General features: G+C 39.8%; 1 protein-coding gene across 1 annotated transcript; it reads left to right on the top strand.

Moving 5' to 3' along the window:
- Positions 1 to 23453: 23453 nt before the first annotated feature.
- On the top strand, positions 23454 to 143648 carry rhpn1 (rhophilin, Rho GTPase binding protein 1). The gene is made up of 15 exons (XM_039753751.1): positions 23454 to 24001; positions 85006 to 85121; positions 105048 to 105176; positions 113774 to 113849; positions 116064 to 116141; positions 120950 to 121074; positions 121532 to 121698; positions 121803 to 121990; positions 123603 to 123759; positions 125909 to 126028; positions 128433 to 128627; positions 131659 to 131735; positions 134449 to 134595; positions 137912 to 138070; positions 142762 to 143648. Exons 1-15 carry the CDS (start codon positions 23921 to 23923, stop codon positions 142993 to 142995), a joined length of 2049 nt encoding a protein of 682 aa, XP_039609685.1. The 5' UTR covers positions 23454 to 23920; the 3' UTR covers positions 142996 to 143648.
- Positions 143649 to 144179: the final 531 nt, after the last annotated feature.

Genomic DNA, 144179 nt, shown 5'->3' with positions numbered 1-144179 from the left:
GCGGAGTTAAGGTTACGCCCTGAGGCAGACGCGTGAGTGAGGAAGGTCCCGCAGCCTGATGAGTCTCTTTCGGATTCACGCAAATAAATCGGTACCGCAAGCAAACTATGATACTTAGCGCAATGACAAAGTCACAAAATCAACGGAATGTTCGAGCAAATTATAGAAAAAAAACCCGATCTAAATCTGTTAAGTAGTTCTCTCGTGAAAAATGGACAGACATACAAACAGGTCTAAAAAACTACTAAGAAATTTTGTGCTTGGAACTCGAAATTTTTAAAACTGTTTCTTAGCGAGCACCTATGGGCCAAGGGTAACCTACACTCCAAATTTCAAGTCCCAAGTCTTCATGGTTCAGGAGATTTCGTGATGAGTGAGTCAGTAGTATTTCGCTTTTATATATATATATACTGTATATAAATTTATTAATTTCATTTTTAGTTAATACTAGCAAAATACCCATGCTTCACAGCGGTGAAGTCCTGCCTTAAAACTTTTATTAAGAAGAAAAGTAAACCTTTTTAAACTGAGGGAAAATATACCAATAATTATTTGTTAAGGATCTCTTTGTATACCACATTGTCAGTTTGGCCCTCTGGTTGTAACATGACCAAGCTGTGCGCTGAGCTTACTCTTGAGCATGCAACGTACAGTTGGCCATATGAACAGTAATCTTGCCTCAAATCTCACAGCTTGGATTGCTGCTGTCATAATCGGTTTGAGTTTCATGGTTTGTTTCAATTACGACAGTATTTGCAGGACTTGTGTTGAAGTGACATTCGGCATCTGTCAAGCGTTGTAAGTATACAATCAGTTTCATCGATAACTTCGCATCCAGCTTTTGAGAGTTTAAACATTCATAAACATCAAAGTGTCCACTACTCAAATCGCCACCTGTGAATCTAAGATGTTTAAGGGGCGTTGGCAGTGGTCGAAAGGTGTAAAATATTTGGCCATTTCGGTATACTTGAAAGCGACAACCGAACAATTCAGTGGCAGCCATCAACTCACATGCAGAACCATAGGTGAAGGGCTTAAGCATTTCACTCTTCTAGTGCTCCTGTGTAGTATAATTACCTCCTGTACCGTCATCAGTCCACACCTTGAACCTGTCCCAGTCATTCAATACATAAGACACAATGTTCCTCCGGATATCAAGAGTGAGCCTAATATGGCCGTGCAATATGTAACACAGAGAATGTAAAAGGCAGGCGGCCTCTCCAGGCATGGAAACCACTCGGTAAGTGACAGTTCTTTGATCGATGGTGATCACCTCGATAGACATGTTAATGAGGGTACGGTTGGAACAATAAAGGAAATGGGTACCTGAACAATGTAAAGTAAGTCTAAAATACCTACACAATAACTATAATCGTAATAAACGAACAATAAAACAGCGGAGAAGCCGTGGATTAAATAAAAAGGCTGTAGTTATCAGCAGGGAGACGTGAATCCCGTGGTGAAGCAAGGAAGGGAATGTAGAGACTGGAGCGACAGACAGCCTTATATAGGCAGGCAGCCAACAACGTGGGAGGTGTTGGGATAGAGGACCCAACGCCGCCTCACACGGCGACCGATCTACAGCCTATGGACGTATTTTTTTAATTATTAATTTTTTTTTGTTGTTTTTTTTTTGTTTTTTCTGTCCACCCTGGCCATCGGACCTTACTCTTATTCTATGTTAATTAATGTTGACTTATTTTCTTTTCTTACTGTGCCTTTTATTTTTCTATTCTTCATTATGTAAAGCACTTTGAGCTACTTTTTGTATGAAAATGTGCTATATAAATAAATGTTGTTGTTGTATATAGGTACATAAGTAGGATTCAGTTAGCGTTCGGAACCCGCATACCAAATTTCTTGAAGATCGGCCCATAGGTAACGAAGACCGTTGGAAAGTTCAATATGGAAGCCGATGGTGGTGTCATACCACCGAAATAAGTACGTACATCGGTTTTGGTTAGCACAGGGAAGCCGCCTACCAAATTTCGTGAAGATGGGGTCATAAATAAGAAAGTTTAAGATGGCGGACGTTGTCGACCGTTATGACCGTTACACGTAGAATTTCGAAATGAAACCCGCCTAACTTTTGTAAGTAAACTGTAAGGAATGAGCCTGCCAAAATTCAGCCTTCTACCTACACGGGAAGTTGCAGAATTAGTGATGAGTGAGTCAGTCAGTGAGTCAGTGAGGCCTTTGCCTTTTATTAGTATAGATTCACAGCTCAAAATGCCTGATATTGTGAGATTTATCCAGTAGCAGAATTACAGTATGTTTTAAAATATCTGTCACCATTTTTTCAATGTTTCTTTCTCTCTCAAAATAGATATTTAAAATATCATATTCGTTTTGCTAACATTAGCCATATCATACATATTGCATACCAGGGATTTTTCCTGCTTTGCATCCAAACCTGCTGGGTAGGCTCCAGGTTTCCTGTGATCCTGCTCTGGATAAACATGTTTAGATAATGTATATATTGTTCTTAATCTCAGATGCCGTCTCTTGTTTCGTGCCTGTCCTTACTCTTATTACCTACTCTTGCTCTGCTCATTAAGGGTTTACTGTTCTTATGGTGGGCTATTCAAGTCTCGTAGCCCCTAACCTTGACACTACATGCTTGTTTTTCTTTGCTTCCCTCAATTTAGCTAGGTGGGGGTCTGCACACTGATTCAAGCCTAAGAGCCCTGTTCTTCCTAAGCCCCCGTGATTTTCATGGTCCCACCAGTCAGAACTCAGTAGATTCTGTTTTTTGATTTTTGATATCTTTTCAGGCCTGCAGGTAGCCAAATTCTGTCTATAAATTGCTTGTGCCTGAGATGGAATCAGAGATCAATATGGCTGGTTGAAAATAACAAAGCCCAGTATTTAAGATTTTTGAATGCAGTATTGAAGGCAGTCATTATAGGCACATTGTCGTTGGAGCAGGATATACTGTGTTCTGTAGACATTTAGAGTAAAAAGCCTTCACACCTTAAAATTCACCTACATTTTAATACAAATTGGTCCATTCTAGGCAATAAGGAAACGAAAAAAAGTGCTAACAGCGCAGCTTTGTTCAGCACAATTGAAATAGAAAATATTTTAAAAATTATAAAATTGTGTAAAGTTGTTTATATTCAGTACCTGGTTTTGATTATGCTTGTTTTTTATCAGACAAAAACAAAACCAAATAGTAAACTGTGTTGTTTAGTGTAGTAAGCTTCCACTAACATTAAACTCATATTATATCCAAACCCGTTAAGTGTACAGTTCTGTCTCATTGTGACACAAAAACTAAACCCCATAGTAGCTCTTTAACCAGACCATAATTACTAAAATCAAAACTGAAACTAATATATATAAAAATAAAATAGAAATGTCTTTGTAAAATAAAAACTAAATTAAAACTAAAAATACACGATGAAGGAAAACTAAAACTAAACTGAATTTCCATGTAAGATCAAAAAAAATATAGAAATAAAAACATATAAAAAGGCAAAACTATAATAACCTTAGTCTTCTGCTCACAGAGTGACACCTCCTTCTGTCGACCTCATGATTTATAGGCGGGAGACCGGAGGGGCGGAGTCAGGTGGCCTCTCTTTGCGTCTTCTCAGTGCCTCGGGGGGAATAGAAGAGGACATGATTAGTGCCAGCGCTCGTTTTCATCCCGGGGTGGTGCCACATACCTTAGAGGAGCTCTGAGGGTGATCCACTGACACACATGCGTGATGAGGCACAATGGGGGAATAGGAAGAGAATGGAAGCAAAAAATCGATACCATCCTGTGCTTCTTGCTGTCTCGGCTCATTTGACATTCTAGCCCATCTTTCTTTTTTACATTCTGCCTTTTGGTTTTTATTTAATTTCTTTTTCATGTTCTAATCACTCCTCATTTGAATAATTCATTTAGGCTGTATTAATTCCCAAGGGGATTCATTCAAAGGTACTACTTTTTAAAAGATATTTTTGTGGAAGTCAGACGACTTGAGTTGTGACGTTGACAGGTAAACGCTGATATGTTACACCCGGGCATAGATGGCTGCCAGACATTTTCCTACTGCATGTTAGGCTGGTCACAGATGGTTACTGGATGTTTTGTTGTTTAATATGTAGTCAGCTTATTATTTTAATAATATATAATATTCTAAAACCTGCTTAGTCTAATTCAGCATCATGGGGGTCTGGAGCCTATCCCAACAGTATGGGGTACAAGGCAGTAAGCAATCTAGGAGAGACCACCAAGCCATTATATGTCCAGTTTGGAATTGACCAGCGTGTCTTTGGGGTGTAGGAGGAAAACCAGATATCTGAAATTAAAATGACATGGCAGACTCCAACCAGAGAATAATACCCAGGTTTATTATAACTATTACTACCATCAAAAATAGCAAATATTGTATTGTGGCAATGAGCAAGCATTATCACCACCATGGCTCCATTCCCAAGTGAGCCAGCCTGCTTTGAGTCTTCACTCCGTATTCAGTCACCTTTCCACCTGTGACTCCTGATTCCTCGCACAGGCCCAGAAGATGCTTTTCCACTGATAGGTGTGATGTAAGCTTGCCCGGTATTGGACCGGCACCCCCTGTGGGTTACTTACAGAACTGAAACCGGGTTCATAAAATGTAATAACGTATTCATGCCATTAAGAAGGTCTTAAATCTTTTGATTTATTTTTTCACCAGCATGTTTGTTTGGAGGATATTTGTATTTTATAACTTGGCAAAACAGACTGCAGCAGCACATTGCATATTGACCAATACCAGATAAAAAGTGAACTTTGTCACATAAGTGTTGACATTTAGCCTAGCTAGAACAGTTAATAATAAATGCCTGGAAGCCCACAGAGGAATATAAATGATTAGAGCTAAAGGTGCAATAACCTAGTCCACACATGCGTGTTACTTTAACATATACAGAAGTTTCAACATTGTTGAAACAAACCACAGCTTACAAAATTGAAAATCAACAGTAAAGTATTAACATTCTGTTTAATGACCTATCTATTACAAAAATGAATAATTTCAGAAATAATGTATTAAGATTATTCAAATTCAGAGATGTTGGGTCTTTACTGACAAGTAAGCATTCTTTTCAAAATGCAAAAAGTATTCTGTAAGAGTAAGAGAGCATTCACAGAAGACATGCTAAATGTTAAAAAACAGAGGTCATTTAACAACATCCTTCCATTCATTTTTCTGATCCTTGTTTTTCTTGGAGTCAATGGAGGCTCTGATCGGGGCTCTCAAGAGACTGAGTGAGGAGTCTGAGTGTCTGGGCTTGCGAGTGTCCTGGTAAAAACAAGAGCCAGGCCTTTAATGACCTCTTGGGCACGGCCATCAGTAGTGTGTCTGTCTGTGGAGAGAATGTCAACCACGTTAAGAGGTTTACTTACCTTGGCAGTGACATTCGTGTCTCTGGTGACTCTTCCTATGAAATCAATAGAAGGACTGGGAGAGCATGAGGTTGCTGGAAAGAGGTGTGTGGCGCTCTCAATATCTATGCAAAAGGACGAAGGCCCAAGTCTCTAGAGTCTTGGCGATTCCTGTCTTGCTATTTGGTTGCGAGACATGGATGCTATCCAGTGACCTGAGATGAAGACTGAACTCCTTTGGTTCTGTGTCTCATCGTAATATCTTTGGGTACCATTGGTTTGACTTTGTGTCGAATGAGCAGTTGCTCATGGAGTCCCGAATGAGGCACATTGCCTGCATTGTGAGGGAGCGTCAGTTACGGCATACGGCAATGTGGCGCATTTCCCATGTGGCGCGTTTCCCTAATGGTGATCCAGCTCATAAGATTCTCATTGTTGAGGAGCCACCCGAGTAGTTGGACCAGGCCAAGTGGTCGCCCACATAACACCTGGCTGCGGCAGATGGAGGGTCATTTCCGGAGGGTGGGACTGGACCACGTGCCTGCCTGGGGGGTTGCCAAATGAGCTGTTTCGTCATGTGGTGGGTGCGGCAACACATTGTACCAGTGCATGCTCCCCAACCTGACGTGACTTGTTTTTCCATTATATAGTAGTCTCTAGAAGATGTAGAGTAGATTAGATTAGATTGGATTTGATTAGATTAGTCAGTCAGCCAGTCATTGTCCAACCCGCTATATGCTAACACAAGGTCACAGGGGTCTGCTGGAGCCAATCCCAGCCAACACAGGGCACAAGGCAGGAACAAACCCTGGGCAGGGTGCCAGCCCACCGCAGGGCACACAAACACCCACACACCAAGCACACACTAGAGACAATTTTAGAATCGCCAATGCACCTAACCTGCATGTCTTTGGACTGTGGGAGGAAACCCACACAGACATGGCAAACCCAGGTCTCTTTACTGTAAGGCAACAGCGCTACCACTGTGCCATGTGCCACCCCTGGATTAGATTAGATAAACTTTATTAATCCCAAAGGGAAATTGAGTTGCAAACAGCAGCAGAAACATTAAAAACAAAGATACAAACTCACATGAAACATAATACAACCAATCAATCAATAAGTAAATAAAATGCATAAATAAATGTATATTGTGTAGATGCAGTATTTCAAAATAAACTTTCTGAGTACATCAGGAGGAAGCATTGAATTGCCTGATAGCAGTGGGCAGAAAAGACCCCCAGATATGCTTCTTAGCTCTTCCTGGTGGAATGAGCCTGTGGCTAAAAGTGATCCAAGACAGAGCGCCTCCTGGAGGGGATGCTTCATGATGCCATCCAATTTTGCCTCCATCCCCTTTCTCACAACACGTTCCAGCGTGTCCAGGGTCTGCCCAGTGACGGAGCGGGTTTTCCTAATCAGTTTGATCAGGCATCGTGCTTCTTTTGAACTTGGGGAACTCTTCTCCGGGTGACCACAGTGTAGAACACCACACCACTACTATGGACTAGTAGAACATTTCCAGCAGCTTGCTGCAAACATCAAAAGACCTGAGTCTTCTTAGCAAGTCCAGTCTTCTCTGGGCCTTCTTGTACAGAACCAATGTGTTGTCACACCAGGCCACTTTGTTGTTAATGTTGAACCCCCCAGTTACTTGTAGCTCTGCACCTCTTCTGTGTCCTCTCCACTGAATGGCGACTCCAGAGGCTCCTTGGCGTGTCAGAAGTCCACCACCAGCTCTTTTGATTTGCTGATATTGAGTTGCAAGCTGCTGTCCCTGCACCACAAGAAAAAGTCCTCCACAAACTTCCTGTACCCTGACTCGTCTCCATTATTAATGCAGCCTATGATGGAGAGTCATCTGGAAATTTCTGTAGATGGCAAGTGCTGGTATTGTGCTGGAAGTCCGTTGTGTAGAGGGATGAACAGGAAGGGACACAGGACATTTCAAGTGGTGCTCCAGTATTACACCCCACCATTTCTGACACACAATCTCTCAACCTCATAAACTTCTGTCTGTTGGTCAGGTAGTCCATGAGCCAGGACTTGTGCCGGCATTAAAAGCCTTAAGGTTTTGCCACAGTCAATGAGAAACAATAGTGTAAAAGCACTGGGAAAATCAAACAATCGGCAAAAGCCTGGGACCAAGTCTGCATGAGACAATATTAATACAACAACAGACTTGTCTTACTATCTTTAAGTATTGAAAGTCAATTGTACACACCCATCCATCCATTTCACCCCCCCCTGTAATCTGGTTTACATTCTCAGGGTTGGAAGCACACACTGGCAGTTTTCTGTTCAGGGCAGGAGATGGCGCCAGTTAGCTGCAGGGTGCGCTCATTCATTCTGAGCCGATTTACGGGGGTCAGTTAGCCTAACACACGAGTCCTCAGAGATACCAGTATACAACTCTCAGGCCCACTTAATAAAACTAAGTGTGATGTTTTAATGCTATATGAACATTTTATTTAAGATTTTATTTATATTTACTTTTTTTTTATGTTCTGCCAGAGTAAATTCCCACATTGTAAATACCTGACATAAATATTCAGGTATTTACAATTAGCAATTCCTAGCTCATATCCAATGCTTCTAATTATGAAATTCTAAAGCTTTTAAATTGTAACTTCCACCCTCAAACCCGCTCAATCCAGCGGGGTCAAAGATCACCCTGGCAGCTTTGGGTACAAGGCAGGAACCAACCTTGAACAAGGTGCCAGTGTGAGCCAACTCCCATTAGGTCACAGTACAAACCTTTTATTAAGGTATAAGGCAAATGTAAGGGATATTGTGAACAGTGATTTCAAGTAATAGGATACTTAGAGCCATCTAGACAGAAAGAGTTAGTGGCAAAACAGGACACATTATATTATGGCTTCTTGGGCCTAAATAATATAGAAAATAGCCGACCAAAGTAATAATTGGACACAACAGAGGTGGAGTGCCATGTGCATAAAGTGCACAGAGAGGTGAGTGCGCAGGTAGTGAATTGGAAAGCCAGGATAGAAACCAAGGATCCCACCTGTTGGCAGAAATACGCTGAAGCGGGAGAATCCATCACAGCAGTCTGGTCAGAATGATCAAAGGAACACAGACTAGAGGTTTAATAAAGACATTAGAACACTAGAACACTCTAGACGAGAACAGGCCATTCAGCCCAACAAAGCTTGCCAGTCCTATCCACTTGTTTCCTCCAAGAAAACATCAAGTCGAGTTTTGAAAGTCCCTAACGTCTTACTGTCTACCAAGTGTCCATCGTTCTTTGTGTAAAGAAAAACTTCCTAATGTTTGTGTGAAATTTACCCTTAACAAGTTTCCAACTGTGTCCCCGTGTTCTTGATGAACTCATTTTAAAATAACTGTCTCCATCCACTGGACTAATTCCCTTCATAATTTTAAACACTTCAATCATGTCACCTCTTAATCTTCTTTTTCTTAAACTGTAAAGGCTCAGCTCTTTTATTCTTCCCTCATAATTCAAACCCTGTAGCCCTGAAATCAGCCCAGTCGCTCTTCTCTGGACCTTTTCTAGTGCTTCTATGTCCTTTTTGTAGCCTGGAGAACAAAACTGCACACAGTACTCAAGATGAGGCCTCACCAGTGTATTATAAAGCTTGAGCAGAACCTCCTTAGAATTGTACTCCACACATCGTGCTACATATATAACCTAACATACTGTTTGCCTTCTTAATGGCAGGAAACACTGTCAGGAAGTCGATAGCTTAGAGTCCACTACGACTCCTAAATCCTTCTCATAAGGTGTACTCTCGATTTTTCGACCGCCCATTGTGTATTCAAACCTAATATTTTTACTTCCTATGTGTAATTCTTTACATTTACTGAAATTAAATTTCATCTGCCACAAATCTGCCCAAGCCTGTATGCTGTCCAAGTCCTTCTGTAATGATATAACAGATTCCAAATTATCAACTAATCCACCTATCTTGGTATCATCTGCAAACCTAACCAGCTTGTTACTTATATTCCTATCTAAATCACTTATATATATTTAAAAATAGGAGCGGCCCTAGCACTGACCCCTGCTGGTCACCACTCTTAACATCGGCCAGTTCTGATGAGGTTCCTCACACCATCACCCTCTGCTTCCTGTTTCTAGGCCAATTCTTCACCCATCTAAAAATATCACCCTGAACTCCCATTTCTTTTAATTTGATGACCAACCAATCATGTGGCACCTTATCAAATGCTTTCTGAAAGTCCAGATAAATAATATCATCTGCTCCACTTTGATCGTATCCTTTTGTTCCCTCCTCATAGAATTCCAGCATGTTAGTAAAACACGACCTCCCTCTTCTGAACCCATGCTGACTGTTCCTAATAACTACTGTCCTTGCCATGTGTTGCTCAATCTTATCCTTAATAATTCCTTCCATTAATTTTCCTGTGATCCTTGTTAAGCTTACTGGCCTATAGTCTCTTGGATCTGCCCTGTCACCCTTTTTATGTAATGGAAGATGTTTGCTATTTTCCAGTCCTTAGTAATCTCTCCAGTGCGCAGTGACTTCCTATTAATATGTGTCAATGTACTCACTAGCCTCCTTAAGAACATGAGGATAAATATTATCTGGGCCTGGTGATTTGTTTGATTTTAGCTTATTTAATCTGAGCAGCACTTCTCTCTCGTCAATTTCCAAATCCCTCAGGACCTCCTTAGTAGTCGCGTTTTACTTTAGGAGGTTATCCACTTGCTCACTTAAACTACTTAATTTTTATACAGTGCCAATCAATGTACAGTATACATTTACCCTGGTTGGTTTATTGGTTTGCACCTAAATGACTTCCATTAATTAAAGTCTGTTTTATTATATTCTTATTCTTCCTATATCTTTAGGTTTAGCTATTATCCTTGAACTTTCTGTGTATGTGACAAGTGTCCAATCTTGCTTACTGGGCCTCTGATGATCTCTTAGTCATCTTTTAGTACATTTTGCATATTACATCTTTGTCTCTGTTGTTCACTTGACCTTAATTTGGTTTCCTGATAGGCCTGAACAGGTTTCTGACATTTCTTAACCTTTATGCTATTTCTTTAAGATGAATATAGACAATGACCAGGCTAAGAATTGAACCCATGCTGTCCAATGTTTATGTGGAAAACTATACAAATACATAATGTTTAGTTACTCAAAGTTTGTCTCAATAAATACTTTATCCATATGCTGAGACAATTTAACATACTGCCCTGAAAAGGGAATTCACTTATGACATAATAATGCAGTATTTCAAATTCAACTCCAGATGGCAGAGAAGCACAGGAAGAGTAACACACAGTAAATGGGACAGTTGATCTTAGCTATATGTGAGTGTTGGCAGGACATCTAAAATAAAAAAGGAACTCCAGCATTTCAGGTAAAATCCAAACATTTTTCTTTAATCTCACTTATCCTTGAATATTATATTGGAAATAATGGGTAACAACAACAACAACATTTATTTCTATAGCACATTTTCATACAAACAGTAGCTCAAAGTGCTTTACATATTAAAGAATAGAAAAATGAAAGACACAATTATAAAACAAAATAAATCAACATTAACATCGAATAAGAGTAAGGTTCAATGGCCAGGGGGGACAGAAAAACAAAAAAACTCCAGACGGCTGGAGAAAAAATAAAATCTGTAGGGATTCCAGACCATGAGACCACCCAGTCCCCTCTGGGCATTCTACCTAACATAAATGAAACAGTCCTCTTTGGATTTAGGGTTCTCACGGAAGGGCTTGATGATGATGATGATGGTCACGTAGACTTCTGCCTTTTAATCCATCCATCATTGTTGGAGCATCATGAAGCTTTGAGTAGGTGGTGGTGGCGCAGGGTAAATAATTAGTGGAAAGGAAAATCTAAAAATAAAATAAAAAGAATTCCAGCTGACAGCTCTAGTCTACAGTAATACGTAAATATTTAAGGTGTCAGGACGTACTAAAGTTTATCTTTGCTTTTTAGTTTATAGGCTTGGCCAACAAAGTCTTACAATACAGCTTTTGCGAAGTGACTGAAAATCCAATATTTCAGAGACAGGTGAAGAAGAAGAAACAGTGTTCATGGTACATGACTCCATCCTCACTCATCTTGTCAAAATAAGATAAAGTAAAAGAAAATGAAGTGACCAGAATGTTAAGCAGCATTGATCAAACTACAGTCAAGTGTGAAAATGCACATCCATCCATTCATTATCCAACCTGTTATATCCTAACCACAGGGTCACGGGGGTCTGCTGGAGCCAATCCCAGCCAACACAGGGCGTAAGGCAGGAAACAAACCCCGGGCAGAGTGCCAGCCCACCGCAGGTGAAAATGCACACACACTCCCAACATGTAATCCGTACACTCGTTCATTCTGCGTTATACAGTATGAGCTGGAGATGGTGGCATTGACCAGAAAGCAGGAGACAGAGCTGGAGGTTAGCAAAGTTAAAGATGCTAAGATTTGCATTGGGCGTGATGAGGATGGATAGGATTACAAATGAGGACATTAGAGGGTCAGCTCAAGTTGGATGGTTGAGAGACAAAATCAGAGAGGTGAGATTGCGTTGGTTTGGACATGTGCAGAGGAGAGATGCTGGGTATATTGGGAGAAGGGTGCTAAGGAAAGAGCTGCCACGGAAGAGAAAAAGAGGAAGGCCTAAGAGGAGGTTTATGGATGTGGTGAGAGATGACAGGCAGGTGATGGGTGAGACAGAACAAGATACAGAGGACAGAAAGACGTGGAAGAAGATGATCTGCTGTGGCAACCCCTAACGGGGTTGAAGAAGTCAATCTTCATGTGGCACTATGCTAGTAACACCAGGCAAAAAGTTTTGAAATGTGATCAGAAAAAGAGGCGTAGTCAAGAAGCCAAAAAAGTGTATGGAAAGACAGCCACATAGTTACCAAAACCAAACCTCAAGACAAAAAAAAACAGAGAAACATTTGAAACCAGGTAAAAAATGATCATTAATAAGATTTCAATGCACAATAAAGAAGCACAAAGGCAAAGGCCTAAATCAATGAATACCATATGAAAACAACAAAAACATTAACTCTGTGGGAAATTTAACAACAGCAAATATGGTACACATATATAGGAATAAATACAATTAAAAAGCAAAGAGGTAATGGTAAATATTATCATTTTGAATTTTTTAATCCTTCTTTTTCTTTTGGCTGCTCCCGTTAGTGGTTGCCACAGCGGATCATCTTATTCCATAACTTTGAATTTTTTAATTAACCTTCCGTAAAAATTATGACAATTGATAGAGCCTAACAGGTTGGAGACATGCACTGATAGCGTGTTGTCGCACCCACCACACACTGAACCACCTGGATTGGGACCCGAGTGCAGCGGGTGATACCATAGCATCACACTGGAACAGTTTTTTACGGTGGCTTTCCCTAATAGGGACACACTGTTTAGAGCCAAGCGTCTACAACTGCAATGCAGTTTGAAGAAATAAGAGACCTCACGTCAGGTGAAATTACAGTAATCAGGGTGAGGTTCACATAAGGGTGTTGGGCAGATCTTCATGCTATCATCTCCGCTGTGCTGCAATGGGCCTTTTGCCATATGTGTCCTTCATATAACATATACAATATGTGTAACAGAAGTTGTTACACGACAAGCATTTTCAGTCAAAAGCCAGAAGGACCAAAAACAAATCTCTTCTCATTCATTTGCCTACAACTGCTGTTTTTTTTTTACTATCCACATGGAAGGCAGGACCCAAGTTCATATCTCGGTCAGGAATGTGAGCAGCTTGTGACAATGATGTGAAGAATCTATCCAAGCGTATGTGGAAAAAATGAATCACAATTATGGATTCTGAAAAGGACGCACATTTATTTATTAACTCAGCCCGGGAGAGATCACCATTTGGAGAGGTTGTGGGGGAGCTTCCCGCTTATATCTATAGTGGGTGTATGGCATCTCGCTGCTTATGGAGTGAGATCGTTCTTGGATACATTTGACATTTGAGGAGATGTAAATGAGGAAGAATTTTAGCTAAAGTAAGGTAAAATAATAAAAAGAAACAGATGAAGAGTTGGGTTACCACAGCAAACCCCGTTTAATATGATAAACAAGGGATGAAAAGAAACAACAAATGATGAAACATCATTGCTGGTGACGTGTTGGCTCTTCATGGCTGTTATAGATAGAAGTCTTTCCAGGAGGAGATCTTAACCAGATGAAGGTCTAGTCCAGAGGGATGTTAGGCCTCCTGTGGCAGTGATGCCAGGGGCAGATCTACTATGAAACTAATGAAGGTAAAGCTTCAGGACCCCAGAAGTGACATTAGGCTTAAAAATGTTGGGTGTCTACTACTGTATTTATGAGAAGGAGTTTTAGAAAAATAATAATATTAATAATATAGTGTAATTCAATACAAAATAATAGTTAATGTAACAATTTAAACAGTTATTAAAGTATTATGCAGACTAGCCATAAACAAAAAAATGTTTAAATAATGGGTGTTTCATTCTAAATATATCTTTCGCTATATATAATACACTACTGTGGCTGTCCGTTTGTCTGTCCAGGATTTTAAATCACCTGTAGCTTGCAAACCATTTGACCTATTGAGCTAAAATTTGGTACACATATACTACGTGACGTCTACTATCCACTTTAGGGGTGATGATTGACCTCCAAGGCTACTCGTCTTTTTATTTTTATTTTATTTTATTGTAGAATCAACTTTCAGCAGCGGCCAGCAGGGCTGCCGTGTGGCGCAGGTGTACGGGCGCCGTTCTCATTCCCTACCTCCTTTGCTGTCACTTCCCCTACCTCTTTATATCTTAAATCATTCTTGAGGCAGATTGAAGACTTAAGTGCCAGTTTAAGTGAAAAATTAAGGAAAATGTACTAAGTAATTGCAACACAGACACTGACTTAATCAGTTTTAACGCGAAAAGATGCAGACGAAACAAGAGAAGAAGCGGGCCGCTAGGGTGGAGAAAAGAAGAGCAGCTCAGGAAGCAGCAAGCACATCAACCTCTGAGCACACGAATGGTAAACGTACAGAGAAAGAAGATGAGAACTAGGAATGAAAACTCAAGTCAAGTGAATTCACTGCACGTTACTGGTTATATAATAAAACACTAAGGTCTGTGTGTTTCAGAGCAATCTGATTGGTCAGCTCGGATTTGGTGTAATTGGTCAGTTTGGCTCTGGTGTCATGAGTTGAAAGCGCACAAGGAGGATAAACACACACATTGAGAGAGTCGTCTTCAAAGACAGAAAGAATAAAACAGGACAGCAATTGAGAAAGTGCCACAAAAATGATGACAGAGACTGGGAAGCAGACTTTACGACAGGGATCTCAAACTCTAGTCCTGGAGGGCCCCACTGGCTCTAGGTTTTCATTCTAACCCTTTTCTTAGTGACCTTTTTTTGCTGCTAATTAACTTCTTTTGAATTTATTTTATCTGACTTGCTCTTGAAGACTCCTTAATTGTTTCTTTTTCCTTAATTAGCAGCCAAACGATAATGAGATACAAAATGAATCAAAACATGACCAGCAAACTGTGACCATCATATAATATCTGAAAATAAAAAGGGTGGAAGTCTCAGGAATGCTGATCTGCTCAGGTCCCCAAAACATTTGACCAATGCTTTTAGAAAAGAGAAAATCAACAATTTCAGAAATGTCTGCTATTGCACAACGAGAGCAGCAACATGGCATGGACTTAAAGAACAAGTTTAATTAACAACAAGACTCGGCTCCTGATCAAGCAACTGGTTGGAGTGAAATTGGTTGGAGTTTGAGGCCCTGACTTAGCTGGATTTCTATTGGCTCACTCACTTCACATTTCATTTCTGTTTAAAGAAAGAAATGAAGCAATTCAGAGGAACAATCTTAAAAAAAAAAAAACAAGTCAAGTAAAATGAATTCAAAAGAAGTTAATTAGCAGTAAAAACAGGTCAAAAATTAAGAAAAGGGTTAGAATGAAAACCTGCAGCCACTGCGGCCCTCCAGGACTGGAGTTTGAGATCCCTGCTTTACAGGAAGACGCTTGACAGAGGGAGCGCCGGTGAAGAGACGTTCAGTCACACATGAATACAAAACAAAGGTGCTGTAGGTACATGTAAGGCAAGAGAGAGCAAATATTTTTCAATAATTGTATTACCTGTCTTTGACAGGTACCAGGTCTAGGAAATAACTATAAATAATTTAAAATACTATTACCATTTATGACAGAAATGAACATTTCTATTAAACTTCTTTATGCCTATCATGAACTGTGAAGAAGAAAGTAATTTGTCAAAGCTGGCCTTTATAAACAGCAAATTACGGTCCACCGTGACTGAAAAGCTCTTCAATTCTTTATGCATGTTGTCCCTAGAAAATTATAGTACAAGGAAGCTCTGATATGACAAAACTGTACATGAATATGTTACTAGAAAAAAAGATTTTTTGTAAAATATTCTTTATGTATTATCATAGGTGTCTAAAATAAAAGATTATCTTGACTGTGGTCCTTTTTGCATGATTTATTTCATAATTCTATGATGCATCATATATCATGTATCTAACACTCCCTTAATGTTCATCCCTCCATAATTCAAAAACTATGTCATAGTTTTTACTCACACCAGCGATGTTGACATGTGAGATATAGCAATTTGAATCAAAATCTGAGGTGTACTGGTTACATTTTAAAGAAATGATCTGCCATGGAACAATCCCAATGAAGAAGATAACAGTGGTTACCAAGGTTATTATAGTTTTGCCTTTTTATATTAGTTTTTATTTCTATATTTTTTCTGACCTTACTTGGAAATTCAGTTTAGTTTTAGTTTTCCTTCATTGTGTATTTTAGTTTTAGTTTAGTTTTAATTTCACAAAGGTATTTCTATTTTATTTTTATATATATTAGTTTCAGTTTTAGTAATTATGGTATGGAGCGCCTACGGAGTTACTTTTGTGTCACAATCAGACAGAACTGCACACTTAACAGATTTGGATATGAGTTTAATGTTAGTGGAAGCTTACTACACTGCCTAGTTAATTATCTGGTTTTGTTTTTGTCTAATAAAAACAAACATAATCAAAATTAGACACTGAATATGAACAATTTTACACAATTTTATCATTTTTAAAATATTTTCTCATGAAAATCACAAGGGCTTAGGAAGAACAGGACTCTTATGCTTGAGTCAGTGTGCAGATCCCACCAGGCTGTATTGAGGGAAACAAAGAACAACAAGCATGTAGTGTCAAGGTTAGGGGTGGTGAGTCTTGAATAGCCCACCATAAGAACAGTAAACCCATAATGAGCAGAGCAGGAGCAGGTAATAAGAGTAGGGACAGGCACAAAACAACAAAGACAGCGTCTGAGATTAAGAAAACATATACATTATCTAAACCTGCTTATCTAGAGTAGGATTGCAAAACTTGCAAGGGTTAAAGACTAACGGCAAGAATATTCATTCAAAAACTAAAACTAAAAATATTTTAGTAAATTATTATTTTATTTCAGTTAGTCTTTCCAGCTACTTTAATAGTTTTGTTTAGTTTTAGTTTTTAATTTTGGTTTTGTTAATTATTTTATTTCAGTTTACGAAAATGTTTTTTTAATAATAGTTTCAGTTTTGATTTTAGTTTTTGTTAACTATAATAACCTTGGTGGTTACCCAGACCTCGTTGTTGGTTGTGAAGGGACCCCCATAACAGTTCAGGTTTCAGGGCTCCAAAAATGTAGGTCTGCCTCTGGATAGGACTCTAGTGGAGGATAGCGGAAGAGACAGTACTGACCAGTCAAGAGAGGAAGTGATGTCAGCTGTCCTCTGGAGAGTGCCCCCCCATTCTAGGGCAAATGGAAATTGTGTTAAAGGCTGTGTCACACCCAAATGCTTCCCTGTGAGCAGTTTAGTTGAACTGAGAACCATGCGCTTGACAGTAGTTATCTCTCTATTATATAAAAAAATCTTGGGACAAGACGAGACTTTTTCAGGAAAGATGAGACGAGACTTTTTCAGAGAGATAATTTCACATCCCACAAGACGAGACTTTGTGCCAAGAGATGAACTGAAAACCTAGCGGGGCCAAGAAGAAAAGACAAAGAGTAGAAGACAAAGTAGAACGTCGTAAAGAGCTTCAAAAACGTTGGCGCAATACACATGCAGAGCAGATTAAAGATTATGAAAGTACTAAAATTCGAAAGTCTCAAAAAACTAATAGTAAAGATCGCATTAGAGCAAACAAATGGAAATTATTACTCGGTGAAATAACGGAACAGCGAAAAGAGATCGAATATACAGTATGGACATAGGTGATATGAGAGAGCTACTACAAGTTTAATTTCAAAGAATACACGATTTATGATCACGGAGAAGTGATGCAACATAGAATCGAAAGAGTTAAAACAATCAGACGTATTAGAAATTCTACAGCCAATAATGGATACAAATCCATACGTCCAAAAGTATGGCACTTCACATGAAATGTATCTGAAAAACACAGACAAAGAAATTTTCTTGGTTTTCTATATGAATCTAAAAATCACCCTCACTTGTATAATAAGCCAACGTGTCACGAATTGTCAGGGATAATAGTTTCGAAAGACGGAGATATCAAAGACAGAGTTGATATTCGTGTTTATCCAAAAGCACAGCACGATTCATTGAGAGCGGCAGATCTGGGAAATGACGAGCGCGTAGGGCCTGCACGGAGGTTGGCAAGCGAAGCGAACGGGGGGCAGAGCCCCCTAGTACTCACTAATAATGGCACCTGGGAGTGGCGTGATGATTAGCACATGCAGGAAAGAATTTCGCTGTACTCTACTGATAATGTATATAATGTATAAAGATTTTAATTGGAAAACCTTTTTCTGATAAGAGTGAAGGTTTGTTTTGCACTTTAGTGGTTACATTTCTCTTAACAATACCTGTTTGATTTTGTATTTAGTATACTAAGATTTACTAGAAATGATCATAGTATTAAATAATGATAATAAACCAAGTAAATGTGGTATATTTTTGCTTGTGTTGCTTAACCTGTGGCTGCATGTAAATGTATGATAAAGTGCTATATAAAGTTATTATTATTATAATGAGCCTATAATTATACACTCTCTGAGCAAATCATTAGGAACACCTGCTAATCTAATGCAATTATCTGATCAGCCAATCATGTGGCAGCAGTGCAATGTATAAAATCATGCAGATAAAAGTTAGGAACTTCAGTTAATGTTCACACCAGAATGGGGGAAAAATGTGACCTCGGTAATTTTGACTGTGACATGATTGTTGGTGCCAGACAAGCTGCATTGCGTAGTTCTGTTACTGCTGATCTCCTGGGATTTTCACGACAGCAGTCTTTAGAGTTTACTCAGCATGGTGTGAAAAATTAGAAACTTCCAGTGAGCGGCAGATCTGTGGACCGAAACGCCTTAATGATGAGTGAAGTCTGAGGAGAATGGCCAGACTGGTATGAACTGACAGAAAGGCTACAGTAACTCACATAATCACTCTGTACAACTGTGGAGAGCAGAAAAGCATCACAGAATGCACACCATGTTGGACCTTGAGGCAGATGGACTATAACAGCATGTCAGGTTCCACTCCTGTCAGCCAAGTACTGAAAGCTGAGGCTTCAGTGGGCTAAAAAATCATTCTGGTCTGATGAATCTCAATTTCTGCTGAGGCACACAGATGGTAAGGTCAGAATTTGGTGCCAACAGTATGAATACATGCACCCAATCTCCCTTGACTCAACAGGCCAGGCTGGTGGGGGTGTGGGTGTAATGGTGTGGCATATGTTTTCTTGGCACACTTTAGGCCCACTGATACCAAACAATCATTGCTTGATGACCACGACCTATTTGAATATTGTTACTGATCAAGTGCATGGCCTTCATGGCCACAATTTATCCATCTATTTATCGGCTACTTCCAGCACCAATAATACACCATGTCACAAAGCAAGGGTGGTATAAAACTGGTTTCATGAACATTAAATTGAGTTTAGTGAAAATAGAGAATTGTGTTTCTGTTTTCACTAATTTTCTGTTTCTTCTTCTGTAGCCTTCACAGTCAGTTGAACTGAATTCAATGGAACACCTTTGGGATGTGGTAGGACAGGGAATTGTCAGTATGAAAAAAAAGAACATGCAGCTGATAAATCTGCAGGATTTGTGTGACACAATCAGGTCAACGTGATCCTGAATCTCAAGGGAATGTTTCCAACATCTGGTGGGCTCCAGTCTATGAAGAACTGAGGCTGTTTTAAGAGCCCTGCCCAGTATTAGTATATGTATTGTAATTGCTGCACTGGACCCTTGCCTGGCCAGAAAGCCATAATGGAAGGATAGTGTGGAAGGAGGCATACATCTTGTTAAATGGTGCGACTCAAACCCCTTACACCTGAACACCAGCAAAACCAAGGAGCTAGTGGTGGATTTTAGGAGGCCCAGACCCCTCCTGGAACCCGTGATCATCAGAGGTGACTGTGCAGAGGGTGCAGACCTATAAATACCTGGGAGTGCAGCTGGATGACAAATTGGACTGGACTGCCAATACTGATGCTCTGTGCAAGAGAGGACAGAGCCGACTATACTTCCTTAGAAGACTGGCATCCTTCAACATCTGCAATAAGATGCTGCAGATGTTCTATCAGACAGTTGTGGCGAGCGCCCTCTTCTACGCGGTGGTGTGCTGGGGAGGCAGCATAAAGAAGAAGGACACCTCCTGCCTTGACAAACTGGTGAGGAAGGCAGCCTCTATTGTAGGCACAGAGCTGTACAGTTTAACATCCGTGGCAGAGTGACAGGCGCTGAGCAGGCTCCTGGCAATCATGGAGAATCCAATGCATCCACTAATCAGGATCATCTCCAGACAGAGGAGCAGCTTCAGCGACAAACTGATGTTACTGTCCTGCTACACTGACAGACTGAGGAGATCCCACACTATGCGACTCTTCAATTCCAACCTGGGGGTAAACGTTAATATTTTACAAAGTTATTGTCTATCTATCTATCTATCTATCTATCTATCTATCTATCTATCTATCTATCTATCTATCTCCCCGGCTGGGATAGGGATGAATCAATATCACCTTCCAAGGGAAAAAATTGTGAACAGTAATGGGGGAGCTAGTGTATCAAGAGCAGTTCCTCCCCCAGTATGATAGATGGCAGCGTTCTGCTGTTGTGGACCCAGTATGGACACCTGCAAGGATTCACGGGAGTTGAAGTCGTAAGGGACATCCCTGTCAGGGTCCTTGGGTGCCACCAGAGGGTACTGCAAGGAGAAGGCCTCCTTATTTCAGGAAATTTCATCTGTGCTGGAAGTACTCCCTCCCAGTTGTGACATAAAAGCAAACCGTCCAGCCTCCTCCAGTGGAGTTAGAGTCGGGGAGCAGAAGGCAAAGCTCACCTGGAGAAGGAAAAGGAGGACTGGTGCTTGGTTATTGTGGAACGGACTGTAAAAAGGTATTGTTGTGAAAAAAAAAAAACATTTATTTAGCACCTGGAGCTGATTTGGTGTGGTGTGTTTGGGTTTTTGGGGTTCAGTGGTGCCCCCTGTCTTTTACTATATGCATATATAGAGATGGTCCACCCTCAGCTGCTTTCAGTCTCTCAGGGCCAGAATATCCGGAGGGAGGTGGCCGTGTTATGAATGCTGCCGGCTGGGCCATGTGTGGAAGAAATGTCCATGGAGAACCGGGGAGGATGTTAAACAGCAACATTGGTGCAGTATCTCCCCAAAGTTCTCTCGCTCTATTTTTGCAGGATGAAGGCAATGACCGGATGCTACAAACAGCCCATCTTGGAGAAGGACAACTCTCGCTGGGCACCTTACGGTGCTCAGCTGAGGGATGGGCAATGTAAGGGACAGACAGCCGGCAGTTTACCCCGGCCGGGACGCCCCAGTAATGGGAGAGATGGGGAAAAGCAGCTTATCAAGGACACTACCTCTCCTAGGACGATAGATGGCAGCTTCCCTGGACTGCAGCAGTGCCTCGGATGCCCACAGTGCACTATGGGACTTGGAGTTCGGCAACACGGCCCTGCCGGGTGCCAGGAGACACTGCAGGGAGACTGGGGATTCCCTACTGTTTGCATAGCCTGGAAGTACTCCAAAGTCATGGGGATGGAAGCACAAAAGTATTCCCGGGATAGAGAAGTTACAAGTTCTCCATCTGACCCGAAAGTGCTAATGAGTCACATGGATGGAAGAACAGAATCACTTCCAGGTCAAGGATTATAAAAAAAACTACGGAGACCCAGCAGGCGAGCCAGAGTTGGGAGGAAGCTCGAGGGTGGAGGAGTGAAGGCGGGCAGAAAGAGAAGAAGAGAGATAAAAAGGGACTGAGCTTGGCTGGCTTCAGCATTGTGTGGTGCTATATAATATTGAAGAATGTAATTAAACGTGTGTGTTTTAAACATTTGGTGTCTGTCTGTGTACAGAGGCTGAATTACCACTATATATATATATACAGTATATATATACAGTACATTATATTGAGATTAATATACTGTAGAATACAAGAAGGACAAAGACAGAGAAATGCATGTGACTGAAGGTCCATGTGTAACTACAAGGCTAGAATGTTGATCTTGCCCGAAAGCTTATGATCTGAGACATTCTGGTAACTTTGGCAAATTGAACTGTGCTCATTGATTCCTCATGACAAAGTAACCGGAAAGTGACATGCAGGAAGAAAAAAAACATCAGTGACATCTTCTGAGTGTCAAGCAAACCACAGAGATCCAAAATGTGATGAAGAACACTATAATAGGAAGCGCAAGAAGATGAAGTGCAGCTCCATTCGATGAGCATCAAGTGCAGGATACACTGTAGAATGCAAGAACAACAAGCCAGAGAAATGCATGTGACTGGAGGTCCGTGCATAATTATTGGAGCTAGAAAGTTTATGATCTAATATGTTCTAGAAATTAAAAAAAAATTCAGGTAGCAACCTCGGCAAACTTACCTGCACTATAAGTTTATTACAGCAAAGTGTTTGGCAAATGAAGTGGCATGGTGTAAAGATAAAGAATATCAGTGACATCTGATGAGGGTCAAGCAAACAGCAGAGGCTGATGATGTGACGAACAACACCATAATAGGAAGAAGAAAAAGGTGATGAAGAAGAAAAGGAGCAGGACCATCTGACAAGTGTCACGCACAAGATACAGAATGCAAGAACAACGAAGATGGAGAAATGCGTGCGACTGGACATCTGCATGTTTCACTAATAAACCTATAAACTGCTATGTATACCTTAGCACTCTCACCAGTAAATCCTTATTCCTGTTCCTGTCACAGTAATATAGTATAAATAAAATGACTTTTGTTATAGCCAGGGAATATTCAGATTGCCGATTCAAGTCGTGGAAGTTTTTTGCAGCGGGAACGGCAAAACAGTACTACAGACTTTTTAAACCCTAAGAAACAAGCGAGCGCAGTATTAGTGTCAGAATCAATGGGAATGACCTAAGCAATAAGGAGTCGTCTGGCTATTACTTTTGCTGTTGCCTGTTCATCCAAAGTACCCAATCTATCGCACCAATTACAGAAAGGATACAGATTTACTGAATAAGTCAACTAACGTGAATACAATAAAAAAGGTTAAGCAACATATTTTTGAAAAAAGTGTGTGTTAAATATGTATAATACACAAAGAAGTTATGTATAATAATTACATAAAATGAGGTTACTTTCTTTTATATTTTTAAATACTTTAAATAATGATCATTTGGCTACAGCTTTTCATGTTTCATGTCTATTGAAACGGTTTATTGAAACAATAATAACACCCTTCTTTCAAACTGATGTATTTTTACTGTATATATGTTTAAAGAATTTTCCTGCCATCGTTTTATGAAGCGTTTGATTCTGCGCGGTGGATTCAATTACATCACCCAGTCCAGGGACAGCCTCACACGTTCCCACCTCCCGGGTTCGATGCCTTTCTGTTGCTATAGGCAACATAAATTCCTGAGGCACTAATGATTTGTTCCCGCCCATTTTAGCCTTCGTGACCCCGTTTAGGGCGAGGACACGCCTTCAGAAGGAGGGTGCGCAGATAATTCGCACTCTAATTGGCCGGAAGATACGACGAGACCGTCCTACCTATTGTTTCTGCCCACCAAGCCGTCTGCCAGCCAGGTAGTAGTACCAGCGCTCGACTGTCAGCTTCGGGAGAGTGGCGAAGCACAGGAGACCTAGAGCCGCGTGAAATTAATAAATTACTGTAAAACCATATGAAAGCGGGGACACCAGGACAACTACGAGCTTATTCAATTGGCCCTCGACGACGGCATCGATACGCCGGATCGCTCCGTAGAATCGCTTACACGCAGGAGCTTTCTTGAGTTTGGAAAACTTGACCCTTCCAAGCATGCTTGTGATCTAATGTAAATTCAAACGAAGAAGGTGCTTTATTATTATCAGAGTATCGGAGTGTCCCTGTATTCATTGCTGGTAAATACAATTTAAGGACAAAGGCATCATAATTAGAAAACCTATTGAGCCGCTTCATTTCTTCAGTTTCACTTGTTGATTTCGAATGGAGGAAAGCTGAAATCGGGGCTAGTGCGTTACAGTCTTCGAGATGTCCGAGCCGGAGGAAGACGAAGCAGTGCTGAGGCCCCCGGGGGATCAGAACGGAAACCAAGGTGGCAGCTTCAGAAAGGTAAAAAAAAAATTAATAATAATAATACCGGGCGCGTTTTCGTGAGTGTGTAAAGATGTCATTGATGTTAAACATTAAAATTGGAGAGGGACGCGACGCGAAATCACGCTGGTGTGTGCTAAAGTGTTGGAATCGACACTATCTCATTGAATCAACATTTTAAAAGCAGTCGCACACATCACAGCAGATCTTCATGAATGGAACACACATTACTGAGCAGAATTTACTTATGTTTAATCGAGGCTTTCTTTCAGACTTAAAAATCTTAACATGAGAAATTTCAGTTGTGCAGTTTGAGCGCAGGTGGCCTACTCGGGGATGAACAATGTTACATTTGAACTGGAAACTTTGCGAGATGCAGACTTTAACCGCCAGGTCTTTAATCCATCCGTTCATTCTCCAAACCCTGGTGTGCACACCTTTGGGTAACATTACTGTAAACGATTTGCATAAATAAGCCCATCCCGTCTTTGTTGCTATATTCTGCGTAGGAAGGTGTAAACATAATATAATAATCTGAGTGTCACACCTAAGTATTTGAAGAGCAGCACATTCGGATTGCACCAAGTACATTCTTAAATAGCCCGTAATTCAAGGACACACTTTATATATTCCATTAACACCCATTCTTGTTAGGGTTCCTAAATGACAGTCTGTTTTAACATACATTCATATACGCTGCTAAACGCACTTTTATTGGTAGAAGTTAGAATCAAATTAAATTTTATTTGTGACATGAAATTATACACGCATTACAATATGCAGCGACATGCATTGAGAATATAAAAGGACAATAAACAGTGTCGCATGACTTTATAAATGTCACTAAAGCTCATTATTTTAACTGAATGCAATAGTATGAATTATATTAGTATTATAAAATAGACCTCATTTAAAATATGGATGGACAATAATTTAGTTTATGGTACAGATTAAACCCCAAACAAATGCCACACAGGGAATACCCCAGAATATAATGAATGATATGTAAAAGTGAACCGCGTTTATATTGTTTTAGTGCACACAGCATTTAGTATGGTTGGCTGATGCATTTGCTTCTCTTTCAGAAAGCAGAATTGCAAACAGCAATGATCTGCAATCACAATGGCAAAATCAACATCTTAACACACCTAACATATTCCTATATATATGTGTGTGTGTGTGCATATTTTTATACATATAGTATACATATAAAATGGAGTTATTAAATGATTATCTCAGCATACATCTCCAAAAGAAAAATACACACAACATTTTGGTGCTATAGCCTTATCATTAGGTGTGTGAAAACTATAATGCTGAAATGTCCTGTCGCTTAAATTCATTGCTAATTCACGATGGGAACACATTCACACCCTTTTCCCCAATACAGTGGATACAGATAGTATTTAGACCACTTCATTTTCTGCATACTTTATTGTGTTGTAGATTTAATTTTCAATGAATACTTTTGCTATTTTTGCCCACCAATCTACACTCAATAACCCATAATGATAAAGTGAAACTATGTTTTCAGAAACGTTTACAAATATCCACCCATTATCCAACCCGCTATATCCTAACTACAGGGTCACAAGGGTCTGCTGGAGCCAATCCCAGCCAACACAGGGCACAAGGCAGGAAACAAACCCCGGGCAGGGCACACACACCAAGCACACACTAGGGACAATGTAGAATCGCCAATGCACCTAACCTGTATGTCTTTGGACTGTGGGAGGAAACCCATGCAGACATGGAGAGAACATGCAAACTCCATGCAGGGAGGGCCCGGGAAGCGAACCCAGACCTCCTAACTGCGAGGCAGCAGTGCAACCCACTGCGCCACCGTGCCGCCCTGTTTACAAATATTGATCCAAATCAAAAACTGAACTCTTACACATACAAGTATCCAGAACCTATTTCAGTACTTTGTAGAAGCACCTTTGGCAGCAATTCGAGCTTTAAGTCTTCTTTGGTAATTCTCTGTAAGCTTTGCACCCCTGGATTTTGTCAGTTTAGCCCATTCTTCTTGGCAGATGCTCTCAAGTTCCATTAGATTGGATGGTGAGCATCCCTAAATGGCCATCTTCAGATCTGTCCAGACAGGTCTGCGCTTTGGCTGGGCCACACAAGGGCAGTCAGAGACTTATCTCGAAGCCACTCCACCTTTGCCTCACTGTATGCTTCAGGTCATTTTTTTGCTGAAAGGTAAAGTGTTATCCCAGTCTATGGCTTTTTGCAGTGTGGAGTAGGTTTTCTTTGAGAATCCTCTCTTCATTTGGCTGCATTCATTCTTCCCTCAATTCTGACCAGTCTCCTAGTCCCTGCTGCTGAGAAGCACTTCAGTACTATGATGCTGAGACCACCATGCTTCACCATAGGGATGGTATTTTGCAGGTGACTTCACCTGACATATTCCTTGGAATTTTGACCAAAGAGTTCAATTTTGTGCTGCATCAAACCAGAGAATTCTTTGTCTTCACGTTTTCACAGTCCTTTAAAGTTTCATATGCCTTTTACTCAAGAGTGACTTCTGTCTTGCCATTCAACCATAAATGCCTTGTTGATGGACTGTTGCTGAGATGGTTGTCCCTCTGACCGGTTCTCCCATTTCAGCAGAGGACTTCCATTGGTTTCTTGGCTTATCACCCTGACCAAAGTCTTATTTGCCTTGTTACTCAATTGAGCTAGACGGCAAACTCCAGGAATAGTCCAAGTGGTTCAGAACATCTTCCTTTTCACAATTTTTGAGGGCTTCTATGCTCTTAGAAGCACTCCAGGATTTAGAAATGGGTTAGTTCGTTGCCCAGATTTATGCTTCACCACAATTTGATTGCAGAGCTCTACAGAGTTCCTTGGACTGCATGGTTTGATTTTTGTCCTGAAATGCAGTGTGAATTGTGGGACCTTGTATACACAGGTGTGTGCCTTCCTAAATGATATCTAGTGTAACAAAGGTGCTATATAGGCGCCTGACCCGACAGAGATGGACAAGGAGGCACGTATAAAAAACACAAAGAATTTATTTTTCTTCGACTGTGGGACACGTCTTCCCCGTGCCACACAGCCCAAACACAGTCCCCAAAACACAAGCACAGAACAGTTCTCTTCCTTCCTTTACCACCACTCTTCCTCAAGCTTCGTCACCTTTCTCCCAACTCTGGCTCGTCGAGTGGTGGTGGCTGGGCCCTTTTATAGCCCACCCGGAAGAGTTCCAGGTGATTAACCACCTGGTCCTAATTGCACTTCCGGGTGGGGCTGAAGACTCGTCCAGCCGGGCTGTGGGAAGCAGACAGCCCCCCCTAGCGGCCACCCCGGGCCCCAACCAAGCTGTGGAGGACTCCATCTCCCATGGAGCCCTGCAGGTGGTTGAGGAATCACCGTCGGCCAGGGAGGCTGCCACCAAGCGTCCTGGGGAGGTATTGAACTGCCCATGGTGGCTCCCCCGGAACATAAGCAGCAGGGGCGTCCCTGCCGGGCATGGGACCCGGCTGTCCTTCACACCAGTCAATTCAATTTGGACTCCTTTCAAGTTCTAGACCAGGGGTGCCCAACTCCAGTCCTGGAGGGCCACAGTGGCTGCAGGTTTTCATTGTAACCCTTTTCTTAATTAGTGATCTGTTTTTGCTGCTAATTAACTTTCTTTGAATTCATTTTAATTGACTTGGTTTTTAAGAAATGTTTCCCTGAATTTCTTCCATCGTTCCTCTGAATTGCTTAATTTCTTTCATCAAATGGCACCCAAATAGAAGAGAAATGTGAAGTGAGTAAGCCAACAGAAGACCAACTAAGTCAGGGCCTCAAACTCCAACCAATTTCCCTCCAGTCAGCTCCTTAATGAGGTGCTGAGTCTCGTTGTTAATTAAACTCATTCTTTAATTCCATGGTTTGTCGCTGCTCTCATTGTGTAATTGCGCACATTTCTGAAATTGTGGATTTTCTCTTTTCTAAGAGCAGATCAGCATTCCTGAGACCTTCACCTTTCTTTATTTTCAGATATTGTATGATGGTCATTTTTGGCTCATTTTGTATCTCATTATTGTTTGGCAGCTAATTAAGGAAAAAAAAGTCAAATAAAATGAATTCAAAAGAAGTTAATTAGCAGCAAAAACAGGTCACTAATTAAGAAAGGGGTTTGAATGAAAACCTGCAGCCACTGCGGCCCTCCAGGACTGGAGTTGGGCACATCTGTTCTAGACACATCTTAAGGCTAATAGGATGCGCAGGCCCACAATTAGGAAAGCTGCAGCAAAGGGTCTGAATACTGGTATGAATGAGAGATTGCAGTTATTTGATGTTTAATAAATTTGAAAACTTTTCTGAAAACTTGTCTTCATGTTGTCATTATGGGTTATTGAGATTAGATAGATGCGTAAAAATGGCAAATTTATCAATGTAAAATTAAATGCACAACACAGTAAAATATGCTAGAATTGATGTGAATAGTTACTGAATCCACTGTGTGTGTGTGTGTGTGTGTGTGTGTGTGTATATATACAGGGTGACACAGAAAAACGGGAACTTTTGAAACGCGTAGTGGCAGCCATGTACAGTTGGCAGCACTGCGGGACAGGGACCTTGAGCTGTAAACAGTCTCGCCATTTAGTAATTTAGTAATCAATTGCAAGGCAAGCAATGGCAGCTGTGCGAGAATAGTTCAGTAACCGTGTCATCTCAAGATTCGGTGACATTGCCTGGCCCTCAAGATCACCGGATTTATCCGTTTGTGATTTTTTCTTGAGGGGCTACCTTAAGAGTCGGGTCTACACGACTTGGCCAAGGACACTGAATGAACTGAAACAAAGAATTCAAGATGAAATTCGTGGTATCGCAGCTGAGATGTTGCAGCGATCAATGGGGAACCTCAACAGCAGATTGGAAGAATGCATACGTACAGGAGGACGCCATCTACAGGACGTAATTTTCAGACATTGGTAATTTGGACTACTGTCTCTTAAAAGGCAAGTTGTAGTGGTTCAATTGCTGTCAATAAATTTTTTTGTTGGATTGCTTCTATTTTTATTGGGTTTTTCAAAAGTTCTTGTTTTTCTGTGTCACTATATACAGTGGTGTGAAAAACTATTTGCCCCCTTCCTGATTTCTTATTCTTTTGCATGTTTGTCACACAAAATGTTTCTGATCATCAAACACATTTAACCATTAGTCAAATATAACACAAGTAAACACAAAATGCAGTTTTTAAATGATGGCTTTTATTATTTAGGGAGAAAAAAAATCCAAACCTACATGGCCCTGTGTGAAAAAGTATGATGATCAGAAACATTTTGTGTGACAAACATGCAAAAGAATAAGAAATCAGGAAGGGGGCAAATAGTTTTTCACACCACTGTATATATATATATATATATATATATATATATATATATATATATATATATATATATATATATATATATATATATATATATATATATATATATATATATATATATATATATACATACACATACACACACTAAGGGGCTTTGCCCCCTGCTTGCTTCGCTTACGAACCCCCTTGCCTGCGCTGTGCACCAGCAGCTTCGCGTCTCTGCCGCTCGCATTACATTTAAAGTTTAAAGCCAAATATCTACATAATTCTGTTATATCACCTATGCCTATATGTTTGATCTCTTTTCACTTTTACCTTTTCGTCAATATCGCATTGAAATTTTGATTCCATGTTTGGAATTACATCGTAACAACCCAATGTTTAACTGCCCGTGAGTGAATATCGATTCTTTCTCTCTATCCGAACTGTGTCTGACAATAGCATTCACACAAATGGGAAATGATTGAACCGTGTGCATGGTTGCAAATGTTTTAGATGTGGGCAGGCCTTTTCCAAATCTCTTTGCATAAAGTCTTGTCTTGTGGGGATTGAAATTATCTCTCGCGGGATTTCACTTTCACCAAACAACAAATCTTTTAATTCTCGTGGACGCGCCTCTTCCTTAGGAAGAAACACTCCTTTTCCCTGATAGCAGCACGAACTAGACGATCTACAAGTTTTTGACTTAAAGTTAAAATCCAAACAATATATTCAATCTCTTTTTGCTATACCGTTTATTATCACCGAGTAATAATTTGCTTTTGTTTGTGCTAATGCGATCTTTACTATCATTTTTTTGGAGACCTTCGAATTTTCGTACTTCCATTATCTCTAACCTACTCTACATGTGTATCCCTCCAATGTTTTTGAATTCTTCACAACGTTCTACTTTGTCATCTACTCTTTGTCTTTTATTTCCGGCTCTGGGTGTGGTTCAATCTCATGCCATAAAGTTTCGTCTTGCGGGACGTGAAAGTATCTCTCTGAAAAAGTCACAACTCGTCTCTCTCCCCAAGATTTTTGTATTATAATAGAGAGATATTTGATGTGTGTATGTAAGCGTATTTAAAGAATGTGCTGTTTGAACCTGTCCTCTCTGCTGCTACAGTGTTTCAAGAGTGACATGTTTTCGGGTTTGAACAGTCTTCTTCTTTTTCTTTCTGCTGCTCCCGTTAGGGGTTGCCACAGCGGACCATCTTTTTGCATATCTTCCTGTCCTCTGCGTCTTGCTCTGTTACACCCATTACCTGCATGTCCTTTCTCACCACTGTTTTGGGCTTTAACCATGTTGATGTGTATTATCTGGTTATTTCTATTTGTACTTTGTTGAAAGAATGAAAAGCAAATACCTGCTGCAGTGTGTAGCTCTGTCATCCCTCGGTCCAGCGATGTCAAGCTTATGTGATCCCATTCAGAGTCATACACATGATTATACATATCTTCCTATATGTATAATTATGTATTTGTGTATCTTTGGACTAGAGTCCTCCAAGAAAATATATGTAATCCTGTGAAGATTGACACCCATTTTGTTGTGCTGCAGTTTTCAACTATGCAAACTGATACGTGGCCCATGAATCAAAATGAGCGGTAGAACCATTCTGTTGCATGCCAGTACCAGCTGCCACTGGCTTGTTTTCTTTCAATTGTATTTAATTACTTAATAGATATACAGTATATACCCAAAGGAGTTAACAAATAAGCACATTAAAGCTATAATAGAGGATATTGAATCATAGGCTAAGTAGGGTACCTTGTCAGTTCTACTTAGTTGCACATTATATAGGTTATCACACTCTTGAGTGAAGTAAAGTTGTAGAAGAAAATGAAGGATTTAAATTTACTGATCAATTGCAAAGAAGAAGAAAACAAAGATTTCTCCCTAGTACCATGTTGCTTAATGTTCAAAAATCGAAAATCATTCATTATTTTAGTTTATCAGCCTGCCCACCGTAATACAGGGGTGTAGTGGGACAGAATTGAACACAGCACTAGTAGGACCAAGGCGGACACATTTACTCCCACTGGGTCAGTTCACATTTGGCAATGAGCCTGGCTGCATGTGCTGGTGATGTGGTGCGAGTCACCAGAGAAAACTGGCCAAAATGGTGCATCCTACTGTGATAGGCTAAGGGAATGAATCCTGCTTAACCCTGAATAGAGCAGGCTACATGTGGTCCTAATTGAGATTATCAAAAATTCCAGACATCCTGCAGGATTCGTTAATTTAAACAGTGAATCATGTACAGCCGTGGCCAAACGTTTTGAGAATGACACAAATACTAATTTTCACAAAGTTTGCTGCCTCAGTTTTTAGGATGGCAATTTTCATATACTCCAGAATGTTATGAAGAGTGACCAGATTAATTATAATTAATTGCAAAGTCCCTCTTTTCCATGAAAATGAACTTAATCCCCAAAAACCCATTTCTAGTGCATTTCAGCTCTGCCACAAAAGGACCGGCTGACATCATTTCAGTGATCCTCTTGTTAACAGAGGTGAGAGTGTCGACGAGGACAAGGCTGGAGATCACTCTGTCATGCTGATTAAGTTAGAATAGAGAGGTTCAATTGTCGTGAAGAAGGCTTCAGGGTGCCCAAGAAAGTCCAGCAAGTGCCAGGACCATGTCCTAAAGTTGATTCAGCTGTGGGCACCACAGGAATGGTAGCAGGCAGGTGTGAGTGCATCTGCAAAAGAAGGGCCAGCACTGCAAATATTGACTCTTTGCATGAACTTAATGTCATTGTCAATAAAAACCTCGGAAACTTATGAAATGCTTGTAATTCTACTTCAGTATTCCATAGAAATGTCCGACAAAAAGATCTAAAAACACTGAAGCAGCAAACTTTGAGAAAACTAATACTTGTGTCATTCTCAAAACTTTTGGCCACGCCAGTGAAAATTAGCTGAAACACTTTTTACAGAAATGAAAAAATACAGAGTCATGTAGTTGAAAAAGAAACGTTGATAGCCTTTAAAAAGTATCAGGATGAGGTATTAGAACAAGTTTGCTAATTTAACATGCTTGATAAATGTAATCGTCTCCCCTTGTTTGTCAGACGTCTCCTGTTCTTTTGTTCTAAAAGCAATGCAGACTTTGACAGGACATACAGACTTCACGTAAAACAATGTTTGGGTTAATATTTGAACCCAGGACTCTGGAGCTCAGGAACACTAATCACTGTGCAACCAAAGATCAATATTTATATTGTACATTAAACAGATCACACCTTTTATAAATTGGTTTGCAAAGCACACAGTTCTAAGCAACAACATCGTAAAGTCCATTTTGATATATAGTAGCTCATATAAATTATTCTAATTATTGTGGATTTGTTAGACGCCTTTACCCAAGGTGATTTACAAAATCAAGATGTATCACCATTGTTTACACATAATACGTTTTTACATGACCGGTTATGTGTCTCGTGCTTTAAAGTGCTACGCCCTAGCCATTGCATTTACATAAAGCTCAGGAAAATCTACTCTTGTAGGAGTCTACACAAAGAAAAAAAAAGAACACATTGAATATACGTACGTACAATGGCACAGTGGAGTCCACATCAATATGATGAGTACGAGAGTATCAGTTTAATAATGAAAATAAAATGTACATAAAGTTGATCTGAAATAAAAATGAGAATTGGTTATTTTGTAGGCCCACTCTAGGAAAACACTCCTAGAGAACAGGAGCCACAAAGCTAACTGAGAATTGCAAAAGAAGTCTTTGGAATACTAGGGAAAAAAAAACATGCCGTTAAAATTTAGAAAGTGTAATAGTTAAGTTGCATAGTTTGTAGAAAACTAGATATTGGACCGGAAACCAGTCGATGGGTGATCTTTTAATCGTATCTTGTCAAATAATGACTCTAGTAGCAGCATACTGAACCACTTATTGTTAATCTCGTAATACTTTAAGCATATGGTCTGCATATTTTTTTAATTGGGAATGTAGGCAAGGCAGACAGTAGCGTGAGTGGTAAAGATGTAGAAACTACAACGGAGATGTGCCATTCAAAACTTAGAGTGCTGGTGACATAGGAGTGGTTTGTTTGAAGCCAAGGTCTTTCAAGGAGCTAATAAAACAATTCCGTTTTGCTAGCCTTCATCTGTAAGAAATCCAGCATTGTTTCAGGTAGTCAGGAGTCAATATATCCGTTTAGTCAGAGAAATATCATATAACAACTACTGATGCACTTTTTCTGATGTAAGTACTGGTGTAAGCTTTTACTCTCTCTTTCTCTTTCTAATCTTGTCTTGCTTAACTTCTCACCACATCCATAATGGCTAACACGGTACAACACCCTAGTACCCCTTATCAAAATGAACATTTTATTTTCACACTATAAATACTGTGGTCCCACTTCATCCTCCCTTTAAATATTGGGCGGGTTAAAGTCCATTTGCTGATTTCAACGTTCCTGTGGCATGGTAATGGATCTCCTCTTAAGCACTCGGCTCCAGTCCGAGACGGCCTCAGTCCTGGGGTGTCACTTCCTGACTTAGAATTCTCCCAGTGGGCTTTCACCCAGTCTGTTTAAGACCACTCAGATAGTCTTATCTCAGGAGTTTTAGCTTTTCCTGCAGTCCATTGTTTTCTCATAATTGAAGTCTTACATTCCTGTAGGAACAGCTAACTTTATATTGACATTTTTAGAGTTAGTGCGGCTGAATGCAGGGAAAATTCGGTTGTCATATTTGTATGCTTTGATGATAGTAACAGAGCTCATTTGCAATTGCTAAGACGTAGCATTGATCTTAGTTGTTTTCATCAACCATGTTAAGTTGTTTTTAAATGAGAAATATAAAATAGTCACAAATGCTAAAAACTTGTATTCTACATATTTTAGTGTATAGGCGCTGATCATTGGCCACATCTTTGGCTAATCTTTTTTCGCACAATAAAACGTTTTGTCATTTTATTCTTGCATCAAGAGGTGCAGTAATTAGCACTAATGCCACATAGAGTTATCAGACTGTGATACAAAACTAAGAAAAAACATTGAAATTCGATACCAAATATGGTAGATAGAAAATAGAAAATCTTAACAATGATTAAAACAAATAACAGACATTACTGTCATTAAATGCAAATGCTTCAAATAATGTAATAGTTTATATAAGGTAATAAAAAGTAAAATCTGGACAACATTTCTTTAAATTGATGAAAACAAATACTGTTCCTGAGGTGGTACAATGAAATGTTACATCCATCCATCCATTATCCAACCTGCTATATCCTAACTACAGGGTCACGGGGGTCTGCCAACACAGGGCGCGAGGCAGGAAACAAACCCCGGGCAGGGCGCCAGCCCAATTGTCATTAAATGTTAATTGAGTATGTATTGCAGTCCTTTGTTAAAAATATATATAAAATATTAAAACAAACATTAAATTAATGTTTGCCTCGCAGTAGGGAGCCCTGGGTTCACTTCCCAGATACTCCTTGCGTGGAGTTTGCATGTTGTCTGCGTGGGTTTCCTCCCACAGTCCAAAGACATGCAGGTTAGGTGCATTGGCCATCCTAAATTGTCCCTAGTGTGTGCTTGGTGTGTGGGTGTGTGTCCTGCGGTGGGCTGTGCGCCCTGTGTTGGCTCCAGCAGACCCCCGTGACCCTGTGTTAGGATATAGCGGGTCGGACGATGACTGACTGACTGACTGACTGACTAATCTACTCTACATCTTCTAGAGACTGCTATATAATTTTTGGACGATGACTGACTGACTGACTAAATTAAAAAGAACCATTGTTCAGAAAATGAACACATAAGCAGGCTACTAACACACTTAAAAGTTTTTGCATAAATGCAAACAGAGCACGTTGCATTTTTGTGTAAAAAAACTATAGTGTCTTTGTAACTTCTACATTTTTTGCAACAAAAACTAGCATGTCGATGTGGTCTCCTGGGAGGTGAGATTCTGTTGGGCTGCAAATGAGCCCTGATGTACTAAATACACACTCTGAAACACAGCGAGAAGCATACGAGGACACAGAGGAGTCGCGCCACCATCCACGCAATTGAGTACTGAAAAGTTAAAGCGCTTAACATTATATAGTAAATGTGATGAAATATAACTTTTAAGATCGCTCATAATGAAATCAAACAATGTAACACACTACAGCAGCACACTTTGTGGCGAGGGTTCAGAAATTGAGGGAACAACCGATCTCTTTCAGCAACCTTGTTAAGTTGGTTTTTAAACATGAAATATAAAACACTATCAACCCCAAATGCTAAAAACATGTATTGTACATATTTTAGTGTATAGGAGCTGATCGTTATGCTGAAGAGCGTTTCTCCGAATGAACAGCACAGAACAAAACTCCCTGGCAGATAAATTATTGCAGACCACTATCTTGATGCGTTAAACATTTAACTGGCAACAAAAAAAGTTTTAACCTGTAGGAAGAAATAACGTCACATCGCTACTTCAGACACGACAGTACTTATTATTAATGTTTCCATAATTTAGAACTTTTTGGTATAGAGCCTTGCTTACAGGCTTGCGTGTATCTTGTGGTTTTCCATCCCCATTTGCTATTTCCAGACACCACATCTGAGTAATCACAAACGGCCAAATATTATGGCGCCCTAAAATGGGGGGGGGCGATGTATAAAAAGTGTTGTCATTTCTACATGACTGCGGTGGGTTGGCACCCTGCCCAGGATTGGTTCCTGCCTTGTGCCCTGTGTTGGCTGGGATTGGCTCCAGCAGACCCCCGTGACCCTGTGTTCGGATTCAGCGGGTTGGAAAATGGATGGATGGATTTCTACATGATGTGACCGAAAATGTATGCTAATTGAAAGTATGCAATATGCACTTTAATCACGTCTGAAGTGTTTAGTTTGTAATTTTAAACTGTGGAGCTGAGGGGTAAATCAAGGATATTTTTTCCCAGATATTATGAGCAGCACTGTATGAATATACAGTTACCTTTTTAAAAAAGGGAGAGTAGAGATGGGGATATACATGTGACAGGGTTGACTGACCAAAATCTTATAAATGAGGGCAACAAAGCACATCCAGTTTTCCTAAGTCGTGTTGCGTTAAACCACTTTTGTTGAACACTTACCTTGCAAGACGTCTTAAGTGTGTAAAGCAGAAACACGCTCTCTTATTGCTATGATTATGGTATGAATTTACTGTAGCCCATCAAGCATCAGGGTGAAACATATCACCATAGTAGCAGTATTTCTGCTAATCTCCGGCTGGAGATCACCCAGTTTTAAATCTCTCTGCGAATAAGAGGGATTAACTGGTCGTGTGGTCAGCGAACAAATGAAGTCTGGCTAACAAAGAAGTGGCTCAGAACAGCACCCTGCTCTGTCAGCTGACTGTCCACTCAGTTGGGTTTTTTACATTTTTTTTTCAATATTCCCCCCTGTAGAGTACATAAATATGAAATTTACAGAGAGTATCTGAGAAGCCATTCCGCCGTCTTTCACTGGAGGACGTATCCCGGTTTCATGTGAAGCGCCCATCACACATGGCACACCCGTCGCCTTCAGATAGCTTCTCAGTTGCTATGGGAATACGGCCTGTTTGATGGAGGATGGGATCAGCGCTTGAGGAGATTTCTTTTTCAGGAGCCTCCTGGTCGGCTTTTCAGTATTTATTGGATTGACCAGACATTGCAGAACGTGGCAGCATTTAAGAATTTCATTTTAAAACAGAATAAAAATCTCGCATATAAAAGTGAAACATAAATGCTAGAGAAAAGCATCAGTCGCACAGTCAATACAAAAGTAAAGGTTTTCAGATTTCTGCAGTATTTTGGAGATGAATGGAAATGGAAAGTGAATTGACCTTCATAAGGCTGCCGTAGCCATGGCGTCATTAATGTTTAGCTAATACAGTGCATCTTTGTTGCTTTTACTTTCAATAGAAGCTAACTGTTGCCTTGTGTATTAACTACTATTCAAGGTTTCATGTTGCTGCAACATTACTGATTTGACTTTATGAAATATGTCTGCTTTTACTGCCAGAGGCACATAGGTCCTACACAGATTAAGGCAGAAGTTGTACACTTCAAAAGCTCCTGTGAAGTTGTGCATATTAATTTCTGACACTGTAAATAAATCATTTCTAATGTTTAGTTTTTTTTAGGGTGCATTTGGAATGTTTAATCATTACGTTGTGCTTGGGTTTATGTTCCTTAATTTAAAATGCAGTATTAATGTCAGTGTAACACTCAATAAAATCCACTGCATGGTTCATTGCAGACATGACCTTAAAAAAAAAAAAAAAAAAAGAAAGTGGCATATCATTCTGAAGCAGCCAGATCATCTTATTTATTTATTTTATACATTGTTAAACAGTGCTTTCATATGTACAGTGACAAACATGATTCGTGCACAGCACTTTTAAAGAAAAAGGTAAAGTTAAAATATATCTATCACTGTTAAGCATAATTTGGCATAGTTATGTATTTTTTCAGGGCGGCACGGTGGCGCAGTGGTAGTGCTGCTGCCTCGCAGTTAGGAGACCCGGGTTCGCTTCCCGGGTCCTCCCTGCGTGGAGTTTGCATGTTCTCCCGTGTCTGCGTGGGTTTCCTCCGGGCGCTCCGGTTTCCTCCCACAATCCAAAGACATGCAGGTTAGGTGGTTTGGCGATTCTAAATTGGCCCTAGTGTGTGCTTGGTGTGTGTTTGTGTGTGTCCTGCGGTGGGTTGGCACCCTGCCCAGGATTGGTTCCTGCCTTGTGCCCTGTGTTGGCTGGGATTGGCTCCAGCAGACCCCCGTGACCCTGTATTCGGATTCAGCGGGTTAGAAAATGGATGGATGGATGGATGTATTTTTTCAGTTTTAGTGCATTAAGAACTGTGAAAGGCATTAAAGATCAATTGACAAAGTTAACAAGTCAGATAATATAGGCATGGGGTAACATTCAGGTGCGTGCAGCGACTAAGTGTTTTTATCATTTTGAAAATGACACATTTTGGAAGAAACACAAGTCTCTGAAAGTTCAAGTGACAGAGGCAACAAGTTAGACGACGTATGCATGACATAACAGTCAAGTGTTCGGTGACCGTCCATCCATCCAGAATCCAACCCACTGTATCCTAACTACAGGGTCACGGGGTCTGCTGGAGCCAATCCCAGCCAACACAGGTCACAAGGCAGGAAACAAAACCCACCGCAGGTGTTCGGTGACTAATGTAACTGATATAAAAATTGGAGCAAATCACGTTTTTTATTTACTTTATCAAAGAGTCGGTTATTACATTTTTGTTTATTAAATAGTTTTGTAATTTTTGAGTCGCACTCAAACGCGATAGCAGTAACACAAAGCAGATCCCTGTGTTAGCAGACTCCGTGCTTCTTAACAGCACATCACGACGGAGTTAAAAACGCAGCACAAAGAGGCTTGTGGTGACTCAGTGGCTTTCATACACAGCAGACTGCAATTCAAGAGATGTGAAAGTGGCACCCGTTGATGTGTGTTAGTGCAGGAGGGTCTGTGACTAAGTGGTGTCCAGTTTTCCTCAACATAACATTTTTGAAAATAAACCCAGTAGAGTAGTATTCAATAACTGGGAATTGAAAACTACCTGTTAATATTAATTGACCGATTCTACCATAAAATCAGCATCAATGTTATGCTATGAAAGGAAAAAAGAAATTGAAATAAGTTCCCCATATAACTTAACATTGGTTAAAATACAGTAATCATCAAATTTATATAAATAAGTAAAAACTTGGAAAATAACTGATTTATTGTAAAGAGGACATACAAATAAAGGTGCGCGATGTGATTGTTCTTGTATATCTGGGCCTGAAAAATCAAGAGTTTAAAGTCACTGCAGCCTCCCACCTCTCGCCATCTCTGTCCATTTCTAAACCCGTCTGCTGTTCATATCAGTTTGGCCAGATGTACATTTGCAGTGTTATTAATTAGTTCAAACACCATTTAGTTAATGCTGATAATATCAGTTTTTTACAATAATTAATCTGCAGATAATATTAGTTCAGTCAGTTCAGTTTTACATATGCTAATCTTACTATATAAAAGTGGTCGGGATTGTCCTTCCGTCCCGTGAGTGGAAAGCGTAGCGGTATTCCGCTTATCACAGACTTACTACTTGCAGCTTGCGGTACGAAGCGACATGATGTGAGCTCTGGTGCTCCCATCGTTCCCTTACTTTTGTGCGCGATGCACTGGAAAAATAGACAAAATTATGTCTCTGGAAATAATTAATGTCGATGGAGTACAAATGCCTCACCGCGTAGTAAATATCAGGGGGGTTCAAACGGGCGACCTCAATATAGAAAAAAAGTTAAAATTTCATCACAAAAATAACAGAAACTACGAGGATTAAAGTAATACCGCTCAAATGCAATATAACCAAATTAATGAGTTTGTATAAAATATCAAATTGATCTACATATTGAATTGCCTTAAGAAGTGGTCAACTTAACGCTTTCAGGGCTGATGTCGACTTTTGTCAAAAGGAGGAGTTGACAAAGGTAATCAACTGTAAACGGTGACAAAACCAAGTGTAATGTATTAGTTGGACTCTCGTTGACTGAAGGAATGTTAGATTCATTGATCTGATCGAGATTTCCTGCACTGACATGAGTAGCAAGGCGCAAACAACAGCAAAAATGGGACTGAGGTCTGGCGAGAGATCAAAGCGAATGCGTAAAGCAAAATACTCCATGGACGACATTTTGCCTATTATCTCTGAACTGGACTATGACTTGTCGGACTTCGATCTTGATACAGATGATCGAAAAGCAATGTGAGGTTCCAGCTTCAGCTGATTGGTCCCCAGCTTATCGTTGTACTGACAATGTTCGCCAGGGAGGACTGCCACTTAACAATGATAAGAGGTAGAAATCAGATTGTAATGCACTGCGACCGTGAACGCTGCTGCTTTCCCAGCCACGTGAAGACAGCCTGGCAGCAAGCCTGCCGCACATTCTTGGCAAACTGGCAGCCACAGCATGCAGCAACAGACATTTTACGTAGATTTCTGTGTAAAACCATTGCTTTTCAGAAACAGTTTTTTGTAAAAAATATTCAGCTCTCAAAGAGTTAAAAGTCGGTCGCCTTAAAAGGTGGGTCAGCCTAGTATACAGTAATTGCTGTCCCCTTCCGTTTGCTTTGCATTAGCTGACTTACTTAAAGCAGCAGGAGAAGATGCTGCTGTGTGAGCTGTTTGCACGTGTGCTGGCGCTCTGTTCTATGCAGTGTTTGACTCGCTTACATTGGGCATCTGAGCGGCTGTCAGACAAGTAGAAGAAGAAAATATACAAAATATACAGGCGCAAGCAAGAGCTCTCAAGGTACAACTGAAACAGCTGGCTGATTCCTAGTTGACGTCAAGCTGACCGTTTCCCTGTTTTAAGATGGACGGGTTTGCAAATTGGCTAATGCTCTTCAATGGGTGATTCTGAAAATGTAAAACTTTGTACGGTGCGATCTGTTTGAGATATCTGGACGAAAACTGAATTGTCTTGACAAATTTCTTTGAAGAATAAGTGTGCCACACCTCAAAGTGGGGCTGAATTGTTCTATGCTGGATAGACAGACAGACAGACATGGGCTTTGGCAGTAGGTACTTCATGCATTATGTGCAAACACACCTGAAAATGACTGTTTCCAGAGCAGTGATGCTGTGTTTTGCTAACATGGATACGTTAGGGTCTAAGAGACAAGACTTGATTTTATTTTAGAAATTAATTAGTAAAATTTCTGAAGATGTGTTAACAAGGACAGATGGGGTTTGATACCGCAATACCAAGTTTGTAAAATGACATCAAGCCCTGGGATCTTCTACTATCAGTTTTTAAATTTAAGAAGTTGATAAAATCTGTGGTCTTTGTAGGGATTTGGTATGGTAGTTTAGAGTACCCATTTGTCAGATTAACAGCTATTCCTAAACCGCACATAAGGTTTATTTCTGTTTTCATGTGTTAATCCTGAATAGCATTCAGAGCTGACAAGGAAAAATAGCTTTTTTTAAAACCATTTAACACTGTTGGACTGTGTAGCTTCAAAGCCCCGTAACTTTGTCGCTCTCCATTAGCACTCTTGTTTTAACAGCGTTAAGGCTCTCATTAACTCAGGGTGACTTTCTTTGTGCTGTGAGCACTTCTGCTTTCCACTATGGAAGGCCCCTTTGAGAGACACATTATAATTATATGTCAGCCGATTTATCGCTCTCTGTAATTAAGTTTGAGTTTCTCACAATATCCACTAATTTTGATTTAAAGTTGCAATCTAGATGTCACTCTTCTTACTTTAATTTGTGATTATGTTGGTGAGAACAGGAACAAGTAAAACATAATTAAGTAGTGGTCAGACGCAATTTCATCTACCGGAATAGAATATAAAAAATTAGATCAATGTATGATTGTAATATTATAAATTAACAATTTGCCAAAACCTTACTGAATTTGGCAGGTGTGTAAAACATTTGATGAAATGTTCTGTTTCTATACCCCTGTTAACATTTAAATCATCCATTAATGCTGCATGATTGCACTTTTTCAGGAGATCAGATAACAAACTGCCAAAAAAATGAATATGACCCAGGTGGCTGTGCGTGAGCAATCTAGTTGTGCTAGATTCTGACGTCATATCTAATGTGATTCTCTCAAAGAAATTGAAATCACCTCCATTTTTAGGAGCAACTACCTGAAGTACCTAGCGCTGCTTGAGTATATTTGTAAAATGGATTAACTGTAAGAGAGCAAAACTGTTCGAGTTTCTGAAATGTTGATCCTTTTGTTATTGCCGACTGAAATGCAAGCGTCCTCTCCATCATCTGCACTGCCTCTCTATGAAATGGCCTTCTCTCTTGAGTTGAGAATTGATTCTTTTTCTTTATGTTTGGATTCCGTAATTGTGGTAACTCCTCACTGGGTCAGAACCATGAATGCTACTTCTTTGTATGTCCTACTTTACTTTGGTTTCATGTATAGATGTTTATCCATACATCCATCTGTTATCCAACACGCTATATCCTAACTACAGGGTCACGGGGGTCTGCTGGAGCCAATCCCAGCCAACACAGGGTGCAAGGCAGGAAACAAACCCCGGGCAGGGCGACAGCCCACCGCAGGTATAGATGTTTAATGCCACATTAATAAACTGGATGGCTTGTTGAATAATTGAATTACTGACACAGCACATAAGCCGAGCAAAACTACCGTTTTTTTGGGTTGTGATACCCTGCTGTAGTCTTATGCCATAGGAATTGAATAAAATGACTCGTACTGCACGGCAGCAGATTGATGAGCTCTAAGATTGGCTAGCTCTGCTAACACAAAGCACCCTCGCTCTACTCTGTAAATTGTTTGACCCCTGTTTGTGTGTGTAGAGCACATTCAATGTGTTAAAAAAAACCTAACTTGTTACAAAGAAAAAAATCTTTCTGAAAAACCAAATTATACTTTAGAATTCAAGTTAACCACTAGATTTGTAGGAAAAGTGAACAGTACATTGCCTCTGGCTATATGTGGTCACTATTGCTCAATTATGATGACACAGTTGGAGTCATTGTGAGGTGCAAGGAACTGGCAACTACATTCATGGGAAAAATGACTGGACAACCCCAAGGCCTCAAGCTCTCAAACACAATAGCACCAACACAAATCCTGGGTTGAATAAAAATGTTTCTTTTATCAAAATACCTCCACAGGTTATCCAGAAGCACAAGTCCCTCTTCTTCCACTGCCTCCCAACTCTGCCTCACCTCGTGACTCCGTTTACCTTGTGATGGACAACCGGGTCCCATGCCTGGCCGGGACGCCCCTACTGCATATGTTCCGTGGGAGCCACCATGGACAGCTCAATACCTCCCCCGGGACGCTTGGTGGCAGCTTCCCTGGCCGATGTTCATTTCCTAGTCTCCCACGTGGCTCCATGGGACATGGAGTCCTCCACAGCCTGGTTAGGAGATGAGATGGCTGCTAGGGGGTGCTGCCGAGTCTCAAGAACCCGGCTGGACGAGTCACCAGCCCCACCCGGAGGTGCAATTGGGACCAGGTGGTTAAGCACCTGGAACACTTCCGGGTGGGCTATAAAATGGGCCACCCTACACCACTCAAGTGCCAGAATGGGGAGGATGAGGACGAGGTTGCCTGAGAGGAGTGGTGGTGCAAGGTGGAGAGTTCTTGGTGTAGTTTAAAGTGCTTTTGGGACTGTGTTGGGCCTGTGGGACACGGGGAAGAGGTGCCCCACGGCCGAAGATAATATAAAAGCCTATGTGACTTTTACACGTGCCTCTGCGTAGGCTGTGCCGGGTCGGGCGCTATACAGCTCCTTTATCACAACCCAAGACCTGGGAGTACTTCATGTGCTAGGACATGGCACATTGGAAGTACTTCCTGGTCTTGCAGAAGTCCCTCAAATTAGGGGTGGCAAATCTCTGCAGCACCCAGAACCCAACAGGACTGTCTCATAGAACTACGAATCCCAGCATGCCCTGTGGGTGTTCAAATGGGTACTGAAGCCCATGGATGATGCCACCTGTCATGCTGGGGGAGCAGATAGTCCAGGCAAGTTGCCTCTCCATTTCTCTCCATTGTACTGGTAAGGTCCCTCCGGGGGTGCCAGTGTCTCCATCATAGTCTTGGCATCCTCTGCCACCCTCCTTATCATGGCAGGAAACATCCTACCTTCCTTTATATTCAGTGGCTCGGCCTCCCAGCCAGGTAAAACCATCCTGGCTAGAATGCCAATCCATGCTTGCTGTCCATCACACCTTTATTGTCGTAGTGTATATAGTGGCAGGACAGCACTCTGGTAAGCATCTGGAAACATTTTAAAGTAACTGGATACCTGTTTCCTAGTGGCATCTGAGCAATGTTGCTGATTAGATAGGAGCAGTGAGTATTATATGATTCTGAAGAACAATACCTGCAAGATTTATAGCTGGGTGGGAACAGGGAGTACAACAGCCCTGGCAACCGACCTGATCTTTGGTTTCTTGTTACAGTCTGCTTTACCAGTTTTCTTGTAACAACATGGCTTTTTTCTAGTATAACGCTAAATGTATTGCGATTGTGCTTTCCTCCTTCGGGTTATTTGGATCTCATTGCTCTTTTCACTGTTTCTGCCTACAATGGAGTGTGGGGTGGGTGTTGAGAGAGTGTTCTCACTTTATGATGTTTTCAGCAGTTCAGTGTTGATTTGATATAAAGTACTCTGTATTGGATCCAAAAAAAACCCACTAAAATATCTTATTCTATCTTGTTTGTATATTTGCACTACTACGTACTGATCTACACACTTAACTGTATTGTACATTTGATCTTAAATGGATACATTTGCCATTTTCAGTCAACACTCAATAACCCATGATGACAAACGTGAAAACATTTTCAGACAGGTTTCCAAATTTGTTCAAAATAAAAACTGACGTCTCTTATTTATATAATTATTCAGACCCTTTACAGTGGCTGTCCAAATTGTGCTCATCAGGTGCATCCCATTTGTTTTAATTCCCCTTGAGATGAGTCGCCTTTGATTGATTGGATTGATTGATTGATTGGAATCTACCTGTGGCAAACTGTTGATTGGGCATCTTTTAGAAAGAAGCACACTAGTGTATGGGAGGTCCAACAATTCACACTGCAAAAACCAAGTCATGAAGTCCAAGGAACTCTCTGGGGCGCAAAAGTGTTTTCAGGTTTTTCATTCTAACCCTTTTCTTAACTCTTTGAGGGCTGAATATTTTTTCCAAAGAAACTCAGTTTTCAGAAAAGCACACAAAGCAACAGTTTCACACATAAATCAACATAAAACATCTGTCACTACGTGCTGTGGCTGCTGTTGGCGCATGTTTGGCGTCTCTGGTGGCAGTTGCTGCGCAGGGGCACCTCAATGGTCAGCAGGAATGCACGGTGGGCTGGCTGCCTGGTTGTCTTCGCACAGCAGGTGGGTGGCGGTCACAGTGTGATGCAATATGGTTTGTACCACTTGTCATCAGAAGTGGTGGTTCTTTAAGGGGAACGCTGCTGTAGGTGCATCAGCTACACGAAAGTGTTCAGCACCACAGTCAGCTGGGGACCGATCAGACGATGCTGGCACTTCACTGTCGTTTTTGATATCCATCTCCAGGTTGGAGTCCGACAAGTCAGAATCCTATTCAACGAAATTACGTGAAACATCCATGGAGCATTTTGCTTTGCAACGATCGCTTTGGCCTCTCGCCAGATGTCGGTGCAATTTTAGAGGTTGTTTAGTCTTCGCTACTCTCACGCGTAGGTATTCGAGGTTAAATCAGCAAAGCTATGTAATTCTCCTTCTAGCAAAGAGAGTTGAACTAAAATGTAAGGACGAGTTTTGTTGCAGTTTACAGCTGATTACCGTCCTCTACCCCTGAATTTTGACAAAAGTCAACATCAGCCCTGAAAGAGTTAGTGACCTGTTTTTACTGCTAATTAACTTTTTTTGAATTCATTTTATTTGACTTGTTCTTGAAGACTCCGACCCCTTAATTGTTTCTTTTTCCTTAATTAGCAACCAAACAATAGTGAGATACAAAATGAACCAAAATATGACCAGTAAACTGTGTTGATCATACAATATCTGAAAATAAAGCAAGGTGAATGTCTGAAGAATGCTGATCTGCTCAGGTCCCCAAAACATTTGAACAACAACATTTATTTCTGTCGCACATTTTCATACAAATAGTGTAGCTCAAAGTGTTTTACATGATGAAGAAAGAGAAAAAAAGACAAAGTAAGAATTAAAATCAGAGAACACTAATTAACATAGAATAAGAGTAAGGCCTGATGGCCAGGGAGGACAGAAAAAACAAAAAAAACTCCAGACAGCTGGAGAAAAAATAAAATCTGCAGGGGTTCCAGGCCACGAGACCACCCAGCTCCCTCTAGGCATTCTACCTAACATCAATGACCTCAATTAGTCCTCATTGTATTCAGGGTTCTCATGGAAGAACTTGATGATGACGGTCACGTGGACTTCTGGCCTTTAATCCATCAATGTAGGGACATCACGGTGCTTTGATTAGGTGGTGGTGGCGCAGGTCGCCACCACAGAAAACCGGCAAAAGAACAGTGTTCTTAGAAAAGAGCAAATCAACAATTTCTGAAATATCAGCTATTACACAATTTGAGCAGCAACAAGTCATGGAATTAAAGAACGGTTTTAATTAACAACAAGAATCAGAGCCTAATGAAGCAACTGGTTGGAGTGAAATTGGTTGGAGTTTGAGGCCCTGATTTAGTTGGCCTTCTGTTGGCTCACTCATTTCACATTTCATTTCCGTTTGGGTGCCATTTAAGGAAAGAAATGAAGCAATTCAGAGGAACGATGAAGAAATTCAGGGGAACAAATCTTAAAAAACAAGTCAATTAAAATCAATTCAAAAGAAGTTAATCAGCAGCAAAAACAAGTCACTATAATTAAGAAAAAGGTTAGAATGAAAACATGCAGAACTCCAAGCATTATGTCTGACGAAGACCAGGCACTGCTCAACACCTACCTCAAACCATCCCCTATGGTGAAGTATGGTGGTGGCAGCATTATGCTGTAGGGTGCTTCTTGGTGGCGGGGCCAAGGAAACTGGTCAGAATCGAGGGAAGGATGAATGCAGCAAAATGCAGAGAGGTCTTTAGAGAAAATCTTCCCCAGAGTGAACACGACGTTCAGACTGAGGTGACGGATCACCTTTCAGCACAACAGTGACCTAAGGCGTACTGCCAAGGCAATGCTGGGGTAGATACGGGACAAGTCTGACTGTCCTTGAGTGGCCCAGACTTAAAGTCCATAGAACTTCTGTGGAGAGACGTGAAGATGGCAGTTTACAGAAACGACCGATCTAGTCTAAATGTGATTGAGAGGATCGGCAAAGAGGAATGGAATAAACTGCCCAAATCCAGGCCTGCAAAGCTTGTAAAGACTTACCCAAAAGACAGATTCAGCACTATACTTGCTGTCAAAGGGGCTTCTACAAAGTACTGAATTAAGGGCCCAAGCACTTACAGTAAAAGAGATTTCAATTTTAGATTTTTAATACATTTGCAAACCATTCAGAAAATATGTTTTCACTTTTTTTTAATTTTAAGTTATTGAACACAGACATGTGCAAAGATGGCAAATTTAACCACTTACAATTAAATCTACAATACAATAAAGTGTGCAGAAAGAGAAGGTTTCTGAATATTTTCTGAATCCACTGTCAATCACAAGAACCAGTAAAGTGACTCTTGCTTTCTCGTCTAGTGGTGCACTTTGATAAAACCCGCTGCTGTGGCACAATGGTAGCGCTGGTAAGGAGATCATTTGTTCGTATCCCGGGTCCTCCCTGCTTTTGAGTAGTGAGAAAAGTGCTATATAAATGTAAAGAACTATTATAAATAGTAAGATTTAAGCCATGTGATGGCAGATCTTCGTAATCAATGTCCGTATTGTAGAAAACAAGTTTTATTCATTTCCAGTATATTCTGTTAAATTGTACAGTCAGAGGCAGTCCTCTGTTTCACCCGTGTGACATGTTAGTGTTTAAGTTTACATAAAAGTACTTAAGTGAACCAGTGGCATTTGCTTATTTTTTGACCACTAAGCCAGTTTGATTGGAAGTTTTGTTATCTTGTATTTTTTATTTCTTTGTACTCGTATTTTCTGTTTGTTAAAATCTGCAACTTATCTTTTTTTGTGAAGTTTTGATGCATTGTATTCCTGTTTCAAGCTGAATCTCAGAAAGCATTGAATTTTAAAGGGATGCTCAGCTCTTTTGACATATTGACTTACATTCATTCTTACTTGTGTTTGCATGTAATACACAAAGCACCGAATGTGAAAGCCCATGTCTATCTTTCTGTCCGCATCAAACAACTTGGACCCCCTGGACCAATTCTGTTGAAATTTGGCACACTTATTCTTGAGAGAAATTTATCACAAAGTTTAATTTTCATTCAGATATCTCGAACAGATCGTGCTCTACGAAGTTTTAAAGTTTCAAAATCTCCCATTGAAAAGCATTGGCGAATTTGCAAACATGTCCATTGTGGCATGCGGCTGGGGGTGGAGCCCAGCCGGGACGCCCAGGAGGACCGGAGGAAGGCTTGTGCCTCCTCCAGACCACAAGGGGGCAACCGTCCTGGTTGTGTTGGCAGACATGGGTAGAGGGCATGGAAGCCCAACCCTGTAGGGGCTCGTGGCTACCGCCAGGCAGCGCCCCGGTGCCTGAAGAACCCTGGACCTCAGCACTTCCGCCACACCCGGAAGTGCTGGGGGGAAGAGGGCTGGGAACACCTGGAGGGCTTCCGGGTGTGCAGCCGGCACTTCCGTCACACGGGGGCGTGTCCGCGGGGCATTGCCAGGAAAGCAGCTGGAGCTCATCTGGGTTGCTATTTAAGGGGCCGCCTCCCTTCCGTCATGAGCAAGAGTCGGGTGGAAGAGGATGGAGCTCGGAGAGAGGAGTGGAGGCGGCCAGGAAAGGCACCAGAGACTGTGAGGCCTGGACTTTGGGGGATCGGTACTGGAGGCGCTGGGATGTGCACTGAACTTTATTGTAAATAGTACTGTAAATAGACATGTGTTGGGTGAACAAACGATGTCCGTCTGTCTGTGTCCGGGTTCAGTTCCACACCATCTTGAAATAGAGAAGTGTTGTGTACGACATCAACTAGGAATTAGTTTCAGTTTTACCTTGAGAATGGCTGCTTGAAATTGTATATTTAGTATGTTTTCCACATTAGTTGACTGAGAGCTGTTCGGATGCCCAACAGAAGCGAGTCAAGTGGCGGGAAGAGTGCATGCACATACAAACAGCTCACACAGCAGTGCCTTCTCCTGCCGCTTTAGGTAAGTTAACTAAAAGTATACAAGAAAAGTCACTTCTCTGGAAACAGATGGAAGGGGAAAGCAATTAATTAAGCATAAACAAGACTAAATCGATTGAACACTATTACGTGTAGATTTTTATTGTGAAGAACCTGCACTGCCAACCTGCAGTTAAACGGTGCTTGAACTGATTAATAACATGAGAAAGGTGCAGCTGCCCTAAGTAATACAAACAGAATAAAAAGGGCAGTGGCGTCGGGAGGCTTCAGTGGCTTAAGCCCCTCATCTCAGTCACTCAGCCGTAGGTCTTTAAGTCCCAGATAAACACGAAAAATCACAACAAGCCCCTGATTTTGTATTCCCGTTATACAATAAATCAGTTCCTTTCCGAGTTCTTACTTTTGTAATTTTAACAAACTACTGTGTTTTAACTACCGTATTTACGTGTGTGACACGTGCACATTTTTTCCTGAAAATTAGCATTAGAAAATCAGGTGCGTGTCATACACGAGGAAATGTAATTCTGTAATGTTTACTTCTTCTGCTTGGGCTCACTCGCTCACGCTCTCTCTCTCTCTCGCTCGCTCACGCTCTCTCTCTCATGCTCACTTGCTCGCTCACTTGCTCTCTCTCTCTCTCGCTCTCTCGCTCACTTGCTTGCGCACTCACGCTCTTTCTCTCGCTCACTCACTCGCTCGCTCACGCTCTCTCTCTCTCTCGCTCACTTGCTCGCACACTCGCTCTCTCTCTCAACAGCGCTCTCTCTCTCTCTAAACGCTTCCTGTACAATCACAACGCGTGTCGTACACGGGGCAAAACGTTTTTGCGATTTTCTTTGTAAAAATTAGGGTGCGTGGTACACGAGTAAATACGGTAATATTAATGGCTAGACGGGGAACTTACTTCAGCTCCTTTTCTCCTTTCATAGGGTAATATTGATACTGACTTTATCCTGGTAATAGACATTTTGTATTAAAGGATATTTTCAATTGCTAATTATTTGGTACTACTCTGTTAGGTATACTTTCAAAAATGTTATGTGACAGTTAGTCACAGGCCCGTCACCCTTAACACACATCAATCGATGGCATTGTCACATCACTTGGATTGGTCTCTGCTGAGTATGAAAGGCACTGAGTCACCACAAGCCTTTGTGCTCCGTTGTTAACTCTGTTGTAATGTGCTGTTAAAAAGCATGTAGTTAATGCATTCTGCTCACACCTGGATCTACATTCTGTTATTGCTATCTCTTTTGAATGTGACTCAAAAATTACAAAACTATTTAATAAACAAAATGTAATAACTGACTCATGCATGAAGTAAATAAAAAATGTGAAACGCTCCAACTCTCCTATCAGTTAACTTAGTCACGAAACACCTGAATGGTACGCCATGTGTACATTTTCTAACTTGCATCTGTTACTTGAACTTTTAGAAATTTGTGTTTCTTCCAAAACGTATCATTTTCAGAATGATAAACACACTTAGCCACTGCACGCACCTGAATGTTACCCCATGCCTATATTATCTAACTTGTTAACTTTATCAATTGATCTTTAATGCCTTGCACAGTTCTTAATGCGCTATAAGTGGGGAAAAAAAAAAACATAAGTATGTAAGATCGGATGGGGTTTCAGTACTGTTCATAGTTCAAATCTTTTGCAGTACATCACTTAATAAATGGCCTGCTTTTGCCAGACTGAAGATCACATTTAATTAAATTGCAGTCTGCTTTATTATTTGGTCTAAAACAGAAAATAAAGAGCAGGATCGACACAGCAAAACCTGACAGGTTCATCACATTGAGATATTACAAGTCATGCCGTGATATTTTGCAACATGACAGGACTAAATGTTGAACTATTGTAAGTAATTATGAGAAAACCTGTCCGAGCATTTGCTTTATAAGAACTACCACAGTTATGGGATGGCACAGGGCCTGTTTGTAAGTTATGTAAAATGGGGTTTAATGTTGAAAATGCTTTGGGTTGTGAAGGATAAATTAGGCTTCTGAAAAGTTTTTGTTCAAGAAACATATACATATAATTTGGGTATTGTCATTGGCCTTAGTGTGTCTTATAAGAAGTCCCTAATCAACAATTGTTTAATCTTAGACTTGTTGTTATTATTTAAGCTCATCTTCTCTATCTGTTGCTATTATTTTAAAACAGAAAAATACCGTAGAAGCTTTGTTTTAATAAGAAAACATAAAGACATTCATAAATAATGAATAAACTGGTTAGCATGAATATTATAAGGTGTCTGGAGTAGAAGAATGTCTAATTAATATTCAAGTCATGAGGATGAATTACTTATTTTCTGGCTACATCTCTTAGTAACCGTGACTGGATCTGGCATGTATCAGAATTAGAAAAGCTTAGCAGATAATAAGATACAATCACATGAACAATGGCCTTTAATCATAGGATTACAGGTGTGTCAGGGAAGAGTAATGGGAGAAAATGACTTTAAATATTGCAAAGTTCAGTAAATAAACATGAATTGCTGTGATGGGCATGAGAATAGTTAGTGCAGAATGAGTTGTTTTTTGTGTAACAGATTAGGATCATTATCAAATTCCTTCATAGTTATTGTTATAAATTATGTTATTTTAGAAAACACTATTAATTTCAGATTGTAAATATAATACCAGGATATGTCATTTGCAGAAATTCCCAAATGATTCTGCACTTATGGGGTGTTTTGATGAACGTAGTTGAGACATTGTAGAGGAATCAACTCCTCAGCAAAACCAGGGAACTGCTTATTGACTTTCACCGTACCAAACAGCCTCTTTGTCCGGTCACTATTTAGGGAGTGACGTAGAGGTGGTGCACTCCTACAAGTATTTTGGGGTCCACATTAAAGACAGGCTGCACTGGTCTTATACCACTGAGGAACCATAGAAGAGTCTGAGCGCCTTTAATGTGAGTACTGACATCCTTCACACCTTCTATAACACGATGATGGCCAGTGTGATTTTCTACACTGTGGTGTGCCGGGCTGGTAACATCACTTCAAGAGAGGTCCACCACTAAGTAAAAGGGCAGGCGCAGGTATGGGACACACTCTGGACCCTCTGGAGGTCATAGCAAAGGAGAGAACATTAGGAACAATGCTGCACATCCTCTCTGTGACACACCAACACTGAGGACTTTCAGCCAACAAATTATTCAGTAGAAGCGTGTCAGGGAATGCTACGGGGGGCTCCTTTATACCAACCAAGCAGTATACCTTTGTAGTGCCTCGCTGTGACCAGCGCTGCCACATCAGAAGTTTTTTTCTTTCTTTTTAATATTCTTCCTTTTTAGTATTTCTGATTTGTGTTCAGACCATTGTGTGCATGTGTATATGTTTATTTATTTCTTGATTGAGCTTCTATAAAAAGCCAAATTTCCCACGGGGTCAAATAAAGTTCTATCTATCTATCTATCTATCTATCTATCTATCTATCTATCTATCTATCTATCTATCTAATAATAATAATACATTTTATTTATATAGCACCTTTCCCATGATCAAGGCATTTACAGAATATTAGAAAGAATGGCAGGTTATACAGAATATAGCATTGTACAAACCAAATAAATAAATAAAGAAGATTAAGACAGTAAATTCAGAGAAAGCCTAACAGACAACATAATTGATAGTATAGCACACACACAGGTTACATGAGCATCTTGACAGAGAGGTAAAGTGAAAGGTTACTGATGTAGTTTGGCGTGAGGTTATCTATCTATCTATCATTATATAGTCTCTTTCATATCTATCTATCTATCTATCTATCTATCTATCTATCTATCTATCTATCTATCTATCTATCTATCTATCTATCTATCTATCTATCTATCATTATATAGTATCTATCTATCTATCATTATATAGTATCTATCTATCTATCTATCTATCTATCTATCTATCTATCTATCTATCTATCTATCTATCTATCTATCTATCATTATATAGTATCTATCATATCTATCTATCTATCTATCTATCTATTATATAGTGCCTTTTATCTATCTATCTATCTATCTATCTATCTATCTATCTATCTATCTATCTATCTATCTATCATTATATAGTCTCTTTCATATCTATCTATCTATCTATGCTGTTTTCAATAAAATAATTAAGTTTTTTTATATTTTATTTGTATATTACATTCACTAATAAAGCTCTGCAATGAACTATATTCACTTTTCATATGTAAAGCATAGTTTCTGGGTATTTATCATATCTTAGTCTTCTTATTAAATTGTCTTATTCTTCTCTGAATCTATTTTTGATTTTTCATTAAATATCTGGAATGGCTTCTGTGGTGTACTACAGCCCTCCTCTCCTATGTAATACATCGCCCCAAATTTTGTGTCCCCCCCAACCATTCATAACCAGACAAAGACATTTTGTCTATTAGCACACACACTGTTGTGTAATTTGAATATTTATGCCAACTCTGTGAGCACAAGCTTCTTGTACAGAGTGCTGGAGAAATGAATTGAGTACTGCTGCCAGTCTGCTTTTAATATGGTTTGTGAATGGCCAATACTACTTTTTATACTTTTCAACCCTATTTTAAAAGACTACTCCTCCCAAAAATATATATTTATTTGTCACTTACCCCATGTTGTTTTAGTGATAGCTAAGAAAAATGTTTAATCTTACTGTTTTCGAATGTCGGATGGAATAGACATCTGTGGCGATCAGTGCTGGAAAACAGCAAACTGTATAAAAACATTCATGAAAAAAATCTCATTTAAAGTCATCCAGTTGCATGCTCGATAACATCACAAACACGTGTATTTTTACTAAAATCCTGTGCTTTCGTAAATGAAATGTTAGATGTCAGATGTGCCAAGAATTTGAATAAAGACCCGCCTCCCCGCCTCATTTATTGGTCAGGAGTCCAGCCCAGTAGCGGCTTATTCATTGGCTAACACTCCACTTTGCATGATATCAACAAAAAGAAAATACAACCAAAGATTCAAAGTTAAAGAGAAGTGTGCAAAGACATTATCAGGAGGAGACTAGGCCTCATTCGCTTCAACAAGCCGAAGGTCAGTTTCATAACGTGCTGCTAGATAACCCCGAGGTACTTCTCTTTGATATTGCAGCATACTGTCACAGAGTTTTTAAAGTGTCACTCTGTAGGCCAGACAAACTGTAATTTGACAGCTGCACACAATAAACACTCTTAATGCTGATCTTTACTTGGTCGAGCTTATCAATTATGTCAGGCATAATCTCTTCTTATGTTACAATGAGAAGACTAACAACTTTATGATCTATTACTCCTTGCAGCAAAATGTTTGTCTTGTACTTATTCTAGAATTCAATGAAAGGATTACTGTGGAGTAATCAAGCATTTTTTATCTGCTAGCTTTTGTAGTCTGTCATATGATAGATGATTAGCATGTGAGTAAGTGTGTTTCTTCAGAATGTTACTCAGCTACACTTCAGCAGAACTAAAGAGCTGTTGACTTGTAGCGCTAGATACTGGAGCAGTGATAACGTTCCACACAGCAGCTTCAGGAAATGGAGTTCTGCCAGTCCAGCTGACCCTACTGTGTAATCATACTGCCAACAGTTAGCTGTTCACTTGTGCCAGTCCAGTGATTGCTAGCTGCTGCCCCCCACACTGCCATTGTGATCTGTCTATTGTACTGTGGGTGACCTTTCACAATGATAATGCTGTATGAAAAGTTCCCCTCTGTAGGAGTTGGCAGTTCTGCCTGATGAATTGCAGCTACCTTCAACACACCTCATCTGCATAACAGGAGCTACACTCAGAGTTTAAACATAACCAGCGTCCATCCCTGTGGAGGTCTAAAGTTCATGCATGTACCTGGGCTCTGTTGTGCATTTAGTGCATTGATTATCCTTGCAGAAGAGATACCATAGAGAGACGTGATTTGATATAGACCTAATGAACTTGTAATGTGGAAAAGTACTTGAGGAGATCCTGCTAACTTTAAAAATGTATATGCAGCGTACAGCGTACATGTTGTATATGCATGTATGTATGTATGTATATATATAATAAATATATATATATATAATAAATATATATATATAGTGATAAGAAGCTATATAGCGCCTGACCCGGCACAGATTGGACACGGGAGGAACATGTAAAAGAAAAGACCTTTATTACTCTTCAGCTGGGGGGCACGTCTTCCCCGTACTCCGCCCAGCCACAACACAGTCCCAAACACCAGTACAGTACAACACAAGCACTCTTCTCCTCTCTTCCTTGGCACCACCACTCCTCATTCGCAACCTTGTCCTCCTCCACCCGACTCTGGCCGATGAGTAGTGGTTGCTGGCTCCCTTTTAGAGGTCACCTGGAAGTGCTCCAGATGTTTGATCACCAAGATCCAGCGGCACTTCCAGGTGTGATGAATCTGTTGCCCACACAGGCTCAGGAGTCCCAAACACAGCACCCCCTGGCAGTACCTGCGGGACCTAACAGGGCTGCCCCCATCTCCAATTCCCAGGGAGCCCTGTGGGAAACCGAGGCACTACACCAGCCCAGGGGGGCGGCCATCTAGCGTCCAAGGGGAGGTATTGCACTGTCCAGGCTGCTCCCCCTGAATACAGTGTGCAGGGGCGTCTGTCACAAAATATATATATCCTGTATGTGTGTATATATATATATATATATATATATATATATATATATATATATATATATATATATATATATATATATATATATATATATATATATATATATATATATACTCACCAGTCACTTTATTAGGTACACCTTGCTAGTAACAGGTTGGACCCCTTTTTGCCGTAACTGTTCATGGCATTGATTCAACAACAAGGTGCTTGAAACATTCTTCAGGGAGTTTGGTCCATATTGATATGACAGCATCATGCAGTTGCTGTAGATTTATCAGCTGCACAGCCATGATGCGAATCCTCCCATTCCACCACATCCCAAAGGTGCTGTACTGGATTGAGATCTGGTGACTGTGGAGGCCAGTTGAGTACAGTGAACTCATTGTCATGTTCAAGAAATCAATTTGAGATGATTTGAGCTTTGTGACATGGTGAATTTTCCTGCTGGAAGGATTCATCAGAAGATCATAAAGGGATGGACATGGTCAGCAGCAATTCTCAGGTAGGCTGTGGCATTTAAACGATGCTCAGTTGGTACTAAAGGGTCCAAAGTGTGCCAAGAAAATATCTCCCACACCATTACACCACCAGCACCAGCCTGAAGTATTGATACAAGACAGGATGGATCCATGCCTTCATGTTTTGATGCCAAATTCCGACCCAACCATCCAAATGTTGCAGCAGAAATCGAGACTCATCAGACTCATCTTCTGTTGTCCAATTTTGATGAACTCGTGCGATTGTAGCCTCAGTTGCCGTTTCTTAGCTGACAGAAGTGGCACCTAGTATGGTCTCCTGCTGCTGTAGCCCATCTGCTTCATGGTTCAACATGTTGAGAATTCAGAGATGCTCTTCCATATACCTCAGTTGTAACAAGTGGTTATTTGAGTTACTGTTGCCTTTCTATCATCTTGAACCAGTCTGGCCATTCTCCTCAGACCTCTGGCATCAACAAGACATTTTCTCCCAGACAACTGCCACTCACTGATATTTTCCCTTTTCTAAAACCATTCTCTGTAAACCCCAGAGAAGTTTGTGCGTGCAAATCCAGCCAGTCTGGCACCACCAACCATGCCACGTTCAAAGTCACCTTTCTTCTCCATTCTGATGCTCAGTTTGAACTTCAGCAAGTCGTCTTGACAGTGTCTACGTGTTGAAATGCATCGAGTTGCTGCCATGTGATTGGCTGATTAGTAAACTGTGCAGTTGAACAGGTGAACCTAATAAAGTGGCCATGTGAGTGTATACAAAGTGCACTGCATGATTTTCCTCTGTGTTCAACATCATCATTTGTTGGTTATCTTTTTGTATATTCCTAGCCACTGTGCCTGTTGAAGACACTTGATAGAATAATTAAAAAATAGTTTCTCTTTCTTGCCCGGTGTGTTCTTTCAGTGCCTCTGTATTCCTGTGTGTCTGACCCTCTCATCACCAGCTCCCCCTTTCTCGAGTGTTTTCCCATAAAGCCCACTTCTCTTCATCACTCAGAAACTGGTCTACACAATACAGTTCTGTTAAGAACCTACTTCTCACATGTGATACAAGAGGTTTCAACACATAGAAGGTAAGGAAAATTGCGTAACACTCCACTTCAGTTAGGCCCAATATGTTTCAATGGGGAAAATAAGTGAATGTCAGAAGTTGAAGTGTAGATCAAGTTACACTTAGGAAACCGTCCAAACAGTTCTTACCCATTAGGGAACTATGTTTGCTACCATGTAGCACTGTTTTCACATCAGTATATTGACAGGGCACTGAATTATAAGCGAATGTAACTTGAATGCAGCGCGTTACAAGAGCTGAAAAGCACTGCAAGTGCCAAGAAGTGTTACAGCTGGTTCATCACTCAGAACCTGATCTACATAGTCATTTTCTGTTAAGAACCAACTTTTCACGTGTGATACAAGTGGTTTCAAGACATAGGATGTAAGGAAAATTGCGTACCACTCCACTTCAGTTAGGCTCGATACGTTTCAATGGGGAAAACAAGAGAATGTCAGAAGTTGAAGTGTAGCTCAAGTTACAATTAGATAGATAGATCAGGGGTCCTCAATCACGGTGGTCCTGGAGAGCCGCAGTGGCTGCAGGTTTTTGCTCCAACCCAGTTGCTTAATAAAAAGCACTTATTGCTAAAGTAACACTTCTGCTTCACTTTAGTGATTTTGAGCCCTTATTGCTCAATTTTGTCTTAAACAGCTATTTTAATTGCTCCTTATTATCAATAACATGCAAATGACAAGAGAGAGCAGCATTTCTCCATTTAGCTTATTTACATTTACACCTGTGTGTATTTATCTGCACTATTGGGTTTAAATACTTGGAAGAAAAATGAAGAGAAACAAGTGAAGGACTGAGAATTACTCGTCCATTTTAGCCTTCAAATCATTTGCATGATAGAAAGGGAAAGAAAATCTAGGATATGAGAATGACCTGACATAGCAGAGTTAATTTAATTTCATAGCTTGTTAATGCTTTATTGGCAAGAATTGCTTTCTAATTAAGCAACCAGGTCAGAACAAAAACCTGCAGCCACTGCGGCTCTCCAGGACTGGGATTGAGGACCCCTGAGATAGACAGATACTTTATTAATCCCAAGGGGAAATTCACTTACTTAGGAAACCATCCAAACCCCATTATTATGTTTGAGGCACCTTTTTCACATCCAAAAAAGCCAAACTGACCAATCAGATTGCTCTGACAGACTGGACACACAGACCTTACTTAGTGTTTTATTATTTAGTAGATACTGTAGCTGTATAATTATTGTATAGAATGTTGTAGTCTCATAAGTGAAAGTATGCTTAACAAGAAAAACATGAAGCAATATCCATCCATCCAATATCCAACCCGCTATATTCTAACTACAGGCTCACGGGGTGGGGGGTCTGCTGGAGCCAATCCCAGCCAACACAGGGTGCAAGGCAGGAGACAAACCCCGAGCAGGGTGCCAGCCCACCACAGATGAAACAATATCTTGTTGCTCCAATTTCCTCCCACAGTCCAAAGACATACAGGTTAGGTAAACTGGCAATGCCAATTTGTCCACTGCTGTGTGTGTGTGTGTTCACCCTACAATGAGGTGGCACCCTCTCCAGGGATTGCTCCTGCCTTTTTATTGGCAGTTGTGTGTCTTTCTTCATCACGCCCAGTCAGTTTAACTGACCACGGGTGGACTTCAAGGTGTAGAAACATCTCAATGATGATCAATAGAATGGGATGCACTCGATCCAAAAAGAGTTTTAAACTCTCATGTCAATGTGATATTTCAATTTATAAAAGAAAAAAAATTTGATATCCTGTTTTTGCTTTGTTATTCTGGGTTATTTTTTGATGTGGGGGGAAAAAAATAAATCTAAATGATTTTAACACAAGGCAGCAACATGAGAAAATCTAAACATGGAGGAGTCCGAATCCAGTATGTACGAGTACGAACAGTGACATGATGAACAATTGGCGTCTTTCCTGTTCTTCTCGACACTGAGTGTTTTCAAGTCTTTGGCCAAAATCAAACATCATGTAAAGGACACCTGAGTAAACTATGCATGCATTTTTCTTACTTATGTCATGTATTGAACAAATAAAGTTATCCAACACCAGCTGGCACTATGTGAAAAAGTAATTCCTGCCTAGTAACGCTTTTCTTTACTTAAGTATTTCTGTTGACTAAACAAAGCAATTTAACATCTGGCACTGTGTGAAAAATTAATTGCCCCCTTTCACTGAATAACTGGTTGTGCCACTTTTAGCTGCCATGACTGCGACCAAGCACTTCCTATAATCATGCTTTCCAATAAGGCTCATTTTTGCTCAAAATATCTCTGGTCGTGAAGTTATAAACGTGTCCTTTGCTAAAGTAAGAGTGGCCTACAGTTCTTCGATGTTTTTTTTTTTTTTTAGGATCTTTTGTGACTTCCTTGGTGATTTTATGCTGTGCCCTTGGCAGAAAGATTCACTGCTATTACAAGTGTTGTCCATTTGAAAATGATGTCTCTCACTGTGATTCTGCAGAGTTCCACAGCAGCAGAAATGCCTTTGTAGCCTTATTTTCTGACTGAGACATATCAGTAACTTCTTTCTGATTTCTTCAGGAATTTCCTTTGGTTGTGGCAATATGTCAGAATAATTGAGGATTATATTAAGTAGGGCTGGCTGTGTAACAGCTGACTGTAGTTACTGTTTTAATTGGATTGATTTAGCTGGGGGCAGTTACTTTTGCACACAGTGCTAGATGGTGTTGAATAACCCTTTTCATTAATAAAATTAAATACGTTAAAAAAAGCACATGTTACTTGTTCACTTGGCACATTTCGTCTAATATTACTGTACATTTTGGTAGTTGACCTAAAATCTTTCCCTGTCCAAAATTTGCAGTAACAGAGGAAATCAGCAAATACTTTCTATGCAGTGTACATATACATTACCGGTCAAAAGTTTTACAACACCTCAGTTCTTCTTCAAATGTAATCAGTTGAAATGCAATGTATGACCTAAAATGGTGAAAAGGTAAGCAGTAAAGTGCCAGAGGTTTAAATTTCAAGTTTAGATTAGCAAAAACTGAAATAGGAAATGTGAGAATATTACATAAGGGTCTTCTGCAGAGAACAACTAACAGGTTACAGCCTACAGATGTTCTGCAGCAATGAAAGTAAATCAAGCCTTGTTAGTTGAAGCAAACAATTTGCGCAGGAGTCCCAACTTGTGTTGATTACTGAAAACCCCTCTGTGTGTCTTAAAGCAGAGTTGGAGTTACTACACCCTCTGAAGTCCTACTTGGACACTATTACACTGTAGAAAGTTGTAAATTCCAGTGATAATGGCAAGAAAAACTGCAAAAAATAAAATCAAACTGCCAGTGGTGTCCTACACAATCCAAAGGCAATTAGAAACTGGAAGAAACTCTGACAGGAAGAGATCTGCAGAGCCAAAGTCACAACCCAATCACAAGACAAGTGCTTGAGGGTCACCAGCCCGCGTGATCACAGGTGCCTCGCAGTACAACAGCTTCAATAACAGCTTAACGGTAGTCAAAAAAAACGAGTCTCACTTTCTATTGTGAAGAGGAGACTTTGTGCTGAAGGTTTGACCGGGCGAGTGGCAGCAAGAACGCCATTCTTTAAAGGACAAAATAGGGCCTTGAAGTACTGGCTGTGCACTGCTGCAGACTGGAAGGAAGTCTTATGCACCAATGAATCCAAATTTGAAATCTTCGGTTCATCTCACAGGGTGTTTGTACACCGCTGAGTTGGTGACAGGATGGACTCTCAGTGTGTGACACCAACTGTCAGACATGGAGGAGGAAGTGTGATGGTCTGGGGTTGTTTTGCTGGAGGCAGAATGGGTGATCTGCACAGAGTGACACTGGCATTCTGAATCACAAGGGTTACCACAGTTTGGATGTGATATCAGCGAAAGGTGCCGGCTACTTTGAGGAATCAAAAATTAGAATAAAATGTTGTACGCTTAATGATTTCTTGACTTATTTTTTTTTTATTCAGCATTGTTTATTTGTTCTTTGCCTTGATTTCATGAAACATTAAGACATTAGACTGTGTATTTCCATAAAAACTGACAAAACTGAGGTGTTTTAAAACTTTTAATTGGTAGTGTATATATATTTATTTTTAAAAGGAGGGGAAAAAGGAGAGGCTGAGGAAGGTATGGTATGGTAGAGAGTGATTCTGAGATGAATAGATAGATAGATACTTTATTAATCTCAGGGGGAAATTCACATAATCCAGCAGCAGCATACTGATAAAAAACAATATTAAATTAAAGAGTAATAAAAATGCAGGTATAACAGACAGTAACTTTGTATAATGTTAATGTTTACCCTCCTGGGTGGAACTGAAGAGTCGCATAGTGTGGGGTCTCCTCAGTCTGTCAGTGGAGCAGGACGGTGACAGCAGTCTGTTGCTGAAGCTGCTCCTCTGTCTGGAGATGATTCTGTTCAGAGGATGCAGTGGATTCTCCAAGATTGTCAGGAGTCTGCTCAGCTCCCGTCGCTCTGCCACGGATGTCAAACTGTCCAGCTTCATTCCTACAATACTACCTTGGAAGAAGCAAAATCTTTACTTGCATCACATATCCTGTTCAGACCAAATAACAGTCATAGCCTACATCTACACTACCATGTTTTCATTTAAAAAAAAAAAAGAAAAAGCTATTCTCGCCAACACTGGTGTTTTCACATCATTAACAATAGGATCTCTGTCCAAACTGAAACTCCTGAAAACACATAGAATGTAGACCCTCACCTACTATGGGCATGGGCACATCAGTGGCAAACTCCTTGAAGGAGCTGTGCATCGAACAAATTCGGAGCACCATAAGCATCCAATCCATGTGTTGTCATTCCTACATAGTGTGAGCAAAATGTATGTAAATACCCTTAAAAGTACCCTGAAAGTCTACAGTGTTTGCTTTAATCACATTTGAATTGTTTGATTTGCAGAGGGGTAAATCAAGGAAAAATATCTCTTTGTCCCAAACATCATGGAGGGCATTGTATGTTTCTGTCATTTCAAAAGATGGTGCATCACAAACAGTTTTAGTAATAAAATACATTGAATTATTCATTCCAAAAGATGGCACTTCACAAACATTAGCCCTGCTTTTACAAATCGACACACCAAATGGCATATAACAGAGACACAACGTATGCCTTTCATGGTGCACTACAAACATTAACATTGAAGTCTACTTTGATTATTTAGATTTCAGCCTATCTTTATTAAGATAAATAAGGTGTAAATTCACTTGCGACTGGGTCAGTCAAACCACATACAAAGGTTGTGAGAAAGGAATATCAATGCTTTGTGTGACCAACAATCAAATTCCCAGATTTTATCCAGCCAGAGTGATGCATGCTGGTGATGGCTTCCAGCCTGTGTGACTGCTCTCTGGGCACAGTGTAGACATTTGAGGCATATTAACTTTGACGCTGTGCAGTAAATGTTATTCATATTCCATAATGAACATAATTAACAAACATTTACAAGCCTAAAGACAGCAGACGTGTGTTCTGGGATAAACTAAATAGAAGTCGCATTCACATATCGGGCAAATACGCAGCATCATACAGTGAAATGAATCTCGCCTGATACGCCTACTGCCTGAATGAAGTTGAAGCACATCGCTGTGTGATCTCATCTGAGCTCACTGGCGTCTGTCGAGATGAAACATGCCCTTTTTGTTCCCTGCAAAGTAGCACTTCATTTTCATGTTCTCTTCCAGGTATCTGATAATAGGCTTATAGGACAGTGTTTGGTAAACACAACACCATTATTGCAAATGAGCGGTGCACAAACACAGCCCTTGTTGATCCTCCATGATGATTTTTTCCTTGGAAAGACGTGTTCCTGCTAAATGAAAGACGTTCCTGACACACCCACTGGGTGTTTATTGTTACCTCTGGTTTGCTTGAAACTAATTGGAGATCGAGGCAAAGTAACTAGTCAGCTTCTGAATCGGCACCAAGCAAATGGACTGTGATTGTAGAAACAGCTTTTGTCACCTTGAGCTTTATGTGCTTGCCAGACGATTATAATGTGACGTTTGTGTGGTGTTGTATTATTACTGTCAATAGTTCAGAACTGATCATGATATATGATCTTTAAACAACTCTAGATACTGTTAAATCTTTAAGTCTTAATGCTGCTGTCTCGTGGATATACATGACTGAAGAATCTGTAAAGGACAGCATGAATGGGCTGGCGTCCCGGCTGGGACAGGTCCCATTCCCTTAACCGGCTGGGAGGCCAATGTAACAGAGAGGATCCTTTTCAAAACTCTATGTTCCACTGACCTGCTAGACCTGACCTGCGTCCCTGGGTTTTGGGACCTATTTGGATACTCACAGGGAATGTTGGGAACTTAAGAGGCAGCTCTGCTGGGGTCCGTGGGTACCACATGAGGGTGCTGCAGGGAGTTGAGCTCCCCATTTTAGGGAACTTTCAGTTGACTTGGAAGTGCTTCATCAGCCTATGCCCTGGCATCGAAAAGAGCTGCTCTGCTTCATCCAGGCAGGTCCGAGTTTGGAGGCAGAGGACAGCACTTGCAGGAGGAAAAAGAGAGAAAAGGAAGAATTCACTGTCCGTTTTGGCTTTGTATTCTTTAGAAGGTATCTGGAAGAATAAAATCCAAGATTTGAACCTGTGACTGTGTTCAACGGTTGTCTCTGAGGTTTGGGGCTCAAGAGTGCCCCCTGTCTTCCACATATTATAATTCAACAACAGAAACAACAACATTTATTTCTATAGTAAATTTTCATACAGAACATGTAGCTCAAAAAGTATTTTGCAAGTTATTATTAAAATAAAAATGTAAACTTCTACTGTATTAAGAATGTATTGTAATATTATATTTTCTGTAACCAGAGTTGTCTGGTGTCCAGTGATGGAGAACATGTCTCAGTCCATTGAGTGAGCAATCAATTAAACAACTCATCTGCTTTTATACTGTTCTAATTAACATAACTTTATCTAACACATTATGACATCTGACTCTTAACATGCAAATCTTTATCATCTCCTCCAATCAGCTAAAGCCACCAGTAATTTCTGACTAATGTCAATTCTCCTGTTATTCTGGGCACTGCTTTGCTAAGTGGCTTGGTTTGCGGATTGTCCTGTTGATCTTAGCGCTGCTTCATAGGTGTATGGGCTTTCCCATCAGCTTATCCCCACTTTCTGGAGGGGTGATTGTTACTCATTTTCCTCATTCTAACCTTCGAAAATTACATTGGTAGCTTCTGTAGTAGTAGGGTGTTGTTCTGTGTAACTGTTTTACAAGTTACCTGAAGAAAGGGTTCTCAGTTGACTCAAAAGCTTGCATATTGTTATCGGTTCGGTTCAGCCAATAAAAGGTGCCATTTTGCTTGACTTCTCAGTGCATTGGTAACTTCTCTAAGACAAGGTATAGTCATCCTGCGCCTAAGCTTTAAGTTACATTCAGTTCTTTTCCTTGTGTTTAATAATTCATTCTGTTATGACTTCATATGTACAGTATATATGTATATGTATATATATATACATACTGTATATATACATACTGTATATATGTACAGTAAAAGCCAAATACCACTGACTTACTCCTCACGAAATCTCCCGAACCATGAGGACTTGGGACTTGAAATTTGGAATTTAGGTTACCCTTGGCCCATAGGTGCTCGCTAAGAAACGGTTTTAAAAGTTTCGTGGTCCAAGTGCAAAATTTCTTATAGTTTTTTAAACCTATTCACTCCATTTCTTTCTAAAATAAAGTAAATTAAAACTATTTTCATTTTCCTGAAGATTACAAGTTTTGTTTTGATATTTTTGAGTTTCCACAAAGAGTTTATAATTTGCCATTTATTTATCTTTTTTAAAAAATGTAGTTAGGTTATTCCAAGGTATATTAAAGCAAATGTATTTTTTTTTGAGGATTTTGATTTTCATACTTTTTTTTTTAAAATTTATTCTTTTTCATACTTTCTTCACGAATTCTTCTATTAAGTTTATACCTCATTAAATAAACCCGTAAAACTATGACCGAAGAAGAAAGATTTATATCGACGAAATAATGGTCCCTCACTGCGTGGTGCGGATGAGCGGTGAAGGCATGTGCCTGTTCTCCTTGCTGGCCTACGTTGTGCACGCCACCACCTCTCTGGCCGCTCAGATGCGGGTTGAGATTGTTAGCCACGTCTCTAATAACTGGAGAAAGTTCAAGCCGTACACCATGACGCGGACTGGCGACCCCATACCGCACTAAGCCTCAGTACCTCTCCGAAATGTCCGGACCCGCAGCCTATGTATATTTTAGAACACATTTTTCCCGTTTCTATCCAGTAGCGAAGCACAGGTATTTAGTTAGTATATGGATACAGCACAACTGGAAAGTATTCACAGCGCATCACTTTTTCCACATTTTTTTATGTTACAGTCTTATTCCAAAATGGATTCAATTCATTTTTTTCCTCAGAATTCTACACACAACACCCCATAATGACAAAGTGAAAAAGTTTACTTGAGGTTTTTGCAAATTTATTAAAAATAAAAAAACTGAGAAATCCCATGTACATAAGTATTCACAGCCTTTGCTCAATACTTTGTCGATGCACCTTTGGCAGCAATTACAGCCTCAAGTCTTTTTGAATATGATGCCACAAGCTTGGCAAACCTATCCTTGGCCAGTTTCGCCCATTCCTCTTTGCAGCACCTCTAAAGCTCCATCAGGTTGGATGGGAAGCATCGGTGCACAGCCATTTTAAGATCTCTCCAGAGATGTTCAATCGGATTCAAGTCTGGGCTCTGGCTGGGCCACAAGGACATTCACAGAGTTGTCCTGAAGCCACTCCTTTGATATTTTGGCTGTGTGCTTAGGGTCGTTGTCCTGCTGAAAGATGAACCATCGCCCCAGTCTGAGGTCAAGAGCGCCCTGGAGCAGGTTTTCATCCAGGATGTCTCTGTACATTGCTGCAGTCATCTTTCCCTTTATCCTGACTAGTCTCCCAGTTCCTGTCGTTGAAAAACATCCCCACAGCATGATGCTGCCACCACCATGCTTCACTGTAGGGATGGTATTGGCCTGGTGATGAGCGGTGCCTGGTTTCCTCCAAACGTGACGCCTGGCTTGCCTAAAGAGTTCAATCTTTGTCTCATCAGACCAGAGAATTTTGTTTCTCATGGTCTCAGAGTCCTTCAGGTGCCTTTTGGCAAACTCCAGGCGGACTGCCATGTGCCTTTTACTAAGGAGTGGCTTCCATCTGGCCACTGTACCATACAGGCCTGATTGGTGGACCTCTGACAGAGTGACCATCAGGTTCTTGGTCACCTCCCTGACTAAGGCCCTTCTCCCCCGATCACTCAGTTTAGATGGCCGGCCAGCTCTAGGAAGAGTCCTGGTGATTTCGAACTTCTTCCACTTATGGATGATGGAGGTCTCTGTGCTCATTGGGACCTTCAAAGCAGCAGAAATTTTTCTGTAACCTTCCCGAGATTTGCACCTCAAGACAATCCTGTCTCGGAGGTCTACAGACAATTTCTTTGACTTCATGCTTGGTTTGTGCTCTGACATGAACTGTCAACTGTGGGACCTTCTATAGACAGGTGTGTGCCTTACCAAATCATGTCCAGTCAACTGAATTTACCACAGGTGGACTCCAATGAAGCTGCAGAAACATCTCAAGGATGATCAGGGGAAGCAGGATGTACCTGAGCTCAATTTTGAGTTTCACTGTATTGGTGCTATGTTGTGCTGTGCTCTGGGGAGCGAGAAAAGAGTGCTTCCCAGCTTAGAATAAAGAGTTTTGTGTGTGTTACATCTGCGTTTCTGCTGTCCATACTTGTAATAAATTGTAAAGGATTACTACAAAGGAAGAGGAGGAGGCTGGGAGCATATATTAATAACAAATTCCATAAACATTACATTTAAAAGTTACCATTCTCATTACTCACAAAAAAGTAACTAAATATGGTATAGAATTACTTATTATAAAATGTAGCAAGTTACAAACATTATGTTTCTTTTGCATCAGTTTGTCTTCCTTTCAGCCTATTTCACTTTTTAGCATTTGTTACTAAATCCTAAGCCCAGAGTAGGTTTGTGCCAGTATATTGGTGTCTGCGTGCAAAAAATTGTGCTTCAATATGCTGAAAGTTAAAAAAAAAATGATTTTGTCTTTTTACATGGATGATGGATGAATCAAAAATAGTATGAGCTAGCATTCCATCAATAAAAATGGCAAATCTGCAAAGTCGCAAAAAGAATTCCAATTGGGGCGGTAACAGTGAAGTACCATGATACCTGAAACTCCGCTCATGGCTGGACACCATGTCTTAACAACTATCAAACTGCCAGTTTAATATAATACACAGTCAAAAAACTTATGTGCAGAAAATGGAGTATTAATTAAAATGTCCAAAAAATGATGCGTCTTTTTCTAGTCACCATGAGCTGGCCCTGACTAAGCCCAGCTTTCAGTGATCCTTGTTTTAAGCCAAAAATAATGTGACTATTTCCACCTGACAAAAGTGTCATTTTGAGCCATGTCACAATTTTGTTTTCTTTTTTCGATCCACTTTATTAATCTCAGAGGGAAAATTGCCTTTTTGCATGACCTTTGAAGATCAGAGTACAGGGGCAATTTTCAGGTTAAGGGTCTTGTTCATGGGCCCAATAGAGTAGGATCCCTTCTGGCAGTAATGGGTTTTGAACTGGCAACTTTCTTGAGACCAGCGCAGGTCCTTAGCCTCAGAGAGCCACCACCTTACCTTTTACTGCTGCTGACAAGCTGTGGGACTTCAAGCAAATGCAGAATTGCGAGGCACTTTCATTTTTTTAAAAAAATATAACGCAGGTGTTTTTGCTTCAATAAAATAAGCACCGTTTTACATTACTCATTACTTTATAAAGTAACCTGATTACATAATGCGTGTTACTTTTAATGCATTACCCTTAACACTGTTGGTGACAGCTGGATACTGTTGAACCTTCTTTATCCGTGATGTTACCGTTATGTAGATAAAGTCGATTATGTAGGTAACATGGCTACGGTAGGCAGGGGACGCTGGCACACTTGTGTTGCTGCTGCTCCTTCCTCCCTGTTAACCGTACTTTTCGTTAAAATTCGCAATAAATTTGCACTTCTTATGCTAAGTGCCTTGAGCATGAGGAAGGCGCTATATAAATAAAATGTATTATTATTATTAATAATACATTTTATTTATAACCCAGCCACAGAGGATGCACAAACCAGTGTGTTTCTTCGTGCCAGTCCCAAGCCTGGATAAATGGGGAGGGTTACGTCAGGAAGGGCATCCGGTGTAACATTTTGCAAAATCCATTTGCGGACAGATGATCCGCTGTGGCAACCCCTAACGGGAGCAGCCGAAAGAAGAAGAAGATTATTATTATTAATAATAATAGTGAAGCACTTAAAATGACAACTGTATATTTCTTGGTTTTACATTTTAATATGCATTGCTAGATGTATTGATCAACCTGAAATCTTCTGTGCCCACTGGATGTTTTCTCAACCAAGAGGATTGTGCAGAGTAGGGTGTTCAGAAAGCGGTAAGCAACAGTAGTAATCCCCCTCATTTAGTTTAGCTTCCTTGCAATTGTGTGGTACACATTGATGTCCAAGCAGTGAGAGGAAAGCCCCTTTTGTCTGCTCGCCCTTGTCATCTGCTTGACCTGCCCTCGTCATTCACAAGAGATTATCACACTTCTCTTTCTCTTTAGTTAGCCAAACATCACTTCCAAAGGATGCCGCCCATACTGTCTTTTTGTTAAAATCCTTTTCAAACACCCGGCCCAGCAGAGTTCACTGATTACTTTGAGGGGGTCTTTTTGTTTTGGAAACTGTCCAAAAATCAAAGCTCACTCCATATTATGTCTTCATACTGTTTTTCTTTCTGCCCCATTGTATTTTTTGTTCATTAAACCGGAAATCAAAGTTGTTTTTTTTTGTTCTCTTCATGTTTTCTGCTGCTTAAGTTGTAATTAAGATGCAGATGTAACACACACCACAGTTTGAAAAGAACTAGAACAAAGTTGAAAGTACTTGGTTAGAGCAGTGCTTTCTAACCTGTGGGTCACTGGACATCCAAATGGCTCGTCAACTTTAGTTTGTAACATATAAATAAATAAATCAGCCATTCTTTAATGTTTTAGGGGGCTACTGATTACAGATTTCGCTTTTGCATCCAGCCAAAGGGACGTTTACTTCTGGCATACTGGGAATTGAAAAAACTGATAGCGTCCAGCAAGGAGAAAACTTTAGGACGACCTAAATCAACTGTCTGGAATATCATTAAGAAAAAAAGAACCCACTGGTGAGCTCAGTTATCTCAAAGGGGCTGCTAGGCCAAGGAAGACCTCCACTGCCGATGACAGAAGAATCCTCACTATGGGAGAGAAAAATCCCCAAAAGCCTGTCTGACAGATCATATACAGTCTTCAGGAGGCAGATGTGTGTGTGTCAGAGACGACTATCAGCAGAAGACATCATGAACAAAATACAGAGGACACACTGCAAGATGCAAACCACAAAAACAGGACAACCAGATTACAGTTTGTGAAAAAGAACTTCAAAGAGACTGCAGAATTCTGGGAAAAGTTCTTGTGGACTGATGAGACAAAGATGAACTTGCTTCAGAGTAATGGCAAGAGCAAAATGTGGAGACCAAAAAAAAACTGACCAAGATCCAAAGCAGACCACCTCATCTGTTAAACATAATGGTGGGGTGTTATGGCTTGGGCTTGTATGGCTGCCACACATCCTGGCACACTTCTCTTCACTGACAATGGAACTGCTGATGGCAGCCACACAATGAATTCTGAGGTGTGCAGAAACATCTCATCTGCTCAAGTTCCAGCAGATGCCTCCAAACTCATCGGACACCACTTCATCCTACAACAAGATAATAATCCAAACATACTGCTGAGGCAACACAAGAATTTTTTAAAGCTAAAAAATGTAAATTCTTAAATGGCCAAGCAAAGTCAACCGATGTAAATTCAGTTGAGCAGGTCTTCCATATGCTGAAGAGAACGATTAAGGGGATCTGCTGATGTCTACGAATCACAAACCTCAAGCAGCCATTGCATGCAAGGGATACGCGACAAAGTCCTAAATACGACTGCTTTAATAGACCTGCCATTGCTGAGTCCCTGAAATGAGGGGAAGGTGTAGAAAATGTGCTGTGTGACTGAAATATATGCCAATCCCATTAAATGAAAGTCTGCAATGTGTACTTCAATCTCATCTCAATTTATAATGTTTATATATATATATATGGTATGGTGGTAATTTTAGATGAAGAAAACAAAAACAGGACTGTAGAAACAATACACTTGGCTTCTTTTAATATCAGCTGGACACTCGTAATAATACAATTTTCGAAGCTACTGGCAAAAGCATGCAGTTGTAGGGTTCCTGCAGTCAGCTCTTGCCTTCCACGACAGATGGCAGGTGGCATATTTCCTCGATATGGGCATGAGCAATGTCTTCCATTTGTCTGCAGGTGAGTTCTGATGTTCAGGGCAATTGCCAGAAGCTTTATACTTTCTTACATTTAAAGGTTCCCAAAATAAGAGCATGCAATTTACAAACACAGATACACTCTTTGCTTGCATAGCTTAAACAGAAACAGAAATAGCACACCATAACTGTGGACCGTAAAATGACCCTGCTTGAGTTGACTCCACTTGTCTGTTCCCAGCTCCCTGATCTGTTTTTTTTACTTGACAGTTGTGTTTTTTTTGCTGTCAGTTGGTTTGTGTTGCTTCAGCTGTATTTATTTATGGCCTCAATTACCTGGTTTAAATAAAATAATATGTTTGGAATAAACCTTACAGATCACAGTGGCACACTTCAAACCTTTGGCAACCTGACATACTGCAAGTCCAGTTTCAAGCTGAGAAATGTCAGCCTGTTATATACCACACACTTCATTAAGTGTGAAGATGGGCAACGTCCTCAAATGCCCCATAGCATCACCTGCTCTGAACTCTTCCAATTACAGTGGAACCTCGGTTCACGAATGTCTCGGTACACATACAAATCGGCTTACGACCAAAAAGATTGCCAAACTTTTGCCTCGGTTCACAACCACACACTCGGTATACGAACAAGCCAGTTTCCCTTTCGGTTTGTACGTGTTCAGTCTCTCCTTGTGCATTTCCTGTGCAGCGAGAGAGAGAGAGAGCGAGTGACACACAGGAGCGGAAGAGAGACAGACAGACAGACACACACACACACACGCACGCGAGAGAGAGACAGACAGACAGACACACACACACACACACACACACACACACACACACACACACACACACACACACACATGAGAGAAAGGCACACACACACACACACACACACACAGACAGGCATGCGAGAGAGAGACAGACACACACACACACACGAGAGAAAGGCACACACGCACATACACACACACACACGAGAGAAAGGCACACACACACACACACACACACACGCGAGACAGAGGCACACACACAGGCGCTCCAGGCTCGTGAAAGAGAGACACACGCACACATGAACGAGAGAGAGAGAGCGAGCAAACGAGAGCGGGAAGGCTGGACGCATAAGGTAGAAAAGGCTTGTTTTTGTTTTCAGTTCTGTTTACAGCGATCGGTTCGTAGCGTGCATTGTTGCAATGTTACTTTTCTTGGTTGTTTATTAAATTACAGATTTTTCAAATGTTCATTTTTTTCCCTGTGCTTAAAACTCATTAAAAAAAGTTTTTAAAGGTTCCTAGCACTATAGCACGAACTCCTGCAGTGTTAGTTTTCTGTGTTGTTCATGGTTTTCTCAGTGTTATTCAATGTTTTTACATTTAGTTTACTATTATGCTGTGCATTCTATGGTATAATTAACTATATTTGTGCTGAAAAACTAAAAAAATATATATTTACATACAGTTCGTACAGTCTGGAACGGATTAACTGTATTTACATACAATCCTATGGGGGAAATTACTTCGGTTCACGAACAAATTGGTTTACGACCAGAGTTTTGGAACGAATTATGGTCGTGAACCGAGGTTCCACTGTATATGTCATTCTCACAAGATTCATCCTAAAAACATCTGACCCAAAGAGCAATGTTAAAAGAACATATGCCTTCGATTTTATAAGGTACAGTCTTACTATCACCATGAAGCATGGCGAGCAAAGGCTGTTGTGCATTACCTGCAGCACGTTACTAGCAAGTGTAGCAAGTGAAATAATAGACAACTTCAGTTATAAAGGCATTTAGAAACATAGAATGCTACATACATACAGAATTAAATTGTTCCACTTTTTTAAGTGAAAATCTTAAGACTTAAAAAGCATTCTAGTGTGTTTGTACAACAAACACATTCGGGGTTAGTGTTGGATTGGTACAAAAATGTTGACATTGACAGTACCAAACAGCTGATAACTCCAAACACCCCACCCGTCTCACTCCACCTCCCTAGTTCACCACGCCATCGCTCCACAATCTGCACCACTTCCCTCTTGATAGTCGTGAACTCTCGGGATTGTGGGTTTGGGGATTGATTGATTACAGTATAAATGCGCCTGAATGTGGAAGGTCCAGTTTGGGGCGAGTCACTATGGTGGCCTAATCTACAAGATCAGATTAGATTATTTATTTATAAAAGCACATTTAAAACACAAAGTGCTGTACAAAGAACCATTAAAGTAAACACAATGCAAAAAATCATGGAGAAGCAGATTAATAAAACAACCAATTATAGCATCCACCACAATCCTGTTATACATAATGAAAACAAGTAGGTCTTAAGACGACTTTTAAAAACCTCGATGGAGGATGAAGGCCTGATATGAAAAGGCAAGTCATTCCAAAGCCTAGGAGCAACAACTGAGGTAGCTCAGTCTCCCCTCGACCTCTTGGAGAAGTTGTCCAGATGACCACCATACTCGTGGTGCCACATAGGGGTGAAGGAGGTCACAGATATATTTTGGAGCGAGACCATGCAAGGCTTTAAAAACAAGCAACCATGATTTTAAAATCAATGTGAAACCTCATCGGTAGCCAGTGGAGAAAGAGGCTAAAATGGGGGGCATATGATCCTTTTTTCTTAACCCAATTAAGAATGGAACGTCCAAAACCAAAATGAAAACAAAAGGAAGACAAAAGAACTCTCCAAGCAACTCCATAAAAAGGTGACTGAAAGCACAAGTCAGGTGATGGAGACAAGAAAACAACCAAGTCACTGAATATTCGGTAAAGTCAATCATTATGAAATTGTTGCATTTAGCAGAACTGCAAGGCTGTTTTGGATGCAAGATGAAGACTAATGAGGGAAGCCATCAAAGGCTGTTGTGTGTGTACTTCATGAGTAGCAGCGTTGTGGGAAAGTGGCAAAGAGAAAGGTATTGAATCAAAAAGATGCACATGGGAGACCCTGATGTGAGCTGGAAGAAGGTTCTGTGGTCTGATGTGACCAAAATCGAACCTTTGGGCCATCAGACTAAATGGCACATTGTTTTTTATATCAGAGTTAATTTGCAAATTCCATGTCTTGTTTGATCTGCAGCATCTTTAAAACAAATAAAAATAAGAACAATGAAGTAGAATAAAATAGCTGTATGAACACAAAAGCAATAGCTACACAACTGACAATCATCTAACTGATGCCATAATTAAAAAACTCCATCCATCCTCTTCCGCTTATCCGAGGTTGTGGGGGCAGCAGCTTGAGCAGAGAGGCCCAGACTTCCTTCTCCCCAGCCACTTCTTCTAGCTCTTCCTGGAGAATCACGAGGCGTTCCCAGGCCAGCCGGGAGACATAGTCCCTCCAGCGTGTCCTGAGTCTTCCCCGGGGCCTCCTCCCGGTTGGACGTGCCCGGAACACCTCACCAGGGAGGCGTCCAGAAGCCATCCTGATCAGATGCCCGAGCCACCTCATCTGACTCCTCTCGATGCGGAGGAGCAGCGGCTCTACTCTGAGCCCCTCCCGGATGACTGAGCTTCTCACCCTATCTTTAAGGGAAAGCCCAGACACCCTGCGGAGGAAACTCATTTCAGCTGCTTGTATTCGGGATCTCGTTCCTTCGGTCACTACCCATAGCTCATGACCATAGGTGAGGGTAGGAGCGTAGATCGACTGGTAAATTGAGAGCTTTGCCTTACGGCTCAGCTCCTTTTTCACCACGACGGACCGATACAGAGCCTGCATCACTGCGGACGCCGCACCGATCCTGTCAATCTCACGCTCTGTTCTTCCCCCACTTGTGAACAAGACCCCAAGATAATTGAACTCCTCCACTTGGGGCAGGATCTCACTCCCAACCCTGAGAGGGCACTCCACCCTCTTGCTTGCCAAATCCCCAGAATTCAGGTTCAGTTCTGTGACTGTGGAGATGCAGTATCTTTTGGCTACCACCCACCTGTCCAAATATTTGTCTTTTAGGTTAACTTAACGATCTTCCAGTTAAGAGCTCTCCAAGGGCTTTTAGAATGTGTTTAATATCTACATGGCATTCGATTATTAATGTATTCACCTAGTATTCCTTGTTTTACGCTTCATTGAGCTTATATATTACATTGTAAATAAAGCACAGCTCAGCCAAGAATACAATCAGTACAACATTCCAAACATTGATGCTTAAAATGAAGTGACATTAAGTCAAATACTTAACAGTCAACACCCCTCCCTGGCCAGTTTAGAGAGCCATGTGAACAAAGAGCCCATTATAAGGTAACGTCTCATGTGTACTAAAACTCCAAGAGGTAAGAGAGGTTAAGCAGGGCCCTGACAGACTTATGTTTAGAATAATATGAAATAATTGTTGCAAAATCCTGAAAAGGCCGTGGATTGTTCTTCCTAATAATAAATAGCTTTTTTCGCTACTTTTAGATAATGTTAGACATTGGGTACGGTAAGATTCCATTAGCTGAGTAGGATGACTCGGTGCTGTTCTGTTGCCTTCTGATTCGTTCTTATAGTCTCAGAAAACAAATGTTTGTGACCCAATAATAAAACTGGAGATTTCATAATGCCATGCCATCATCTGCTTGGGAGGGAGATTGGGAGCATGGGCTGATACAGCGTGTTGCCGCACCCACCACACAACAAACCACCCTGCTTGGCAGAATATTAATTTTAACAGTGTGCATTCTTCCAACTAAATACAGATGAAGAAATGACTACCTACTGACATCTTGTTTGATACTTTAGAATAAATTTCAGAAGTGTGAATTTAATCTTTTAAGTTTTCTTATGACTATAAATTTTAGATATCTGACCAATGGGCTATAACAGCAGAAGACCACGTCAAGTTCCAGTCCTGTCAGCCAGGAACAGAAAACTGAGACTATAGTGGGCACAGGCTCACCAAAACTGGACAGTTGAAGACTAGAAAAACGTAGCCTGATGTCACGAATCTCGATTTCTGCTGAGGCACACAGGTGGTAGGGTCAGAATTTGGTGCCAATAGCATGCATCCATGCACCCAACCTGCCTTGTGTTAATAGTCCATGCTGGTGGTGTAATGGTGTCAGGAATGTTGATTGGCCATGTTAACACCAATCAATTATCATTTGAATGCTATGGCCTATTTGATTGTTGTTGCTGACCATGTGCATCCAAATCTATCCATCTTCTGTTGGCTACTTTCAGCATGACAATTCACCACGTCAGGAAGCAAAAGTCTTATCAAACTGGCTTCATGAACATGCCAATGAGTTCAGTGTTCTTCACTGGCCAGTCACCGGATGTGGATCCCATAAAACACCTTTGGGGAGATTCACAGCATGAATGCGCAGATGACAAATCAGCAGAAATTGCATGATTGCACTCATGTCAACATGGACCAGAATCTCAAAGGAATGTTTACAACATCTTGTGGAATCCATGCTCTGAACAGCTGAGGCTGTTTAGAGAGCAAATGGAGGCCTAACCCAGTATTAGTACAGTAGAGTGCTTTTAAAAATTTGCTAAGTTAGTGAGTATGACATTCTTAAACTGTTAATCAAGGTATTGTGGCCATAGTGAAAGAGACAGGGACATCTTCAAAAAGGTCAGGCCTCCTCTGCCCGTCTACCACAGGCCTCACAGTAAATAGCTTAAACCCCAACTCTAGTGGCCTGCTATGGCCTACATGGGCTAAAAAACGTTTATCCTCAGAAACACTTTATTAGAATCTCAAAGTGCCACTCTAAAGTAAGGAAAATAGTAGAATACATTTGGCTTGACAAAATAGTCTGTCAGACAATCTTTATAAATTACAATATTTATTAACAAAGAAAAATATAAGCAAAAGTCTGAAAAGGAGATAAATGGAGTTACCTTAAAGACAATCCTAAGTGAACAACTCCCAAAACATAATCCAAATCAGAAGTCTAAGACACTGCGTAAAAGAAAGGTCAAAACAAACATCCATCCATTATCCAACCCGCTATATCCTAACCACAGGGTCACGGGGGTCTGCTGGAGCCAATCCCAGCCAACACAGGGCGCAAGGCAGGAAACAAACCCCGGGCAGGGCGCCAGCCTATCACAGGTCAAAACAAACAAATAAACAAAAAAATGATATTCACCACAACTCCGACACAACTGCAATGCACCACTGCGGCTTAGCTCTCTTTTCCTCTGTCTTACATAACCAGAGGTGTGGTGATGTAAGGGTGGCCCCGCCTCCTGGGGTACCACCCACAAAGCATAAGAATCATGAGAGGACTTCACACAACTCACTCAAATTATATGACTACAGAAATCATAATGAAAGAAAATCGTACTTTTACATACAAAGAAAGAAAAAACATAAATAAATGAAAAACAACATAATAAATAATGACAAAAAACAATAGAAATCACAAATAACCCTGGCTGAACCACAGCACAAGGATAAGGAAAGCATTCAGTTGTTCATATTTCTAGCTTTACTTTACTGGGCATTCACATTTCCAAGGCTCTTTCATGGACCCTCAACACTTCCTGTCTAGTTAAGAAGGCACAGAAGCGTCTTTACTTTCTGAGGAGACTGAGGAAAGCTTAGCTGTCTCATCAGATTCTAGTGAACTTCTAGTACTGCACCATTGATATCAATCTGACCAACTGTTTATCACAGTATGGTATGGTAGCTGCATGCTCTCCAACAAAAAGTCTCTGCAATAGGTAGTGAAAACTGCCCAGCACATCACTGGTTCCTCATTAGCTGCCTTTGAGGACCTCTAGCACAAACAATACAATCAGAGGACATTTATTTCAATTATAATACCTTACAAAGGCTTCCTTGTAATAGTGGCACAAGCACAACACAATTCTTTTTCTATCTCTCATTCTTTCTTCCACTCCTCCGACTCAAACTCGCCTGGGTCAGGTTAAGTGCTGTCCTTTATCTTACACCCAGGAGTACTTCTGGTGCTAGGGCATTAGCCTGTTGGAAGCACTTTCGGGTCAAATGGAAGCCTCACAAAGTAGGAATCACAGATCCCCGGCAGCATGCATGGAACCTACAGTTCCCAGCATGCCTTATGGGAGTCCGTAGAAGTAACATTGCTCCTGGCTGGATAAGGATCTTTTGGTCCATTCCTGCTGGATAGCCAAAGTGCCCAGCTGCAAATTGGCTTCTTTTATCAATCTTCTGGCAAGATCAGGGAACATCCTGGTCTTCTTTGTGCCCACTCACTGCTCTGGGCTCCCAGCTAGGAGAGGGATTAGAAGCCATCCTGACAGGGATGCCAGCTCATGTGTACCGTCTATTAAAACACCACCTTCTAGGAGTCAGTACAGGGTCTACAATGTAGATGTCACTCTGCTGAGCTCAAATCCAAATACTAGGCCATGTGCACCCTGCCCACCTCACCTTAAAATCATACACATATGCACGTGGACTCTGTACATTCATATTCATATTTTAACTCTCTCTAATCATTCTGTGTATGACTCTTGTCTGTACAATACTTCACTGCTTGTATATATAATATTTATATTTATATGTGATTACTTGCAGAGCCCTGCGGTGGGCTGGCGCCCTGCCCGGGGTTTGTTTCCTGCCCTGTGTTGGCTGGGATTGGCTCCAGCAGAACCCCGTAGTTAGGATATAGCGGGTTGGATAATGGATGGATGGATGATTACTTGCAGTTAACTACTATTTGCACATCTAGGTAGGTGCATGTCATAGTATGTCATGGTACTGTGGTCAATAACAATATTATTATCTCTATATATAATCTTCATTTGGATCTTGATCTTTGTCTGCGAATGAATTAGAAGAAGAAGCACTAGATGGCAGTAGAGAGACAGCTAAAACATAGGCATTGCATTAAGAATCTCCTCCAGGCTTATACTACTGAAGACTGTAGTACTCCAGTCACACCTCAAAACACAGACATTCAAACTAAACAAATTGTTGTGCTTTAAATTAACTAAAGAGATCTTCATTTAGATCTTGATCTTTGTTTGTATGCGAATTCCATGCATGCGTAGACCACTTACCAGTTTAGTACGTTGTCGTTACTCACGGATGTCAACAATGTGCCAGAATAACGAAAGGGGTGGTGGACAGTGTTACGCTGGTTAGCTCCTGAGGCCTGGTTAGAGAATGAGATTGCCGAAGATAAAAGGTATGTGCCTACGTAACATATGAATGAACGAAAGACAGTGTGTAAAATGAATGACAACGTAACAGCACGTTCCAGAAATTATTATTGTTACGTTGTAGCCGGCGAGTGCTGCGCGTCTCACAGTTGTACCTTGGCTTGCTCACATGTTAGTGAAGTGATCCCTATTTATGCTTTAAAGAGCCTGGATATCTATGTGTCCCCCTTTTATAACCATTGCTCCGTGTATATTGCCTTACTCTTTGGATTGCCACAAAGCAACCTGCGAGATTGGAGAAAGGTTGAGAAGACATCGTGAGAGGAAACGATAGCGTCGTGAAAACGAGACAGACTGTGAACGGACAGAAGCAGAAATGCTCCCACACTACCACATAATTACTATTCGGACAGTGATTCCGAGTAGGCTGTTCCTGTTGAATCAATGTCCAAGGGTTTTCTTTTGTAATTTTGTTTCCATTATAAAAAATCAGAATGCTGTGCGATGAAGGGCCCAGTTCACAACTGGCAGCCGCTTTTAAACAGGGAGACCTTCACAGACAACTTTAACACACGCAACGTAGTTGGGCGCACATGGCTAGTTATTATTATTATTACTACCTCTTATACATTTACATTTTGTGTAAATGTTGGTATAGCTTTTTAATATAAAAGAGATAAAAACAGAACTCCCTCAAGTGGCAGATCTAGTTTGGATCTGGTAAATCATAAGAGAAAAGTATTTAAAAAAAAAATCCTAACTACTTTTATTTGAAAATGTGTAAATGCAGCAGGTGAAGTCTGGAAATCCGAGGGTCCTTTTGAGCAGGTTCTCGCTGTGTGTCACACACTGTGTCTGTGGTAATGCAAGCTGTAAAGGAGACTTTAGAGAAAAGGCCTGCTGCATTAGTTAGCACTTATCAGAAGATTTTATGGAGATGCATCAACTTTTCCATACTCGTACTTTGGTTTCACTTACAGGAGACAGTGATGATGTTGGCAAATGCCTCCCTTTAAGTAAATATCTAGCAACTATTTCACAACAAGAAAGAGAGTTAAGGGTCAAACTCTATATTTAGCCAGAAAGTAGATAAAATAGCATGACAATGTGAAAAATTGTGTGTATGTTTTCATGATTTAGGGTAACATAGTTACAGGATGCCTGTAAATACAGACTGATGATGAATAAATCACAGTTGTCTTATATGTTATTTTATGATATGGTTTTACATAATAAAGGTGTTAATAATTAGCATCGACTTTATTTTCACCTCCAGAAGTGGGTCGACCTGTGGCTGACATGGAATGAAACTTGTTTGCATAGTTGAAAATAGCGTAACAAGTGTGATAATGTCTGTACTCTTGCTGTGAACAGCCAGGTCCTCCTGGACAACAAGATTGCACCTTGGGGTCGTATACACTCCCACACGGACTTACACTGAACCAATGACAAGTCCGTGATTAGCCCATCATGCACATCCTTGGGTGTGGGGAAATTACACACAGCATTCGTCCATTTTTGAACCCTTTTAATTCAATCCAGAAGGCAAGATGTATCCAGGCTAGGGTTGTACCCTATACTAGTGCCTGAAAACTACCATAAAAACAAAATGTTTAAAAGTAGCATTTCAGGATTTTCATTTAAGTCTTCATGGCTTTAAGAGGGTAGTGGTACATAGTGTGGCACGACTGGGCAGCGTGCCAGGGAGGCGAGCAGTTGTGCAGCACATCAGGGAGTCTGGAATATGATGGGGGATTTTGGATGTATCTCTTACTTGTTTCTGAATCTTTTTGGTACTGGCACTGAGGTCCGGAAACTGGCATTGATGTTGAAGTCAAATTTTTAGTACCGATTCACGATTAATCCGGGCCTTTACACACTCTTAATAATAGCATTTCTTGTCTTGTGGCTTTGTACAGTTTATTTTTGCTTTCTTACATTTTGAATGTCTTTTTCCTGAGAGTATTTTATCTTTTGTAATTTATAATTATTGTGTCATTTTTATGAATATTTATTTGAACTAGTGTGGTGCTGAGGGGTCACCCGTTGCATGACTGCACTCAGGTCCTAATTTGAGATCCTGAGGTGGTTTCATCGTGTGGCGATGTGCTATATCAGTGCATGCTCCTAACCTAATTATCTCTTTCTTTATGCGTATCTAGTGTAACAAAACGCGTTATATAGGCGCCTGACCCGACACAGATGGACACGGAGGCACATATAAAATAAAAAGACTTTTATTTTTCTTCAACTGGAGGGGGCACGTCTTCCCTGTGTCCCCCAGCTACAACACAGTCCCAAAACACCAACACACCACACACTTTCTTCTCCTGCACCACCACCACTCCTCCCAAGCAACCTCGTCCTCCTCCACCTGACTCTGGCCACTGAATGGTGGTTGCTGGCCCCTTTTATAGCCCACCCGGAAGTGCTCCAGGTGCTTGATCACCTGTTTTCAGTTGCACTTCCGGGTGGGGCTGAAGACTTGTCCAGCCGGGCTCAGGGACCCATGCAGTGCCCCCTGGCGGCCACCCCAGATCCCAACAGGGCTGTGGAGAACTCCCATGGAACCCTGCGGGAAGCTGAGGCACCACCGTCAGCCAGGGAGGCTGCCACCAAGCATCCCGGGGGAGGTATTGAGCAGCTCATGGTTGTTCCCCCGGAACATATGTCGAAGGAGCATGTGGTATAGCGGGTCCGCGGCTTCCGAAAAAAGGTCGGGTTTTTTAAATTCATATAGTTGTGTCGTCTTCGTGGGCGTGATTGCATGACCGCGGGGAGTTAATGAGGTGATTGGAGCGAGTTGCACCCGCACGGGTGGGTGCGGTCATTCTTGTTTGCCTCATTAGCTTCCTGCGGTGTGTAATTAAGACACTGTGCCCACGGAGGCAGAGGGGTATGTATATATAAACGGAGGTACACCAGAGGGGGGATAAATCGTGGAAAAAAATAGAGATCGTGGGAGAGTAATGGAAGGAGGTAGAAAGATGTATGAAGGAGGAGGTTAAAGGACGGCAATGGCAGTCTAGGCTGAATGATCTGGCCACCTTAAAAGAGAGAGTCAGAACGAGCGGGGGCCCCGAGAAAGAGCGTTAGATGTAGGCGCTCGTGGGTGCTAGTTTGCCCCACTGGCAATTAGCGAGTGGGGTGAGCAGGAGAGGTGTCATCCCGTCGGATCTGAGGAGCGACTACGGGTGCACGAAAGATCACGGGAGGAGAGCCAACCTCGTCGTTCTGGCAGTGACATCGATTTGGAGGCCAAGACGGAGGTTGATAGAAGGAGAGAGAGTGATGGAGGTGGGCGAGAGAATAACAAGGGAGTGAGAGACTGCATTTTTAACTTCTACATTTTTAACCTCGGATTGTAAAGAATTTATTTATTGTTGATGGTTTTAACCCCACTGGGCACTTGTTTTTACGGATTTATTTATTTATTGGAACTTGAAGCACTGCACTGTTTTTGATTGTTTTAAATAAAGCACTGTTTCACTTTTGGAATATATCCCCTGGCTTTGAGAGATTTTTTCCCCATTCGTCAGCTCATCTCGGTGACATTATCGACGGTGTTGGGTTCAGGGTTCCCAAACAGACAAAGAGAGCATGAAAGAGAACCCGCATCGGCACAGAGCACCCCGGCTGGTCATGGGACCTGGCTGTCCGGTACACGAGGTAATGTTATTATGCAGTCCCCAAAAGAAAGTGAGCAAGAAAATAAAACAGACTGCATAATAATCACGGTATTATCTATCTATATCTATATCTGACACAAGTCTCAGTTTTAAATAAAAGGTGTTATTACAAATAATTACCTTTACAAAGTCTCCTTCCACCCAAATCCAACTCGACTGGGTGAGGCAGAGCAGCTCCTTGGATTACTTGTAGGAAGCACTTCCGGGTCAGATAGAAGCCCCACAAAGTATGGATCACAAATTTCTGCAGAACCCCCAGATGGCACCCAAGCAAACCAACAGGGCTGCTCTACGGGACGGCAGCACCCAGCAAACCCTGCAGGTGTCCATATGGGTACTGTTGCCCGGGGATGCTGCCACCTAGTGTGTTGGGGGAACCAATGGTCAGAATAAGTAGTCTCTCCTGGCCGGGTAAGGATCTTTGGTCTGTCTCTGTCAGGACGCTAGTGTAACCATTTCCCAAATGGTATCTGCCAATTTTCTGGCTGAGGCAGGGAATATCCTGCCATCCTATTTGGCCATTCAATATGGTGGCCTCCCAACTAGGTAAGTGATCATGCACCATCATGGTTGGGATGCCAGCCATGCTGTCCATCATAATATACAGGGGTGAGCAAAAGTACAGTAGATTTACAGTTGTTCATATGGAAAAAGACAGGCAGGTTATGACTGCTACTCTCTTTAATAATAATAGTAAGAGGAAGATAAATAAGAAAACAAATGATACAAGTAAACAATACAATAATTAATAAATAATAATACAAGAATAAACTCTGTGTATTGCGTACTCAGAACTGTAAACCCACTTTTGCTCATCCCTGGGCCTTGCAAACCACTGGGCCTTGAACCTTGATCATGGTCTTCACTGAGTGCTTAAGACCTGATGCTCATAACACGAGCCAGGAAATGGTGATTTGGGCTATCTCAGGCACATTATTGGGGTTCTGGTCCTTCTTGTGACAAGCAGGCAGGTGAAGAACTAAAGCAACATCTGATGACAGTGAAACACAGTGTACAGGGAGCCTGATCATCTTCATCGCAAACACAACTTATACCTCTACACTCTTGAGTGCAAAAGATGGTCGTACACAGCGTTAGGACACGACAAAGGTGGCAGCACCCTCACCAGAGTGACCTGGGGAGATGTGTTTGGTTAGAAGCTCCTAACCTACCTTTCTTTGAGGACTGGAGGTCTGAGTGTTTCCTGGCATTGTATATTGTTATATACTGTACGTTTAAGAACTTTTGCAATTATTATATATTAGCTGTGTAAGCCCGGGCTCCTAGAAACTATTGAAATTGTCGGGGGAAAAAAAATGAAATGCAGAGTCAGCGGTTTTGTTTATCAGCGGCTAAGCGAGTTTCTCTCTCCTCGAATGTTTCATTTTGCCGATATGCTCGCCTCGCTTGTGTATTAGCGGCTAAGCGAGTTTGTCTTTCCTCGGTGGTTTCACTTTGGCGATGGAGTCGGTTTCTTTGAGCTTCATGCTGTAGCCTCGGGCTTCTTTCTTCTTCCGATGAGTTAACTTGGGGCTGCCTTACCGGCTCTTTAAGCTTCTGGGCCGGACAGACAGACAGACACACACACTTCCACACGTAGACATTTATATATATAAGATTGTAGCTATTGTGGAATGAGCCCTGTTCACAGACAGGTAGACATGTTGCAAAGCACCACCACACGTTTATTTACAAATAATACAGTGCCACAAAACCCACTTCACCCCAATGTCCAGGCCTCACACTGCCTCTTTCTCTCTTCAGGCTGTCTCCTTGCCTCCTCCAAGGCCTTGTCCTTCCTTCTCTCCCGACTCCAGCCATCAAATGGAGGGAGGCGGCCCCTTATATACATGCCCGGATGGGCTCCAGGTGCTTCCCGACCCTCCTCCTCCGACACTCCCCTGTGTGGTGGAAGTGCCGGCTGCGCACTCGGGTGTGACGGAAGGGCTGAGGTCCAGGGCTCCAAAGGCACCGGGCGCCCACTGGCAGTGACCACGGGCCCCTACAGGGTTGAGCTTCAAAGTCCCCAAAGCAACCTGGGTGGTCGCCCCCCACATGGTCTGGGGAAGGCACAAGCCCTCCTCAGGTCCTCCTGGGCATCCCGGCTGGGTCGCCACCCCAGCCATCTCCGACACTATGTTTAATGATTTATTTCAACAACTGTAAAATGGTACATTCATTTGTCTAACTGTATACATTTAAACTTCTCAATATAATTATTTGAAAGAACTGACATTTGAAAATGAACTTGCTGGTTTAGTATATCAATCAATCAATCAATCAACATTTATTTATATAGCACATATTCATAGGATTTAGATTTAGACAATCACTGTGCTCTATATGTATATTTGTTTGTTTTTTTGTTCTTCCTAATATAATTAACGACAGATAACAGTTTGTATACTTCATTTCTGTTGTTTCTTTTTTTACAGTTAAACACCAGTGTCTCATGCTGTAGCATTGTCACCAAGATACTCATAGCCTTCCATGAATCATTTTTCTAGATTACTTAGATATTTTCTTTCTTTTGTTCCTACATGTATCAGGGAAGTGATCCGCTGTCCCAGACACAGCGCAGTAAATTGCAGCACCGCAGAGCTCGGATTAACCAGCAGATCAACAAGGAGATGAGGATGAGAGCCGGGGCAGAGAATCTCTTTCGGTAAGTGTCCTAGATGTTGTGTGGCGTTAATCCGGTGGCCTCAGTGCAACTTTCTAAATCAGTTTCGAGATCAGCAGTTTGAGCACATGAGTAAGCTATCTTTGACACTGCCATTACTACAATAGATTACACTACAAGAGATGTTATTCTGCCCACCACAGGCATTTCATTTCATTACCAGAGTTGGGGTCGTTACTCAAAGTAAGAAACCTGATAACAAATCCTTATTTCTTCTCTCATCTTGTAACAGGATTACTTTACTCTTTACTTCCTGGGAAACATAATCTCATTACAAATTACTTCACTTTTCACATTATCTTTTAAACCCATGCAAATATTTATCATTTGGAAAGTACAGAGATAAACCCTAAATGCTCTTTGTGTATTGTAATTAAGAGGAAATAACTAATAACAGTGGATGTGAATTCAGCACGTAAACAATTAAACGGCATGAGTTACATTAGCACTGTGCTATGTCAAACGTAAGAACTAGGCAGTAAAGGATTTTGGAATTCTTAATAAATAAAGAGAGGTTAGGAGCACACGCCACATGACAAACAACCACAGGATCCCAGTTTAGGACCCGACTGCAGCCATGCAATGGATGACACCTCAGCACCACACTAGTTCAGGTGGAATGAAACCAGTGTGAGGTTTTTTATGGTGGCCGGAGTGCCACTTCTGCCACCAACAGCCAGGTTTTCACTGCCATTTGGGGGGCCGGATGCAAATTGACGTCATAACCAAGATGGAGCAATTGCAGGTTAAAGGCCTTGCTCAAGGGCCTAACGAAGTAGATTCACTTTTGGCATTTCTGGGATTCAAACTGGCAACCGTACAGTTGCCAGTGCAAATCCCTAGCCTCAGAGCCAATAAATAAATAAAATGAAATGAATTAAAACAAACCTTAATAATTTAAAAATAAAATGTACCACTTGAACACACACAAACACAGAGTCGGTAAACAGTAAAATTATTGCTAGTGTAGCAGTGAGCAGATGAGAGCCCTTGGTGAGTGGGTGTTGTCAGCTACCTGCCCTGTTTATTGCGTAACCTTATTAATACGCCCAACTCTGTGCCCTTTACACTCTCGAAAAGGCAGGTGGCAGCCTTAAAGAAAGCATTTACATTATTGAATTGGCTATCTTACATTCATTTACAAATACACTAAAGATTAAGTTACCTTACCTGTACACAGATGTCTCCATTTTCATGGGAACAGATGTGATGGAACAAATTGAAATGCATTCCGGTGTCATGATCTGGCTTATGATGTTTAATTTTTTTCACAACTGTTCTTTGGCCTCTGAAACAAAATGGGTGTAGTTGTTATATTAATGTTTTGTTTCTTTGTGTTTTAATTCTTGTTAAAAATGATGCCCATTCTGCACTGTCTCGCTTTCCTTATGGATGGCACTATGGTGCTGGGATGCAGCTCTTGGAGGTTGACATCACTAGCAAGACATTTTAAACGTTGGTCCCTTATATTCCTTACCATCCAAGATTGGATTCACTTAAGAGAAAACGTCATTTCATACAATTAGTTTTTATAACTAGTTTACTGGTTGGACGGATTAAAAGGCAGAAGTCTACGTGACCATCATCATCATCAAGCCCTTCCGTGAGAACCCTAGATCCAAAGAGGACTGTTTCATTTATGTTAGGTAGAATGCCCAGAGGGGACTGGGCGGTCTCATGGTCTGGAATCCCTACAGATTTTATTTTTTCTCCAGCCGTCTGGAGTTTTTTTGTTTTTTCTGTCCCCCCTGGCCATTGAACCTTACTCTTATTCGATGTTAATTAATGTTGATTTATTTTGTTTTATAATTGTATCTTTCATTTTTCTATTATTTAATATGTAAAGCACTTTGAGCTACTGTTTGTATGAAAATGTGCTATATAAATAAATGTTGTGGTGGTTGTTGTTGTTGGTTACAATTTGATTCTGAATTTACTTCTTAGGTTTTTTGGCTCTGATTATGTGTACTCTTTTTGGCTTGTGACTTCCCGCTCTGTTCTTTGACTATGATTCTGACTAAACTTCCTGAGCTTTGTTATTTAATTATTATCTTTGCGGTTACAACCCTTGTGTGAAATCTGACTACTCTGTGCTATCTGTCAATTCTGTTCTCTCTGAAAAGTGCTATTGCCTTGCGCAGGCAGTACAGCTCATATACTCTATATTTTATGACACATAATGTTTATAGCTAGTGACGAGTGTACCCCGCCAAATTAGTTTGATGAAATCATGGAAATGTTTGGGAACTTCAACAAACTCAGCAAATGCACTTAAGTCAAAAGGGGAAAAACAAAGTAAGCCATATTTTTGAGTGGATTCTGATGGTGAAATGGTCTTTTAAGCATCCCTGATGACTAGGGAAGTGCCTGCCAACTTTTCTGGACTGATGTTTTTGGCCATATATGTGACCTGAGCTGTGAGGCAGCATTGTTAAGTGCCAACCAGTGTGCCTCCCTAATAGAACTAAATATCAGGAAAGTAAAATTTCTTGCAAACAATAGCAACAAGAGCAGAGAGCAACAATTCACTGAGGCTTGGACCCCACAAATTCTATAGCAGGTACTCGTCCTTCTCAAACTGAAGAGAGTTCTTTATTTTTCCTGTCACTTCTGCTTGCTTACTGCCGCAGCTACCAAATACTGTAAGCACAACACTAAAGTATGTGGATTCTTCAGTCCTACCTGTTTGCTGCACAGCATTCTGGGTAATATTATTCAAGTGGCACACTCACATATTACACACAGGGCACATAAGCCGCTTTTCCACTGCATAGTACGGCACGACACGGTTCAGTTCAGCTCACTTTTGCGGGGATTTCCACTGGGAACAGTACCTGGTACCTGGTCCTTTTTTTAGTACCACCTCAGCCGAGGTTCCAAGCGTGCCGAACCGTTACCAAAATGTGACGTGTAAACTCTGCTGGTCACTGATTGGCCGGAGAAAATCGTCATTACTGCGTCACTGGCTATTCTTTTCTTTAAACGTACACACACGCGGAAGTTTGTGTCCCGTCTCTCCATCGCTGGACGCAGTTTGTTGCATAAGTGGATGAATGTTTCTTCAGACATTCGAAAGTTCTCCAGCCACTGAGTGTTTGTAAAACCGGGAACAATCACATCCCACCACTCTGAAGCACGGTTAAATGTCCAAACAGATGGTCTGTTGCAGCGACTTTTTTTGCAAAATGTGGAAGATTTGTAATATACAGAATCAGCATTTTAATGTTACACTGGCAGTTAAGTTCATTTTATGCTTTGCAACAGTGATAAAAGTTAGCTAGTGATGTGCTTTTTAGATGCTTACCCTTGCGCGCCGAGCTAAAGTGTTGTCGTTGTCTGCGTGTTGTTGTAAAAGTTCCACGGTGTCACGGCAGTAGAGGCGGCGCAACTATAACGACACGTGAATAATCCCGCCCACTCTAAAGCGGTACTAAACTGCAGTCGAAACGCAAACCGAGCCGAACTGAGCCGAACCAAGGTGAGCTGTACTGAACCGTGCTGTGCCGTACTATGCAGTGGAAAAGCGCCTAAAAAGGCCATACAAAAAGATGTTACCTTTAAGACACACACAACTACATTAACACATTTCCAGATTCATTCTGCATGTGCGTTTTGTGCTTAAATGTATTTGCAAATGTTCCTGTAATTTTTAGTCCACTACTTGGATCAGTGTTATATATTGGGGGACTGTCCCATCCAGTGCTGGCTGCTACAGCACCGTCCACACAAAGCATCATGGGGTACTGCGGGGAAAAAGTTTTCTAAGCTGACCCCACAATGAATTTTCAGAAAAAAAAAATAAAATTGGCAAATCCAGCACATTTTCGCCAAATAACACAATAGTGTTTTCACGTGATTGGATATCAAAGACTTTTTTGCCTTGGTAAATTAAATTCCTTATGAACTCTTTGATCACAAGACTGTATATCACAGTAAACAAAAACCTTGAAATAAACACATCTTGCTGGAATTAATGTGTTGCCATTCATCTTATACCGTGAATTTGAAACTTGTAAACTGGTGTCAGAAGTGGGATTTTTATACACATTCAACAAAAATATTTTGGAAAATGTGCTGTTCACAAATAATACATCATGTATTTTTGTTTAAGTACAGTGTATTTAAACAATCATTCAAATAGCAGCAGAGGTCTGGTGACCACCACAAGCAAAATGTGTTTTAAATAATACTTCATGAGCATACAGTAGAGTGTATGTTTTTTCTGTGTAAAATTGTACATTGTGTAGCTGAGGATAGAGCCTATATTACTGTACTTTAGTGTTATTGGTTTGAACCAGGCAGAATCCATTATCCAACCCTCTATATCCTAACTACAGGCTCACGGGGATCTGCTGGAGCCAACCCCAGCTAACACAGGGCGCAAGGCAGGAAACAAACCCCGGGCAGGGCGCCGACCCACCACAGGGCACACACACACCAAGCACACACTAGGGACAATTTAGGATCGCCAGTGCACCTAACCTGCATGTCTTTGGACTGTGGGAGGAAACCCACACAGACACGGGGAGAACATGCAAACTCCATGCAGTGAGGACACGGGAAGCGAGGCAGCAGCGCTACCCACTGCGCCACCGTGCCGCCCCCAGGCAGAATCAGTAGAGGGAAATGTATCAGAAAACAATCCATATTTGCTAGGATTGGAAATGATGCTTGGCCCACAGTAATAGCTTTTTAAAAATCTGATAATTTTCATTTGCAGGTAAATGCTTATAGATAACCTACTCTGATCCCTTCAATCTCTAAACTCTTTTGCATGGTTTGTCCTTAAAATCAGCCAATAATACACAGCATTTAATATTCGTTTATGTTTATCTTGTTCAATGCATATATTGAATGGTCTTGCTTGTACTAGACTGAGCTAATATTGGCCATGTCAACAAGGTAACAGCGATAAGCGTTTCCTTTAGTCTTTGTATTGTAGACATGGTGTGCATGGATTGGCTTAGAAAGCCATACGCTGATCTCTTGCCTTGTTCCTGCATTTTGTTTTGTCTTTTTGTCTGACAGATGAGTGCTACTGATTTGCTTGTAGGATGACATAAATGAGTGTGTGCTTCTTAGCAGATTAAATAGAGGGAGTTGAAAAATGGCCATTTATCACTCTGGGTTTCTAAGTAAATATCCAGAGATAAACATACCTCCCTCTAAGCTTGTTAGCCTCCTCCTCATTTTTTATAATGGAAAAATAACACCGAGGCTTTCCTGTTAAAACGAAAGAAAAAAAAAGAGTACTTCTGTGAAGCATTGTTTTGCTTTTCATTTTTTGTAGTCTTCAGTGAGAAGTCAATCAAAATGACACCTTTTTAGTCTTCAGAAATTCAAAGGGTCCTTCTTGATACTCTGTATGGATGTGGTCTTCATTTAACTTCAGTCTGTTTGTTCACAGATACTGGACAACTGTGGAAACTCCTCACAGCTACTGCCCAGCTGAAATTTAAAACTCTTTAAAACTTTAGAGCTGTGTGGTGGCAGAGTGAGACACTGTGACATCATGTCAGCCAAACTGAATTGTGGCATCTGAAAAACAAAGGATGATGATCAGGGTCATTAAGTGTCTGTAGGTTGAAGTCCTCACAAAACAGCCTGCTTTGTATTCTTTTCAGAATAAAATTGGTTCACAGAATCTTCTGGAGTAGTTTGTTTGAAAGTTTGAACTTTGCAATCCAGTGATTAATCAGGTTTGTTGTAGTCAGTGATGACTCACTGGGATTTTAAAAAAAAAAAAAAAGGAAAAACAACCTTATCAGTTTCCAATCTGGTTAGCTTTTTGTCTAAAATCATCAGTGGCACAAAGCCGTGTGCGCTGTGTGACACTGTCAGTGTTAGTCAGGCATGGAGCAGCTTTGTGTTAAACTGATTCAAATGCAAAAGATGCTATTTTGAATGTTCTTACTTTTAAGAATTTGAGGAATGTTCATTATTCAGAGAGAATCAGGCTTTATATTGAGGTGCACTGGAAGGCAATAGGCTTTGTCAACCTAATCTTATGTGAGAGCTCCTGCTTCAGTACTAGTCACCAGTGATGGGAAATGGTGAACTGGCCCGGCATAACTAATCAGATGTCAGATCGTGAGGTGCACAATGGGATTCTGAATGTCTGAAGGAGTGCACGAGCATCATTCCTCATTTACTAGATTACAAAGAAGTTTAAGATTTCCCCAAGAATGAGTGTTGAAGAATTTGTTGGTAATTCTTTTAGATAAAATTAGTCCACCCGGTTTTTACTATTTTAGTTAAGACTTTAAGCACTTGTGTGGTGTGTACATCTGTCTGTCTGTCCGTCTAAATAGAGGTATTTTCAGGGCTATTGCTAAGGCGCACCTGTGGCTACTATCTTATCAGAAGACAGATGATGCCAAACCCGTGTGGTGTGAATGTGCCCAGTGCTACCATGATAATTGTTAAGAAGGTTTAAGTATGTTATGCTACATTTATGTCTCTGATGAGGTCAGTATATTGCAGCTCAAAGATGCCGTGCCTTGTTAAAGCATCAGTCCCTTGTATTATCTATGGTATTGGAAATACTAACATAAATGTAATTGGAAAGTTGAACATGACCATCAATGTTGTTTTTTTATATAATACTAGGGGGCTCCGCCCTCGTGTTTGGTTTACCGGATATACAATACAATACAATTTATTTTTTGTATAGCCCAAAAACACACAAGAAGTGCCACAATGGGCTTTAACAGGCCCTGCCTCCTGACAGCCCCCCAGCCTTGACCCTCTAAGGAGACAAGGAAAAACTCCAAAAAAAAAACCTTGTAGGGAAAAAAAATCTAAGAAATCTTGGGAAAGGCAGTTCAAAGAGAGACCCCTTTTCAAGTAGGTTGGGCGTGCATTGGGTGTCAAAACAATACAGTACAATACATAGAACAGAATAAATCCTCAATCTATACTAATAAAAGGCAAAGCCCTCACTCACTCACTGACTCATCACTAATTCTCCAACTTCCCGTGTGGGTGGAAGGCTGAAATTTGGCAGGTTCATTCCTTACAGCTTCCTTACAAAAGTTGGGCAGGTTTTATATCGAAATTCTACGCGTAATGGTCATAACTGGAAGCAGTTTTTCTCCATTTACTGTAATGGAGATGAGCTTCAACGATGTGGGGGCGGAGTTTCGTGTGACATCATCACGCCTCCCACGTAATCACGCAGCACATAGAAAACCAGGAAGACCTCAAAAAGCGCTGAAGAAAACATGCATTATATAATTGAGAAGGCAGCGAAACAATAAGAAGCGAGCGAGTGACATATACAACCATATTCATGAGTTCTGCTACTTCGGAAACAAAGCACGATGTAAACCTACACTTTAAATTAAGTTCATAGACAGGCTGCCACTGGCGTTTGTAATTTAGTGCCTGCCCATATAAGGCCGTCCGTCAGCGGCAATCCAATAGCAAACTGCCACGGGTAAATATTCACGGGTGAAGGACTGTGCTTATGGAGAGGAAGATGAGATGGTCAGGGTGGTGTTTGACACAAACTCAGCGAAACTGCGAGAGAAAGTTTTAAGTGCCAGGACTAAGGTAACATTAAATACAGCCATGGACATAGCACGAGATGGCACCAGCACAGCTGGGAAACTTCGATGCATGTACACCGAGTGGCTCACGTGAACTGACGCAGTGCACAGATAAAAGCAACAGTTCCAAAGAGCGCTGAACAAAACCGAATTACACAATTGAAAAGGCAGCAAAAAATATGAAGCGTCTGATAAGCATATTCATAAATCCAGCTACTGCGGAAACAAAGCACACGGTGGAAAAAGTCAATGTCCCGCTAAAGGAAGACAGTGTAAAAAACCCGTGCATGCAGTGTGTCAGGTCTCAGATAAAGAAGAAGACGAGCTGTTTATTGATGCAGTAAGAAACGAATCGATGAATGAAACCTGTCATCTTTACAACGATTGACAAACACGGAATGTAACTTGAACACAACACATCCTACAAATACGAACCTGATTGAAAGAAATAATGATAATCAAATCCTTGATGACAGCAACACTCAGTAACACAAAACAAATACTGTATATTGACAGTCATGTTACGTTATTTTTAAAATGTTCCCTTTTCTTTTTCTACCTTTTTTAACACACTACTTCTCCGCTGATACACTGGTATATATATATATGTATATATATATATATCCACTCTACATACTCGAATAATGGATACTTTATTCGCCATCAATGATTGTTTTGGTAAAGCCATACTCAGTGTATTCATTAGATGAATGGTAAAAAAGTAAGAGCGAGGGGAGGATGACTCATTGAGGCATGCAGGCTGTAGTCTTGCGTCAACTCTATCTGAATTGCGATCACATTTGAAAAATATATCTTTTCAAGTTCTATTTAGTCCATATGTGTAAAACTCAAGGGCCGCGGGCCACATCCGGCCCGGCGAGATCATTTTATATACTGTATTATTGTTATTAAAGCCCGGGTATATGAAGCGCTGGTAACACAATAAACTACAGATCCCATAATGCAGCGCTTCAGCTGCCTTGCCGAACACTTACCGCTTACTAGAGTTATTGCGCACTGAGTTTGCACGGCGCTTTGGTGACTTTGAAGAACAAAAAAAGTCCGTCTACATGCGGCTCGAACCTTGTGCATGTTTGGTAGCACATATCTGTGTGAGAAGCTCTTCTCAGTGATAAAGACTAACAAAACAGCACACAGGAGTCGCCTCACTGATGAGCACCTGCAATCCATCCTGAGAATCTCCACAACACAGAACCTCACACCAAACAGAAACGAACTTGTGGCCAAAAAAGATGCCAGGCGTCCAGCTCTAAAATGACATATGAGCAAAGACAACTGAATGATTTGATTTGTTATTGCACGTAAGAGCGGGAGTCAACCGTTTTAACAAACAGCGTATAGCACTGATACTGAAATAGCTGTGTGTGTATATATGTAGATATGTATGTATATGTATATATATGTTTATATATGTGTGTGTGTATGTATGTATATGTGTGTATATATGTGTGTGTATATATGTAGATATATATGTATGTATATATGTGTATATGTATAGATATGTATATATATATGTTTATGTGTGTGTGTGTAAATATATATATATATATATATATATATATATATATGACAACAACACTCATCACTCACAACAGTGACAAAACAATTACATTGACAATCATGTTACGTTATTTTCAAAATGTTTCCTTTTCTTTTTCATTGCTTCTTTAACACACTACTTCTCCGCTGCGAAGCGCGGGTATTTTGCTAGTACAGTATAAAAATAAAAATTCTAGAAGTACGGATTAGAATTTCTCATTAGATGATATCACATAATATGATTTGGATTTGTTTTAAGTCCTGGAGACCTCATTCATCAAGCTGCCTCCCCCATTTTGCCATTCCACAGCTGAAATAGCGCTAATCCGATAAAAGGACCCCTCTTTCCCACGATTCCTGCGATCCTCCATCAGGGATGACTTTAACTTAGGCAGGCAATATACAATTTAAAGAGATTGTTATTTTCTTGGGAATTGTTACATATGCATTATTTTCACTTTTACCTTAAAAACTTTTGTAAAAACAATACTTTAATAATACTTTATTTTCGGCCCCGTGTGTGATTACATCTCTTTCTCGCCAGACGTATAATGCTGCTTGCGTTTTGAAGAGGGGGCGGCTAAGGATATGCCGTTGCATCATCTGCTGTCTTCCTATTGTTGGCGAGCTGCACGTTCTGCTTGTCTCTTGTCATTGTTTTAAGAGCTGGGAGCACATGATGCTTGTCTGACAGATGCAATCCAACAACTGCTAGGGTTAGATGTCTGTGGAGTTGTTTTAAATGATGGCCTATTGGCTGGTCTCGCGTGACGGAGCGGGGCTGCTGTCACGCTGCCGTTCGATCTTTTTAAGCCTTTACAGCCGCTGTCCTTTTTCCTGCTTTGTGTCTCTGCTGCTCATGTAGTCTCGTTCGTCTTGCAGATCTTTTTAAATGTCTTCTGAGAAGATCAAGTATCATAGCCTTCCTTTTGCTTTCCAGGACAAGATTTCTTTTTATAATAGCGAGAAATGTAACAAGGCAATAGATATAAAAAAGCTTCTTTCATCAGTTTTCGCTTCTGTCCATTTGACTTCACTTTTGTCCAGTAGGTGACACAAGACCCTCTGTAGAATATGGGCTTATATACAGTAAGTGTTTCTTGTGTCAGTTTGTTCCTTTTTTCCTTTTATGGTATAGTTTTTCTTTTTCTTCTGGTGTTTTGGATTTGTTGTGGATAGACAGATAGATAGATAGATAGATAGGGTGGCACGGTGGCGCAGTGGTAGCACTGCTGCCTCGCAGTTAGGAGATCCGGGTTCGCTTCCCGGGTCCTCCCTGCGTGGAGTTTGCATGTTCTCCCCGTGTCTGATTGGGTTTCCTCCGGGCGCTCCGGTTTCCTCCCACAGTCCAAAGACATGCAGGTTAGGTGGATTGGCGATTCTAAATTGGCCCTAGTGTGTGCTGTTTGTGTGTGCTTGGTGTGTGTTTGTGTGTGTCCTGCGGTGGGTTGGCGCCCTGCCCAGGATTGGTTCCTGCCTTGTGCCCTGTGTTGGCTGGGATTGGCTCCAGCAGACCCCCGTGACCCAGTGTTCGGATTCAGCGGGTTGGAAAATGGATTTATGGATAGATAGATGGCATTGCTTTTGAGTCTTGTAGAACTGTGTGTTTGGAGTTTCTAATATAAGAGCCTACAGTGAACTTATTGTACAGTACTTGGTTATATATCAACTACAAAGGCTACATCAAGTGTCCTATAGTATGTTTCAAGATGCAGTTACCATGATATCAAATGGACTTTATGTGAATTTTAACACCGCAAGTGTCATTCACCAACAGTTCTTTGGTGTGAAGGCCTCCTTCGTATTACAAATTGTTTTTATGAAGACATACAAATCACCACATGTTGTGTAAAAAATACACTTACCTCTAGCTTAATCAACTATTAATCTTAAAATTTTGGTGACAAACTTTGATGCCATTTTCAAGGTTTATTTTCTTCGATTTATTTTTGTAGAAACAAGTTTTCTCTGTGGTTTGTGTTCATAGTTATAGCTATTATGATCGAGGTATGCCTTACATTTTTCAAGTAAATACTCTAATTCACATTTTTCAGCAGTCACACTTAAGGATGTCATATGCAAAACGAGGTTGTCTTTTTCCAAGGATCATCTTAATACATTCAAGTGTCAATTATTATTTTTCTAATTTACTGTTTATATTTTCATTCTTCTAGTGTGATTCATGGTAACAGAATTTTTCATGGAAATATTTTTTAATATTTTGTCTGCTTTGAAAAACATTCAATTAGAAACAAAGTGCAGTATTGTTCTAAACCTTCTCATTCCATTACTGCACTGACTCACCCAAATGAGACAATAAAGATTTAAAGGAAAGGGCTTAGGAGATGAAGTGTAGTAGAGGAATAAGCCATAATCAGAGCCAAAGTTCAGTTACCAAGTTTAGATAGATAGATAGATACTTTATTAATCCCAAGGGGAAATTCACTAACCAAAAATTAAGGTACATAAAACAAGAGCAGAGGACTAAATTTAGGAAGTAACAATCACTAAAAGAATCACAGTCCAGCACAGGGATTATCCACAAACTAGGATGACACATGGGTGCCAAAACCAACCTTTTATCTTGTCGCATCAATGACGCTTGATGCTGCAACCTCCAGGACCATGCAGCCTAGCAAATGGAGCCAAGAATCACAAAGTGGCAGTGCCCATATAAAAAATAAGATGGTGTGAAAGCATAACACAGTAAAGCTTTAACTTTTCTCAAAATGCAAGAAAGAAAGAAAGAAAGAAAGAAAGAGGGAGGTTATTTTGCAGTTCTTGGGTTTCAGAGCCCAGACATATAATTGACTTCAAACAGATCAGGAGAACACATACACATGTCATAAAATCAGCTGATCATGGTTGCTGGGACCGATTCAGAGCTTATTGCAGCAACATTCAGCACAACACAGAGCCCAGCTCTGGATGAGGTGACTCTTAAAGAGGAACCTGCAAGACTTTGCATATTAACTGTGCCTCAGCCCCTAACAGCTTTGGGATACTTCTGCTTTTGAAGTCTAAAGTGTACTGTACAAACATATAAATTATAACCTTAAAGGCATAGTTTTCGTCAGTACCACTTAATAAATAACGAGTTGGGAAAGTACATTTTTAGATATGTCTTGCTTTGTTTCTTGCATGTGTGGATCATCCCATCCACATGCCCATGGTTAGCTGGTGACTCATATGGGCCCCAGTGTGAGTACTGCAGTGAGTGCTTGTGGGGGCCCTGGGATGGTCTGACGCCCTGTCCAGGGTTTGATGAAGTATGCGAGGTTGTATATTTAGAGACTCCATTTAGAGACTTAAAAACCACATCTACTGTGTATTTAAAGACTCGTCTTCTGTTAATTATATATCTATCTAATGTAAATGTGTATAACCTTAATTTTTTAAATTGTTCATTCATTATTTTTCTTATCTAATTTTCATTTGTTTTTTCTTTGCTTGTAGCTATTTCTTTGACATCCTGTATAGCACTTTGAGCTACATCCTTTATATGAAAATGTGCTATAGAAATAAATGTTGCTGTTCTTTTGTTGTGCTTCATTGCATCGTGATGTTCTTGCTGGGGTCTTCATTGTAAACAAATGTCTGTCTTAGTAGCGTCAATACAGTTCAAATATAGAATCCTTATTTATCTTTGCATTTGTACCTGCTGTTTTCTCTGACCAATATAAGATACCATTAAGCCCATTAATAAAACAGTTCCTCTGCAAAGATATTTTCAGTTTTATTTTTGAAAAATGTTGACAGATAAGATGCCCAGTGGTGGCTAGGTGGTCTTTTGGGTTAGGCCAACCCTGCAGATTTTGTTTTTTTTTCTCCCTCAGTTTCTGAGCTCTGGGAATTTGCTGTCCTCCTGGTCATCTGACCATAGCATCAGACCTATGAGACTATGAAACAAATCTGTAAATAAGGACTCTACCTCATCTATGACTTGTATAGTTTTGTTATGTTAAGTGCGTGTTATTTTCTACATTTTTTACTAATCCTCGTCTGTCATGTATTCATTCTTATTCATACCTATTTTCAATTGATTTTCTCATAAGCTCTGCTTAATGAGGTGCCGATTCTTGTCATTTATTAAACCCGTTCTTTAATTCCGTGGCTTGTTGTTGCTCTCATGGTGCATTAGCAGACATTTCCAAAACTATCGATTTTCTCTTTCTGAGAGCTCTGGTAAAAATTTTTGCGACCTTAACAGATCGACATTCCTGAGACCTTCACCTTTCTTTATTTTCAGATATTGTATGATGGACACCAGTTGTTTTGGCTCATTTTGTATCTCAAAATTGTTTGGCAGCTAATTAAGGAAAAAGAAACAATTAAGGGGTCTGAGCCTTCAAGAGCAAGTTAATTAAAATCAATTCAAAAGAAATTAACAGTAAAAACAGGCCACTCATTAATAAAAGGGTTAGGATGAAAACCTGCAGCCGCTGCGGCCCTCCAGGACCGGAGTTGGCGACCTCTGACTTAAAGAATTAACATTAATGTCTAATTGATAATGCAGACATTCCACGTTAGAATAGCAGCAGTGTTTTAACATGTAGTTTATACAGAGACCACAATGCATATTTAGACTCTGTTCGCTGTTATGACACACAGTGATGTAATAGTCAAAATGACAGAAAGACATCAGAACAGACAGAAGCACATTTCAAATGCATGCAGCCAAATAGCTCTCTCTTCTGTCACCGCTTTGATGGCAAAGCTTTCTGAGGAGGCAGAGGGAGGGACAAGAAGACAAAGTGCAGAGCATCATTGCGTTACTGAACCGTATTGTATCTGCACTTGGTGCTATGGGAAACATTTACTTGAAGACTTTCCCATGAATAAAACTTGTCTGTGATGACTTGTGTCCGAGCCGGGGTATTTGGAGAGCTGCAGCGCCACCTGGTGGCCACACCTTGTTTGAGGGAAACTGAAACTCCACTAGGGCAGTGACTGGCATGGAAGTTGAACCCATTTCGTAATATCAATACTTATTTAATATGTGATGCAAGATCTTGAAGGTGCCCACTCCCCATTGTGTAATGCATTTTTACACATCTGTATTATTATTACGGTATTTGTTTTCAATCCTCTTCATGATAGCCTTTCATCATAAATGGTTACTTTTGAAGTGCAGGTGCAGTTTTGTAATTTCTCAGATCTTTATGAACTTGTTAGACATCATAGAATAATATTTCCTTCTTTCTGTTTTTTTAGTAGTTTGTATTGATTTTAAACAGCATGTGTGTATAGGGTAGATAGATAGATACTTTATTAATCCCAAGGGGAAATTCACATACTCCAGCAGCAGCATACTGATAAAAAACAATATTAAATTAAAGAGTGATAAAAATGCAGTTATAACAGACAATAACTTTGTGTAATGTTAACATTTACCCCCCAAACCCGGGTGGAATTGAAGAGTCTCATAGTGTGGTGGAGGAACGATCTCCTCAGTCTGTCAGTGGAGCAGGACGGAGACAGCAGTCTGTCTGAAGTTGCTCCTCTGTCTGGAGATGATCCTGTTCAGTGGATGCAGTGGATTCACACAGTCTCTTGAGTGTCACTGTGTGTAACCCATCCAGTATTCCTAATTTTTAAAAGACTTGTATTTGGTTGACTGATGGCTCCAAATTTCCCAGTGTGGCCATGTGCTCGAATAGGATATGCAGTGGACTAGTGTCCTGTCCAGGGCTGGTTCCTTTCCAGCACCTAGTGCTGCAGAGACAGACTCGAGTTCTCTATATCCCTGAACTGAATTAAATGGTTCTGAGAAAGTCAGGTTGTGCTAGAACCTTCAAGGAGGAGTCTGCAGGTTGTTTATATTCTACCCGAAGGCTGGAAGATAACCAGAAGATGAAACGTTGTCAAAACCAAAAACAAGGTGAAACCAAGAGATCGAAACCCATTAGGCTTTAGCGCAGTAGGTTATCAGAATACAAAGTCAGAGGGAAAACTGAACATTCAGAAATCAGCAATATCAGAGAAAGAGAGAGAGTGAAATTCAAGTTTTTTTATCCAAATCATAGATACAAATGAATTGTCATACCAGTAATGGGAATGATAACATGGCAGTACCCAAAATTAGGGTGTGATACTATGAAATGAATAATGACTAAGATCAGGAAAATTATACTGCATAGAAATGTACCCAACATAAAGAAACCCATATTCCCATATATACACAGAAAAATTATTTTTAAGAAAAATATATTCTCAAATTGAACATCTATTAACAGTTTAAGGCTAACAGGATTACACAGTTCTGCCTGTAGATACGAGCCAGTACTAGTTGTATTTTTTGCAAGTGACCCTTTAGTGAGGTAATTAATTAATTTTACGTGAAACAACACAGTCAGCACTATTTCAGGACAAGATAGGTCACAGGGATGTGCGTACTGTTGGTTAAAATCTACTAATAAAGCAGTTTATTGTTTATATAGTGCCATTCATTATGCTTCTGAACAAATGAGTGGAATCAAAGGTTGCTGCCCACGTATAGCACAGCAGCACCCTACTTGAAGAATCAGCGCTAGATAAACGCATATAAGCTGCCGGAATATCATGAAGTGTTAGAAATACACTCAAAGGTCTTGACATACATATAATAAAGTGTTAGCAAATATTTGCACTAATCATACAATATAAATAATAAAACTAAAACATGCACCTCTACTCCTTCATTACCTTAAACAACTGATTTTTGTCAGAAAGACATCTAAAGCATACATGTAAAACACTTATCTTAATTGCTTAATAATTAGGCTCATATCATCTTAAATTTGAAGCTATTGGATACATTTGTAATAAAGAGAAGAAAGTCAGCAGTGCCAGTGGTGATCAAAAATCTGGCCCTATGATTTGTATAATTTCTTCTCAGTGGGTATGGCATAGATCAGGGGTCCCCAACTTCGGTCCTGGAGGGCCCCAGTGGCTGCAGGTTTTCACTCTAACCCTGTTCTTAATTATTGACCTGTTTTTGCTCCTAATTAACTTCTTTTGAATTAACTTTATTTGACTTGCTGTTGTAGACTCAGACCCTTTGTTTCTTTTCCCTTATTTAGCAGCCAAACAATAATGAGATACAAAATGAACCAAAACATGACGAACTTTGTCAATTATACAGTATCTGAAAATAAAGAAAGGTGGCAGTCTCAGAAATGCTGTTCTGCTCAGGGCCACAAAACATTTTAACAGTGCTCATAGAACAGAGAAAATCCACAGTTTCAGAAATGTCAGCTATTGCACAATGAGGGCAGCAGCAAGCCATGGAATTAAAGAACGGGTTTAATTAACAACAAGCCTCGGCATCCAACTGAGCCATTGGTTGGAGTGAAATTGGTTGAAGTTTGAGGCCCTAACTTAGTTGGTCTTCTGTTGGCTCACTCACTTCACATTTCATTTCTGTTTGGATGCCATTTAAGGAAAGAAATGAAGCAATTCAGAGGAACGATGAAGAAATTCAGGGGAACAAATCTTAACAAGGAAGTCAATTAAAATGAAGGGCAAAGGATTTCATTAGCAGTAGAAAATGTGCACTAATTAAGAAAAGGGTTAGAATTGAAACCTGCAGCCACTTGGGTCCTCCAGGACCTTGGGGACCCCTGACATAGATGGACATACTTGACAATACTTCCTTAATTAACATCCCAGTCTGAGTGACCACTGCAGGCTACATTATTCTTCTTTTTAGTATCCCATGCAGTGCCAATAGTTTTGGCTTTGTTAATTGTGTTTCCGATTAAAAAATGCACAGGAGCAAATCTTAGTCTGGCTCAGATTCCTGCAAAGTCAGTCCTGAAAGCTTTTTGTGGCTGCAGGTTTTTGTTTCATCCTGATTGCTTAATTAGAAACTAACCCTTGTCATTAAGAGATCTTATTAAATTTTATAGCATGTTAGTGTTCTCATTCAGCCCTGGCAGGTCATTCTTATATCAGAGATTTTTTTTCCTTTCCAAGGATATCATTCGGAAAGTTATGAGTAATTCTCAGTCCTTCACTTTATTCTCTTCAGTTTCCTTCAAAATATTTTATTAAACTAGATAGTACACGATGAATACACACTGGTGTACTGTATAGTAAACCGCAATATTTGACTTCTAATTTTGAAACTGGGTTGTAACAAAAATCCTGTGACCACGGCAGCTCTCTGGCACCGACTTTGCAGACCCCTCATCTATATGATTATACATTGTGGCACTTACTGAGAAGTTAATTATTGTGTTCTTTGAAAATGAGTATTGTTTTTTCATGACTAGTCCACACAAACTGTTGCAGCGACCCTTAGGCAATACATAATAGAAATGTTAGTTGAGGAAATGAGAAACTGTGAGCTTCTTTGAGGCTAAAAACTTACAAATGGCTTTGTATTGTGTATCAAGTTGTCTGGTGAGTTACACATGAATTATTCATGGTTTGCCAAATCGCATAATTGCATCATATTAGTCATTAACTGTAAAATAGCAGAAACTGTCTGAGATGGGAAGACAAGGCTTTAAGAATACTGTCAGTCACATACACAGTCATGCAGAGGTAGTTTAGAAGACCCTCTTATCTGTTTTTAGAACGTATGTGTCATGTGGGCTTAAAATCTCAAGCGTTAGCCTTTTCACTTTTTGTCTGTTGGGCCTTGTGTTTACTTCACTCTGGATGTGAGGGAAGATATCAGTATAGTATTTTTCATTTCTCTGTCATTGACTAAGAACATTATTTTTTTTTCATTTTTGTTGTATCTGCAGGTATAGGAATCTCTTCACTCCATTAACATTTGCAATATGTTGGGATGAAACAGCAATAAATTGTATTACTGCATACATACAAATAGATATCACTACTGTTATGTTCTGTGGTTGTTTGCAAACCATACAGTTTATGGATATTGCCATTTTAAATTCAAGTACCCTGAGAAACACCTAACTGGTAACGTCTGTTCAACTCCAACTGACAGGACCACTTGAAAGATCACTTATGCTGAATTTGGTATTCACAAGAGATAGCAGAAAAGAAAGGTGAAATCACCCATCATGGCTGCCAAAGGTGCATCTGCTAAATACTAACTTGACAATACTTAACCCACCACCAATCCAAGCCTTCCTGGGCCAACTGGACAGACGTGTCCCCACAGATTCATGGTGGGAATGGAATGTTCTTGATAATGTGCAATGTTTGGCTTATACCAAACATGGAAATTTAGTCTGATGGCCAAAATGCTAATTTTGGTCTTGTTAGACTACAGCGCTTTCTTCCAGCCGACTTCAGAGCCTCCCATATGCCTTCTGGCAAACTCGAGCCGACATGTCAGGTGCATTTACATTACAATCAAGTGAGCCCGCTTGACTACTGACAGGTGATCTCCATTACCAAGTTATGTGACGTCTAAAACCAAGTGGCTGCACCACTGAAGATTTAGGTGTGTCCTAGCCATTATTTTGTACTTTACAGTTGTAATTCATTCAGACCACTTTGCAGAGAGCTGTTTTCACTTTGACATGTAACAGTCTTTTTCTGTTGATCAGTTACAAAAAAGTCAAATTAAATCCACTGGGATAAAATGTTATATCATAATAAAAAGTGAAAACTACCAAAGGGGGTGAATATTTTTATAAGCACTACAGTTTTTCACTCTAATGATTTATTTTGTATTTGCCTTCTTTTACTTTTACTAATTGTTTTTTTAAAAGCAAGCCTTTTAAAGCACATTTTAACTGTGTGGTTCTACGGCTGATTTTTTTTTTTCCCACCATGTTTTATTTATTTATTTAGCTTGCATGTTACATTTACTCATCATAAGCCTGCATACACATCTTCTGGATTCTGAGGGAGGGTGAACCATTTGATTAATGACTCGCAGATTTGGGTCAAATTTAGCAGATGCCTGTTAAAAGTAGCAGCTGTGCTTGAATGAGAAGTGTGTTGGTTTCATAGGCCACGGTTTTATGTAATTAGCCAATATGGTCAGCAAAACTGTTAGTTTTACAAGGCAGAGTGCTTTAAGATAGCAGTAACATTCAGAAATTGCAAGATTAAAACTTACTCCCTGTGACTGACAAACAGCCAGTTTGATATTTAAAGGGATCTCCTACGCAACATTCCACATATGGACCTAAGCTATAGGCAGATGAGAACACTGTTACTCCTGGAAATGATTGGGATGGTTTTTATTTCTATATGTACAAATTATCTATCTATCTATCTATCTATCTATCTATCTATCTATCTATCTATCTATCTATCTATCTATCTATCTATTTATCTATCTATCTATCTATCTATCCTATAGTGCCTTTCCTATCTATCTATCTATCTATCTATCTATCTATCTATCTATCTATCTATCTATCTATCTATCTATCTAAATACACACTGGAAAAAGGACTAATTATGCTTTATTGAACTTGTAAAGATGTCTTTAAAGATGCTCTACATGAGTTGAAATGAGAATATTTGTTTTCTGGATTTTTTCAAAGTAGTCATATATCGAATGTCTAACACTATTTTTCAAGAGTCAGGTCTTCAACACATCCCAAAATATTGCCCATAGGTCTTCAGCCTAAAATGGCTCTTTAACTGGCACAGAACATAAAATCTTGACAGAGTTGAGTACTACAGCATGAATCTCCAGTTGCGTAGCAGTTAAAAATGACCAAGTACAAGGTGGGTAGTAGGTCAGAAATGAATCTTGGCCAGTGACGTCAAAAGGCTCTGCTCAACATATGGCTCAGGATGTATGGTTTTGTGTAGGTCAGTCATTTTTCTTCCATGAAAATTGAAATGACATGTATTTCTTGTTTTTTTCTTTCAGAGCTACTAATAATCATAAAGTAAAGGAAACGGTAGCCCTGGAGCTTAGCTTTGTCAATTCCAACCTACAACTGCTAAAGGAAGAGTTGGAGGAACTGAATAGCTCAGTGGAAGTGTACCAGACTGACAGGTAAGTGAAACCACAGCAAATTGTGAATCAACTTGTTTTTAGTTTTCATCAAAATGGCAGTCAGTTCGTACTTAACAAGATGTGTAACTTCAATAAAACATCACATGCAGAATGCATAGAAATATTTTGTAGAGCTACAGTGATTGAATGCAGCTTGCCATGAAGTGCCATGACTGCCCCTCATCTCCCATACCTGTGTCTTTGTGTGTGTTAATTTGTTTCCAAGTTTGTGTGCCATATGGCACAGACATGCTGTACTCAATAAGAGATTTTCTCGTTTCTAAAGGTGACACGTACATTCTGTTTTGTAAGCCTAAATCATAATGCAGAGTTGCACATTCTCCTCACCTGTGCTTGGGTTTTTCACAAAATAATGTAGTTTTATTGCCACCTCCCAAGGACATCACATTTAGATTGCTTGGTGACTCTAAACTGATCTAACAGAAGTGAGTATGGATATACAGTGTGTGTGGGCTGGGACCCTGTCCAATACCAGCTTCTGCCATCCACTTGATGCTGTTTAACGGAGTTACGCAGATTAAGAAAATGGATTGCTTGATTTGCACAACTTTCTGTCTTCCTGTCATGGTTTTGTAGAGCTATTAATCTCGCAAGATTATATTAAGTGAATTATATATTTAACAGTTTTTGATACCAAATATTTTCAGGTTGCTTCATGCCTGGCAGCACTTTACTAGGTTTATTTAGGCGCAACATGTATTACATTTTACAAACTACAGTACTGTCTTATCTTTAAGGAGCCAGTCATAAGCGAGCAGAAGTTGCTTGTGCCACTCACCCGGTCAAACCTGCAGCACAAAGTCTTCTCTTCACAGTAGAGACTGACACTTGCTGCACTGTTAAGCTGTTCTTGAAGCTGTTGTGCTGTGAGGCGCCAGTTTTTGATTTTTAATAAATTTGCAAACCTTTGTGAAAACAATGAGTGTAGATTGATTAGCAAAAACAGCAAAATGTATCCATTTCAAATGAAATGAATGAAACAGAATAAAGTGTGCAGAAAGTGAAGTCGTCTAAATACTTTCTGAATTCAAATACTGTAACACAATTATTTTAAGAAATAACACATATAAAACAAAACTTATATGAGTGCGTGCAATAACCTTTCATAGAACAATTACTTAAAAATCTATGCTACAGTGTCATTGTAACCCTGAATTAGACAAATGTATCTTCCAGATTTGATTTAATTCTACCCACATTTCTGTGAATACAACTTTCAGACTATACAGCAGATTGAAAGTGAGAGTCTGTTACAAAGGTTTGAAAAAATGAGCACAAAATGACTTGTGTGTGTAACCAGCAAAACATTTTAGTAAATTGTTTCCTCCTATCATGTCAAAATAAGACATGTCCAATAAACTGAGAATGCAACATTAAATCTATTTCCCATAATGAAGAGAAGCTAATAAGCTTGCTGCTAATACATGCTGCTCACAGTTTGCTGTCTGCTTTGTTAATCAGATTTTCTTGTAAAGTAGCACTCGCACATTTAGATTCAGTTTTTACTCTCACGTTATAAGGCTACTCTGCAGCTGCTCATTAGCAGCATAATCATATATCAAACTGCATCAACATGCCTTTTACTTTATTCATATTGTCTGATGTCATATTTAATTTTTGAAGTTATTTTAACTTTCTTCTGTTGGATTAATTCATTATCGGCCCTGTTATATTACTGTTACTAATCTATGAAAGACAGGCAAGTAAGTGTCTCAATTTTCAGTGTACACTTGGTAGAACCCTTCAAAATTTTCCCCAGATTCACATATGCTATAAATAAGTATATTTCTAGAACTTTATACTGCACTTTATATATATATATATATATATATATATATATGTGTGTGTGTGTAGACCAAAACTGGACAAAATGTGTTATAAAGTTTAACCATGACTTCCTTTGTCTTGTGCTCCACACATCAAGGTGCTATATAACCTGACATTCTGTTAACCTTCTTAATGGCTTCTGAACACTGTCTGGCAGTTGATAGCGTAGAGTCCACTACAACTCTGAAATCCATCCCATGAGGTTTACTGTCAATTTTCAGACCTCCCACTGTGTATTCAAATCTAACAGTTTAATTTTATACAAGTGATACTTTCCATTTATTTACGTCTTAAACAAATCTGCCCAAGCTTGTATGCTGTTCAAGTCTCTCTGCAATGATTCGACAGATTTCAGATTATCTGCCAATCCAGCTCACTTGGTGTAATCAGAATTGTTTTTCCAGCTTGTTATTCATATTCCTATCAAGATCTTTTATGAATATTAAAAGCAGCAGCGGCCCTCGCACTGACCCCTGGGGAGCACCACTCTTAACAAGGTTTCCTGCACCCTCAACCTCTGCATCCCGTGTTTTCCCAATTCTGCACCCATCTACACAGTACAGCCTGAACTCCCACTTCTGTTAGTTTCACGCCCAACCCCACATGTGGGACCTCATCAAATGCTTTTTGAAAGTTTAGAAACCACTTGAAGATTCTCTAGATACAACAATACCTAGAGAACCTTCACAAAGACAGATTAGTATTCCTGAGGATTCAAAATGGAAGATAAAATGTCACTCTCCAGCATCAATACTGGGAGTTTGCTGATGTCAGTGCTGTACTTGAATTTTGGGAAGTTTAAATATAAGTAAAATTTTCTGCAAATGTTTAGCCTCTCCTATTTATGACACTACAAATAAATAATTGTTTAACTTTAAAGATCCAGTACCAGGCCCTGTAAATACTGAGGTCTGTACAGAAACAGGTCACTTCTAATTGTCTGCATTCCTTTACGATGTCATTCTTGTTGCTGTGCCTCATTAGAGAGAAGCTGATAACTTTTCTTGCTAATTATACCTCCCTAGTGACCTTTTATTCTTTTAATGAGATCGTCTGAAAATGCTTTACAGTAGGATGGAAAAGCGTTTTTGTTCACTCTCCCTATTTTAGGAGCATAATGATGCTAGATTCAGAGAAAGGCAGTGTTGACTCACAGTAATGCACATGACGGTGAGTTGTACAATCTGGCAAAAGATGAAGGCCTCATTTACTTCTGCTAGACTGCCTCCTGTCCTAGATTGAATGAATTAATGGATGTGCTTCTATACTGTACACTTTATATATCTGTGAAAATAATTTGTTTAGTGTACACAGAGCAGTCTAAACATCTTCTGGTTTCCTTTCCTTTGGTTCTTTAAAGTGCAGGTATATTTAATTAATTTATCTTTTTAATATACGTAAGTGTGAGTAGTGGTAGTAAAACAATGTGTGAATATTTACCTTTGTCCCATATTAATATCTCTTCGACTTTGACAAATGTGTTCATAAAAGTTGCTTATGAAAGTCCCCAAACCCCCACAACATCTCCTGACTCACTGGTACGAGAAAACCCTCACATATAATATGCTCTTCAAATTGCCTTGATGTCAAACTATGCAAGACACGAAGCTTTTTGGGATTCACCCCTATTTTTGACCCTATAGACCAGTAAAAAAAAAACATTTTAGAATTTTGCTTTGCCACATTTTGTGCAATAATTTACATCCTCTTGAGTAAAGAGTAAACCAATAGGTGTCTTCAACAAAAGTGATCTGAAGGACTTGAAGCTGTGCCTGTGTATTATCGTGAAATTTGTGAGACTTTGCAAGAACATTTATTGGGTTCATCTATTGTCACCTTTGAAGGTTAACACACACAGAGGTATATACTCGTACACACATAGACATAGTGATTCTATCTAGACAAAGTCTTGAATGGTGCTAATCGCCAGTTACTCCGCAATATTCTGGATAAGATTCTCGATATAGGGATTCACTATCACCGACTCTTAACAAACATGTGGGGGTCACTGTAACGCACAGAAAAGCACAACTCTTCTGCTTACATACCACTTATTAACCAAACTAAGCCTTACTTTTATCACACTTATTCTAATTATTGAGGAGCCACCTCAACCGCCTTGATAAACTCTATGGTTAAGAAAGCAGCATCTTCCCGCACTCTAGGTAAAGGACAATGTATAGAAAATATAAAAGCAATATGGCTTTTGTTAACGTATACCAAACAGAAGAAAAGTATAACAGAAAATTAAAATCGATAGCGACGTCTGGATATAAACAGTGTCAGAAAAGCTTACTGAAAATCAGAAGTGTGCAGGGGTTAGTGTCCTGGGTAGCTTTTGGTTTAGTGATTGGTGGTGTTCATAGTTCTGTTTTCTGACATCCAAATCAGATTATGTCACGTCCTGATCTCTGTCTGACATCACCCTTCTGTTGTTGTTTTTTTCTTCTCTCTTTTTCTTCTTTTTGGCTCATCAGACAAGCCATATTCATATTAAAATGCAGACGTGGGGTTTGGGGATACGTGACATTGCACATGTTTGGTTTGGCTATCTCGTCTTAATGATTAGTGACTCTAATCAAAGTGTTTCATCTTTTAAATACCTCTGTACTCCTTCCTTCCTTTTCCAAGTTGTAAACTAATTCAGTAATGCCTAGACCTACGTAAAACAGGTTCTGTGGCTCTGTGGTATGTACGTACCTCCTTTTCTCTCCACCATCAAGTTGTAAATCAATTAACGCTGACTAGTACAACACAGGAAAAATGTACAAGAAAGATGTTTGCACTGCCTGTAATTAAAGTCCTGTAAATTCAGTTCATTCTGGTTTATTTGATCAAAATAATTAACATTTAATGTAAACAGTTTGCTGTTGAAAAATGAAAGATCTTCCACACCAGAACACCATGCCACATCAATCGACCCTAAGTGGTGGAATATGAGGGGTCAAAGTTACTCCTTTTAACAAAAAAATGAAGATCTGCAATACAGGCGTGTGGTGTGTTGTTCTATGCTATTTCGAGGTTGCTGATCATGAGATTTTTTGGTATTCTTTACCATTGCTCCTAACCCTCTAAAAATTACAGATTTCAAACGTAAGCATGTGGGGTGTTGTTTTAGACTATTTCACCATCGTTGTTTACTATTATGATGCTTTCTGACCCTTTACTAGAGTTCTAGACCTATATGGACCTTGGCCACAGGGCGAACAATGACACATTTCTATTATAATTAAGAATATTTAGACTTTAAACTTTTACTCTGAAACACACATTGTAATATTTAAAATATCTGACAAGTATTTTAGTTGAACACCCTGAATTAGGGCGGCTTACGTTAATTCAGACGTTTTGTCTGTTGTGATTGAGGACTTAACTGACGTTTCTTTAAGTTTCTTATCCATAGTGCTTTGGCATGTTGCTGTGCTGTTTGTGCATTGCACCTGAGACAAGCATTGAGCCTGTGTGTTGGATTTTGTGGGTTAAATTAACAAATGACTTGATGGATAGACTTGATGGATAGTTCAGATTATAAGCCGATTGATTATAAAATCTACGTTTTGTCTTTTCAGTTTTAAATATTAAAAGTTGTTCAGGTGTTTCATTGTTAACTGGCACATAAAATCAAGCACACAGTCGTTACATTTCCATTGACAAACATGAGCTGTAGAGTAGTGTGAGGCAAGCTGCAAAGATGAATCACACTTCACTGTCTGGCGGTCTAAATGATGAATGTGAGTTTGGTGGGTGACAGGACAGCGCTACCTCCCAGACTGCATAGTGCCTACTGTCAAGCTTGGCAGAGGAGGGGTAATGGTCTGGAGCTGTTATTTCAGGGTTTGTGCTAGGCTTGGGCTCCTTGGCCCCAGTGAAGGGCACTGTTATTGTTGCAGCATACAAAGACATTTTAGACAATTGTGTGTTTCCAACTTGGTGACAACAGTTTGGTGAAGGTGCATATATTTTCCATCATGGGAGTTCATGCAGAACCCTGAACGTAACCCTTAACTGAACACCTTTGGGATGAATTTGAACACTGATTGCTGGTCAGGTCTTCTCGTCCATCATCAATACCTGACCTCACAAATGTTCTTTTGGCTGAATGGGCACACATTCCCACAGACACAGAAGAGTAGAGGCTGTTCCAGCTGAATTTTGGCAACTCTATACTGTATTAATGACCAGGGTTTTGGAGTGGCATGTCCAACAAGCTCATATAGGTGTGACGCTCAGGCATCCACAAACCTTTGCTCATAAAGTGTATCTAGACTTGGTTGTATTAGTTGAAATTCAGGTTATTTCCAACGTGGTCCCCTTTTTGTCATTTTGGACTTAAAGTATGGTTGTTGGCTAAAAAAGTTTATCCTGTAAAGTAGAAGTATTCCCTCCCCTAATGAGAGTAAGCCATGAAAATTATTATAACACTGAAAGTACAGATTACAGGCAGCAAGCGTCTTGTTTTAAATATTCTGCTTCATGCCTAATGCAAATTGGGCTATTTGCAAATAAGGGACTGAATACCAGTCAGTGTGTCATTTCCGTAATACGATTTCTTTTTAATTATTTATTTTTAGAGAGACTTGTAAGTGGTTTTCAACATCGCTGTCAGTTTTAAATTACACTATAGATGAGGAAAATCTTTTGTTGACGTGCACTTCAAAAGTTCTCACCTCTTTCAATTATGTCATTTTTCAGTTGATTCAAATGATACTTACCCATTTTTATAAATTAACTAAAATAATAGAATTGAAAATTGACTACTGTTAGCAGATAAATAAGACACCTAAAATACATAAAAAGTGAGTCATTTGAGACAACAAATTATTTAGTAGAAGAGTGTCAAGAATCACAACTAGGTCTCCGTCATACCAACGGCAGAACGCCTTCATAAAGCCTCAATAGGCCTCGAACCGCCAAGTCAGACGTTTTCTTTCTTTTTTGTGTTTTTGGTGTGTGTTCAGGCCATCATATGTATGTATGTATGTATTTATTTAATGAGCTTCTGTAAAAAGGGAAATTACTCCCAAGGAAAGAAGGAATACATTCATTAATTCATTCATTTACTGTTTATATTTGCATTCTTCTAGTGTGATTCATGGTAGCAGAATTTTTCATGGAAATATTTTTCATATTTTGTCTGCTTGGTGGCATGGTGGCGCAGTGGGTAGCGCTGCTCCCTCTCAGTTAGGAGACCTGGGTTCGCTTCCCAGGTCCTCCCTGCGTGGAGTTTGCATGTTCTCCCCGTGTCTGCGTGGGTTTCCTCCCATAGTCCAAAGACATGCAGGTTAGGTGCATAGCGATTCTAAATTGTCCCTAGTGTGTGCTTGGTGTGTGCCCTGTGGTGGGCTGGTGCCCTGCCCAGTGTTTGTTTCCTGCCTTGCACCCTGTGTTGGCTGGGATTGGCTTCAGCAGACCCCTGTGACCCTGTAGTTAGGATATAGCAGGTTGGATAATGGATGGATGGATGTTGTCTGCTTTGAAACAAAGTGCATTATTGTTCCACTACTGCATTGACTCACCCAAATGAGACAGTAAAGATTTTAAATGAAAATGATCAGGAGATGAAGTGTAGTAGAGGAATAAGCCATAATCAGAGCCAAAAGTTAAGCCAAGTTCTTTTGCCAGGTTTAAATCACTAACCAAAAATGAAGGTACCTAAAGCAAGAGCAGAGTACTAAATGCAGGATATAACAATCACTAAAAGAATCACAGACTAGCACAGGGATTATCCACAAAGTAGGATGACACATGGGTGCCAAAACCAACCTTTTATCCTGTCGCACCAATGACTCTTGATGCTGCAACCTCCTGGACCATGCAGCCTAGCAAATGGAGCCAAGACTCACAAGTGGTTTATATAAAACAAGACGGTGTGGAAGTATAACACAGTAAAGTTTAACTTCTCTCAAAATGCCCAAAAGAAAGAAAGAAAGAAATTATGGGGGACAAATAAAGTTCTATCTGTCTGTCTGTCTACTGAATTTTGCTTTGAACATAATACAGTATAATGAAAGTTTTTCATAACAAAGCATATTACTCTCCAAATGGCCTTAGTTTGCATATAATAATTGCCTGTTTATTTTAAAATAAATGTATTTGTCTCTGTACAGTCTCCCTGTCAAGCAGTAATTTTAAGCATGTACAAACACCACTTGGAGATTTAGAAACTGAAAGTCACAGATTAGTTAACGGACCAAAACTAATTTAAAAGCCACTACAGACTCCTAACATCTCTGTGTAATCAGCTATTAAGTGAAAAATACACCACACTGCAGAACTTCTGCTTTGTCTTTGCTTCTATTTCGATATTAGATCGCATTTTAAGGGTAAAGTAACACCGAACGGCTTATAGAAACGTATAACTGAGATAGCAGAAAATATGAATGTGTCAAATAAGATTAGATCTGACAAAATCCTCGCCCAGTAAGTGGCCTGTCTTCTGTCAAGCACATCATTATGCTATGGAACTGCTGGCCATTAATGGGGCCTGAGAGGAGAGGCTATTGAGAGAAGTGATTGTAGTCCACTCAGAGTCCTGCCATGCAAACAAAATAAGACATATTTTGCAGTCATTAGTGAAGTTGACAAAGATTAATTGAGTTTATATAAGTAAGAATATTGTGCAATTATACCATCCCACTGTGTAGTGCTCTGTGGGACCAATAATTAAGTTTTGGTGTTGTAATTTAAAAAAAACAGAGTGAGTAGCTGATGATTCACAACATAAATAAATGTCCCCGTTGTCTTTACAGTGAGTCGATTAGTGTTCCGATGATTCCATTGGGGCTTAAAGAGACTAAAGAAGTGGACTTGACGACTGCACTCAAGGTTTGTATTCTCTCGTTAAAGCTGTCCTGAGGCTGTTTAGACTTACTAATTTCCTTCATTTTAGATATTTTATACACTTACAAAAATGGTATTAGTTATATCATTCTTATGCTGGTATTCCTCTTGTCACCTTTAAAAAGAAACTAGTGAAAGTAAATGCTTTTTTTTTGATTACATAGGTGCTTTCATATGCCACATTTTGTCAGTAGGAATTTTAATTTGTGTAATAATAGAATTACTGTGAGTCCTTTTCTAGAGAGGTCACATTGATTTCTTTTTAGAGTTACTACAGGCAAGTTTACACTTTAAAACTTGTAAATATTTGTCTTTTATAAAAACACAAAAGCCTGAATTAGCCGAAGCCACCCTATTTCACGGTGTGCATAAGAAATATAATGATTTAATTAATGAGGTAGAAGTGCATAATTAACAAGAATAGTTGTGCCAGATATTTGAAATATTAAAATATGTGCTTCAATTCAAATATATAAAGTCTAAATTGTAATTGACACAGTAATTGTAATTGTAATGGTAGTTTTTCACCCTCTGATATAAGGGCATAGAGGGCTCCATCCCTAGTAAAGGGTTAAAAATCAAAAATAACCTCATATTCGTAATCACTGACCATTAAATAGTTTAAAGCAACACCCAAATGCTTATTTTGGAAAATTTTTCATTTTTAAGCTTCTGGGGGGTGTCTGTTTGAGAGCTAGGAGCACCGGTAAAGAATCCATCCCTCCATCCATCCATCCATCTGTTATCCAACCTGCTATATCCAAACACAGAGTCAGGGGGGTCTGCTGGAGCCAATCACAGGGCGCAAGCCAGGAACAAACCCTGGGTAGGGCACCAGCCCACCGCAGGGCACCCACACACCAAGCACACACTAGGCACAATTTAGGATCGCCAATGCACCTAACCTGCATGTCTTTGGACTGTGGGAGGAAATCCACGCAGACACTGGGAGGACATGCAAACTCCATGCAGGGAGGACCTGGGAAGTGAACCCTGGTCTGCTAACTGCGAGGCTGCAGCGCTACCACTGCACCACCGTGCCGCCCCGGTAAAGAATCAGATATTAAAAATACTACCATATCTATAATCAGCAATCTCAAAACAGCATAAAATGACACTCCACATGGCCAATTTAAAGTATAGCAATACAGAAAAATTGAAGAAGAAGAATAAAAACAAACAAGCTACACAAAACTATAGCATAGCATATGCAGAGAGGGGACTTAAAGAGCAATGACAGAAAGTATTCAAGATCAGCATTGTGATTGATGTGATTATAGGAGAAATGATGAAAAAAGAATGGCGAATAAAAAAAATTAAATCATCTGTTAGACACCAGGAAGCAAAAGAAAAAGAGATATAATTAAGCAGAATTCATAGAGAAAATAAACATAACTAGGCTGTCTACCCAGAAGAGACAGAAGAGGGTGCTTAGTAGACAAATGTACCAATAAAAAGATGAATAGAAAAACTACCCATTCTCAGTGTCCTTATATTGGGCCTGTGGCAATGTCATGACCAGTCATTTTTATTTTTTTATGACAAGATATTTTGCATGACAAACAACAAATCTGAAGCTGCTGATGTACATGTGTAGAAAAGAAAAAAAAAGAAAACAGGACAAAAGGACCATGAATCCAAATTAGGAGACTGCGAGTAGAACTAGTTTTTGGCTATTCTACAAACACATTCCAAAATGTCCTGTATGAAATTATTGAAACCCTTTAGAAAATATAAGAAATAACTGTAGTGATACTTCAAGCTGCCTAACACTTTTTATTTGTGTCTTCAGTCTTATCATCCCTCATTTTGCTTATGTAAATGGAGAAGATCACTCACTCCCTCACTCCCTCCCTCACTCCTCACTCCCTCACTCCTCCACTCACTCCTCACTCCCTCACTCACTCACTCCTCACTCACTCCTAACTCACTCACTCCTCAATCCCTCACTCACTCACTCACTCCTCACTCACTCACAGCCTACCAGTATTTTCAGCCATGTACATAATAGATATGGAACAATATTTGCTTTTGCATGGAATTTAAATACTGAAAGAAGATAAAAGATTTTCTATCGATGAATAATTTATCAGAGTCATGACCTATTAATCGTTCCCAGCTGTATTGTAAAGGCATAGCTGAAGTGAATACTTTTTATAAATTGGTATCTTCAATCTTTTTATTTTTTCTTCCTGCTAGGATTATATCTGTGAGCATTATGGAGAAGAAGGCTCTCTCTATGACAATGAGATTGCTGAGCTGATGGATCTCAGACAGGTTGGTAACAAGATATTTGACGAACATTTCAAATGTTCGTGTACACAAGCCCACGGTTTATTACAGAGAACAATTAAAGAACATTATGTGTTTCACTAGAATCATTTGCTACCTTGGGATCTTTACGGACTGTGCAAGGCACCAGTAGATTGAATAGGACGACGGGCCATAATAACAAGTCAAGGTCGTGACGAAGACGACAAGCATCAAGTAAAAAAAGGCTAGGAAAGATACAAAATCCTAGAATTAAAAACACAACAAGAGAGTCAATAACTAATCCAAAACACAACAACTTGAGCAGAAAATAATTTTGTAACCAGTGGTGTCTTTGAAAAATAATAAGGCTAGGGTTTTTGTTTTGAATATTCACAAAATTGAATGCTGACCTTCAATCACCGTGGTAATGATGTCACACGTCATCCTCTCTCTGTTGCCCTGCCTAGCAGCAACCTGGCAAACCTGCACAACAAACCTTCCATACCATAAACGATATGTTGCCATGGGAAGACATATTTCAAAATTAATAACTTCAAATACAACATAAAACCAAAAAACAATTTGACTGTTAACTGCCCTTGGTTTCTGGTGCTAGGAAAAAAAAAGTTAAAAACATGATAGGAGCTCCCACCACACTAAATTTTTAAAAAGAGTGCATCCAATCCAAAAAAATAAATGTATTTATTCATATTTGCTTAAATCATCCATGTATAATGGACAAAATGCAGTCTAAATGATGAATACCAACATGTCCTGATCAGTGAGCTCTTTGTCACCATTATCATTCAAAATCAGAACATATATGATATTTATAAAGTGTCTTTATTTAAAATGGCATGCAGAATTTTTAATAGGCCTTTTTTATAGCAGTCTTATCTTTTTTTTTCTTTTTAATTTACAAGATTTGTTGTTTACATTTTGCTTGAATTTTGATGATCTTATTAGTTGAAATTGTAATTCCCAGAGGTTGGCTTATCTTTTTATTTCAGTATTCTACTCCGTTTAAGGCAAACAAATATGTTTTATTTTCTTGTGAATGTAGTAACATTATTTAGAACAGATTAAATAATATGGTCTCCTTTAAAACTTAGAGCAAAACTGACAGGATTTCCCATATCAATAACACTGTATGACAAACATTCAGCATTTATATCATTTTAATATACAGAACCTTTCGCAAATGTAATTTGCATTTAGCCTGTTTTCCTTAGTAAAGTTTAACCAAGACAATCTTATACTTGAATTTCTTTAATAATGTACTGAGTTTCTACAAACCCTACAAGAAGGGGGCATAGTTACGTAGTGGTAGTGCTGCTGCTTCGCATTAGGCTCACCGGGGTTCACATGCTCGGTCCTCCCTGTGTGGGTTTTCTCTGGGTGCTCTGTGGTTTCGTCCCACAGTCCAAAGACACGCAGAGTAGGTGGACTGGCAATTCTAAATTGGCCCTAGTTGTGTGTGTGTGTTTTCGTCCTAAGATGGATTGGCAACCAGTCCAGGGTTTGTTCTTGCCTTGCACCCTACGCTAGCTGGGATAGGCTCCAGCACCACCTGCGACCCTGCTTAGGACAAAGTGGGTTGGAAATAGGAAAAAAAAACCCATATAGGGTGGTCCAGATCTAATTATGCAATTTTCATTACGCTATAACTTATTGAGTTTATTACATAGAAAATCACCCGAAAAATCCCGGACCATCGAGAAGTGTGCAAACTGACGACATGAAGAATCACCTTCACGCCAAACTGGAATTGTCCCCGCATAAATCAAAGTCATCCAGACAAACTGGATCTGCATAATTAGATCTGGACCACCCTGTACAAGACAACAATTTCATCTTATTCTAGTTAACTGTACTTCTGCTCTGCAAACCCTATTCTTACTTTGATTATTACATTCTTACACCTAATCATGCTATCCTTGTCATGGGCAATAAAACAATAAAGATAATTACTGCGAAATAACTTTTCCTCAATATTAATATAAGATATGGTTGATACAAAGTCGACAGAACTCATTCCTCCATGTTTTGAGAGATGATACGAAAAGCCAATGATAATGAGAATAGCACAGCGCCAAACAAATCATTTGGCTGGAATAAAGTTATAGCCACATCAGGTTAGGTTGACGCACACAGCACTGAGCAAGATATAAGAGAAAATGACGACAGAAAATATTGATGAAGAAACTCAAAAAAAAAAAAAAATCAATCTGAGAAGACACCCCAATGGACACAGTCTGAGGCTCAAAATATGAGGACATTGTTGAAAAGAAGAGTCTGAGTAATTCAGCAGTGTGGAGGTGTTTTAGCTGTTTAAAGTTCGACAAGAAGCAGAGTAGCGTCCATTGTGAATTGTGTTGAAAGCATGTTCTCCCAAAGACAGGTAATAAATACCACAGATCTTTTGTACCATCGGGAGCAGTGCCATCCTTTAGGGCACACGCAATGCAGATTTTATTGACTTTACTTCACTAATAGGAATTTCTTGTGCCTTTTTTTTTGCCTTGGACCTTAAGCCGACCACAACTGAGTGAATATGTCAATTTTGTTTCTGTTCTCCGGTGTTTACATTTGAAAGCTGCTTGAATTTATACTGAGGATATATATACAGAATGTTTTTGGTCTATTTATTTCCAGGTTTGTTTCCCACCCATGTAAAACAATTTGAATCTGTACAAAGGAAAGGATACAGTACAGAGGTCATTTTTTTTTGAGATTTTACAAGGGACGTTCAAAACGGTTCTGCACTTTTAGATTTTTGTTGGAAACGGTGAAGGCAGGAGGAGTAGTAATTGGGCATTGAAATGTTGGTACGACGCTGGGAAAATTGCATCACAAGAGAAGGTGACTATCGTAGAAAAGTGAAGTAATTTGTTTTTGAAATGTTTAATAAATAGAGTTAAAAAAAAGGTACTGGAACTTTTTGAACGTCCCTCGTATTTTGTATTAATACTTACTTTATTTATTTGCAAACTGACCAAAGACTTTACTATGTGTTCTCCTGTAAAACTTTAAGGTTTTGAGATTTTAAGTTTTAGATTAAAGATTTTAAAATTTTAGTATTAATATTTTATTTTTTTTATTTGGAGTTGACCAACATATTTAGTGTGTTTTGTAAAAAAGCTTTTGACTGGTTAGATTTAAGACTTTATTTATATTGTACTACCTACTTTGTTTATTTGGAATTGACCAATGTACTCACTTAGAAGTAAAACGGAACCTTTAAACGTGACAGAAATAGTGATTTGATTTTTATTGTTATATATATTGACTGATATGGAAAAAATTATTATGATAAGATTATTTTCTCTATCGCCCAGCCCTACATCCTCCCAAACCTTTCACCAGTTACCCCTAGTTGCCTTGTTTTTTGTCCAGCAATGCAGTGCAGACCCAGTATGTATGTAGTGTGTGTATGGTTTGGAGACAGTAGCACTGATGAAAAGACAGGAGGCAGAGCTGGAAGAATAGAAGTTGTTACAATTTTGCTTGGAGTAATGAGGGTAGACAGGATTAAGAATGAGTATATTAGAGGGTCAACACAGGGATGACAGTTGGGTGACCAAGTGAGAGAAGCTAAATTTAGATGGTTTGGGGCATGCAGAAAAGAGATAAGGGGTACATCAGGAAAAGAATGTTGGAGAAGAATAGAAAAGAGGAAGGCCAAAGAGGAGGTTTATGGATGATGGTGAGGAAGGGTGTGAAGGCAGTCAGTGTGGTAGAAAAAGAAAACGGATGATTCGCAGCAGCAGCCCCTAAATAGGAGAACAGGGATCCCCGCCTATCGCGGAAGTTACGTTCCAGACCCATCAGTGATAGGTGAAAATGCTCGATATAGAAATACCATATAAATAAACATTTTTTTACAGTTTAAGCCTTAAAATACCCCTCCCACACACTTTACACACATGTAAACTTCTAATGGTGAGCCATGTCCGCGTAACGCTTTCCTTCCCGAAGCATATCCAGGAGTTTTACCTTCTCCTGAATGGTCAAGGTCTTCCTCTGGCACTTAGGCTCACTACTACCAGAAGGCTTAGAAGATGCAGGACGCTTGGGAGCCATCGTAGGGCTTAAAACAAAATGAAAAGTTCACAAAAAGTTTGCTCACAGAAATCGGACCACAAGCAAGGTACACGATACACAGAGAACTGAGATGCGTTGGAGGACCCACGCTCATTGTTCTTGCGAGATTACACCACATTAGCAGCAGCCAATCAGAGCCCAAGAGAATGAAAATCCCACTCTGATTGGTTGAGTCTCCTCTTTCAGCCAATAACAGGCCTTGTAAGAAATCATCTGGGTACTGTAACGCAAATCTCTTTGTCTACTATAGTGTACAAGGTACGTATAAAATGAGTTATGTTCCACAGAAAAATCTGCAATGTAGCGGTGGCGCGATAGCTGAACCGCGATATAGTGGGGGATCACTGTAACCAAAAAAAGAAGAAGAATGCAGTGTAGACACAATGATGAATTACAGAACAGGAAATCCCTTCATTGATCTGTTGCTTATTTGAAGTACTATTCTTTCAACTAAAAACGTATCTTCATTATAACTACAGAATTTTAACTCGAAAATGTAATGATTTTACAATTTTGTTGTGGAGAAATGCAGTCACATTTCTGATTTATATAAGTGTAATTTTTCACATTCTCATTTCCTTATTATTCAGATCAACTAGAACTAGATTTTTCCCATTATATCGTTTAGCATTGGGTACATAACTGATGATAGATGATAAATGAACGTATACTCAATTCTTTTGTGTGAAGACTTTCTTCCTATTTCTTTTTTTTATTTTATCTTTCAGGCAATGCGCACACCTAGTCGCAATGAAGCAGGTTTGGATTTGCTAATGGAGTATTACAATCAGCTTTATTTTCTTGATAATCGGTTCATCCCTCCGAATAAGAACCTGGGTGTCTACTTTCACTGGTAATGCTGAGGAATGTTTAGCTCTCCAAAAACATTTTTCCAAGGAAATTTAGATTATAAAAAAATGATAAAAATTGTTTTGCCAAAAATCCATAACATTGAAATCTGCTGAAAGTAAATTTTAAATGAATTTGCCTTTCAGTATCACATGTGCATTGTTAAAATTGACAAATTATAGTAATTGCCTTGTCATAACTTTTCTGTGAGTTTTGAATCATTCACTTTTACTGGGCTTTTTTAGTATGTAATTTAAAATACCTGGTAAAGCACAAAATTTTCACCATTTATTAAGGCTTTATCGGGAACGTTTGGGACATCTACAAGTTCTTTCAGTTTCCTTTATCAACAAGTACTACGCCTTGACAGGAGTGCCATCTTGTCTTGGCATTTGTAAAGACATTTACACTGAGGTATTTCGCTTTCTATATTTGCCATTTAACTTTTATTTCTTCTATAGGTATGACTCGTTGACAGGAGTGCCATCTTGCCAGCGTGCACTTGCATTTGAGAAGGGCAGTGTGTTATTCAACATTGGTGCACTATTCACACAGATTGGTGCCCGTCAGGATCGTGCAAATGCTCAAGGTATCGAGAATGCCATAGATGCCTTTCAGAAGGCAGCAGGTGAGACATCGATTAAAGGTTTTGTTGACCGTACAGTATAACCATTTGGAATAGGCTGTTTTTCTTGTAGTCTCTAATCTACTGTATATTTTCTTGATAACAAGGTGCCTTTAACTATTTGAAAGAGAACTTTTCCAATGCACCCAGTCTGGACATGAGTGTACCCTCGCTGAACATGCTGGTGCGTCTGATGATCGCTCAAGTTCAGGAATGTGTCTTTGAGAAGGTGGTGCTTCTGCTATTGTCTGATAATTTCTTAGCATATTTGAAAGTGGCACAGGAAGCTGCAAGGGTAAGTTAGTTTAGTTTTACATTGTTTGTCATTCACACAGAAAGCTCAAGTATATTCCAGTACAATAAAAGGCTTAAATGCAAGAACACTTTTGAGAGTATAGGGGCTACTTTATCTTATTCTAGTGACTGAGAGCCCGATCGAATTGGGCTACAAATTCTAAATTTGTGAAATCCATACTTTCTCTGCAAAGATTTAATTTATTTTTTTAAGTCCTTGAAACGATTTTATCATCGTGGCACTGATTTGTGCTTAAAATAGACCCTTTCGGATGATGTAATGAAAAGCTTCCTGTTTAAACGGGGCTGTGAGACGTGAACTCAGCTCTTCATTTGATGTTTTCCGGCAAACAAATTTTCAAAACAAACCGTACTTTACGACTCTAATCAGAGTCAGAGTAATAACTATGTTGCCATGGTCATTTTAGATCTGAGATCGGCCAAAATTGAAACAATGACCGTTGTTAATACCCAGCCGTCATTAATCAGTTTGCCAATAGATGTCAGAAGGACGGATGCCAAAACCGAACTGCCCAAAGACAGATTTTGATGTACCAAGCAAATGGCGATACATTCTAAATTACTTACGGTTCCAGAGCTGTCGGAAGGGTTTCAGTCAGTCGATGATGTTAGTCTTGGAAAGTACGCCCCACCAAACCAACATTCCAAAAACCAACCAAACTTACTGTTATCTGCTTGAACCAACACCGACTTACTATACTCGACTGTCCAGCAGCGTATAGTGGCTACTTTATCTTATATATAAATGTCCACGTGTGGAAGTGTGTGTGTCTGTCCAGCCCAGAAGTGAGAGGTGGAGTCGGGCTAAGGGCTCCACCTCCGAGGATACACAAGCGAGGCCAGCACGTCGGCAAAATGAAACATCCAAAGAGAGAGACAATCACTTATCAGTTATTACAGAAGCGTGGTGAGCACATCGGCAAAACGGTATCCCTTTTACTTTTCCTCCCATCGCTAATACGCAAGTGAGGCGAGCACAAAACTAAACCTCCAAAGTAAGACAGTCGCTTAACCTCTAATGCACAAAAGATGCGAAAATGAAACCTCCTAGGAGAGAGAGATGCACAGAGTAGTTCCTTTCAATTACCTGACATCGATACATTTCAATTTTCACATTTCACCTAACAGCTAATGTGTGGTGAGCATACTGCTTCCCATGTGAGATTACCACAACTTCCCTATGACCATTCATTGTCCTGTGGATTAGTCAAGCTCACCATTCCATGGGAGACAGCCTTGGAGAGGAAGAAGGTGAACTACAGTGAGCTGATATGTACTTTTTAAGAATAGAATTTTTATTCAGATTATCTACAATTATCCAAAATAGGTTTTACAGAGTCTACAAGTCTTTATTTTACACAATACCTTTAGAGGTAATTTATGTTCCAAAATATTTGTATATACAGTAATCCACATCTTTTGTATAGAGATTAATATTCAATTAACTTGTAGTGTACACATCATGCAGAAGATACAGTAACTGCAGAATTGGAAAGGAGCTTTAACGTGCAGTATTTTTAAACTCATATTCTCATTGTTCAGCATCCTGCTCTTTCACCTGCCACAACCTGATCTGATTTTCTCCTTTACAGGTAGCAGATGTATATTCCCTGGTGTATCAAACAATGACACAACCTCCAGTAAAAGATTATGTTCCATTTTCCTGGGTGACAATGGTCCAAGTCAAGTCTGAACATTTCAAAGCACTTTCTCACTACTATGCAGCTGTGGCATTTTGTGACAGTGAGGGTAAGGAAATTACTATTTATTTCTGTCAATTTTGAGCTTATTGGCCAGGGTACAAGTCCTGGTCCTCCCTGCATGGAGTTTCCATGTTCTCACAGTGTCTCTGTGGGTTTCTTCCTGGTGCTTTGGTTTCCTCCCACAGTGCCAAGACATGCAGATTACGTGAATTGGTGATCGGAAATTGGCCCTCGTGTGTAGTGGGGTGTGTGTGTGTATTGGACTGGCACCCTGTCCGGGGTTTGTTCCTGCTTGTGCCCTATGCTAGCTGGGATAAGCTCCAGCACCCTCTTAAGGTCTGAGCAGGTTAGAGCATGACTGACTAAATGATATTTAGGCTTGTAGAAACACATGCAGAGAATATATCTGAATACGTAAAATCCTATCCTCCATTCCCACAGTCATTTGACATTTCTCTCCAGATTTTTCCCCCTTACATTTTATAAATGTATTATTCCTTAGAATTCATTAGGAACTCAAGAAATTTGCAAATTTTGAAGTTTGAATGACCTGTTTATGTTTACTAGATAATGTAAATTGCACAAGTAAATGACATAACAAATTGAACACGCAAAACACAGTTACTGATTAGATTTCTTAACCCTTTGTACATACAGTATAGAATTCATTTTGGTTGCAAATTAACATCCTCAGCCACTTTGTGCTACAGGTTTGACCGGGCGAGTGGCAGTAAGAAAGCCATTCCTTAAAGGACAAAATAGAGCCATGAAATACCGGCTGTGGACGACAAAGACTACAGACTAAGAGAAGTCACCTCTTCACAGTAGAAACTGACACTTGCTTTTTATGACCTGCACTGTAAAGCTGTGGTTGAAGCTGTTGTGCTGTAAGGCGCCTGTGATCACGCAAACTGGTGACCCTCAGAAACTTATCTTCTGATTGGCTTGTGACTGCCAGATCTTTTCCTATCAGAGTTTCCTCAAGATTCCAGTTGCCTTTGGATTGTATAGGACACCACTGACACTTTGAGTGCAATATCTGTAAATGAAAGGCCTACACCAACTGTGGGGCGGGGCCCCCCTAGAGGGGTGCAAAGTAACAAAAAGGGGGGCGCAAAGATGTGAAAAAAAGAAAACTAGAATCAAAAATATGAAAAATACATCTATTGAAACCAAAACAAATTAATGTAAACTACATTCTGATACGAGAAAATAAATATAGAGTTAGATAAATGTCGATAAAAGTAGGTATAATAAAATATGCATCTATGATATATCATTGATTAAAAAAGAACAAATTGGTATTAGTGGGCTCCTTTCAAAAAAATGTTAGGGGGACGCGATTAAAACTGTTATTATAACTCGGGTCACAAATACTTAAAGGTTGAAAAACGCTGGCCTACACATCTAAGGGTAATATGCTCATTGGTTAATTGCCCTTTTCTTGCCATTATCGCTGAAATGTATAACTTTCTACAGTGTAATATTGTCCAAGTAGTACTTCAGGGGGTGTAGTAACTCAGTCTGCTCCAGCTCTGCTTTAAGATACACAGAGGATTTTTAAGTAATCAACAGACATTGGGATACCTGTGCAAATTGTTTGCTTCATCTTGCAAGGCTTCATTTATTTTAACTGCTGCAAATCATCTGTAGGTTGTAACCTATTAGTTGTTCTCTGAAGAAGGCCCATTTGCAATATTGTGAAATTTCCTTTTTTCAGTTTTAGCTAACCTAAACTTGAAATTTAAGCCTCTGACAGTGTTCTGCTTACCTTTTCACCATTTTGGGTTATTCATTTCATTTGAACTAATTACATATGAAGAAAAACTGGAAAAACGGAGGTGTTCTAAAACCTTTGACTAGTAGTAGATATTGCACCCATACCTTCATAGAGTGGGAATATTTTTTTCTGTACAACAAGATTGGTGAACAGAAAAACCTAAAAACACATGCCCCCTCTTTATTGTGTCGGTATAGTTGTGTTACTTGAGACATTAGAGATGTACATTCAGCTATACGATAATCAGTTTATCTGACTGAATCAGTTCAGGTCGGGGGTCCATTCTGCTGTTGGGTTGGTGAAGTGTGCCACATACTGTACAGTATGTACTGCTGAAGTTGCTTAAAATATAAAACAAAAATGTCAAATCATATTTAAGAGTGCTTTAAGTTGGTTCTTATGCTTTGTCATACAGTTCAGGATGTTGACAATATGCACGAAATTGAGAAAGCACTGATCCAGTTTCACATCACAATGCCAGAGGGACCATCACTCAGTGTTGTGATACAAGATTTGGAGGAAAGACGCAAACTTGGTATGGAAAACCATTTTATGTATTCTTGATTTCTTCTCTGAAGTATTCACTAATTGTAGCATTATTAATATTAACATTATTGCTGTTTTTTTTACATGTGTCAGTCCTAATTGTCAGTGTTACAGCTGACTTTGTACTATTTATCATTTATTGCTTACAGTAAATTTCAAAAGGCATTTTCTATAAGAGATAACCAGATTTTAATAGTGAAATCTGTTAAATTTAATACATTGCTCTTTTGCGGTTTTTTGGAATATAAATAAATGTATTGTTTTGGTGCATTCACATAAAAAAAAATATTTTTTTCATTTTTATTACTATTTAATTTAATATTGTTTCTTTGTATCAGTATACTGCTGCTGGATTATGTGAATTTCCCCTTGGGATTAATAAAGTATCTATCTATCTATCTATCTATCTAAAATGCAAAGGCTCCTATTGTCGCCACTATGTCTGCCTGTCTGTCTGTCTGTCTGCATAAAACGGTTTGCCACCTAGTGAACAGAATTCATGGAAATTCTGCAAACTTATTCTTCAAGAGGTAACATTCAATTTTCAGTGTAATGTCTTGAATATATTAAAATTTCTGAAATTTCAAAATGTTAGAAAGCATTGGACATTTTCTTGTCTCTGTTAAAACAAGGAAGTGTTATTTGTGACCTTAGTAACTAATTAAATGATTGTTTCAGATTTACCTTAAGAGAAGTTATTTCAACTTACTTTTTTACTCATCCAATTATGGATGCTGATGGCAAAAAATATCCTCAGTACAAACAACTGAAAAGCCAGCAGAGTTGTATGTGCTGCTGGGAATTCGGTGTCATGTGAGTTCTTTGTATGCCACAGGCTGGAACTTTTTTAAAACATGTCATGTTTAAGATATCCATCCATCCATCTTCCAAACCCACTTATCCAGGGCAGGGTCACAGCAGTCATAGGGTCCAAAGCAGCACCTGGACAGGGTGCCAGTCCATCACAGGTCGAACATGCACACCAACACTACGACTAATTTAAGAAGTCTGGTTCACCAAACCTGCATGTATTTGGACTATGGGAGGAAACCGGAGCACCCGGAAGAAACCTACGTGAACAATGGGAGAACTTGCAAACACCATGTTGGGAACAACTGTCACGTGAATTGCTGTAAGGCCACAGCACTAAAACCACACCTCCTTGCCACCTTTTTTTAAGATATATGAATTGTAATTAGTCATAGCCCAGAAAACAACCAACAGCTAATAATAACACATTCTTCTTCTTCTTTCGGCTGCTCCCGTTAGGGGTTGCCACAGCGGATCATCTTCCTCCATATCTTCCTGTCCTCTGCATCTTGTTCTGTTACACCCATCACCACATCCATAAACCTTCACTTAGGCCTTCCTCTTTTCCCTGGCAGCTCCATCCTTAGCATCCTTCTCCCAATATACTCATCATCTCTCCTCTGCACATGTCCAAACCAACACAATCTCGCCTCTCTGACTTTCTCTCCCAACTCTCCAACTTGAGCTGACCTTCTAATGTACTCATTCCTATTCCTATCCATCCTCATCACACCCAATGCAAATCTTAGCATCTTTAACTCTGCCACCTCCAGCTCTGTCTGCTGCATTCTGGTCAGTGCCATCGTCTCCAGCCCATATAACATAGCTGGTCTCATAGCACATTAATCAATAAAAATGTTACATGATTTAAATGGTAGTGAAAAGTCAAGCAAAATGACACCTTTTATTGGCTAACTAAAACAATTACAATATGCAAGCTTTCGAGGCAACCAGGCCCATCTGAAGAAGGGGCCTGAGTTGCCTCAAAAGCTTGCATTTTGTAATCTTTTTAGTTAGCCAGTAAAAGGTGTCATTTTGCTTGACTTCTCACTACATCCATAATGGCTAACACGGTACAACACCCTAGTACTACATGATTTGAGTTGGAATCTGACGAAAGCTGTTTCAGCACCTTAAGCCTATCAGGGTTCAGTTTTTAACCACATGAAATTATAAAATGCTATCAAAAACATTCATTTTATGTGGTCTACCAGTTCATACAATTACATTGTTCTTTTTTTATATATTTTAATATGACTCATTGTTACATAAAATCTTTAATAATCAAAAATGTAATACTGTATGTCTCTAAAGTAAATAAACAAAAATGAAAAATGCTGCAACTTTTAAAGCTGTTAACCTGAATACACCTGAATGTTATGCCGTGTGTACATTTTCTAACTGGTTCTGTTTTTTAAAGGTACAAGAACATACAGGTCAAGACAAATGACAGTTTTAGGACAAACCCTGAAAAAGGGAAAATACACCTATGATAAAAAAGCACAGCTGGAATGGTCTTCTTCAGTCTGTTACATAACAGCGTCACATTTTCATCTTATGGCCTCTCCTTTTTGTCTGTGTAGGTAAGGCTCATTTGAAGAAAGCCATCATCAAACATGAGGAGGCCATGCGAATACACAGCCTTTGCAAGACCTTGCGTAAGATAGACATCCTGCAGGAAGTGTTGTCATTCACACACAAGCGCTCTCTCAACAAATATTCTGAAATTGACCATGAAGATGACTTCTTTGAGACTGGAGAGGCACCAGACATTCACCGTGAGTACTAAAGTCTGCCTAAACATTTTGATGCTATTGGATTGTAGAACAGGGGATAGGTTTTACGGCAGCTTTATTTTATTTGTTACTCGAGTGTGCCGGTTAATATTTTGGTTTTTGTTGTCTCGTTTTCTGTAATGTTGTGGGGTGTCATAATGGTGCAACTATTTAGCATTGCTACCTTGTAATCTAGTCTCCCAGGTTCAGATTTCTCACCCAGTGGTTATTCATGTGCCCTTTGCACACTCTCCCATTGTCTTTGAGTTTCAAGATTTCCTTGCACAACTCAGAAGAGGTGTAGATCAGGGTAACTGGATAATCCAAATTGGCGCAAGAGTGAGTGTGAATGAGCGGGCCTTCCGAAGGACTGGGGTCCTGTCCAATGCTGTTTCCTGCTTTTTGCCCAATGCTGCTAGATCTCCACTCCCCCTACAAACCCCAAATAGGATTAAGTGGGTTTGAGAATATATTATGTTAATATTATGAAAATGGTTCCTAAAGTGAAATGTTATGGAACCAAATAAAGGTCAAAGGTGTGGCACAAAACAACAATGTATAGTAACTCGGTACGTTTAGTAGTTTTATGTAATGTAAGATGTATGTTTTTAAATATTAAAAATGTATAAATGATATCGATGGGTGGGAAGCCACCCGTATCAAAAGGAGGACATCTTTACCAGCACAACAGTTGCTTTTGCAGTCAGCAGCTTTTACGAGTTCATAATGAAAACAAGGATAGAGCTCATGAGTTACCAGTGTGGTCTTGCGCAGTATGATGGTGTACTGGTTAATGTTGATGCCTTGTAATTTGAATAGACAGCCTGGTGCTTTGTGCATGGAGCTTGCATGCTTTCTTCATGCTTATAGGAATTTTCTCCTGGTACTCCCTTTTTTTGTTATATGCTAAAGAGACAGATCTTGGATTGATTTGGCCTTTAAAATGAGTGAGTGGGTAGTTGTGCTTGCAAGTCTTCTCTTCAGTGGGCTATCGTTCTGTCCAGTTTTGGTCCTGGCCTTGTATATAATACTGTTGGGATTTGCTCCCTACAGCCCTTAAACGACTTATCTTAGATTACTTTTTATCCAGAAGAAATATTCACTAACATTTCTTATTTTCTAACTTGAAATTTCAGACACGTGTATTCCTAGTCTGAACTGAAATGGTCAGGAAAAACAGAATAATGTCTTGAGTACCACAAAGCAGATGGCAAAGGGGAACTGGGGATCTGTACTGCATTGGGTGTAAATGAGTTGAAACTTCCCAGAGGATTACAATAATTGACAGTGATAGTGAATGTTGATGAAGTTGCTAATTTTCTGATTTGTTCTTCAGGGAAAAGGAAAATATTGTGAGAACCTTAATAGTTTATGAAAACAGTTGGAAATAATGTTGAAAGAATTAATAAAAAAATACAAAAAAGGAATAATAAAGTATTTAATGAAAAAAAATCTTTATCAAAAGAATACCAAAAGGTTAAATTAACAATAATAAATATTTCTACAAAAGAGGAAGAGCTCTTAAAGCCATGTCTCAAATAAAAATATAAAGCAAAGTGGCAAAGTAGAAAAAAATTAAAAAACAGTCCCTCCAAAATGGAGAAAGCTTTAAACAAATGACCTAAACCAAGAATATTCTCAATAATTAAACTCGAAATTAAATAAGCACAAGCTTTACTTGTAAATACAGATACAAAAGAATTGCAGGTGTGTGTGTGTGTGTTTGAAAAGAGGGTCAGAGACAGACAGCATGGAACCCAGTGCTCCCGCGTTTACAGTGGGCTGGCAGTGCCCTAAAATAGAAGCTCAGTTGGCAGCTCCAGCAGTATTATTAATATTGTAGGATTTTTGATCTCTTGCTTAATGATTTAGTTTTTTTGTTTATATTCCTATTATGTTTGCATGCTTTTCAAATATAATTTTTTAATTTTGCTCTTCTTGAAATTGGTATTGTTATCTTCTGAAATAGATATTTACCCTTTTATGGAGTGGGCTGTTTCATATGTACCGAAAAATCCAAATGTTATAACAGTATGGTACCAGAATTGTAGGATTTCTAGTACTGGGAGTAAATGCCAGCTTTACTCTCACTTCCCCACATTCCCATCATCCGCACGCCCACCCCCACTTCACTCTACACTTGCTATGCACTTCAACACGATTGGGACTGCTCAAGGGGATAACGCTGCTCCCAATGAACCCCCCATTACTTCAACACCATTGGGACTTCACACCTTCAAGAGAGAAGTAATTTACAGTGTGGCATGAGTAACCGGAGGGTGAGAAATTGGGTGGCACATCAAGGACGCTGGAGTAACACTTGGGATTTATCCGTTATTTGTTTCAGAACTGACATCTGAGAGCTGGTGTCGAAACCAAGTCAAAATTTTAGGGCCAATCTAACACAACTTTGCACCCATTGCTTTTGAGATGGGCACCACTCCATGATCCTGCATTGGATTTAGCAGATTTAAAAGTGCCCAGTTCCCTTCTACAGTTCTGTGTGTCACCCACCACCCATCCAATTTTCAGGATTTGCCACTGGATCATAGACTTATTTAAATAAACATTCATTTACTGTATTTTACCAGCATGTCTTTTTCTTTGTTGGCTTGCAGAGAACTGAGCAACTGCCTCAGTCCATGTAGCCAGCTGAACTTTACAACATAAAATGTTGCAATGGCACAGTTTGAATCAGTTTGACTGAGTGGCTGTCGTGCATGCAGCTCTGTCCCTGGGAGTGCATCTGCATCTGCCAGACTTCTCCATCCATCCATCCATTCTTTCTTTCTTCAAATGTATGATGTTCTTTCTTTCTTTCTTTCTCTTTCTTTCTTTCTTACTACAGACTTAAACCATCTTTAAAGTATGGCTAAAATGTATTCTTTGCATCTAACATATTAGAATAACTAAACATGCAAAAATACTGAGAAAGTGTGACGTTTCTAGAATTTTTAAAAGTGTTTGTTTACATTTCACGGTCAAATTTAAGATATTATACTGTATATATATACACTTTTTTTTCTTTTCGCAGCTAAAACCCAGCAAAAGCCAGAGATAAAGACTCCAAACTTCTCTCGGGTTAAAGTAACTGACATTTTCCACAGACTGGTAAGTAACCTTAGACTATTGAAAGAAAGCAGGCAGCACAATGTGGCGTAGCAGACAGCATTACTAACTCAGAGCACTTGTGCCAGGGTGTCTTCTGTGTGGCATTTGCATGTTCTCCCTGTGATTCCACCATCCAAGTATATATTGTATCCAATAACCTGGCCTGATGTCAGTGTTGATGATAATATGGCTACTGCAGAAAAATCATTATTCACATATCAGATGGTATTTTGTGTTTGAACAGTATGATGCCAGTTACTGTATAGTTAGTGGAGTTCCTTTCTAACTGTACACCAATGTGTAATCAAATCTTTATTATAATTTGTGAAAGTACTAGTAATTCATGATGCCAGCTGTATGAACCAGTTTGCAGGTGGCATCTATTTTATTATGGTAATTGTAACTGATTTCACTGGCACAGTCAGATCTGGTTAAGGTTTTGTATTGTTGGATCTAATAAACATCCAGTTGCATGTCAGTTTATGTGTAAATCTTCCACCGCCAGAAGTGTCCAAGTCTTAAGCAGCAGACTGCAGCTCTACTTGCGAAGTTATTATCTATAATCCACCCATATTTGCACATGTAAAAATAAGTTGCTTTTGCAAAATAGACAGCAGACTACTGACAAACAATGAACAACCTCTTTAAGAAAGTGAAATTTTGGAGGAAACTTTTCTTTTAATATTTCTTGTGTTCCATGTATTCTATTTAATCTCAGGTGTATCTTCAAGCACCATCCTTAAAAGCCAAATTTCAGTCTTTGTTTTGCAGCATCTTTTCAATGTTTTTAGACTTTGCCATAACAGTCATGAATACTATGCTGGCTGTGTGACGTGTAAAATCTGAATCAAAAATATTCGGGAGTGGTCTCCCCTAGACTTTCTCGTATACTCAGATATGGGGATTGATATTTGAGAAGTAAACCTCAAGACAATGATTATATTTTTATATTATGTACATGAAAGAACCATCAACAACAAATCAAATCAAATTATTAAAATATTGAACAATTATTATAAAAGTAAAATTGAATAAATTGGACACTGCAGCTGCATGAATAAAACCTAATACTTGTATGCAAAATTTGGTTGACCGAAGTGAAAGCATTCTCAACTTATCGTGTTTACATACGCACACACACAGAGACATAATTCCCAAAATGGTATTTTAGGACTCAGGGAGGTCTAAATCGTCAAGATTCATCAAAATCTCGAAATCAAATTTTTAGACGATTCCAATACTTTCCCTACACGTCGTATATGAGAAAGTAAAAATGAACTTAACAGATTGTCAGCTAACTTTTATAATGCCAGTGTAAATGCATTAAATGGCTTTGACGTGTGATTGTCACATGTAGACTTAAGGTATCCCAGACATCCCATTAGGCGCCCCCTCTAGATGTAGACACTCCGGTTAGTGTTTTACAGCTACTGTAGTGAACTTTGTCAAACACAAAGGAAGCCAAATGGCTCAGCCAAGCTGTAATCTGTCCATTTACAGATGTCTCACAATGTGGTTTATTAAACAATATACATACAGTACATCAACGCTCTAAAATAAGATTCACTGTCTCTCGAGTAGAATATGTGGAGTTTTTTTTTAACTTTTCAGTGTACAGAGGCTGGAAGGCAACTCATATGAACCCACTGAAACCTTTGTTTAAGCTTTTACAACAAATGGTTTCCTTGAGCAGCAATATGAAGATGCCACTACTGTAATTCTATTATTTACAGTTTAAAGAGAAAGACTGTGAACCCTTTGGAATTGCCTGGAATTCTATATTAATTATTTGTAAAGATGTGGTCTTATCTTCAACTAATGTAGACCTCTTTTTGACTACTCACAAATCCTGGTGTCGGAGAAAAGTGACAAGTTGTATGTTGTTTTCCGCATGCATGTAAGAAGTTCAGTGTACTCTGTACATGTGACAGTATTAACCCAATGGAGCAAGTCACAATAGTAGACAGACATGCACTTCATATTGCTTAAACATTTACAGTCCAGGATGAGGAAAATAAATCTGTATGTCTGTAAGCGAATGACTTCTCCAATAGTGAATGGGAGTCATGGGTGCCTGTCGGTGAAACTGGACTCAGAAGGCATGCAGACCCCTTCACTTCCTGCCCACTTTATTGTAATTTAACTTTAAACCTGCCCTGTCTCTCCCCCTCATGCACTGGTCAAGAGTCCTGTCTTCAATTAAAAAGCATGATCCTATGTGAATATTCAATATATAATATAATATAATAATATAATGTTTGTGGACTACATTCATTTTCTGAAGTTATTTATTTAACAATATTTTTCACGTTATGGGCATACAACCCAATGAGTTGATGTATGGATTACACAGCACAAGTAACGTAAGATTTTTTGTAGACATTTTTGATATTGTTGACTGTGGTCCAGTGTGGGTCATCATTGGGTCCCAGTTTATTAGAAACGTTTTTATGTTCATTCTCTATGAAAACATGAAATTAAAATGTTTTTCTTATGCCATCGCTACAAACTACATGTGGTAAGTAACATATCAGAAAAAATAAATGAAGGTCCACTAGTGTGTATCATGGGATGAGCTAGCAAAAAAAACGCAGTAGGGCTTGGAGATCTTTGCCTTATTGTATATTACCTTTTCTATTAAACATAGTGATTCATTGATTAAAGTTAAGTTTTTCAATTAATTTAGATTTTTTTCCCCCCATTTTATACATAGGGTCCTCTGTCAGTGTTTTCAGCAAAGAATAAGTGGAGTCCACCACGCAAGATGCGCCTAGTAAAAGGAGAAGGAGGTTTTGGCTTCACATTGCGTGGAGATTCGCCAATTCTTATTGCTGGAGTTGTTCCAAATGGCTCTGCAGCGGTATGTACACTCACAGTAAAGTTTTAACACCATTTACTTTGTTTGAATTTTAAAATATAAAATGACTAGTTGTATTTCGTCATACATCGATACACTGTGTCCTACGTTTAGACGGTCGTGAGATAGGTTAGTTTTACCATACTTATGATGTGTTGTTGCAATAGCAATCCTGCTCAGTACGAGAGGAACCAAGATATTGGGTGTTATGTGCTTGATGGAGGGGCCATCTGCGGGATTAGGACCAAATGCCTCTTAGTCAGAACCCCTCCTAAAGAAGACAGTACCCTCCAGAGATGGCTGGAGGATACTGTTCAGGGGTAGACTGGTGTGGAGGTCTGTTCGAGATGGGCCAAGGAGTGGCCTGAATGAGCAGCCCAAAGGTGCTCTATTGGATTGAGATGTGGTGACTGTGGAGGCCATTTGAGTCCAGTGAATTCATTGTCATGTTGAAGAAAACAGTTTGAGATGATCTGAGCTTTGTGACATGGCACGTTATGTGGTCGTAAAGGGATGGACATGATCAGCAACAATACTCCCATAGGCTGTGGTATTTAAACAATAATACTCATTTGGTACTGAGTCTCAAAGTGTGCCAAGGAAATATCCCCCACACCATTACAGCACCACCACCAACCTGAACCGTTGACATAAGGCAGGATGGATCCATACTTTCATGTTGTTGACTCCAGATTCTGACCCTACCATCCAAATGGCACAGCAGAAATGGAGACACATCAGACTAGATAATGTTTTTGCAGTCTTCTATTGTCCAATTTAGTGAGGTCATGCTAATTGTAGCCTCAGTTGCCTGTTCTTAGCTGACAACAATGGCACCCACTTTGGTCTCCTGCTGCTGTTACCCATCTGCTTCAAGGTTCAACATGTTGTGCGGTCAGAGATACTCTTCTGCATACCTCGGTTGTAACGAGTGCTTATTTGAGTTACTGTTGCCTTTCTATCAGCTCAGACCAGTCTGGCCATTCCCCTCTGACCTCTGGCATCAACAAGGCATTTTCACCCAGAGAACTGACACTCACTGGATATTTTCCCCTTTTTCGGAACATTCTCTGTAAACCCTATAGATGGTTGTGTGTGAAAATCCTAGAAGATTAGCAGTTTCCAAATTGCTCAAACCAGCACAACAACCATGCCACATTCAAAGTCACGTTAGTCCCCTTTCTTCCCCATTCTGATGCTCAATTTAAACTTCAGCAGGTCGTCTTTACAATGTCTACATGCCGAAATGCACTGAGTTGCTTCCATGAGATTGACTGATTAGATATTTGTGTTAACAAGCAGTTGGACAGGTGTACCTAATAAAATGGCCGGTGAGTGTATGATGGCTATTAAAGTTCTTAAAGGCTTGGGCCATCTAAAAATGTAGAATGAATTCTATAAATGCTGCAGATTGTCTAATACTTAAGTTTTTTCGAATAAACTATGCTATAACTGCTTAATTTTTCCACTGTGAAATAGAGAAATTAATAAAACAAAAGTTATCAAAGGTATTACAACGCAGTTCATTGCATTTGCCACAGTGAATAATTTTTCATAAGAGCTATACTCATCTCACTTTCTATCAGACATCATTTCTAAATGTTTATGCAATAAAAGTGAAATTCTTCTTTACAGTATACTTAATTAATATGAACCAAAAAATATTTCGGGGTTTTCATTGTTCAAGTTTTGTAACTAAATGGATTGCTTCATTTCTGCCCACAACATGTTTCAATTTTCACCTTTTCTATGCCTTTATGGCTTTCTGTACATTTGTCATAACTCTTAAAATTTAACCAAAGTAAACATGTAGTTTTACTACACAGCAGAAGCATTGCATTGCAAAGCTTTGTATTTACAGTATATAATAGTATCGTTCAGATCATTCATACATACAGCCTGAGAGTTCTGAAACAGCAAAGAAATTCAATTCATACATACCTGCTGATGAAACAAAGCTGAAAATTACTTGCACCACCAAAAGACAGACACAAGGTGGCAGCATTTCTTTTTTTTTTAGTTTGAGTTGACTGCAACACCTTTATAGCTCCTGATCTGGAGTAATCTTAAGCACATCTGTGGAGGTCTTTTCATTCTTTTAGAGAAAAGGAATTCTGATGTTCTGCTAGCCATTTTTTTTAATATTTTCTACTTTTTCCCCAAAACATTTCTTTGCTTTCCTGATAAATCAGCACATTCATAAAGAGTTACAAATTTAACAATAATCATAAAATGATGTACATATAAAAAAGACACAACTAATCCAAAAACTGAACTAGCAAAAAATGAAAATATTTGGGAAAACAACAAAAACTTTCGAATAAAAGAAGACCTATTTGAGCCAGGGATCAGATCCTGACTGAAACATAACAGCTGGCAGCAGGACTAGCAACTAAAAAGAACATGACCAAGGCCACGCAAAGATGGGTACAAAATGGTGGAACCCATGATCAACAATGATTTTGAAATGACATCACCAACAGAACCCTAAAATAATAAACACTTTCAAAAATAAGGGTGCAAAAACAATACTACATAAGAACATAAGATATCCGATAAACGAGAGGAGACCATTCAGTCCAACAGCTCATTGGTTTAGCTAATAGCTAAGCTGTCCTCATCTCTTACCAGATTCTCCGTAAAGGATGTCAAGTTTTCTGTTTCAACTCCATGTCTCAGTAGTTTGTTGAAGATTCCCACACCGTTTTCATTAAGCTTCCTGGCTTCAGTCCTAAAAGCAGTTCCCTTTAATGTACCTTACTAAATGATTCCAAATTTGTGAAAACCAGGATTCATCACAGTGATATAATTTCAAATGTAACCTACCTGCTTTATTACCTTCACAATTTTGGTTACAGGTCAGCATGGTGGTGCAGTGGTAGTGCTGTTATGTCACAGTAAGGAGACCAGGGTTCATGTCCCCGGTCCTCCCTACGTAGAGTTTGCATGTTCTCCCCGTGTTCACATGAGTTTCCTCACACAGTCCAAAGGCATGCAGGTGACATGCACTGGCATTGCTACATTGGCCCCAGTGAGTGTGTTTAATGTGTTCCCCTGCGATGGACTGACGCCCTGTCCAGAGATTGTTCCTGCCTTGCACCCTGTTCTTGCAGGGATATGCTTAAGCAGCCCTGCTCAGGATTAAGTGGGCTTACAGAATGGTGTGGTATCGTGGTTACATTTTATTTTCCTTTTAAATCTAAGCATTGCTGTGTTCTTTTCATTGCCATGACCATGCTGTGTTGTGCGACTTATTATACAGAGATGTGCTTCTTAGCTTTTACAGTTTGGTTCACATCTGTTCATTTTTTTATTCCAGAATGCTGGTCTACGAGAAGGAGATTATATCATTTCCATAAACGGCCAGGACTGTAAATGGTCAAAACATGCAGAAGTTGTTCAGATGCTGAAAGGCATTTCAGAGGAAGGCGTTGACATCAGTGTGATAACAGTCCATATGCTGGACCAGCAGAGTCAGGTAAGCTGGCTCTAGAGCGAGCACTTTGAAAAGATGAGTTAAATGCCAGGCTTAGGAGTCTTTTCAGAAAGATAACTCTGAACATCAAACTGAGGAGCGGGAAAGCTGAGGGGATCAGTGGAGAAGTTAAGAGCTCAGCTCACACATGTCTTGAGGAGCCATAATGGTCATTTGAAACATCTGAGGCTTAGCGTGTATAGGGAGTGGGATGCCATAGGATTCAGATGATGCATTAAAGTCTCAGCAGGCTCAAGATAGCTGTTAAAAAAATAGTTAGGAAGTCAAGGCTCAGCAAACTGAGAAACGGAAAAGATGAAAGGGTCAGCTTTGAAGTCCAAGGCTTAGATGGCCCATCAAGAGACAAATAGCAGTAATGATAAATAGAGGGCCAGTGCGATTGAAGCGGATTGGAAGGTGTATGGGTCAGGACAGAAAACTAGTTCTAAGCAATTTCAAGATCTTTCACAGCGGTAATAGCCAGTAAAAAAGGTCAGTGTTTAACAGATTAACCTCATCACTATTTACATTTTTCTTTTTGTCGATCTATTGTGCATGAGTGTATGAACTTTTCAACTCCATTAAAAAGATGAAAAGGGGCAGGACCCTTTTTATAAATGTTTAACTACTTGGAGCGAGACTAGTATGCATTACTAGACTGCACTATGCCGAAGTGCAGTCTGGTAATGAGTTTTAATAAGCTTAAACTGAAGTTGAAAGCATTTTTAAATAATCATCTTCCAGTATATTACATTATATAATATGATGGTGTCAGCACAGCAAATGTGGAGAGTTTTTACTGTTATCAAATGCAAAGATGAACTGGGAAGCAGCTAATGCTGGTGCCTTAAGTGCAGCAGCTTAATTGAGGTTTACTGCTGTATTTATTATATTTTGCAGGGAGTAGTAAAATGACTGTTTAGAACATTTTCAATGAGATGAAACTTTATGATTATATAAATATCGTAAAATTCTAAGTTTGCATATACAGTAAATTTAACTGAGAGTTGCCATTATTGGTCAAGTAATTAGTTATTAACAACAGATGGTATTGCTTCCATTTTGTTTATAGCAGTGGCATACAGTATTATCACTCCTTATAATGCATTATCACAGCTTCGGAAGTGAACAAGCTCATGGGAAGGAACACTTTGACCAGTAAATACATCTCACGCTTACCTGATTCAGTAATCTTCAAGCTGTGAGGATCCTGTTTTAGGGTCATTGATCTTTTGGCTTTTATTGTGGTGAGGTTTATCACTATCATCTAACATTCTGCTGTGTTTAGGACAAATGGAGAGGCTGTCTTTGTGATTAAAGCATGTCTGCCTTGCCTATCACCACTCATTCATTAAGGGTGAATCACATACAGTAGGCCTACATGAGGACATCAGTGCAAATTAAGGGGAAGTGCATTTAAAGCACTTCCTTACGCAAAGATTTGTGGGACTCTAGAACACACTATCGAGACATAGAGTTGAAGCAGAAACCTCAACAACCTTTAAGAAGAATCTGGATGAGATACTGGGACAGCTTAGCTACTAGCCAAACAAACAGGCTCTCTCATTTATCTGATTTCTTATGTTCTCATCATTCTGTAAATCTCAACCATCAGGAAATGCATACTGTCGACCGAGGGAGTACACTGGTCACCGTGAAAGTTTTGGGGTACCAACTGGGTCACCCCTTTTTAATATTTACACAGTCCTTAAACAGAAACAGGCATGTGGTGTGCCCAATAAAGCAAAATGAAAAAGCAGGTTAACTAAAAATGAAACAAATCTTTCCTTGGGTGCTGAGTGAGACGTGCCTTGACAGGTGTGTCTCACCTTTATAGCGGAAGGACTACTGGACGGGGGTGGGTCAGCTTCCTTCCATCGGCAGTTTCTCACAGCTGTGAAGTTGCCATCAGTGACCATGGCCCCCTCGTGTCCTGGAGTTGGCATCCTTACCTCAGATGAGCCCAGGAGGCAAACTTCAGAATCGCAATTTCAAACCCACATGCTATGGCACTAATGGGACTTCCAAGACGATTTCCATTTAAAAATGCAGACATTTGTCTCCATTTTTGCATTTTTCCCACACCATCCCAGTGTTCTCAACTGACGACAATAAATATTTCTAAAAACGCACTCCTGTGCTGTACATTTCTGAAAACCACGGCACATCATTTCAGTGCAGATGAGTGAAACAAAGTATTGTGTATATGCTGGCCCCATCATGCTCTGATTGGTTTGTGCTTCTTAGATGTCAATTGCCCTGATTGGATCCTGCGCATCAGAATATCTCAGTCCCTGATTGGTCACCTGTCATTGAAAAAAAACATACTCAGAAATATTGTGCATAGAAGAGCTGCTTTACATGGCTCCTGTATTCATCTGAAATGCATTTTGTACAGTTTGAATGCTGCATACGTACACAATTGACCTCGCTGCAGTTTTAAAAACAAGGCACTGAAGTGGGGGGAAGCCCTTACTGTATTTTACAAAACTGACTGATCAAATCATTCTGTGTAATTGCATAGCCCATCTGTTTTCTGGTTTAATAACGCAGTAGTGAATGTGCCTAGCAAAATATATCAAAGTAAACGTAGCCATTTGCATTTGAAAACATCCATCCATTATATCCTAACTACAGGGTCATGGGGGTCTGCTGGAGCCGATCCCAGCCAACACAGGGCACAAGGCAGGAAACAAACAAGCCACCGCAGGGCACACACACACACACCAAGCACACACTAGGGACAATTTAAAATCGGCAGTCCCCCTAACCTGCATGTCTTTGGACTGTGGGAGGAAACCCATGCAGACACGGGGAGAACATGCAAACTCCACGCAGGGAGGACCCGGGAAGCGAACCCAGGTCTCCTAACTGAGAGGCAGCAGCGCTACCACTGCGCCACCATGCCGCCCCATTTGAAAACATGGTGAAGTAAAAGTCAAAGAAACTTTTGTACTCAAGTAAAGTAGAAATTTTCTCCAAACATATTCAGACAGTAACAAAGTATTTCCATTTTATTACTATTCAACACTGCCTAGAAGGGTATCTGACAAGCGGTTTTATGGTTTGTTAAATGGTAGCAAAAGACGCCTACAAACATTAACTAATTAGTCTGAAATGACGCATTGTGCAATACTGTTTGCAAAGAGGGCATTGTAAAACAATTAAAGGGAAGAATATAAAGTATTGAGGGGCAAATAATGTGAAGTCTTCAGGAAGGGGTAGTGGAACCGGCTACTATTAGATCGGTTATTTTTTGCTCCATGTCAAGATGGCAGCCTCTTATACCCTTAGAGGCCGAGAGATCATTTAAAAATTTTCACCATGTCATGCAGCTGAACTGTGCCACACAACGACACAAACAATACCTCGTCTGCAAGCGATGGCTGTCGAATTCACACTCCTAATAATAAAATCGTTAAAATATTTACCGTTGACTTTTATTTTCTTATAAAATCATGTGTGTGTTTTTTTTCATAAATTCTCACAAAAATATTTTAAAATATCATACTAATTATTCTGTAAAAGGAATACCCAAGTATTATGAATGAACCCAAAAATCCCAACCAATAGATTTCAACCAATGCGATGAACCCTCCCAACCAACCAAGCAAACGTTACGCCGCTGTTCTCATTTTTCATGTGCTTTCACATATTACTTCACAAAACAACAGCAAATGTCTATAAGTGACACATCAGTACCTACAGTCAATTCTCCTCATCATCAATCCAAGCACATTACTGTACGATACATTAATCATGAAATCTCCTCTGAATAAGAGGAGTTGGGAGGTATCCTTTGGCAAGTACCACCTCACATTTCCAGGTCATTAGCTCTGACTCTATAGGTCACACACTCCCAATTCTCATACCATTGGATGACAGTGTCTGTGGCGTCTCCAACGATACGTAGCTGTCCATATGTGGATATAATAAGACACGGCTGATGGCGTGCGTAATGAAAAAATACACTATTTGAAGCAGGAGCAAACAATGTAAATAGTTTCAGGTAAATGTGTTGGTGGGGTAGGGATGAGGGGATGGAGTTTGAACTTTTTATGTGATTCACTGTTTTCTGTGCAATTAAATTGTTCTGAACCCAAATCCCCCATTTGGAGAGGTTTAGGATAGGGGAGAGGAGACCCATGGTGCCAAATGCTGTAACTATTTATTTCTTTGTGTTATCAACATGAAACTTTAGACAGATACGGCTAACATTTCTGGGAGCGCCCACTTGTACATGAGATATACTGTACCAGAAAACAAAAATTTGAAAGTATTACTGTGAGCATCTACATTTTTTCCTAGTTTAGCAGCAGTTGTTAAGAATGTTCAAATTTGACACAGATTCTATCACATTAGGGAAGTTATCTGTCAGGTTTTAGTGAAAAAGTGACTCTCCTACCTTTATTTTTTAAATAATAAGGCTTTATTTTGGGGCATTTCAGGTGGAGATTTCTGAAAAATGTCCTCAAGGTGTACACAGGTTTTCTTGAGTCATAATTTCAAATAAGGAAAAATATCTTGGCTAGTACAGTATTTCAGAGAAAAACTATTATTTTACTGTACCTTCCTTTTTACCATGTCATTTTAAGGGTGCATGTCTAACATTTATGACATTCGGACATTTATACATGACAGGTATGTTCATTTCTTACTGTAGTGTTGACTTTGGTTTCCTTTCCTTTGTCTAGATGGACAGAAAATCAATATTGTTAACATCCACTGGTTCCCTGAGCAGCGACAAGGAAAACATCCGCTGCCATGGCCTCTCCAACACAACCATCAACACAAGTTCATTGTTACCCTGGAATAAAAAGAAAACCAACGGAAGAAGTAAAAAGACTACAGACAGCAACAGCAAGAGGAGCAGCAGTGCCTTCAATTTGCCTTTTGCCACCTTCCGAGAAAGTGAGGCCATGTATTGAGGGACCAGACAGTAAGAAGACGACTGCCGCGACAAGCGTTTTGTCTGTCTGACAGTCAGCAGCAGCTATGGGACAGATAACAGTGGACTGTAGGGACCTGCCAAACTTGTATGCTGCAGTAACTTAGAAATGGTGCCTGAGAGTTGGCTTGCCATGCAAAACCACACATTCTTGCTCAATGAGTGTTTGTGTTGTACGATGTGTGCTATTTTGCTGCTGCTTAAGTTTCAAGTTGATTGTTGCAGCTAATCGCCTTTCTCTAGTGGTGAACCAGCTTAGATACAAACCTATACATAGACGTGCTCTATACACGTGTATGAACCTCACAAAAAGGGATAAAAAGATGCAGTCGCTTCTCCTTTGTGCAACATTTAATACTGAATGACTACATAACACAGATAATGGGAAGACTGCATAAGCGAAGGCCTCTAAAGTGTTGGCAAACCTGTATTGGCTTTCTGTTTAAAAATGAAGAATGTTCAGAAGACCTGAAGATGCTTTGCTCGCAGATGGTCTTTCTACAAAACTAACTATTGTATCTTAATATTAACTTGTATTAAGTTAGAATAGTCAGTTTACATGTTCTGTTTCTGTGATTTTGCACTGCAGTATTGATGTATTGGATCTTTTGTGAAAGATTTTTAATTTATTTATTCATGTCATATTCATTCAATGGATAGTCTGAAGACTCTGTGTAGAATATAGGTACAAGTGTTGAAAGGCAAGAACCAGTCTTGAGTGGAGCATCAGTCCATTTCAGGGCACACTCACTCACTGGTTCAAGTTATAACATGACAACTGGAATAACAGCACGTTATTACACTGTGAAAAGAGACAAGAGACCCTTAAAGGAATACTTGCAGAAATTCTATATATTTTGTACATTATTTGCCCCATATAGTTTGTAGTATTTTATGTCATGTTTGCACTGAGGTAACATATTTTCTGATAGAATGGGTGTCTATGGAGACCAATGCTAGACAAAAATAAATATTATCAAAAACTTCTTGAAAAATTTGCACGTTACTTTTAATCCACATGACAAATTGTCTTATCATATGCTTACAATGTCCCAAACGCATATATTTTTATTAAAATACCATTAGAAACAATTCTGGAAGATGCGCTTCAGAAACGCCCGAGCATTAGACGTGAATACATCCGCCTCATTGATTGGTGAGGAG

The sequence above is a fragment of the Polypterus senegalus genome, chromosome 5 (assembly GCF_016835505.1).
Source record: "Polypterus senegalus isolate Bchr_013 chromosome 5, ASM1683550v1, whole genome shotgun sequence".
In the NCBI taxonomy this organism is placed as follows: Eukaryota; Metazoa; Chordata; class Cladistia; order Polypteriformes; family Polypteridae; genus Polypterus; species Polypterus senegalus.
Note: the sequence above shows the minus strand (reverse complement) of the source record. Positions and strands in the feature narration are given on the sequence as shown.

Coding starts and splice junctions, on each gene's coding strand:
- rhpn1 (XM_039753751.1), top strand. CDS start 23,921: ATGTCCGAGCCGGAGGAAGACGAAGCAGTGCTGAGGCCCCCGGGGGAT. Junction 121,991..123,602: donor TGGCACAGGAAGCTGCAAGG/GTAAGTTAGTTT, acceptor TCTCCTTTACAG/GTAGCAGATGTATATTCCCT. Junction 126,029..128,432: donor GGAGGAAAGACGCAAACTTG/GTATGGAAAACC, acceptor TTGTCTGTGTAG/GTAAGGCTCATTTGAAGAAA.